Source organism: Ipomoea nil, unplaced genomic scaffold (assembly GCF_001879475.1).
Source record: "Ipomoea nil cultivar Tokyo-kokei standard unplaced genomic scaffold, Asagao_1.1 scaffold2779, whole genome shotgun sequence".
NCBI lineage: Eukaryota > Viridiplantae > Streptophyta > Magnoliopsida > Solanales > Convolvulaceae > Ipomoea > Ipomoea nil.
This window is the reverse complement of record NW_017619207.1, coordinates 3,341,662-3,456,860: the sequence shown is the minus strand read 5'-3', so window position 1 is coordinate 3,456,860 and position 115,199 is coordinate 3,341,662. Positions and strand designations below refer to the sequence as shown.

Here is a 115,199-nt window from a genome sequence, read left to right as displayed (position 1 = left end):
AAGATGAAGAAAGTAGGAATCTTGGAAGACAACTTGCAAGATTTGGGATGCCCAAATCCTAGCTTGGAGAAGAAGCTACACCTTTTTAGAGAGAAGCTAGAGATTTTTGTGTTTAGATTGTAGGGTGAATGAAATGAAGGAGTGTTGCTAAGTTAGCTTGAACCACAAACCTTAGGTAGAAAGACATCCATATCCTTACTAAAGTTGGAAAGTCAAGGGAACAAGGGCACAACTCAAGAAGGACAAGGTACAACCCTTTGACTTAAGTGACTAGTCAAAATCTAGTCCCTTGACTATTGAATTTCAGGATTTTTAGGAATAAATTAACAAAGAGACTAGGATTAATTCTCTAATTAATCCTTGATTAGAGTTTGGATTTACGGGGTGTCACAATAATATTCATCATGGGAGAGTATATCTGATTCAGGGTCTCTGCGTGAACCCTTGGGCTACAGATTCGCTTTATATTTCACCACCTCATTATTTATTGTTTCTCTTTTATACAAATACCATTTGTAACCTACAGAGTTAACATATTCAGTGGTGTACAAAAGGAATATATTTATCAGCGAGTTGAGCTTTATATATATATATATATATATATATATATATATATATATATATATATGTGTGTGTGTGTGTGTGTGTGTGTGTGTGTGTGTGTGTATGTGTGTGTGTGTGTGTGTGTGTGTGTGTGTGTGTATTCAAATGAGGACAAGTATATTATAGAGGACTGTGAGGACAGATGTAGTGTGTGCCATTAGCTGGTATGTCGTGTGCATGACCGAATGTAGTCGTGTGCCACAGTTTCTATGTCGCGTGCTAGATTTGTTAATTTATAGAGCCTGGGTTCGAAACCTGATGTTTACATTCATTCTTGTGTGCCATTATGTATTAAGTTGTGTGCCTGGTATTAATTTGTTGTGTGCCCATTATTTGTCCTCACAGTCCTCTATATATTGTTGTCCTCATTTGAACTCAACCCTATATATATATCACTGTTGCAAAAATCGCTCCTAGGCGCCGATTAATCGGCGCTTAGGCGCTAGGCCTCCTAGGCGGCCTAGGCGCCCGGCTAGGCGCTCTAAGCGCCCGCCTAGGCATTCTAGGCGCCCTAGGCGGTCCCCAGGCACCTAGCGATTTTTTCAACATTGATATATATATATATATATATATATATATATATATATATATATATATATATATATATATATATATATATATATATATATATATATATATATATATATATATATATATATATATATATATATATATATATATATATATATATATATATATATATATATATATATATATATATATAAATGAAAAAGTTCAAATGCGGCGACACCCTCCCGTGCGGTCGTGCGGCAGTTTTCAGAATACACCAATAGTGTTAACAATATGCATCAATAGTGTAAGAGAAACACACAACAATGAAAAGCAAAAATGCACAACACACCCAAAAAAAATACACCATATAACTCTCTACCACTAATGATGTATTTCCGAACACTGTGTGGTGCTTTTAGTCATACCTAATGGTGTGTGTTTAGTGATGCGTATCTAATTTGTGTGTGTTTTTGTAGTGCATTTCCTAACGTTGATGGTGTATATTTGCATAACTATTGGTGCCACCGCACTGACCACATGGGAAGACACCGCCGCACCTTAATTGTTCTTTTTATACGTTAATCATTCTAGGCACTTCTGACACCAAGCTCTGGATCCAGATTGTCATACAATATGAGCAATTTGAAGGCAATTATGTTGTCGACTACTTATAACATTTTCAAGAATTTTTCCCATATATAAAAGTAATTTTTGAAAGTTAACCAGATTATAGTCATTTCCCAATGATATTTATATCTGGTTGTTCCGCAACCCGGTATTATGATTATTTAGTGCACCTATAATTTTACTAGGTTTTTCTTGTCGTTTAGACGATCGTCTTAAATTTATAATATTTTCAAGAGCTCTCAGATTTTTCAAGAGTGACAAAAATTCTTTACTAGATCTAGTTGTTATGGATTCTTATCTTTTATATTGATATGTCTCCCAGACTTCTAGTGTCAAGGAGTATCAATCAATATATATGGTCCAATTTGGAGAATGTGTATGGGACCTAGTCACTCTTTTTATGAAATAGATTTATTTGGCAGATATGTTTGATTTCTTTCTGAACTTCTAGCTAAGTCTAATTTGTACGTGGATTTAATTTTTGAAGATCATTGTCATTCCATGAAATTTCACGGCATTTCATTTCTCATTTCAATTTGATCATATCTCCCCTAATGCCGTGAATCGATCTTCATGCAGTCAGTGTATCCATTGCGCCTCTATCAGGGACAATAATTGAGTCAAAAATGGAGGTTTGGATGTATACTATGGTGGTTATGCAATAGAATAGACTGCATAAGAATAGAATGTAGATTGGGAAATGTTTGATTTGAAACCACGTATTAGATGTAAGGGGGAATAAGGATATGCAGTGTGCCGGAGTTTTAGAACTAAATCAGCAGCATGAATACTACATTTCCCCAACTAGTATCTGGCACATTGGATTGTTTGAAAAAAATGGTCTTAGATGAAAAAAAATAATTCTCGGCGTTCTATTAAAATTTGAATTTCAAAACTTCCCCTAATGCCGAGAAAATGCCTTATAACGTATGATGCAACCAGCCTTCCTTTTGAGTCCTCATTCTGGGCTATAGGTTGTTGATAACCCCGATACACTGTTGTGGTGATATAATAAAAGGAAGGGTTACATATTAAAAAGGCTGAACGCAGATAGGGGAATGCATGATTTTGAACCATGTGCTAGTTGTTTGCAATATGTATTAGAAGTAATTGCCATAGTGTTTTTTTTAAAAAAAAAAAAAAAAACACACATAGTGATATAAACATGCACACAATGGCTAAGATAAGATAATTATTAAAATATTGTATTTGAAAAAAAAAAAAAAACCTTATCTGGGCTCAGCAAGATGTTATAATCATCACAAGATGTCATCTGATGTTGGTAAGCGCCAATGACAAGGGTTGCCAAATTATCATAAATTTTGATCACGATAAAAGGTGTAATAAAAAAACTAATTAGTAAACTAGGAGTTTTCCAATAAAGGAAACAGTCATGACGCGACTTCTCAATATGTATGTAAATCCACAATATGTACGAGTATGCTAATCAGGGAAATATTGTGGTATAGTAATATATTCTACAATAGTCACGTAGAATACAAAAAAAAAAAAAAAAAAAAAAAAAAATTGTTCATGCCCTTTTAGAAAAAGCCGTAAAACCTTCAATTTCGAGAATGGTTTTAAACAATTTAGCTCCTCAATTTCGTGAGTATTTGAATTGTAATGCTCCATACATGTAATCATAATGCCCATTTAAAATGTGTTTTCAATCCAAAATTTAAACATAATGAATACAAAAATGCCAATCTCAATTGGTTTTAACGGCCAACATGGAAAGTCAAGCATAATCTTTGGCTGAATTTAGGTAATGAATGTCAATTTCCTTGAATGCACAGCCAATTAACCATAAATAAAAAAATATATATATATTTACGGTAATGAGATGAGTATAAATTGTCACACAATGAAAAAGGTACAATTTGATCACTTGACTTGTACCGTAAGAATGGAGCCAGAGTGTGCTTCTTAGGCTCCCTCAGCAGTGGAAAGCGTTGATGATAACTTGAGAAAGAAGATTCAATTGCATGCATCCATTAAACCAAAGATGACAGTTGGGCGACTACCAGACCTAGTATATATGTCCTGGGGGACCGATTATCTCGGCTGTTGGCAGGACAACTCAAGCAAAAAGGTTAGTAGTTAAGAAACGTTGTAGAACTAGCTCAGAAGAGACCGTATCGTCTCCTTTCAACCAAGGCAGTGGCCCTATACTAATTTCTAGCGATGAGTCGCGACTGTCCGATTGTGATGATGCTGCGGATTATCGCGATCATTCGGGTGCATGCTTATTAGATAACGTATGCCTATTCGGCCCAATATGCTTATTGCATAAAAAGAATAAAAAGAATGTATTATTTATTATTATCATTATTTGATTTCAGTCTCGAGTCTGCCATTATGCAATTGGTCTTATATGAAAAGTGTCACAGTTGGTGTCATAGAAATGCATACATTCATGCTTCATAATTTACCATTTAGGGTCATATAATATCAACTAGTAATTGTCCTGTGCAATGCACGGACTATTATTAATTTAACAAATTTACCAATTAAATTTTTTACATCCTCTAAATTAGCAAAGAAAGTAATGGTTGTGGAAACCGAAAAACGTACTTGAGTTCTTCAGCTCAGAATTAGTTTTATTAAAACTGTAAGTATAACTATACAATGTAATATTTAATATTTTTAAAAGTTTAATTTTGTCATTATTATGTTGATTTTAAAGTTTATTGGAACTTGTATTATTATTATTTGAATTTGAGATAACTACTTTAATTATACAACTAACCTATTTAAATAAAATTTGTAAATAAAATAATAGGCAATATTTGTCGAAAATCTCCACAAAAAACTTACTCATTTGAAAAAGATTATTTATGTAAGAACTATGTTTATTTTATATCTAATTTCTCCTTTTTATATATGTGGAGTCAAATTAATTATAATTGAGATTTAAATGAGTATATACACAAATTATATTAAATATAAAACTTTACGAATAAATTTGAACACAATAAACTTTTTCCCTACTTCATTTTGATTTAATATATATATATATATATATATATATATATATATATATATATATATATATATATATATATATATATATATATATATATATATATATATATATATATATATAGGATTATATTCAAATACAAACAGTCCTTAAAATACAAACGTGTGGATGTATCTGGATCGTTCAATTTTGAGAATCTACGGATTAGATTCACTACTACGCTATATGGGAGTTTTAATTTAATTACATCTATTTGTATTTTTGCTGGGGGCATTTGGGGATTTTAAGTTTATTTCTCTCTCCCTCTTAATCTCACTCACGTGTTTTTGTCATTCATCTCCTCTCCTTGTCTCTCTCGCATTCTCAATTGCGCATTTGCGCGTCTCTCCTAGCCGATCGAACGTGAAGCTCTCGGATCCTTCTTGCTAGTTGGGGACCACGGTCGACGCAAGCAGTGGAGACTACCGGGTGCAGGTGTCGGTCGAAGTAGGGTTATTTTTCCCCTTTTTGTCGTTTTTGTGTTCTTGTTGTTTTTTTTTTCTTTTTTTTGGTTTGATTTCATCGGTTCTCATCCTAATTCGTCGTTGGGTGTGGGGGTTATTGTATGTTTCTTCACTAATTTGTTATTTTAGTCAGCGTAGGGGTTTTGCCTTCATGTTTTTCATGGTGTTTTGTGTCCAGTCCTGCGATCAGCAGCTGTTTAGGTTTGCGGCGGTGGTGGGAGTCTAATTTATTTATGAGAGAACCATTGGGGGGATGGGGTAATTTTCTGGTTGGGTATTTTTCGTAGTGTATGGTTTGGGCTTGTCTTTTTGTTTCCTGGTGTGTTCTATCTATTCTACATTATTACCATTCTCTTCAATTGCAGTCCATTCATGCTTTAGAGTAATATTATTCAAACTATATTCTTGTGTGGGTAAACCACTCATGCTTTAGAATCAATTCAATTGCTATGCTTCTTCAATTATGTGGGCATTACAGTTCTATATTCTGGTGTGGGCAAACCATTCATGCTTTACAATCAATTCAATTGCTGGTTATTCAATTCTGTGGGTATTACAGTTTGGTTGACCCATTGTGGGCATGCATAGTTTATTAGTTCACAGTAATTAAACTATTCAATTGCTATATTTTAGATCCATTTTGGTTCTCTCACGTCGAGCAGAACTATTCAATTGCTATAAAAATGGATCCATTTTATTATTGTTTGACTTAATGGTATCAAAGTTAAATGATGCTCTTAGTGTAGATGTGAGTGTAATTAAACTGTTCATTTGCTATGCTTTAGATCCATTTTATTATCGTTTGACTGTAATTAAACTGGGAAAAATAAAAAAGTAACATGTGTGCACGCTATATTAGTTGACTTGTGAGTGTAGATTATTCGTACGGATAGTATGGAGCAGTGTTAAAGTACAGCAAAGATGAATAATGTCTCGTGTGAGTGTGTGCAATCATATTTGTTGTTGTGTGTATGTTTTTTTTTTTTTTTTAAGTAGATTGGTTTTGTCAATTTGTAGTTACTATGTGCATTAGTCTATATAGCTTGTGCACGGGTCACTACAGCTCAGCGAGTGGTTTACTTGTGTCTCATTCTAGAATTTTGGTTATTTCCCTTTATTTTGGTACTGTGTGTTTTTTGGCATCACAATTTCTTTTTGCTTATTTATTGGCGTATTCTTAAGTTTTTTGGGGCTTTGAAATAAGTGTATGCATGTTTTAGCATGGGTTTGTGCTCTCTTGTTGGTGTTGAAAACTAAATAGTTAGGTTTATCTATAGGGTTGTGTCTGTTTATGAATATTTATTAGTTTATGGATAGGATTTACAGTTATGTCTTTGTGTATATATATGTGCGGTGTTTCTGTATTAGAAACAGAGGAGATATAGAATATATTGTAACCTTTCAGTTTCATATACATTCTCTCATTCCTGATTCTTCATTCTTGCTTCCGCCTAACACCACCCGCCAAGCCATTCCATCTTCCAAATTCAACAGTTGGTTATTGTATTATGGGTTCATTTTTTAAATTTTGTTGGTTTGCGTTGTATATGGTCACTACAGGTCGAATAGTGGTTAACCTGTTTGCATTGTTGGAGTTATTGTTGTGGATTTTTCAGGTAGAAATTCCAAGGTTCCGCGATGTGATCCAAGTGCCTCGCAGAGTTGTGTCAGGGATGATGACTTTGTGTCGCCCCCATTGGCCTTTCTTTCCAGGTTGCAAGAAGACCTACTATGGGTTGCCCCCGATGATGAGGTGACTAGCGAAGACGATGTAACCTTTCCTAGGGTCAAGACTCGTTCGCCGTCTTCCATTTTAGTTGATGCTCTTAAAGACATGTCAACCCATCAGAAGAATGATATTAATAGTTTGTGCAATTCTTTATATACTTGGGTTTTAGTTCATCTAGTCAGTACTATTTTGTACTACCTAGACTATGGTTACGGATAATACCATTCATTTTCTTTTCATGATTTCATTGTATTCAAATGTGTTTTTGGTCCAGTAATGGGTGTGTGCACCGTCTAGCACATTGAGGTGCACACTGGTGTGCTACTTATCATATCGTGTGCACGTATGCACTTCTTCTGTGTGCAATGCCATTCGTTCTCCCCCCCCCCCCCCTGCAACTTGCATCACAGTCCGTGCACACTAGCGTATGTATGTGTGCTTGCCCTGGAAATCCACATTCTATTTACCGTACGTTACTGCTTTGGGTGTCGTATGCACAATATGTGTCACATTTTACGAACTTTGTGCACAATCGTACATATCAATAACCACTTGAAAAAAAAGGCTCGCTTCACTGTATAGATTAAAGCTTAAAGTAGCATCTCTAGTTTTCGTTCTAATTAAATTAACAAGTAGTTCAATTAACAATCACTTGTCAATCTATTTATTTCGCTTTTTAACAACTTTTCAAAAGTTTTCATTACTGGGTGCGTGCACCTACTAGCACATTACGGTGCACACTGGTGTGTTACTGATCAAACCTTGTGTGCCTAGGTAAATAGGTAATCCACATTCTATTTATCATACATTACTACTTTGGGTGTCGTATGCACATTACGTGTCACATTTTGTGAACTCTATGCACGCACATATCAATAACCATTTGTAAAAATAAAAATAAAAAAAAAATAAAAAAAATAAAAAGCCTTGATCCTCTGTATACATTAAAGCTCAACGTAGCATCTCTAATCTTCGTTCTAATTAAATTAACAAGTAGTTCAATTAACCAACACTTCCTTTGTTCTTCGCAACTCTTGGTGTATACCCCATTGCGGTTTTGAAAAATTTTAGTAGCCACTCGTATGACTCTACATCTTCTTTTGCAATGAGGCCTACTCCAAATGTAATGTATCTATTATGGTTATCCACTCCCATAAACGGAACGAAGACTAGCTTGTCTCTGCAATGTGCCCATTGTTAAATAATTAGTGCACAGACATACGCATTAACATGCACACAGTTTTATCAGACACCAAACACCAAGACACTCGTTAAAATACCCAGAATTTTATGCCAGACCGTGGATTAAAGTTATTTTGCGTATGTGTGTTTCTAACTCCAATAAACTACTCATATTGCACACACTGTAATACTATTTTGCACACAAGTACTTAGTAGTGTAGCTCATTTTATTTTATTTTTTTGTAAATTAATTCCAAATATTCAGTGCATTAATATTATGGGTAGCCTACCATCATGGTGGTGCTCGCCTCTTAATCACCAAAGCATTATTAGAATAAGATTAAATGTACTCGATGTCACCTGCTACTCTTTCATGATCGTGTTACTACCCACATTTAAAATTAAAATAAACACCTGTGCACACATGGTATCTCTGGATCGCACACAGGAAAACCCGTAAACACATGTGTGCACATGCGCACTATCGTGTGTGCATGCAAAAGATTACACTTTACCGGGCCCCAGCAAAATGTCGTAATGCCCTGAACAGTTTTTCAGCACTTATGCACTTCATTTTCTTACCCCACGGCTCCCAGAGATACCATGAATCAAATTCACACGTTTTTTACCCAGCATTAGAATTCCAAAACAAATGCAATAAACACACTGTTTACAATATCTCTCATATTCCGTTGAAGAAGAGTGAAGAGCAGTTGGTCATAATTACCTGTTTTTGCCAACTCCATGGCGTCTAGGTTCGCATCCATCTCTTCGCGCCTCAACGCTGCGTACGAACTCCGACTCGGCAATGGCTTTGCGAGGGCAAGGACGTAGACAACTCCTACCATACTTAGGCTCCTTTATTTCAGGCGTAATATCCATATTTGAGGTATTCCATAATTACGTTGATAATGAATTGCCAGGATTACCCTTATTTCCACTAAATCAGATTCTTTAATTAATTCCTTACCCCATATCTAATCCGTTTATCTGCACACATCCAATGGCTAGATTTTATCCTCACGTTTGTATTTTAAGGGGGTTTGCATGTGAATGCAACCCTATATATATATATATATATATATATATATATATATATATATATATATATATATATATATATAGAAGAGATAGAGATAGAGATATAATAAAATATAAATACACATAATAACTTCAAAAAAATATGTATAAATACATCTACCTACACAATTAATGCATTCATACTTGCTAATCTTGTTTCTATCAAAATGCATTCATACTTTGGAGGGAAAATTTTGTGGCCATCATTTTGCTTTAATATATATATATAACTTTGTGGCCATCATCTTGCTAGGGTTTGGGAAAAGAAGAAGATAAGAAGTAAGGGAAAATTGAGTGTATTAATTAGCATAATCCAATCCTCCTCTACACAAGCTATTTATTTTTTTTTTAAAAAAAAAGAACAGACAACTGAAAGAAGGATAACTGCATCCTCTATCTCAGGAGCACAATGGAAAACAGCTGGGAGTGATTAAACGACGTCGTTTGACAGGCCTGGACAACCGTCTCTAACTGTCAAGCTAAACGGCGTCGTCTGAAGCCCTTTATTCCAACGGTTCTAACTTCCTTCCTACGACGTCGTTTGCTTGGGCATTGGCCAGACTATTTTCTCTCTTCCAGATCAACTCAATTCCTATCCATGCGGCTTCCACCCTTCCTCCCTCTTGCCATTTCATTAGGACAGCCATTAAGGGCTGTTGCAGTTCCCCCTCCATCAAATGATCCTTGTCCCCAAGGATCAAAGGATGAGAATTGGCTCTTGATATGATGGTAGTTTTCCCATGTAGCTTCCTCAACTGACAGATTAGCCCAATGCACAAGTATTTCCACCTCAGCCTGATTATTTTTCTTTACTAATTGCTTGCCCAGGGCAGCTATGGGCTCAGCCAAGACCTGACCTTCAACTCCCACTGCTAGGGGATCCAACTGGGCAACCGTACCTTCCCCAATCCTTTTTTTTCAACTGAGAAACATGGAACACATGATGTATTTGTGTTCCTGGGGGTATATCCAATCTGTAAGCCACGGCCCCAATCCTTTCCAACACTTTATAGGGACCAAAGTATTTAGAAGATAGCTTCAGGTTGCTCCTAACAGCCAAGGAAACCTATTTGTAGGGTTGGATCTTGAGGTAAACCATATCACCAACTGCCAATATCCTTTCACTCCTACCATTGTCTTTTTGGACCTTCAACCTGTTCTGAGCCTTTCTAAGGTTTTCTTAGAGAGTTGCTAACATCACTTCTCTATTAGCCACCCAAGAATGATCTCCGTCACCTGTACTCAGATTCACAGCCATGATTGGAGGAATGTAACCATATAGTGCCTGGAATGGGGTGCACTTAAGATATGAGTGGAAATTGGTGTTGTACCACCATTCAACTAGGTGCAACCACTTTGCCCAAGCCTTTGGTCTATGGAACACCATGCACCTTAAATACACTTCTAGATATTGGTTGACCTTCTCAGTTTGGCTATCTGTTTGAGGGTGGTAGGCTGTGAATAAATTCAGCTGAACCTGCATGTTTTTAAACAAACTTTGCCAAAATTTACTTGTGAAAATTTTGTCTCTATCAGACACAATACTTCTTGGCAAGACATGTAACTTGTAAATGTGTTCCATGAACAGTTCTGCAACATCCTCAGCAGTGTAAGGGTGAGATAAGGCAAGGAAGTGTGCATACTTAGTTAACCTGTCCACTACTACTAGTATCACATTCTTGTGATTAGACTTGGGTAATCCTTCCACAAAATCCATAGATATGCACTGCCAAGCTTCCTCAGGCACATTTAGTGGCTGCAAAAGACCAGGACTAGCCACATTCTCATTTTTGCATCTTTGGCAAACATCACAGCTTCTTACAAATTCAGTGACATCCCTCTTCATACCCTTCCAATAAAAAAGGGATTTCAACCTCTAGTAAGTACCATGTTGGCTGAGTGTCCTCCAATAGCAGATTCATGCAGTTTGCTTATTAATTCCCTTCTCAGTTGTAACACCCCACTTTTCTAACTCTTAATTATCTTTCTAAACAGTCTTTAACATAATCTAAACAGCGGAAAACTGAATAAAAGTAGTGTGGGTGTCACCGCCACAACCACCACTCTTGGAGGTTGCACATGCTAAAGGGGTAAAACTAGAATTATAGTAAAAGTCTGACTTCTAAATAAAATACTGGAAAGTAAAGGGGGAAAACATCACCCCAAATAGTCTACATCATCAAACATCGTAAGTCTAGATTCGTAACATCATCATCAAACAACTTAGAGTTTAGACAGCTCAAACTTAAGAGACTAATCTAACTCGATCTTCTCTCACTGCTGGGCCCACCTGAAAGGGGTTTTGCAAGCAACACATAGACAAACAGGGAAAAAAACCGTTAGCACGAAGCTAAGTATAACCACACTCAACCCTGTAAAGCATTTCAGCATACACATAGAAAAACATTTGATATCATTGTATCAGTAAGCTAATCTCAAAGTATCTTTAGATTATCATATACTTTCTAAATGCTTGCACCCTATAATATCAGTTGGCATGCTTACATATGAATAAGACTAATCACGTATATTCATATACATATAGATTTCTCTAACAGGTTGTCAAGCAATTCATGCTTACAGATAGGATCTTGTTTAAAGATCATATAATAAGTGTTCACATGTTATCACACCCTTTTCACATAACTTATTAAGTAGAACTTCTACTACATCACAATAATCATGCTCAAGGAATATCTCAAGTTAAACTTCTCATTAAACAATCTTTTACGATGTTCTATTCGCAAACTATCATGTATAACATTATGATCATGCTTCTTATGCAAACTAGTGCCACGATATACTCATACTCTTATGCAATCTAGTGCAACATTATACTCGTGCTCATATGCAATCTCATGCAACAGTATAATCATACTCATATGCAATCTATGCAAAAGTATACTCATGCTCTTATGCAATCTCGTGCAACCATATTCTCATATTCATATGCAATCTAGTGCGATATTATAGTCATACACTTATGCAATCTAGTGCAACAATATACTCATGTTCATATGCAATCTAGTGCAATAATAAAATCATACACTCATATATAAAATAGAGTTCTTTCTGTGGAGGGTTCTTTGCTACTTTCTCGAGTCTCTCTTGACTCTCTTTCTTTCTATTGAGTCTATATTGACTCTCATAATCATGTCTCTTTTGACTCTCTTTCTTGAGTCTCTGTTGACTCTCTTTCCTTCTCTTATACTCGTAGACAGCTTAGGGTTTCACAGAAGTGTGACTTACCCCATCAGGAATGGTATAATTCCGACCCAATATCTCCTGCCATCTACGGAACCAATCTCGTTGTTCAAACTAAGTGGAATCAGGTATTGAACTATTAGTGTGCACACCCCCTACCAGGATTCCAAGCCTGGCGGGAAGTTTCCAACCTCGTAACGTGGGAATACGCCGCGTTACATACTCTAGGACCGCAATGTCCATAAATATCTCCCCAGAGGAACATAGTCCAAATGGTATCCTCCAAAACCTCACTGATATATATAATACATAAATATATCTCTCATGCATAAATCTCATGCGTGCAACAATTCTACTATTTCTCAATGCATCAAAGAATGATATACCACATGCTTTTGGTTTTTGAAAATATTCTTGGACTCACGTTGGTCTTTAATGCATTTTTGAAATATGACTCATGTGAAATGTCAAAAATGCTCTATATCATGCTTCTAAATCATGTATAAACTAACATGAAGTATTCAAGGATATATCATCATGCTCGGTTTGCAAAATAGCAAATTCTATGCATTTCACTCGACAAGTATGCTTCTATTCTCGTGGATCAAATAATACATTTTAATCATGCTTTCATAATAAATCATATTCTCAAAGGATCATGCTTCTTTACTCAACAAGAACATTATCTGATCACAAATTCAACAATTTCTCAAATACATAGAGTTAGGCAAAATATGCACTGTGTCACATTTCTTCACAAAATGATTCATAGCATACTCGTTTTTAATCCAAATTCAACGAAATCAAAGCCAAAATGTGCGTCAAGACGATCCCGAAGAGCCGATCCACAAGGGCCCGTAACACTCGGTCTGAAATGACACGTAGTTGAGCCACAAGGGTCCGGCCACTGCACAAAAATCTCATCAGGACAAACTCAGGGACCTGGGGCGGGACTCCTCATGGTCCGCCCCATGAGCCCTATTAAATTACCGGGACTAGGCAACGACCCTCTCCATGGGCCGTTGTTAGGAATAAAGTGTAATGGTTTTGATATGCCAAATATGTATTTGTAGAACCCCCAATTTTATTTCATAGGTCTAGTAGAGTCTAAGAACATGAACGGGAAATTATTTAAATTGCAAAAGAGAAAAACAAAGGAAGATGCATGAAAATAGAAGAAGAAGAAGATATCAAACCGAAAATCAAGAATTTGTCTGGAGAAAATGACAAATTGAAGAAGAAGATTAATGATATGAAAATCACGTCAATGCTACTCAAAAAGATATCCCAAAAGAATTTTCGTTGAAGAAAATAAAGATTGAAAGATTGCATGAATTTGACTTGGAGATCAAGCATCTATAGAAAGAAAGAAGTACATCAAAGAAGATTGGAGATGTAACCAATAAGCTGTACGGACGAAGTGGAAGATGCTTGATATATTATGTGAAATGGCTCAAGTTTGAATCTCACCATTAACAATTAAGTTTGATGGAGTTGGGCGCTAGTTTGGCTTTGGGTGGCAATTAAGAAGCAATTGCACTTGGGGGCCGATTTCAGAGCAATTGAAAGTTTCACATGAGAATCAATTCAAGAAGCAATTTCACTTGGGAGCCGATTTCTCTCGCACTTGGGGCAGTTTCACATGAGAATTGCACTTGGGAGCCGATTTCAGAGCAATTGAAAGTTTCACATGAGAATCAATTCAAGAAGCAATTTCACTTGGGAGGGCCAATTCAAAGGAATTGGGAGCTAGTTTCACATGAGAATCAATTCAAGAAGCAATTGCACTTGGGAGCTAGTTTCACATGAGAATCAATTCAAGTTGGGAACCAATGTAAATAGTTTCACATGAGAATCAATTCAAGAAGCAATTGAAATTGGGAGCTAGTTTCACATGAGAATCAATTCAAATTGGGAGGAAGTTCAAAGCCAGATGAAGGAAAACTAACTTACAGTGAAAATATTCTCACAAGGAAAAATACTAGTCTAACTAGTTTGGGATTAAATTGAAGAATATTTTTGAAGAATTTAAATCCCAAGAACCACTTCAGAGCTGATCAGAGAAGCCATTCTACACAAAATTGAGACCCAGATATTCCCAAGAAACGTGAGAAAACCAGAGGAATATCATATGAAGTTTGGGAATTCGTTTGCATGAAGTTAAAGCTCTACCAACGGCTAGCTTATCTTTTCTGACACTTTGCCAGAAGATAAGATAAGATCTCTGACATAAAGATACAAAAATTCAAAAATGAGATCGTCTCTTTCCAACAGGCAGATTCTCATTACCAGCTATATAAGGATGAAGATATGAAGACTTGAAGATGGGGAACTAACGAGCAATAGAGCAAGACATACGAAATAGAGCATAAGAGAGCAAAGAATACAAAGAGCTAAAATCTCATTTGGTACATAGTATACCAAAAGAAATCTTCAAGTGAGAGAAAAGAAAAGGAACTCTGAGAGCTTAAAGAGAAATATTCAGAGAGTTCTAAAAGCAGAGCTAAACAGAGCATAAAAATCAAGTGCTTTACTTGATACTTTCAAAGAGAGAAAAACACTCAGAGCGTTCAAGAGAAATCTTTTAAAGAGTGTTTCATCTTCATCAAAGAGACTAAGCACATCATTGAAGATCAACTACAGAGTCTCACAAGTTGGAAGCAAGACAAAACTTGTTTTGGAGCAAAACAAGAAAAGGACGGAAAGTAACACAGAGCTGTGAAATCCTGGATTGTCACACGAAGCTGTGAGATCCGAAGCAGCAGCGTCGGAGGCACTGGGCGTGATTAGTGCGGGCTTTGTGATCAAAGCACTAGATCACGGGATACGTTTCTACCAGAGTGTGGAAGACGGGGGGAAAGTAACGCGGAGTCGTGAAATCTTGGGATAGTAGCGCGGCGACGTGAAACCCGAAGCAGCAGTGTGGTATCACTGGGCGTGATTAGTGCGGGCTTGGTGATCAAAGCACTAGATCACGAAATTCATTGTATCTTGGAACCAAGAAGTGGTGGATATAGTGAATTGCTCTTGGAGATAAGAGCAAATGGAGTAGGAGGATTACACCACCTCCAAACCACTATAATTGTCTTGTGTTCTTTACTGCTTTATTTACTTACTGCTCTTTACTTGCTCTACACGATATATAACTCACACAATCTCACACACACTTTATCTTTATTTATTTATTTATTTATTTTCGCTGCGTACCATACTCTAACAATCTAGTTAAGAGTTTTGGTTTATCTCTGGCTTAGCAATTGTTGTGCTGTGCGAAAAAGTTTGAAAGTCTATTCGCCCCCCCCCCCCCCCCCCCCCCCTCTAGACTTTCACCTTACCTCTTTTGGGACCAACAATTGGTATCAGAGCCTGTAGCCTATTTGAGTCAGCTTGTCTCTCGACAAATACCAACCTTTGGTATCAAAACACGTTGCCTAATTGGGTTAACTGTTTCTGACTGCTAAGCTGATCCATTATACAAAGTGTGTGATTGGATTAATCTTTCATATCTCTCTTGATGATGATGAAGAAAGATTTAGCTCAAAATCTATTATTCTCACTTGATAAATTTGGTGATTGGAAAGTTCGTATGCAGGTACACTTATCGTCTTTACACGATGAAATGTGGGAAGTTATTTCCACTGGCCCTATCAAAATATTAAAAGTCAATACGGCGTTTGTTATATCCCCGGATGCTCCACAGTGCATACAAAAGCCTAAACCGGAATGGACATCGGATGATAGAACGCGGAATAATCTTGACAATATTGCCAAGGATATTCTATTCAAAGCCGTTGATGATACAATATTTCTGAAGATCCGAAGGTGTGCTACTGCTAAAGAAATATGGGAACCTCTCATCAAGATTGGCGAAGGAGATGAACAAGAAAAAGACAATAAGCTCACAATCGCCATGAAGAAGTTTGAAGATTTCAAAATGCTCTCAAATGAAAGTGTTGCAGACATGGAAGCTCGAATGATCAAAGTTCTTGGAGAGATTAGTGATCTTGGTAGCCAAAAAGAAATTAATCTCAAAATCCTACGAGGCTTACCATCTGCATGGGATATGAAGGTTACGGCTATGCGCGATCACCGAGATCTAAGAATGTTGTCTACAGACAAATTATTTAGTGATCTAAAAGCATGTGAGTTCGAAATAAAGGCTAAAGATGATGATGTTCATGAAGCTCAAAATTCTGCTCTAATGGCCGAACAACCGTCAACATCTAGGTCAGTAGAAAATAATGTTGATTTTATGACTGACGAACAGTTTGCTCTTTTTGTTAAAAAATTTAGAAGGTTTATGCGAAAAGGAGACAACAAAAATTCTGCTCGTGGAAAATTCGTCTCTCGCATGACACAAGAAGAAAAAGTCGAAGAAAACAAGGATTTATGCTACAATTGCCGCAAACCCGGACATTTTAAAATAAATTGTCCATATCCGATCGTTAGCAAGTATCAAGGCAAAAATGTTGAATCTACGCCGAACAAATCCGAAAGCAAAAGGTTCAAGCGCGACAAAAGAAAAGCTCTCGTTAGCAACGAACCAAACGAAAATGATGATTCGGAGGATTCATCATCAAGCGATGAAAGCTCATGTTCGGATGATGATACGTCGCTAGTATGCAAGTCAATTGAGTTGAGTACAAGTGAAGATTGTGTTATGGCTCTTGAAGTAGAGGAAGAAGAGGTAACATCTAATTCTTTTAATTCTGTTAATTCCTCTTTTTCTCGTGAATCGATTGACAGTCTAATGCGAGAATGTCAAGAGATTATGCTCACTCATCCTCAAATCAAGGAACGCAATAATATTCTAATTCTTGAAAAAGATGATATGAATAAAAAATTGCAAGATGCTTTACTTGAAGTGAGTAAATTGAAGAATGAAAATATTCATCTTCAAGAAGAGTGTAAAGCAAGAGAGGTTAGAGAAAATAACCTTCGGGCAACCATTTCTACGTTCACTAACTCGTCCAAAATAATGGATAAGATGGTGAGTATGCAAAAGCCATCAGCAGATAGAACCGTGGTTATGACTCCACATGTTCTCAAGCCCCTCCAAATCTGACTAATTCTACTACTACTTTAAATAATAAAGTTCAAGTGGTAAAATTTGTTAAAGTTCAAAATAGCACGATGAGATAAGGACTTGGCTATCAAACAAAACCAAAGTTGAATGTTGAAAGGCCGAAACAATTCCATACTACAGCTAAGCAACAAAAATTCGTCAAGCAAAGATATGCCAAAGAGTCAAGTGCAAAAAGATTTCATAGAAAAGAGGGAAGCTTTTATAGAAATAGAGTTGGGAGATTTTATCCCACTCAAAAGGATTGGTTGTGTAATAGATGTAATGCTTTTTATAGACCAAAGCAACAATCCTCTTCCCAGGTGCCAAAATATAAAAATGTTTTTCAAAATCCGGTGCCAAAAATGTTTTCTAATGTGAGGTATGATTTTCGTGTCTCTAATGGTTACAAATCGCCTCATCTTAATTCAATAAGATCTAGGTGGGTTTGGTTACCTAAAATCACTAACAGTAAAGGACCCAAGCAAGTATGGGTACCTAAAGTTAATTAATTTTTTTTGCAGGATGTTTGGTACATCGATAGTGGTTGCTCACGCCACATGACTAGAAATAAATCATATCTAGTAAATTTCAAAGAAATCGATGGACCAAAAGTTATATTCGGAGGAAATCAAAATTATGGAATTACTAAAAGAGTTGGCACGATCAAGAAAAATGGATCAAAAATTGAAGATGTTTCATTCGTTGAAGGCTTAAAATTCAATTTGTTGAGCACTAGTCAATTTTGTGATAAAGGCTATCTTGTAGAATTTTCTAAAGATAATTGCCTAATAAAAAATGAGCTAACAAATGAAGTTGTTCTCTCTGGAAAAAGGCGAAAGAACATGAATATTGTTGATTGGAGTACAAGCAAAGATTCAGTGTGCTTAATGGCCAGAAATTCGAATGAAGCTAATTGGGAGTGGCACAGAAAGCTCAACCACTTAAACTTCAAGACTATCAATCAACTTGCGAAGAAGAATCTAGTTGAAGGCTTGGCAGATATTATCTTCAAGAAGGACCAAGTGTGTGATGCATGCCAACGCGAAAAGCAAATCAAATCATCATTCAAATCAAAGACACACGAGTCAACGTCAAGACCGCTAAGCTGACTACACATGGACTTATTTGGACCGGTTGATCCAATAAGTGTAAGTGGTAAGAAATATACTCTCATTGTTGTTGATGATTTTTCTAGGTACACCTGGACCGTGTTTCTCAAGAAGAAAAATGAAGTTGAGCAAGTTCTACCGAAACTGTTGAAGCAACTACAAAATGAGAAAGATTTGCAATCACAAACACATCATAGATCACTTCCAAGCATAAACACATTAAGAACTCATATTTTCTACTCATTTCTACTCAATCTTGTCCAAACACTTCCAAACACATCATAGATCACTTCCAAGCATAAACACATTAAGAACTCATACTTTCTACTCATTTCTACTCAATACTAGGCTTCACAGAGCCAAAACTAAAGAGGAATTCATGGGGTTATACCTCTTGTAGACCTCTTCTTCTTTCTTGGTTTCTCAGCTCCACTTCACTCAAGGATCTCTACTTCTTTCACCACCTAAACATCTCAAACAACCACACAAGGCCTAAGTCTAAAACCTTAAAGAGATGTTATGCAGAGAAAATGAAAGAAGAAGGAAATGAATGGAGGAGAGCTTACTACTATGGTGTTGGCAACCAAGGAAGAGATCAGGAGGAAATGAGGCCAACACCATTCTATTTATAAGGGTTCAAAACCCTAGGTTGATACACAATGATTGGTTGAGGGCAAAGAGGTAATTCTACTAGCCAAAAGATGAATCAGGATGATATTTTGGATGCCTTATGGTCCACCTTGCAACATGAACCATGGGCTAAAAGTGTTATTTCTTTATTTCTTTATTTCTTTATTTCTTTATTTCTTTATTACTACGTGCTAAAAGCTATATGGATGAACACTTGTTCAAAATCCCCTTTTTAATTCTCCCGGTCTCTCTCGGGTAAAATTCTCGATTTAAATCTTGGTACGCGAAGTACCCAAAAACTTTGGAATTTTCGAAAGAAATACTTTTCTTCGGTGTCGAATAAATTTCAAAACGTGACGAAAATTATTTTATTCTCACACCGATTGATCGCAAAATTTTTTAACGGAGTCAAAAAGCTATTTTGAAATTTCTTAATACCAGATTTAAAAATTGAAATTTTGGGTTGTTACATCAGTACACCTGTGGCCCCAATATATAATCTGCCCTTATACCTTATAAGACCTCCAGAGACTGACAGTGTAGGATCCCCAGTGGGACCAACTAGGACAGAGGTAAGTTTTTCAGCAGCCCACGCATCAATTTCATAACTTCTGAAAGAACATCAGCTGCAATGTTGTCAACCCCCTTCTTGTACTGGATGGAGTAATCCAGTCCCAACAGTTTAGATAACCCCTTCTGCTATAAGGCAATGGTTATCTTCTGTTCTAACAAAAACTGTAACACCCCAAAAATTTTAAAACTTTTTGATCTTATAATACGAAAGCAATTCTATTAAATAGATATCAAATGAAGCATTCTAAACAAAGAGTCGGGGGTGTTATGCCACATCTGAGCTGGAGAGCTCAGATGCACAAGCTATTCTAACTAACAATCCTCAAATATTGTCATTACATCATCAAGGCACGCAGGCCGAAAGGAAAGACTAACTATCTAATCCGAGTTCTTCTAGCGCGCTCCGAGAGCTAATCATCTATGCCTGAAAGCCAAATATATCTGTTCAGCGAATGATGCTGGTAACCCACTCTAACGCGTTAAAATACAATATAGGTAAATATATATATATATATATATATATATATATATATATATATATATATATATATATATATATATATATATATAGTAAAATCATTTTGAAGCAGGAAGGTATATACTTAGGAGACTCTAGCTTTAAAACCAGGATTATACTCGACAGATAGGGATAAACACATTCAACAAAGATAACTGATTATATAGAGGCAACATCATATAAACAGGTCACAATTCACTCTCATATCATTCACATCATCATTCGATCAATATCCTTGTCACACAAGCACGCTTTGGTGGCGCCACATGACCAATCGCATGCTCATACATGAGGGTTAGCGCATATAGCGCTAACACGGCCCCGCAGCACCCTGCCTCATACCGCAGCATGAAGGAATTGACTGCAGCCAATCTGCATAGACCGTCGATGGATTCAACGGCGGACCACAACCCTACACACCGCTGACGCGTTCAGTCGGTGGACTGTGATCCTCTTTTGGGGACTGCGACCCTACACACTGCTTGTCGAGCTCAGTCGGTGGGTCGTAGTCGACCATAGACCTGCACACTGCTGATGGCTCAGTCGGTGGACTATGACCTTCTTCATGGGGACTACGACCCTACACACCGCTAGCACACTCACTCGGTGGATCGCAGCCGACCATAGCCCTACACACCACCTTACGAACTCAGTCGGTGGACTATGGCTTTCATCGTGGCTTGTAGCCCTACACACCGCCTGACGCGTTTAGTTGGTGGACCACAGCCCATGAGGTGGACCGCATCCCTAGAAGTGTGTCACTGACCGCAGCCAGGATAATGAACCGCAGCTCATGTATAACCAATTTGACCGCAGCCAAGAGTCATGCACATATATCACGTAGCAAGCACATGCAACCCACATTAACACATAGGGAGGGGGAAAAACGTATAAATAAAACTTATGCGTAGTCATTCACATACTAAGAATAGTCCTAAGGGGTTCATACATCTTCCTCCTAGGCCAACGGGTTACCGATTCAACTAGCATGCAATACACAAGACTCTTTTATCCTACGAACGGTACCCAAAACATCAAACTAGACTCAGGCACGACAAACGGAGTCCGTTGGGACACCACGAGGGTTGGGGAACATCAAACGGGAAGCAAAAGTCCCAAAGTGGGAAAAATCCAGCGGGTGGAGGGCCACCCGCTGGCTGCCCAAGTGCCCGCCGGCGACGAACCTCCGGGCAGTCGTCTGCCGGCCGGCTGCCCGCTGCCGGCGGCGTTAATTCGGCCAGCGAGTAGGTGGCGGGTTCCCCTACCCCCCACTGACTCTCTTTCAATACTTGGGTCCCCGGATCTTTTGTGGAACCCGAAACCATTCTTAGACACTTTTAAAGACAAACGACGACACCACGTAGTCAAATAACGGACCAAAACCAAGAATCACATTGAACACATCCTATCATGACTTCTAAACATAATCAACACCCGAACATGCGAATTCCCACCCAAATATACCAAGAATATCACAATACGAAATTCACGATTCAACCTAGGGCTCTAATCATATTTAAATCACAAAATCATACTTTATCTTTAAAATCAAGAACATCAAGATTTATCAAGATCATCACACAATTATCAAGATCCTCTTATAATCATCAAGATTATCAAGATTAACACATAAGATCATATCATCAATCATCAAGATCATATCATTATCACCATAAAAGATTTATCAAGACACAACCATAGAGAATGAGCCAAAGAAGAAGATTATAGCAAAGAAAATAGGTTTTGTTGAGACATGGGTTACCTCTTAGCCTTAATTAAATTCCTTGGCTATGAAGGGTCTTTCTTTAAGATCTCTTCTTTCTTGATTTCTCCTATGGGGATTCTTGGGAATTCTTGTGTGGTGGAAGTTATTGTGGTGTGGGTTCTAAGTGCCTCCTATGCCCCTATTTATATATCTAAGAGTCCCAATTAGGGTCTAAATAGTATGGGTTTGCTAATTCTGTTCCTTATAGGACTAAGGGGTTGGTTTTAGGGATAAGGGTCCATGGACTATGGTGGACCCTTCTTAGTTAATCAATGGATTTTAATTCTCTTTTTAGGGTAAGTAATTAAATAATTAGTTTGGGTTAGAGGTCGTAACACGGGGTGTTACACTCTCCCCCCCCCCCCCCCTCCCCCTTACAAGAGGCTTCGTCCCCGAAGCCGATGCGTGGATCCATTCTTTCACCCCCGGGACGTCACGTGTTCTGGCCTCCTGATTAGGAAATTTAGCTCCACGTGTCATTTGTTGATGGGGTAGAGTGGAACTTTGGTGCGGTGGTGTTTGGAAGGGTTTTGGGTCTACCTTGGTTTCCTGCTCCTGAGCTAGGTGCCCCACGCGTTCCCAACATGGCCTCGATTGTTGCCACCCTTCGATCTAATGCCCGCGTTGCGTGGATTAGGGATGAGAACCCTTCGTCCATGATTTGGTTTTGCCGGGTGAGCTGTGCGATGATGCGCTCGTTGATGCGCTCTTGATCTAGGCTCCCTGGGTTTTCTCTTTCTTGTGTGGGGGCTGGTGGGTTAGGCTCGCTTTCCTCTTCCTGTTCCTCCTGTTCCCCTCTTGCATTGCTCTTCTTAGCTTCTTGTTGGAGATGTCTAGTTGATCCACCAATTCTCTACGTTTTTCCTCAAGTTTTAGACAAACATCCTCGAGGGTGATGTATTGTCCCCCTTCGGTGTAGTAGATGTCGTTGCGGCGGAGGTTCTGGGCATTGAAAATCATCCCGCTTACGGGTTTGACCTCTGTGTGGCTTAAGTCCACCCCCTTTTTCTCCATGATCCAACTTAGGATCATCCCGTAGGGTAAACTAAGCCGGTTGCTTGTCTTGCAAAACTCCATGTGTTTTAGCATAAGGGCCGGTAGGTTGAACTTGATTTTCTGCTTTAAAAAGTAGGCAAAGGTACATTCCAGGCTTCCCACGTCCTTGCTCTTGTTGTTTGTAGGCAACAAGCTATCAGTTACAATCATGACTAGTATCTTTTGTTCAGCGGTTAGCCATTTCCTGTTAGGCCGGGTGGCCGAGGTGAAGCCTTCTTCCTTTCCTAGTAGGTACCCGAGGTACTCCTTGTACCCCGTGCCTTGGGTACCGATCCATCCCTTCTGGTCATAATCTGACACGCCCGTGGTGGTCAGTTTTAAGAGTTTGGCCAAGCGGCCTTCGGAGAGTACAATCTCCTTGCCTCGGACTTTGGTGGTGATTTCTAACTTGTCACCCCGTTTGACGGCTTCCAAGTGGCGATAGAATTCTTTCACTAACTCGGGGTACGTATCCCCTTTGATTGTGAGATAGGTGTCCAAGAGTCCTTGGAACTTAAGCATATCGACCAACTCCTGAGAGAATTGGTCGGGTTCGAGGGCTTTACCTCCAATCACCGTGTAGTCGGCATTGTTCCACTCCGGAGCTCGGATACCAACGGGCTTTTTCGGCATTGTGATATCTCCCTACGTGGCGTTTTTTCTGGGTTATCCTTTTTCCGGTGAGGCTCCGGCGATCTTCCAACGAAGCTCCGACGAGGATTCCCAGAGGCGGCGGTGCGGCTCGATTTTTTTTATTTTTTTTTGGACGGCGAGGCGTGGCTGGTCCTGGGCGGAGTAGACGGTCGCGTGGGCAGCGGGAGGAAGCCGGGCGGTGAGCAGCAGTGGGCGAGCGACGGGATGGTGTCGCGTGGCAACGGGCATGCGACAGGCGGCGTCCGGTGGCTGGGCGGCAGCGGGGTGTAGCCGGGAGGTCTCCGTGCGTCGATGGCAGGGTCCGACGGTGGTACGGCCTGGGAGGTTTTTTCGTCGGCAGTGTGGGGAGAGAGAGAGAGAGAGGAGGAGGAAGAGAGGGTTTGTGGGAGGAAGAAGAAGAAGGGTTTTTGATTTGGGGATTTTTGTGGGTTTTAGGGATTTGTAGGGGTTTAAGAAGGGAGTGTTCCCTTGAGGTTTTAAGAAACACTCATGGCTTAGTGGTTAGGGGCTTAGGCTTACAAGTGGGAGGTTTAGAGTTTAATCCTCATTGGTGACATTGGTTTTCTTTGTTGTGCACTCCTTAGGGCTCTTTTTTTTTTCTTTTTTTTTTTTTTGTCTTTTTCCTTCTCTTGTCTCCTAGTGGTAGAAGGTTTGACCGGTCCTCCTTGTTGTTGATGCGGGTTTTCGGGGTGGTCTAGTCCTTTTTCCTTATGCTAAATTATTTTGATTTTGCTTCTTTATTTATAATAATTCCGAAGTGGCTAATCTAAACAAGTAACTTTACTACGAGAGTGGTTATAGGGGATTCACTAGTTATCCTAAACAAAACTCGTCTCCTTGGTTTTGTTCTAATTGGTTTGCGGGATCTTCGTCTCCTGGGGCCATGTTTTCTTTGTCGAGGTTGCCCTCGTTTTCGAGTTCGGCCTGAGTGCAGCTCATGACGAACACCTTTCCGGGAGCAGGAAGGTATATACTTAGGAGACTCTAGCTTTAAAACCAGGATTAGACTCGACAGATAGGGATAAACACATTCAACAACGATAACTAATTATATAGAGGTAACATCATATAAACAGGTCACAATTCACTCTCATATCATTCACATCATCATTCGATCAATATCCTTGTCACACAAGCACACTTTGGTGGCGCCACAGGACCAATCGCATGCCCATACATGAGGATTAGCGCATATACTGCTAACACAGCCTCGCAGCACCCTGCCTCATACCGCAGCATGAAGGAACTGACCCCAGCCAATCTGCATAGATCGTCGATGGATTCAACGACGGACCACAGCCCTACACACCGCTGACGCGTTCAGTCGGTGGACTGTGATCCTCTTTTGGGGACTGCGCCCTACACACCGCTTGGCGAGCTCAGTCGGTGAGTCGTAGTCGATCATAGCCCTGCACACCGCTGATGGCTCAGTCGGTGGACTATGACCTTCTTTATGGGGACTACGGTCTTTATCTAAAGTTAGAATCTTTCTTGTGTTTTGGTTTGTGTAAGAAGTTGGTGAGGAAGAAGAGCTCTAAGAAAGGCTTAAGAGGGTGGAAAGGATAAGTTGTTAGGCTACAAAGGTAACCCATGCTATACAAAACCTATTTTCTTACTTAAATGATGATTTTTGGCTTCTATTTGATGTTCTTGATGTGATTTGTGAGATTTGATGCATGATCTTGTGATGATGCATGATTAGAGCTTGTATTTAGGTTTCTTGAATGCCATTGCTTGGCTATTTCTTGGGTTCAAGTCATATCATTGTTGTGTGTGAGATTTTGGATGTTTTGGACTTGAACTTGACCTTGAGGATGAAAATTCCCGAAGGGATTTTTGGTGTACAGGTGATGTACCCCGCGGGCAGAACGCCGGGCACTGGCCTACCCGCCACCCCACCCGCGGGAAACGTGGCGTTTTGGGGAGTGTACCTCGCGGGCAGGCCCACAGGTGAGGGCCTACCCGTGGCCCCACCCGCGCAGAACATGTGATGCGAGTGCGGGGATTTGTTCCCCATGATTCTTTTCTTCTTGGTATTGATGTTTTGACCTCCCGTTGCTTGATTATTGAGGTATTTGTGAGTCTTCTTGATGTTTCGTATGTCTAGAACGATGTGTTAGGTATCCATGTTAGAATTTGGTGTCTTGAATCGTGATGAGGGTCCAACTTTGTGATTCGTTGGGCTAATATGAGTCTTGAAGGTTCGTTGGAACCCTTTTGGTTTATCCATTTAATGAGCATGCTAGTTTGATGTTGTTTTGCTACTATGTGTGTGTTTGTCCCTTCTTGTTGGGGTTGGCAACTCACGTTGTTAATCATTTGGATGATGGGCGGTAGTCCTTCGTTGTTGAGTATTGCTTCATGTCTTCATTGAAGTCTCTTGATTGATCCTTATGATGTGATATTGTGCAAGTCGTTGTACCCTTTGTTGATACTTGATTGGGCTATTGATGAGCATCAATCTTCTTGATGATGATGATGACTGCGTGTGATTATGATTGAGATTGGTGGTAATATTATTGAGCTTTGCTCACAAGATCGGTGGTAATATTGTGACTTTACAGTACCCTCGTGTACTTTGAGATCGGTGGTAATACGGTTCTGATTGGTGGGGGACGACGGTCCCAGGCGGAATAAGGTTGGACTCAGAAGTACAAGGTGGCACTAGGAGGTAAAGGTTGGAACTAGTTATTAGGTCCGGGGTAGCCATAAGATTGGAGCCGGGCATAAGGTTGGAACTATGAAACTTGATACATGAATGTATCATTATGTGATTGTGCGATTCCCTTGCTTATGAGCATGTCTTGATGAACTCTACCTTGTGAATGGTAGGTTGCATCTTGAGTTGTGTTGTCTCTTGTTGTTGTGGTTTTGTTGTTGTGTTGAGGTTGATGGTCCTCGTTCTTGTTGAGAGTGATTGATGAGTCTTTGATGTTGATCTTCTTATGGCTTTGAAATGACTATATATTGTATTCCTCAGTCTCAAACGTTTTGATTATATCTATCTATATTATGCTGTTATAGTTGTACATTACTTTACTAAAGTTTACACTAACAGAATACATGAGTATTTAGGGGCAAATTTACACCAAAATAATATGAACCATTCATTTCATCAAACAATTACACTAACATTTTTTAGTTCCCGTTAGGGACATAACTTTATAGGCTCTTATTAGGTTTGTAGATTAGAGATGTTAAAATGGGCTTGACCTAACGGGCTAGCCCGCCCCGCCAAAAGAGTGTCGCAGCCGTTGAGATTTTTTGCCTGTTTTATTGTCAGACTTTTTAGCTCGTCCCGTCTAATTCGCAAATACATAATTTATTATTGCAGGTACATAATATGTTAAGTGAATACATATAATGTTTAAGTGTTGTAATTGTAATAGGTACATAATTTATTAATTGTATGTACATAATATGTTAATTGTAGGAGATACATAATTTATTAACTGAATATACATAATATATTAATTGGATGTACATAATTTGAATATCATTTGAATTGGTGTTCCCAATGTAAGGTGTACCCTGGTCCATGGCATAACAATTGATAATTTGCCTCTCTGATTGGCAAATTATCGGTTGTTATACAGTGGACCATGGTCCATAGTGCTATGTGGACTATGGTTGTCAAATGAAACTGTAATAGAATTAAAATGATACTTTAGTATAGCTAAATTGAAACTTGTTTGTGTGAAAAATGAAACTAAAAAACAGAGTTAATTCAACAACCTATATTGTCAAATGAAACTGTATTATAATTAAAATGATACTTTAATGTTGTTAAAATGAAACTAGTGTGTGTAGAAAATGAAACTAAAATCCAAAACTATACAATAACACGTATATTGGCAAATGAACGTGGAGTGTAATTAAAATAATACTTTAACATTATTATAATTAAACTAGTGTGTGTGAAAAATGAAACTACACAATAGAGTTCATACAATAATGTTATTGTCAAATGAACTGTAGTATAATTAAAATGATACTTTGGTATTGCTATAATGGAATTAGTGTGTGTGTAAAATGAAGCTGAAAAACATAACAATATTGTCAAGTGAAACTAAGTGTAGTTAGAATGATATTTACTTCATGGACCACACTACTACATGGACCACACTACTACATGGACCATAGTCCACAGTAAAATTTGCAGCAAATTATACTATCGACCAGGGTTCATCCTGCATTGTGGACCTTAGCCTAAAATGACAACTACATTATGTGCATTCAGTTAATATATTATGTCTATAAATAAATTAAAGATACATAATATATTAATTACATATACATAATTTATTAACAAAATATACATAAGTTGCACACAAAAAAAAAAAAAAACATAATACACTAATATGTTAATTACATAAATATAATAGGTTAATTGTAATAAACATATAATTTATTAAATGAAAGTATATAATATATTAATTACATGTAAATAATTTAAATGTCATTTTGAATTAAATTTACAATGTAAGTTGATGCATGATATAACAATGGATAATACAGTGTACTCCCATTTTAAACTCCCAACTTGTACTCCCCTCTCACATATTCTTGATGTACACATTATTTTTCTGTGGACCCACATGATGAAAATAATCAATCCTGATTTGTCACCTTAGAGAGTATAAATGAGCAATCGTTATACCCTGCACCACGGCGCACATAGCACTGTGCGCCCCGCGCCTCCCAAAATGACGTCGTTTTGGGAGACGCTGTAGGCAGTTGACGTGATTATGTGTATTTGGTTATACAATTATGTGTGTTTTTTTATACAGTTATGTGTGTTTGTTTATACAATTATGTGTATTTGTTTATACAATTATGTATATTTTTTTATACAGTTATGTGAAACGACGTCAGTTTGCATCAGGGCGCACAATGCAATGCGCGCCCTGGTGCACGATAAAAATTGCCATAAATGAGGGAGTAAAATTTTGGGAGTCTATGTAGTAGAACTCTATAACAATTGGGTCATTATATCGTGCACCGTAGTGCACAATCGATTATGCACCGCACGTCAGACACTACAGTGTGTCTAAACCGACACTGGCTCACGTATTATTTTTATATTATCAAATGAAACTACAGTTATATCAAAATGATATTGTAGTTGTGGTGAAATGAAACTACAGTATATTTTAAATGAAATTGAATAACATTTCACATATTTGAGTGTATATTGTACAATGAAGCTGTAATTATATTCAAATGATCATGTAGTTGTGTTTTAATGAAATTATAGTGTATATAAAATAAAATTAAATAACATTTTCACATATTTGAGTGTAAAAATATTGAATGAAACTATAGTTATATCGAAATGAAAGTGTAGTTGTGTTTTAATGGAATTATAATGTATATAAAATAAAAGTAAATAACATTTTCACATATTTGAGTGTGAAAATATTGAATGAAACTGTAGTTATATCGAAATGAAAGTGTAGTTGTGTTGAACTGAAACTGCAGTGTATACAAAATGAAACTGAAGAACATAGTTATTTTTTGAAAAGATTCTGTTTCTTTTCATTAAATAAAAGGACGTCGTTTTGACAATGTCAATTTAGACACACTGTAGTCTCTGACGCGCGGTGCATAATCGATTATGCACTGCGGTGCACGATATAATTTGCCATAACAATTCGCAAATTATGCTGTGGACACGAGTCCAAAACGACGTCGTTTTCAGGAAAAACGCGGCATTTCAATTAAAAAAAATTGATTTTGTCTTGGCGTTATTCGTTTGTGGCATTATGAATGTACAGTTATGTTATTATGAATGTACAGTTATCAAATTATGAATGTAATTTATGGAATTATGAACACAGAGCTCTGACATTATGAACTTACAATTATGAACATATAGTGATAAAATTATGAACATAGAGCTCTAAAATTGTGAACATAGAGCTTCGGAAATTATGAATGTACAATTATGGAATTATGAATGTACAGTTAGGGAATTCTGAATGTACAGTTATAGAATTATGAATGTACAGTTATAGAATTATGAATGTACAGTTATAGAATTATGAACACAGAGCTCTAATATTATGAACTTACAATTATGAACATGTAGTGATAAAATTATGAACATATACTCTTATAACGAAAAGGTCTGAAATTTAAATATATATATTAAAAAAAAAAAAACAAGTGTGGAAGATAACGGTGTCACTAACAGCATCGGTGTCCACAATGCATGCTAGACACGGTCCATAGCATAACAATTGATAACAATTGTACCAGACCGTTATCGGCCCGTAAATCCGAATCTTAACCGGCCTGTTTTTATATGGGCCGTCACCATCGTTTCGAGCCGGCCATTAGCTTCTCTCTGTACCTGTCTTCGCCGCATTTTTGCGTCTTTCTCTTTCAACATTCGTGATTTTCTCTCTCAACACCTACCCTTTCCTCTCCTTGCAGCGCATTGATAGTTGTAGATAATTAGCTCAAGGCAAAGAAAGCAAGCTAGAGGCGAAGCGATCGAGAATGGCTCTGAAATTGAACTGGGCGGCTGCAAATGTGGAATCCACCATGAAAACAAAAATGCGTGCTTCTCCTTCATTTACTAGTCTCAGATCTTACAGAGCTTCTGTGGCTTCCACTCGCCATCCTCCAACCAACACTTCTCTGTGAGTCTCTTGTTATTTGCAAATTGTTTTCTTTAAAACCTTTTTCATACTATTCAATGTCGGCCGGGAAAAACCTTGCCTTTTTTTTTTTTTTTCTCTCTCTCTCTTTGTCAATTGCTTTGATTGTTTTTCTCTTGATTTATACCAAGTGAGTTTCTTTATGTGATTCATTTTTATTGGCTCTATTATTCTTTTTTCTTCGTTTGGGATGCATGTGTTCTTGATTCTCTTTGGATTGAATCACAAATTAGATTGTATTTTGAAATTTGATATAATGATACTTTGCTGCCTTTATTTGCTTAGTGACATAAAGCTGTAAATTCTAGGTAACAAAGTCTGATTTTCAACCCATCAATAGTTAGGTAGTATCAGTGCAATTCCTATCAAATATCAATACCCCCCAACCCCCAAAAATAATAATAATAATAATAATAATAATAATAATAATAATAATAATAATAATAATAATAATAATAATAATAATAATAATAATAATAATAATAATAATAATAATAATAATAATCATAATATTATTATTATTATTATTATTATTATTATTATTATTATTATTATTATTATTATTATTATTATTATATTTATTAATAATATGGCACTGATGAATATTTTCTCTATTAGTTATAGCTACAAGATATCCCTTCTGTAAAGAATAACCATGTTTTGGTTTTTATTATTAATGTGAGAGTGCTTATTAGGAGTTCTATCAGCTTTGGTTGGAAATAGTTGGTTTGACTCTTAAGGTACCTCTTTTTACTGTTGTATTGTTGTTTCCTTTTCTTTTTAAGGAAATTAAAATCTGTCTGTTGCAAGTAGGTGGTTTCTGCTGCACACAGGGCTTTGTTGTAGTTCAGCTTCCTTCGGACTATATGGATTGTTGCTTGCAGCCAGATTCAATGCTGGAATAGATCTTCAATGCTTTAGTCAATAAAATATATAATAGTATTTATTTTAAGTTGATAAAAGCTATGCAGATTTAAGTGCATTACTTGGAAATTATAATGCCCCTTCTCACTCTGTTTTTCTTTTTGACAAGTAAAATTATATAAGTAAGCAAAACCACAAAGATAGTGCAGGAATACAAAATTCTAAATCAAGGAGCTCAACCTATCCATAAATGCAAAATATAAAATTGGCTTTTCCTTACACCAAAAATAGAAGTCTCAAAATGCCATATTTTAAACATCTAGTATTTCTTTTTGCCCACTTGTCTCTCAGTTATAGTTCCATAATTTCTTTTCTGTGAAATGATAATCTGATATTGACTCTTTTCATCTCTGGTTTCGCATAGGTTTTATGACGTCAGAGCTGTTATGTTTTGATATACTGTACGCCAATTACGGGTTTATCATTTCTTTTTAATTTAGGATTGTGCCTCTTGACTTTTTGTTTCTTTTTTAGGTAGTGGTTGGGCAAAGTTTCCCATTCTTTAGTGGTTTAATCTTTTAGACACATGATTTTTTGTTGGCTTACGACTTGCAGTTTTTCATCTTTACTATAGGAAATTTACCTTGATTTTTTGCGTTTACAAATGGATGCTCTGTTCATTTACTCTCTAGTATTCTGGAGTCTTGTCTTGTGTAACTTTACAGCCACAGATGTTCTTAAATTCACTTCCACTTCTTTGCAAATTAGTATTAATTATTAAAATAATCATATATCCCCATATGGTGTTGTCATATATATATATATATATATATATATATATATATATATATATATACACACACACACACACACACACACACACAACTTACAGTTACAATTTGGCAAGGCTGGATTTTAGTGTGAGGATGCTAATTAAGTGATATATCTTAAAGTGTAGTTAAAGGTTGATTTGGAATTTTGTTGAGGAAATAATGATTCCAAAGAGTGCATCATGCTGTGAAGTAATCCATGCTTTGTGGGTGTACCTTTCTCTGGAAGCTTAGTTTTACACTGATGCTATTTTTCACCTCCTTTCTATTGGGTCTTGTATCTCGAATATATTTCTGGTCTTACATCTTGCATGAAAGTTTAATTGTACATTCTTCATCGAATAAATGTCAAAACAATTTGTCACTGTTCTTTATGCCTGCATTTCCCTAGTGTTTTAGTTTTGTCGCTTCGACATCTTCAGTTTGTCTTGCCTTCAAAAGCATGCCGTCCTCACTAAATTCTGTTAATTTTAGGGAAACTGGGAACTTCAAGAAGCCTTTCAGTCCTCCAAGAGAGGTACATGTTCAAGTTAAACACTCAATGTCACCGGCAAAGAGGGAAATTTTTGATTCCTTGCAGAACTGGGCTGAACAAAATCTGTTGGTGCATTTGAAGCCTGTTGAGAAATGCTGGCAGCCAAGTGATTTTCTGCCAGATCCTTCCTCAGAAGGATTTGATGAACAGGTGAAAGATCTGAGGGAAAGGTGCAAGGAATTGCCTGATGACTACTTTGTTGTATTGGTCGGAGATATGATCACAGAGGAAGCCCTTCCAACTTACCAGACTATGCTAAACACCCTTGATGGTGTTCGTGATGAAACAGGTGCCAGTCTTACCCCTTGGGCTATTTGGACAAGGGCATGGACAGCAGAAGAAAATAGGCATGGTGACCTTCTTAACAAGTACCTTTATCTTTCTGGACGAGTTGACATGAAGCAAATTGAAAAAACAATTCAGTACCTGATTGGTTCTGGGATGGTGAGATTATTAAATTATTTTATGTTTTTACCTGAAAGCACTTTTAATGTGAATGGAGAACATTAGGACTTAATGAGATTATTTAAGATTTTCACTAGTTGTCTTGAAAGATTTTCACAGTATACCTTCTGCTATCAAAATGCCGGATAGCAGTTCCATCTTTAGTTTCCCTGTGTATATTACCACCTTTCAACTTTAAATTTTATAACTTCATGTAAATGCAACAAATGAGCATTCGGCTATTAGAAAGGTAAGGGTATGGCTTTATGCTTTTTTAGTTTTTTACTGGATACAAGGCAATGCATTTTGTTTTCCGTTTTCCTGTCATCCCTTTTCTGTCCTCATAGACTATAAGCATTAGTTGCATTTTGAAGCGAAAAGGGGAAATAAAAAAGCAAACCTCCTGAAAGTAGTATATGTTTTGTTTAAACAAATCTATTCTCTTTGTAAGTTTGGCATGTAGACTTGAAATGAAATGCCTTCAACTTCTTATGAGATTATTGAGGTTTGTGTTTTCACTAAATCTGATTTCATTATGGTGTGGTTTAGTTTGTTTTATGTTTATGAAACACTCCTCCTTTACGGATGATCTGATTATTAACCAACCCTCTTTATTGTTCTGTAATAAATTCCAGGATCCTCGCACAGAAAACAACCCGTACCTGGGTTTCATCTACACTTCGTTCCAGGAGAGGGCAACTTTCATTTCCCATGGCAACACAGCTAGGCATGCAAAGGAGCATGGTGACGTGAAACTAGCTCAGATATGTGGCATAATTGCATCAGATGAGAAGCGCCACGAAACTGCTTACACCAAGATTGTGGAGAAGCTATTTGAAGTCGATCCAAATGGCACAGTCTTGGCTCTTGCTGACATGATGAGGAAAAAAATCTCCATGCCAGCTCACCTCATGTACGATGGCAGGGACGATAATCTTTTTGAACATTTCTCTGCCGTGGCTCAGCGACTTGGAGTATATACAGCTAAGGACTATGCAGATATACTGGAATTTTTGGTCGGTAGGTGGGAGGTGGAAAAAATGACTGGTCTTTCCGGTGAGGGGTGTAAAGCACAAGATTATGTGTGCGGACTGGCTCCAAGGATTAGGAGATTGGAAGAGAGAGCACAAGCAAGGGCCAAGCAGCGAAATGATGTTCCTTTTAGCTGGGTTTTCGGCAGAGAAATTAAGCTTTGAGTGCAAGCAACTATTTAAACACAAAAATCACTTACTCTGTAGCAAACCATCAAGATCACCAAAAACACAACAGGTTATGGCTTCAACTTATTATCATATCTCTCATCCTTTCATCATTAGATGCAATGAAGAAGTTGAAACAACTCCTATAGAATCTTTGTTATTTTTAGTTCAATTGTTAAAGCTCCATAGAATAAAGACGGTTTGTGTGAGTCTAAATATTTTGTATAACATTTCAATCTCAGCTACTATGTCTGTGTATGTGGTTGATGTTCTGTGGTGTAATTCAGAAATCTGTATCCCCTTGGCAGTAGAATGCCCCAATCAAACACACAATGATTTTGCAGTAAAAGCTTCAAGTAAAAGCATTTATGTATTGGTGTATTCAATTAACACTAGCATGGACTTTTATATATATATATATATATATATATATATATATATATATATATATATATATATATATATATATATAAACTTTAAGTAATATTCAATTCAGATTTTTAAAAATTAAGTGATATTCTTTTTATACTTTTAAAGTTTTTAAAAATTCTTGGCATTCAAAGGACTATACCCTTCTAACTCTGCGGACATTTTCTCCTAAAACTCAAATTCTACATACTTTTATTCTTTGCTTGAACTTTACAAGTTTTCTCTTCTTGTCGATGCAAATTATATCATGGACCAAGTATCAATTAACATGCCATTACTTAAAATATATTATTTTCTGAATTCAAAGTTACCCTTGACAAAAGGAGCCAGTGGAGGAGACCAAGTAACAGAACCTTTGGAAGCCTCAGGACTCGGCGCTCCTTCACCAGGACTTCACCTGAACATGCACGAGTGATTTCTCCGAGGATGATTGATTTTTAAATTAGATTCCAAAATGGAACGAATTTCAAATCAAGATAAAGGAGGGAATCACGTAGAAGCCGTGTTAACCAAAAAGCATAAAATGGCCCTCGGTTTGGTACCTTTTCCTTTGGAAAAGGCAGCACCCTGTAAGCCGTTCATTGTTCCATAACACGGTGAATTCACATCCGTGTTATCTTATTCCATCACATCGTCTTAAATTTTTGAGATTCAGTAAATCTTTGAGATCAGTAAATCTTATGGAATACAGTGTGTATTACAATCACTGAGATCTATTAAATCTTTGAGATCAAGTGGAAGTCTGAACCGACTGATGTTGAAGAATCAGCAGATGAGTTGTGGTTAGGAGTGAAATGCCACTCGAACGCAGAGCTAGCTGGTTCTCCCCGAAATGTGTTGGAGGCGCAGCAGTTGAGATCAGTAAATTCTATGAAATACAATGTGTACTACCGTCAATTTCGAAAAGACAATTGGTCTGCCAAAAAAATGCTACAGTGACAATGGTATAATATACTATATTCAATTTCGAAATGATAATTTGGAGGGCAAAAAGAAATGCTACCGTGACCATTGCAAAATATTGGAAATGTCAATTAACCGTATTATATCTACTATCTACTATCTACTATACTAATAAGAGTTCAAGAGACTCAGGCCTATAATGGGTAGAAAAAATGGCGGTTAAAGTTTTTAATCAAATGAATGGCTCAGATTGATCAGATTTTAATTTTTTCCTTCAGATTTCCTAATTTATCCTTAATGAATAGGATTATCTGTTAACTTTTCCGTTAAATATTATCTTTTCCGTTAATTTCTGTTAGTTCACCGTTAACTTACTCATTGATTTCAATAAGAAATGTCTTAGGTTCGAACCTCATCCAAATCAAAGTTGGCATAATTCTCTATTTTACTCTTATTAAATTAAAAAAATAATACATATGCATTTCTTTAATTTAGAATTATGTGTCTACAATACCTTTACTCAAAAAAAAAAAAATCATTATCAATAAATTAAATAAGAGAAATAATTTCAATAGTTATATTGTCTTTATTTTCTCCAATATAAAAATTCTTTACCTTCAAAATTCAAATTTATCAATTGATTATATTCTATCTCTACATTGTCCCTACAATGTCTTTATTCAAAAAAAAAAAAAAAAAAACTATTCATTATCAATAAATTAAATAAGAGAAATAATTTCATTAGTTATATTGTCTTTATATTTCTCCAATGTAAAAATTCTTTACATTCAAATTCATCAATTGATTATATTAACTACATTGTCTATTATATTTTTTGTGCACTATTTTTTAATTATATATCAAAGTTATAATACCAAATAATGCTATATATTTATTTACCAAGTATTTTATTAATACCATGAAAAAATTTAAATAAATATTATAAGTATTTTATTTGCAAAAGTAGCGGTTTGGAGCAAACCGCTGCTAACTAAACGGTTTTTTTGGCGGTTTGACATGGTCAAACCATCAAAATTGGTGGATCCGCCAAAAAATGGCGGATCCGCCAATAACCAAACATGGCCACAATGTCCTTGTTTGTCAATCAGCGGTAGCGAGTTATATCAACGGTGGGTAAAAAGATATTTGAAAAAATTAGTTGTTTAGATTAATTGGTAAAATGACCTAAGGGTATACATATATTTAACATATATTTAATAATAATAATAATAATAATAATAATAATAATAATAATAATAATAATAATAATAATAATAACAATAATAATAATAATAATAATAATAATTGTTTTAAAAAATAAAAAAATAAAAAATATAATTAAGTCAATCATATTAATTACTTGGGGGATTTATTGACAAAAAGAATATTCAGATTACATAACGAATTTGAAGTGGGAAACTAACTCGCAATGTCCTTGTTTGACAATCAGTACTTAGCTCTTCAATATTAGTATATATTTAATATTTTAGCTCTTCAAATTCAACATTCAATTATCTATGCATGAACAATTCCAATATAATTGCATTGATATACTTTAAAGTAATTATTTTAAAAAAAATATTGGGCATTATCCCAATTGCGCAATGCACGTAAAAAACTAGTTCTATATATACATCTGCCCGTTTTCACAACCATTGCTCATTTCTTCGATTTCCTCCTCATAAATTTTTTCAACTGTTGCTCATTACTTCAATTTTCTCTTCCTTCAAAATCTTTAATAACCATTTCTATTTCCAAACTTTTGTTATTACGTATTTCAAATTACGTAAAAGTTTTACTCAACTCTCTGAATATAAAAAATGGATCTATTCGATGATTTTGAAATAGTAAATGACATCACTCATCAGTACTGTGCCAGGCAACGGTATTTCGCAATAACCTTTGCGGGAAGAAAAATTGTGTATGCAAATGTAGATCATACACCCTCGAATAGTTATTTATCTTATCCAACTCATGGATGTAGTCGATATCTACAAATGCTAGGTTTAAATGTGTCCGAATCAATGTCTTTTTCAAATGAGGAAGATGCACAACGATATGCTATGTTCATATTTGAACGTCTACAACAAATTAATTATCCTTCACGTAAGTAATTTTGTATTTGTCATTTCTTTTGTTAGTTTTATCATGTCTAACTGTGTAATTACTCACAATTATTTTTGTTTTTTTTGTTTTATTTTGTTACTAGCTTGCAATCATCAAATACATTTGCCGATATTAGTGAATGCGATATTACGTGGTTCACTATTCAACTTCCATATGAGATGCCTATGGTAATTATAGCAATCTAATTTTGATGTTATATATTTAAATGTTATAATACATTCGATGCAATTCATCGTTCTTACATTTACTATAATTTTGTTAATAGAAAATTCTCAATTGTGCAACATCTGACGACAAAAGCAATTCTGTGGAATCATAGCCAATGGATAGAAGTTTCCGTCGAAAACATGCATTTTACCACGGAAATTATTGATTTCATGGTGAAAATTCATTTATTTCACGGAGACATTGTGCTATTTCGACATACAAGTTTCTTCAATTTCGAAACTTTGTTATATAGCGCAGACTCCTACACTTCGAAGAGGGAATTTAATCAATATGGTGAATACATAACTCATCGCCGTTTTTATCCCGGTAACAACACTTATATTGCATAAATTATATGTTATATTTTTAACTACATATATTAATCCTAATTTCTCTATATATTAGTGTTTATCACTGTCAACGCAAGGTCTGCAATACCACCAACATTGGGGTTTGATCAACTAGAGCGATGTAGATCTTTGTATACAGATTTCGGTACATTTGGAGCGGTAAGAAAATAATATACATTCAATTTGTCATTTAAACGACGTCATTACTTACTAACTTCCTCTTACTCAATTATAGCCTGATCGATTGTGTGAATTTCTTAGCAACTCCAGCGTATTGGATGTGCCACTCAAATTCATAGTTGGAGATAGAAAGTTGGACCTCTACTTTGATGAAACACTAACATTCTATGAAGAACAGTGAGAGCAAATATATGATCATTTTCACTTAAATGGATGTGAACGTGTTGTATGCTTCCTCAACTGTAATAACAAATAGTGGCAATCATGAAATTAATTATTAAAATTATAATTTCATAAGTAATATAATAACTAAATCATCATTATTAAATTATTATGGTATTATAATAAATTTATCATTACTAATCAATCAATATAATTATATAATATAATTCATCAACCAATCATTTGTAATCAATGTTAAATTATACAATTAATCATGTGTCAATCAATATAATCATACAATATAATTCATTAATCATTACTAATCATTGAAATAATAAATTGAAACATGGGTGGGAGAATAATAATAATAACGCTCTATATGCAAAAGTAAACAAGGAAAACTAAAACAAAAATTATACTACACTATAAAACGGGGGCTCTGAGAAAGACACCTTATGAAAAAATAAACACGGCTTCTTGGTGTACGTTGTTGAAAAATTTAAAGATGGAAATAACCTTAGCCTTTCAATTGTTTGTGGACGTCACTTTTGCAGCCTTGCATTCACTCTTGGACAGCGCTCTTTGCGCTTTTTCTTTTGGACAGCGCTTTTTGCGCTAGTGTGTGGACAGTGCACATTGTCCTTTGTATGGCTGGGATGGAGGAGCCACTTACTATATAAGTAGTTCCTACCATCGTATCAAAACACACAACAAAGAATAGCTATTCTCCTTTTACCTTCTTCTGTCTGAGCATTCAAATTAATTCTGAGTTCTGCGTTTGCAAGTTGAAAGCACACGATACCCTGGTCGTGAAATGCTTTTAATGTAGTGTTAGTAATAACACGTCGCAAGAACATATTCTTTCCGTTCATTTGTTTTTTAGTCCAGCCTCCAAGTACTCGTGTTTTATCGATACGTGTACGACATTGTTGTCATACCAGTTTTCAACCCTATATTTCCTACAGTTAAAAGCAGTTCAATTTGATAACAATGTCTACCTCGTCGAAATCCGTCGTCGACGTTAACACAATCGAGCCTCTCACCGGTGGTCTGACATACCGCCGCTAGTCTGCGAAAATCACGATGTTTCTTGAAACTCAGGGTCTCGACTATGTGATTCATGAGGATCCTGCCAAATTCCAGGTAACATCTGAAAAAACGCCGAAGAAATAAACCCAGATTGGCTCACAAGTTGTTGTTATGGGTGCTGCAACCGATCCAAAGACATCTACAGCGTCAGCCAGCGACCCGTCCCAAGAGATTATCGCAAAATATGATCGCGACAACAAAAATGTGAAAGGGGCAATACTGCAACGCATGACGAACGCCCTCTTCGACATCTTTTCCAAACAAAGGTCTGCCAAGACCATTTGGGACATGCTGCAACAGAACCACGGGAGGAAATATGCCGTTAGGCAATTTCTAAATTTCAAAATGACCGACGCGTCATCCATAGTTGAACAGGTTCACGACCTTAGTGACCTATAACTATAGGACACCAACCGACTTTTAGGTCTTAATGTTCTAAAATAATATGTTTAAAGGCTTAATTGCAACTTTTAAAAATTTATGGCTAATTGACTTAAATAATGTTCAAGAGCCTATTTCAACCTTTTTTCCCAAATTGTTTTATACCGAGTATCATTTATGCTCACAATGTGAAAGTACAAAGCGGAAACATTACCCTACAAAAATCCATAAGATTATTTTACAGTAAATTTGGCAACTACCCCAACTAGTACAAATACGGTATCACCACCAAACAATCATAAGATGCAAAATGCCGCCGGCTATTACCAAGGAAAAAAAAAACAAAAAAAAAACAAAAAAACAAAAAAACAAAAAAAAAGCAAAATAAAAAACAAAGCATTGACTGACAATAGTCAGTTTCCGAATTTTCAGCTGCAGATGCAACAACAGTTGTGCACCTAATTATAAGCCCACCAAAGACTGCAGTCTTGACTCTTGACCTAGTAGCGATCATAACGCCTGGAAAACATGACAGCAGATATTAGATGTCATTTTTATACTATTATCACAACCAGGTCAAGTCACATAACATAAATTAAACAGATCTGCAAAGTAGCCAAAAATAAAAAAAATAAAAAATAAAAAATAAAAAAAAACCTGTGGCGATCATAATCCCTTGAGCGTTCTCTGGATCGAGATCGTGATCTGCGGTGACTCCTTCTAGAATCATAGCTACGAGAACGCTCCCTCTCTCTATCATAGCCGCGATCTCGGTCACTATACCTATCACGATCTTTGCTTTTACGATCATAATCCCTCCCTCTTTCACGGCTATCACCTCGATCCCTACTTGATTCCCTTTCAGGGTCTCGGCTCCTTCGTTCTCTAGATCTACATGAAAGAAATTGAAGTAAAATGTTCATTCAAATACTTGAGGGAAAAATAAATAAAAAATCAACTCCACCTATTTATTTATATATTTTTAACGTGACTTACATCTTCTCTTCTTCAAAAGCTTTCCGTTTATTGTTTCTCTCTTCCTGCCAATTCATCAAAGAAAATACAATTGAAAAATATGAATTGCCAGATTGCAGTTTAATAATGCAGCCTTTAATAACGAGGGAACACCAAAACCCATTTTTAGGTATTTCCAGCTACCAATCTGGATATTTAACTGTGCATTCAGCCTTTCCGTAAGGATTTACAGCAGATTTTAAGAAAATTTAACAAAAGCTCACTTAATTACTTCAGCACTTAAAATGCCAGGGCAAGTAGCACTTTTAACCACTCTGCTCAGCATACCAAATTGCACCCAAAAAATGCTAATATGGTTTGCATATATTATGAAGCACTAAAATCATCTGTAAAATAATGCGTGTAACAAAAACATCACTGGCACAACAATACCTGACTGGTCTCCTTTTATATGCCCACTTAAAAGAATCATGTCATGTTCTGGTTTTGGCGACTGTTGCCTATGTTAGAAAAGAGATGCTCACCCAGACAATTTTCTGATAAGATTACTTGCCTTCTATGACAATTATTTTACACTGTTAGGGAGGCCAAGGTGAAGGCACTTATCCAGTTCATGTACTGTTGTTTCATAATGTCCAAAGGAGTTCAGGTGCTAGAACATTATGGCCAATATTGCATATAAATCTGAATAACACTAGCCAAATTTATCACAAATATGTAAACCATTAGCAATATGCTACTCAGATAAACATGTACAATGTTTTTTCTAGTTTAATTCAAACCTGAGATGTTTCATCACAAAAGACAGTAAACTTTCCTAAACACAACATTTCAAATGAAGTACTCTTCTCCGAGGATAGAAAAACTCACAGAGAGAAACATTATAAACTGAATCTCTATAGAAGAAAGTGAAACATTATAGCAGCACCTGAATCAAAATATCCACATTACGTAGTTTAGGGACAGAGAATATATCATAATCTATGCAAAATGTCACATGGATTCATTGCATAAAGCAGATTCTGATATTTTCATGTGTCAAGAAATATATTAGAGAGGGATGTTTTGGAGTTGTATTCTGCTTACATCCTAGACAATGATTTAAGAGAGTTTAATAACATAGCAGAAGTTGCAGTGCAAAGAGAGAAAAAAAAATCTCAAAAGTAATAGATTTGTTTTACCTGAAGTTCAACCAACTTCTCTCGGATTTGCATATAGCCCAAATGGAGCTTTCCCCCAAAATGATCAGCTAAACGACGATCACTGTGTAGACCAAAACAAACAAGCAAACGGCTTGTCACTATGGTTAAAGTCTAGGTGAAAAAGGAGGGGAAAACAACACAGATGCTAAATGGCCACTACTTTCAACCCAATGAGCATGATGTACAAAAACTGGATTAAATAAAACGCACATTATTTAGCTGCAAAAGTTTATCCTCGTAAAATTCGGCCCAAAGCCTGTTGATATAAGGAGGTACAATGGCCATGTCAAATATTTGAAGTAAAGTCCTTTCTTCTAACTAAAAAGTAAACTTGTAAGATACACAACAAAAGCGGGGTCAATATTTACCTGTCATAAACGCTTAAAAATGCTCCACAAATGTCACACACACGCAGCTTCTGATCAGTCTGAAAGTAAGGAACAATGCATTCAAAATAATCAGCTTAATATGTCATTCAAATGCTTCAAAAACATTACACGCCAAATCAAATGATTCAAATACAAAAACATGCCATGTCAATAGCCTTTTACAAATTTAAAATGTTTCAACTAGTAAATATTGATTTATTGATGACTACACCATACATTCAACAAAAAGTTATGTGTGTGTGTGTGTGTGTATAACATTACCGGGTAATCTCATAACTTGAACCAAACAAGGCAATATACCATTACTAGACTCAGATTACCTAGGTAATCTAAGATTACCTGAACCAAACGCCCCCTATATATATATATATATATATATATATATATATATATATATATATATATATATATATATATATATATATATATATATGTTATAGGCCAGGATATCTAGGATCGCGTCACAGGCTTAGAAACTTAGGAATAAAAAAAACGAAGCTTTTCTGGAGTGCTTCTTCTCCCCAAATGAAGCGTTTTTGTGGAGTGCTTCTTCTCCCCCAATCTTCCATTCAATAGGAAGCCCAAAATACAAATTTCCCAGATATCCCACTACAATAATAATAATAATAATAATAATAATAATAATAATAACACTATGGTTGTAACATTTCCCCGCCCATAAAAAATCACCTTGTCCTCAAGGTGATGGAACAGGGTGTATTATTAGAACCCATAAGTGTTTTATTTGGACTAGCCAAAATCAGTCACTTGATGCTCAAATGGACCGCCTGGTTGTCCAGCTGGGTTGGACCCAATATTCACTTCAGCCTCATCAATAACCACACAAAATAAATGTGCACAAGAATGGCCGGGAGTCCAGCGCTCATCACAAGTAAAACATAGACCCTTGGAGCGTCGATGTTGGTACTCAGATCGCGAGAGGCGCCGTTCAGTGGGGAAGGAAGAGGACCCGCGTGGACCGCCGGCGGAGGAGGCCGACGACGGAGCCGGCCTAGGGTTCGCGACGCGGAAGCTGTTCGCAGAGGTCGCTGCAGAGATCGCCGGTGCCGACTGTCCAGGTTGCAACGAAGTCGTACCTGCGAAGGAAGAGAACGCCGGACACGGTCGCGGACGGTGTTCAGGTACGGAGAGCTGGCGGCGAGAGTAAGATCTGGCGAGGTTGATGGCGACATCCAGGTTCGGTGGACGCTGGTTTTCAACATCGATGCGTAGCCAGTCGTCCAATCCCGCGGTGTAGAGGTCGACGACTTGGTCATGGCGAATTGATGATGTACGAAGCAGCGCCGTCTGGAAGTCATCAGAGTAGTCTTCGACAGTGCCGCCTCCTTGGTTCAGTTTAGCAAGACAACCCAACGCATTACCCCGGAGGCCAGGGCCGAAGCGCAGGTAGCAACGTTGTTTGAACTGAAGCCAGGTAAGTTCCGGCTCTTCCATCTCTAGCCGGAAATGCCAAAGTTGCGCCACCCCGGTCAGGTGGAAGGCCGCCAGGCTGACAAAATCGCGGGCTGGGGTGCCCTGTACCCGGAAAAACTGCTCACACTGGTGAAGCCAGCCGGAGGGGTCCTCTCGCCCGTCGAAACGGGGAAACTCCAGCCTGGTAAATTTGGGGGCAGCGGTGGTGGCAGCAGGGCAGGGTGGCGGAGGTGGTGCCTCCTCCGCGGGAGGAGGAGAGGGTGCGTTGTGGCTGCTGGAAGCAGCCTCTTTTCCGGCCAAGAACTGCCGGAACATAGCTCGGAGTTCGTCCTGATCAGCCTTCATAGCCTCCTGATCAACCGTCATAGCCTCGACTATGGTCCGGAGGTTCTGAATGGCATCTGCCAGTGTCTGATCGCCCATGACGTTGGCTCTGATACCAAATGTTATAGGCCAGGATATCTAGGATCGCGTCACAGGCTTAGAAACTTAGGAATAAAAAAAACGAAGCTTTTCTGGAGTGCTTCTTCTCCCCAAATGAAGCGTTTTTTGGAGTGCTTCTTCTCCCCCAAATGAAGCGTTTTTGTGGAGTGCTTCTTCTCCCCCAATCTTCCATTCAATAGGAAGCCCAAAATACAAATTTCCCAGATATCCCACTACAATAATAATAATAATAATAATAATAATAATAATAATAATAATAACACTATGGTTGTAACAATATATATATATATGTATATATATATATATATATATATATATATATATATATATATATATATATATATATATATATATATACACACTTAGGTTTGTCTACATTCTTGAAAGATCACAAAAGGATACCAAAGTTCCATTTGAAACTATCACCTTGACACTCCAATATAATTTGTCAAAATATTCAAAGAGCACCAATGACTACCCTATGCATTTGACTACATAGATATCCTGGTAGTTTAGGGTTCGTTTGAAAATACTGGAAATGTTTTCTGGAAACTGATTTCCGGAAAAGAAAATATTCTTATTTTCTAATGTTTGGCTGAATAGAAAACAGTCTTTTTTTGTTTGGCTGAAAGTAAAAAAATTGTATTTTTTTGCTTGGTTCATTTTTAAAAACATAAACTATTAATTATTTTAATGATCATAATAATTATTAATAAAATAAAATTATAAATTAAAATTTATAAGTTATAAAGATTAAAAATAATTATAACAAAAAAGATGTAAATAAAATTCACTTCAAATTTATTATAATAAAAATAAATACATAAATTGATAAATATAATAATTCTGAATTAAAGAAATTGAAAAAACATTTACTTTTTTTTTGGGATGTGGGTAGGTCATGCTAAGATTTTTATTGTTTGGCTTGACCCAATGTGACTCATATTTAATTTGAAATTGGTAAATCATAAATGTAATAACTCTTAACTTAAGAAATTTAAGAGAAAAAAAAAATTTTATTTTATTTTTTGGGTTGTGGGCTGGACCAAGATTTTTATTGTTTGATCTGCCCCAACCCAATACATATTTTAATCAGCCATTGATAAATGTAATTAAAATAAAAATAAAAAAATAAAAAAATAAAAACTTAAATGATTTTTAATCTTTTGGGGTATGGGCAGGCTGGGACAAGATTTTTTGTTTGGCCTTAGCCCAACCAGACCCATATTTTAACCGGAATAACCCAATCCAATTCAAATAATAACCAAACAGAATGCAAGACCAACCCGCCCATTTGACACCCTTAAGAGGGAGAGAAAGAAAGAACTAAGCGTGAGATTGAAATTCAGAAAATGTCTTCCAAGTAAAAATCTCGGAAGACATTTTCCACCAAAATGGGTCATTTTTCCTTTGACCAGAATGAGTATTTTTCGTTCACTTCGTTTTCCATTCATAGCCAAACACTAGAAAATCTGGCCAGGTTTCCAAACATACACATTAATTAGGTACTTTTAAACCCCTCTTTTAGGCTCTATGGTCCTACATGCTCATGACTTTACAATATGAAATGGTTCACTTACAATGCGCACATCAACAGCAGTGTATTTTGAGGAATCAAGGATGGGTTCCTGGCGTGCTGGCAGCTGAATAAAAAGTTGACAGTAACAATTAATAACTTAAATATGGTAGTGAAAGGCAAAGAAGCGTTAATACTGTGAAAATAAGGCATACAACTGAAACTTTATAACAAGCAAAACAATCACAAGTATTAAGTATAATAAACTGGCAACCTTCTTTAGTGCTTCAGCCTCTTCCAATGCTTTCTGCGCCTCATCAACCATCCCTTGTTCACCTGGATAAGCACAGAAAATAAAGTAATGAACTAAAAGGCATTGCAGTTGTGAGTAAAATTGGCATTCACCATATTTATCAAATAACTATTCGGCCTTACTGATGAAAGATTAAAGAAAAAATCCCTAAAGTGCTTTTTTGTCACATAATGAGAAGGACAAGTGTGCCACGTTTAAAGCAAAAGCCTAAGCAACCAAAAATTTCTCTATCTACATCATACTTTTGTTGTATTTGTAGAAACATAATCAGATATGTAAAACAAAATTTCCAGTGTTATACATCTCTATTCCTGGTAACAGCGAACCTTTCCCCTTGCATCAGTAACAAATATTTAAATGCCGTGCTGTCATAGACTGCATTAGGTCATGGCCATAAAAGAAACTTGGACGCCTTATTCTGGTTGATAAAGCTTACAAATCATCCTTTGTTAACATATAAGATGAAAATTTTAATACTATTGTCAGGGGAACTTAAATAATACTGAACTGTCCTAAACTTCTAATAGAGAAGAGAGGAAGCAAAAATTACAAGTCAACCACAAATGACAAAACTTACATTCTCTCAAAGATTGCAACAACAGAAAATTAAAAGAGAAAAAAGTGTTTGATGCATTCACATAACTGCTAACCCAAAGCAGCACATAAATTATGAAATTTTAGAAATAAAAAAGAGAGGTACATTGATGGTTAAGTGACTGCTCAAGATTCCTACATCACACAGAACATGAATTTGCCCAAGGAAGATGAACTCTACCTCACCTTGGCAATGTTTCTAGAGTGATTGTTTACATAACCTAAAAGACAACAATAAACTGCAAATCCTAGCAGATTTCAGTTATAATTTAAATACAAGTTAGGAAGTATACACTGTAGAACCATGAGAATGAAATATTTCACCTACCAAGATCTTCAGCTTTCTTTAATTTCTCATTTATCAGCTCCTGTATGCGAGGATCTGTAGCAGCTGCAGTCGTGGGCTCCAGCTGTGGAGGGTTTTGAAGTGGCTGAGGTAGAGAAGCCCGATCTTTGTTAAATGCATCCAAAAGCAGAATTGCCTGTCATTGAAGAACAGGAGGATAGTTACTAGATAAACAACTACAACATGTGTCATGGAGAGTTGAAGTATGCAATCAATCTTTGATTATATATTTATATGCATCGCACTTGTTTGTCTGCTCTCTTTGTTCTGAGTTCTTCAAGCTCTTCAAGAGCACGAATTTTAAGATCTGTCTTGCCTTCAAGATCTGCATGAACAAAAAATTGCGAAACCTAAATAATTTTCAAAGAAGATGCCATATAGTACTAAATAGAAGAAGAGATACAAAGAACAAAATTTAAAGTTAAGCAGTTAACTTTTTTAAAAGTTACCATTTTGATCAGCTTCTTTTAACTTCTCCTTAATTTGCTTGGATAACTCAAGAGTTTCAGCTGTCTGCAAACAATTGAATAGTTCATAAGTTTAAAAGAAACAGATGATGAAGACAACACAAGTTTAAGCAACACTACTTGAGTAACTTCGGACACTGAGATGGCAATAGCAGCTTTGGCATCCTCTTCATCAAGCCGTTTGACAGCTCTACTTATCTTCCTATCACACTCAACAATCAGCCTGTCAATAACATCCTCCAAGTCTCTGTCATAGTTATCAAGACCTTTTGATTTTGCTTCCTCATATCTATAGAAAGTGATTAAGGTAACAAACAGAGAGTGTATATGCAGAATTGCATGATACATGCAGAGGAAATCTTATTTTATTACTATTACTACTGTATATATAGTTATAGTTATTTGGAGACCACAAAATAGTTATTTAGAAATTACTAAATACAGTTATTTAACTTATTACTGTTAGTTTTCAAATTAGTTTAGGTAGTTCAATTATTTGGAAAATACCAAATAACTAATCATTCTTAGTTAGGAATCTTTGTAATCAACCTATAAAAGGGAGTATTATTTAGAATAAAGGGAAGCATAAATTCAATCCCAAAAAGGGTCTAAGGGAATTTTGGGTCTCAAGCAAACCCAGTATTTTCTTCTTTTCCTTTTCCAACTATTATTCTTTCTTCCTTTTTCCTTATGTTTTCTTGCCCATGACGGGAGCACATAACATTGGTTCTGTTAACGGCATCATAGGCGTCACTCGGTCTGAGTTTGAAGCTCTCAAAGAATCCGTAAATGAGTTGAAACTCTTAGCAAAAGAGCTATGCAGAATGCAAAAGAGCTATGCAGAATGCAAAAGGCGCCTTGGAGAATTGGGTGAATATCCCAATGAGCTTAAACAATGTATTACAAAATTCCTCAATGACCAAACACCACAAATCAATACGCCCACTTCCTTAGGAATTCAGCAACCAGATGGTGATGTTACATCACTCAACGTGGATGATTCATCATTCACAATCATTGTTGATCACTCACATGTGGAGACAGTGTCGATGCCCATGACGGGAGCACATAACATTGCTTAAGTAACAATTTGATATTCTGACCATAAGAATTCAATACTAATCAGGCAAATAAGGTTCACAATGCACAAGCATCTTTACATTCAGAATTATCACTTCTCCAAAAACCAAAAGCTCTAAAATGTTTTCAACCAGAAAAGAGAACTAGATAAATGTTCATTGTATGATCAATGAAAAGAAATTAAATTCAGGTTAGAACAAAAACAACACATCAATACTCATTAATCATTGAGTTACAAGTATATAATATTAAATAAAAAATACTTCACCCAGCAGTTTTTAAAACTTGTGATGAAGAAAGCCTTTCTTTTTAGCAAGTAAAGGAAAGTTGAAGATAACATACACATGAAATTAAATGGGAAACAAAGAATGCCTGAACTATTAACATGACCATGAGGATACTCTTTCCTCAGTGGCAATGAATGCACCTTTGGGCATGGCCCCATATCCATTTTCTGCACAGAAGGGAGATTAAATCCAAATTAAGAGGACCACCAGAGAAAAAACAATTTATAATCATCACAAAATGAATATAATCTACAAAGCATTGAACCAATATAAAGTTACAAGTTTGGGTCAGGAGGACAAGGAGTTGGCAAGGACTGTGGAAGCAAATTATGTTTACCAATAAAGCATCTAGGTACTGTTGCAGTTACAAATGAAAGCTCTGTTGTAGTCTCAACCACTAAGCTAAGAGAAATGAATCCTCTACAAACAGATAGAACAACCCCCACCTTGGTTTGGCCAAAACAAAAATTTGAAGGCCTTAGTAAGGTTGACACTAAATAGGGCTTCTCGCTTCTCAGTGTGTTTTGAAATGGTTTAATTTCAATTAAAAGAAAAATACTCTAAAATAATCAAATTGGCCATTAAAAAAAAAAAAAAAAAAAAAAAAAAAAAAAAAAAAGTGGAATTAGAAGTTCTGAACCATGAGGCCACAGTCCTAGATTCCAAGCTCTGGACTCTAGAGATTGATTTTCAACTATGGTAGGAAAGAAAGAATACATACAAACTTTTTCCAGTTTCAGGGGAATTAAAAATAATTAGTGAATGTCCTCAGTTTCTCTCTTTGGCTCTTTGCTCCACAAAACTTCAGGTACTTCTTCATATTAGAGTTTCTTCTAAGTTCTAATTCCTCTTCTCTGTGGCATCTAAAGTTTTTTGTAATTTTTTTAATTCCTACAACAAAAACTTCAATTCATTCTAGTGTTTGATGAAAAACAAAAAGCATATAGGAAAACCAAGTTAAAGCAGAATTGTTAATGACACAAACATAATTATGTTTAGGAGAAGGACCAGAGGACTACAGGATTGAAGGTGATGAACCAAACCGTTGGCAATATTGAACGCCTTAGCAAGAATTCAAGGTGATGTTCAACTAGAGTCTCCCGTTAATAAACCTATTTACCATAATTTTATTAGTCAATTAGTCAATTTACGTGTATTAGGTGTTTGATTGAGCTGTCGGTAGACAAAATAAGCATCAAAAAGCTTGTAAATCCAGGGCAGAGCTTTACTTGATGAAATCCAAACCACGAGTTACTATATTCACGCGTCGATAACAAGAACAAATATTCAATTGGAGAAAATGTAACGCTAAAGCAATGGAGAAGAGAGCGACTGTTACGAACAGTGAGTTGGAAGAGGTCATGAGGGCAAAGGCCGGAGAGAAAGAGACGGCAGACGTCGCGGTCGTAGTATTTCCGATCCACCTCGGTGACGTCGCCATTCCGGTTGGCTCCCATTAGCACATCCAACTGCTTCCTTATAGCATCCATGGCTGTCGACGATGGTAATTCCGAATTTGAGACAATAGCGATTGTGGCGTTCTACAGCTCCACCCCGTCGCTTTAGGGTTTCTTCTTCCTCTGCTCCGTATTATGCTGCTCTTTCGTCCTAAACTCTACAGTCTCCTAAATTTTGGATAGGACAAAAATGACATTTAAGATTAAAAATAAAAAAATAAAAATAAAAATAAAAAGTATAGACGGTATAGTTATCAAATTATGAACATATAGTTCTATGATTTGTGAATACAAAGTTCAACAATTGGATATATGAACATCGAAAATTATGAACATATAGTTTTATAATTATGAACATATATTTATAAAATTATGAACATATAGCTCTATCACATGTTCACAAACCTAATACTGTAGATTCATAATTTCTATATTGTAGATTCATAATTTCTATACTGTAAATTTATAATTTAAATACAGTAGATTCATAATTTCTAAACTGTGTGATTGCGAAGAGAGAAACGTCGTTAACGGCAAGTGAATTTATTTATTTTAATTAGAAGGTGTCAATTTCGTTGAAAACGACGCCGTTGTGGAACTGTGCTCACCTTGCAAGGTGGGCACGTGTCCACAGCATAATTTGCCCTCGACTATGCATAATGCACAAATTAGTCATCGACTAATAATTTTGACAGATTAAGTCATCAACTATTCAATTTGTACCCATTTTGGTCCTCTGTTAGTTTGCCTGTGAACTCACCGTTAAACATAAGGGTATTTTTGACAAATCGTATCTTCCCACCTTCTCCTGTTACGCGTTCGTTACACAATATAAAGATCACACCAGGTATCTCAAACCATCTAGCCCTAATTCCTCATTGTTCAACAAATTACGCACGCTTTTGTGAATTATTCTTGTTTTTTCTTCTTCTCCCTTAACAAATTACGTAGGGAATCTACCATTCTTTTTCTTCTTCTTCTTCTTCTTCTTCTTCTTCTTCAAATTACCATGCACTCTATGAACAATAGCGAAGAAAGTCACAATTTTTCATGAAGTTCTACAATCGTCATTCCCATTTGTCACGGTGGCAAATCGTTGACTGACGAGTCGTAGTATGAGTGGGGTGGAAAGAAGGTTGGGAATGAAGATTTCCGGGATTGTCGTTCTCAAAGGATGGACAATCAGAGTCAAATGCCGTGAGGTCAAACACAAGTCCACAATTGCAATAGGAAGCTAGTTGAAATCATTGTGCAAGGGGAAGAAGAATGCTAAGCAAAGAAATGAAACTATTAAGGATGGTGTTAGGTGAATTGGATTCCTACCCTTGTGTGTGTGAAGTGAATCAACCTAAGAGTGCAACTAGTGGTGCATAGCCTACGTGAGATGACTTCCAATACCGTTCACCTCTCGTGTTACTAGGCATTTTCTTGGTATGGAACACCATTCCGTGACCATGGTCCTAAGGAGCATTCCTACAAACACCTTGTCTACATCTCATTCCGCTCCAAGTCCCGTAGGATTCCTTGAGAGGGGAATTGCAAAAGGAGAAGCTTAGGATCAAGCTACAATCTCTTGTTAGCTACAATCTCTTGTTAGCTCAATCATTCTAAAACCTACATGAATGTGGTGCACTCACATCTAATGAGTCCATACTATGTCCTCTTACAACAAGGCAACAAGCATATCATCACAAATCCATAGATCAATCATATTCAACACAAGAGAATAAGATCCAATTCACAAGGGCTTCTAGCCAAGCATAGCTAAGTAAATCAACATTGCAATATGAAATCAATTAACAATTAGAAGATGAAAGCAATAACAAAATACCAAATTAGATTGCAATAGTTGATCACTTCTACAATTGTCCCTTGAATTGAAGGTTGTCAATCTTCTTCTCCAAGAGTTCTTCAACAATGGTATAGGCTAGAGAGACCTAGATTCTAGAAAGAGAAATCTAATCTACTAATTGGGAGAAATTACAAATTGAAATGAGAGATGATGAAAGAAATAATAATAATAATAATAATAATAATAATAATAATAATAATAATAATAATAATAATAATAATAATAATAATAATAATAATAATAACAATAGTAGTAGTAATAATAGTAGTACTAATAATACTAATAATAGTACTAGTACTAGTACAAATAGTAGTAATAATAGTAGCCGTCAAACACTCCTAAAGCGGCTAGCCCGCTAGTCGGCGCATCCCCGGGCGGGCTCTCAGATGTATTACGGTTGGGCGACTAGTCACGGCGGTCGGCGTGTCCCCGACTGAACACCCATGGGGTTCGGGCGGGCGACCAGGCCGCATGGGCGGTGTGTCCCTAATCATATGCTTTTCTGGGACCCGGTTGGGCGACCAAGCTCTACAGACGGGATGTCATTATCTGAAAACAAGGACTTAGGAGGGCGCCGCGCGCAGTCGGGACCATTTCTGACCAGGCACACACCCAGAAACGCGTTCAGTGGATTCTACGGAAGCGATCTTCGCTCATTAGGCAGCTTCCTTAATTAGTTCATGTGGAAAAGATAATAAGTTGACAGCACGTCAGCCCTTATGTCAGCCCTATCCCCCCTTAGGCTTGGCTGCACGCCAGCCCTACTTACCATGTATGAAACTTACATCTATGTATAAATATCCCCCTGGGATCATTATGAACGAGGTCGTCACTAAATGATCCGAACATTGGCGCCATCTGTGGGGATCAAAACTAAAGGTCCCGTTTCCAAGCTTTACAGATGGCACGTACCAGACGTAGTAACCGCAACACCGATCCCAACGCCGCCGTCCCGCCGGCCAATGGGCATGTGACTGTTGTTGCCAATCCGCTAGAGTTGCCCGCCGGCAGCCGCGCTCCAGCTGGTGATCTGAGGGAGCAGCTATGTCGTCGCGCTTCCGGGAACAGTGGGCTGCACGTACTGCGCGTACTGTCGCGCCGACCCCCGCACCTTCGGGCGTGAACCTGCCAGCGCCTGCCGCTCAGGACAAAACCAACTTCGCGGAGTTGATGGCACAAGCCTTCGATGCGTATGTGCGCGGGCGGGATCAGGAACCCCTAGATGAGGTTCAACAACCCGCACAATCGGTTCCCGTGGAGAACCCCTGGGCAGGGCCCGGGCATTCAGAGCACTCGGGGAACAATCTGCCCATTGATCAACAGGCAGACCGTTCGGTGCACTCCCGACTAGGACCCGCGGCCCCGGCGCGGTCGGTCCTGGAACGCTTGGGCGAGCGGGCTGGGCAACACCTCCCCGCATGGTCAGCTGAAGAGCAGCCGCGAGCCATTATCTAAAGGAGGCTGGCTGGGCGACAAAGGCGTGAAGCTATAGAAAGCATGGAAGAGTCATCTGCTTTGCCCGGCCCTGGGAACCTTGACATGGCCGGTCTACTCGCCGCCATGCAGGAGCTGCGGCAGATGGTGGAAGGGAGAGATAGGTTGGTCACTGACAGTCTCCTGACAGCCTCACCCTTCTCAGCGCAGGTGCAGGCTTACAGGGCACCAGCCGGGTTCAAGTTGCTCGACCATCTTACTTATGACGGCACGGGGGATCCGCGCGACCACGTTAATCAGTTTCTAGGCCAAGATGCAGGTAATCGGGGCCGATGCTCCGATGATCTGTCAGGCATTCTTCCCGACACTGACCGGCCAGCTCAGAGGTGGTTCCTCAGGCTCCCCCTGGGATCTATCAACACTTTCGAGGAGTTAGCCACCTAGTTTCTGACACACTTCGCTGGGAGTATGAAGCCTAAGAGATCTGTCTCGGATCTGGCCAGGATACACCAGGATGAAGGGGAGAGCCTACGCAAGTATATTGCGCGCTGGCAGAAAGAAGCGCAGGCGGTGGATGGCATGGACGAGCAGACAACCCTGACATTCTTCATCGAGTCCTTAAGAGCGGACGTGCACTATAGCCGATTGCGGGACGAGAATCCCAAAACATATGCAGAGGCCATCCAGCGGGCCAATCAGCTGGCCAACACGGAGGAAGCAGTGAGACAGAAGCGCAGACAGGAAGTTTCATCTAAACGACCCTGGATGGATAACCCTCATGAGGGACGAGCAGCGAAGGAAGGCGTTACTCGTGTGAGAGCTTGTCGAATTATGGATCGACTAGGAGCTCCGACCCCACGACCGATGGCACAGCCTATCCACAAGGTCCGCGCCCCGTTACCTCCGCCTACGCCCATCCGACCGGGAGATAGGCCCCAGGTGGTCAGTAAGGACCCCCCCCCCCCCACCCTATTGCCGGTACCATCGCACGAACAATCATTCCACTGAGGAGTGCGAGGGTTTAAAGGAAGAAATGCGCTCATCAAGCATAGCCGGCCATTGCCCCCTAACCAGTAGCGTAGGCCATGCTCAACCTGACAGAAAGGGGCTTTAACACCCCGTGTTACGGCCCCTAAAACCAATTAATCATTTAATCAATTACCCAAAAGAAAGGACTAAATTCCAATAATTAATTAAGAAAAGGTCCACCATAATCCATGGACCCTTATCCCTAAACCCAATCCCATAGTTCTAGAAGGAATAGAACTAACCCTAATTAGGGACTCTTAGGTATATAAATAGGGGGCATAGGAGGCACCTAGAACCCACACCACAATAATCCCTCACCACACAAGAAGTTCCAAGAATCCCCCTAGGAGAAATCAAGAAAGAAGGAATCTTAAAGAAAGACCCTTCATAGCCAAGGAAATTAATTAAGGCTAAGAGGTAACCCATGTCTCAACAAAACCTATTTTCCTTGCTATAATTATCTTTTTTGACCTCCTCTCTATACTTGTGTCTTGATGGATCGTTTATGATATTGATGATATGATCTTGATGATTGTGAGATGATTTTATGTGTGTTCTTGATGATCTTGATGATGATAAGAGGTTCTTGATGATTACATGATGTTCTTGATGAATCTTGATGTTTTGATGATTAAAAGATGAACTATGATTTATTGATTTGAATATGACTAGAGCCCTAGGTTAAAATTGGGAATTTCGTATTGTTTTATTCTTGATATAATTGGGTGGGATTTCGCATGTTCGGGTGTTGATTATGTTTAGAAGTCATGATAGGATATGTGCTATATGATTCTAGCTTTTGATCCGTTAATTGTCTACGTGGTGTCATCAATTGCGTTTAAAAGTGTCTAAGCATGGTTTCGGGTTCCACAACGGATCCCGGGACGTTTTTATTTTGGTAAAAAGTCAGTGGGGGGTAGGGGGACCCGCCACCTACCCGCTGCCCGAAAAGGGCGTCGCCGGCAGCGGGCAGGCGACTGCCCGCCGGGCACCCGTTGCTCGGAGACTGGTCGCCGGCGGGTGGTCCACCACCCACCGGCTACCCGCTGGAAATTGTCCATTTCGGGACTCCGGCTTCCCCGTTTGATGTTCCCCCGACCCTCGTGGTGTCCCAACGAACTCCGTTTATCGTGCCTAAGTCTAGTTTGATGTTTCGGGTACCGTTCGTAGGATAAATGAGTCTTATATATCGCATGCTAGTTGAATTGGTATCCCGTTGGCCTAGGTGAAAGAAGTATGAACCCCTTAGGATTATTCCTAGTATGTGGATGACCACGCATAGGTTTCTTTATACGTTTTCTCCCCTTTCCCAATGTGCTAATATGAGTTGCATGTGCTTGCTATGTGTTATGTGTGCATGATACCCCAATTTGGTTGCGATCAAATTGGTTATTCCTGAGCTGCGGTCAGAATTACACTCTTGGGCTGCGGTCCACCGTTTGGTTGCGATCAAACGTTTTACATGAGCTGCGGTTCATATTCCTGGCTGCGGTCAGATGATCACTTTTTGGGCTGCGGTCCACCGTTTGGTTGCGATCAAACGTTTTATATGAGCTGCGGTTCATATTCCTGGCTGCGGTCAGATGGTTACTCTTGGGCTGCGGTCTACTGTTTGGTTGCGATCAAACATTATGATGAGCTGCGGTTCATCGGTCGGTTGCGATCGACCCCTTCGTATTGCGATACGAGGCAGGGTGCTGCGGGGCCGTGTCAGAGCTATATGCGCTGACCCTCATGTATGGGCATGCGATTGGTCCTGTGGCGCCACCAAAGTGTGCTTGTGTGTGATGAGATACAAATTGGGATGATGATATGAATGAGATGAAGTGAATCTGTGACCATAGGATATATGCTATTATCTTTATATGCTATTATCTTTATATGCTTGATTATAACTGTTGAATGTGCTTATCCCTATCTGTCGAGTCTATTCTTGGTTTTAAAACTAGTGTCTCCTAAGTATATATCTTTCTGCTTCAAAATGGTTTTCGTATATCTATATATATCTATCTATAATGTATTTCAACGCGTTGGAGTGGGTTACCAGCATCTCTCACTGAACAGATATATTTGGCTTTCAGGCACAGAGGAGTAGACACTGGAGCGCGCTAGAGATTTGGAGCGCAGAGTAGATAGTTTCCCTTTCGGCCTGCGTGCCATGCTTATGTATTCACATTATTGAGGATATTAGTTAGCCTGTGCACCTGAGTTCTCTAGCTCAGGTGTGGCATAGCACCCCGTACTCTACTACATTATGTTTTGGGATTTAATGAGAATTTACCTTTATAATATAAATTTCAAAAGCTTTAAAATTTCGGGGTGCTACAGTTGGTATCAGAGCCTAAGTTTGACCCTAGGATAAGACTCTTAAGACCAAGACCTTAGAACAGTAGGCTTAAAACACTAGGAAGATAGGACTTAGGGAATCATAGGACGCGCGGCGAGACTGTGAGACCTTACACTTTTCCTCACCCTAACCCACACGAAATTTTTATAAACTCTCTCTACACACATAGCATCAAGGTAAGGATGCAAAATAATATCAACCTATGAACCCAAGATGGCACCAAGGAGGAAACAGACAACGACACCGAAACTTCCCACACAGGAGTTCTTGACTCAAAATCTACAACGTCTGGCTCAAATTGCCCAGGCACTAAACAATGCAGTCCCCCAACCATTATCACCAAACAGAAACTTGGAGATCCACCGCCAAGTCTCGGAACACCAACCGCCCACCTTCTCAGGGGACGAAAATCCCACAACTCTCGAAGAATGGATCGGAACCTTTGACAAAATATTCAGGGCAACGGGATGCCCGGAAAGCCACCAAGTAGAGGCGGCCTCCTTCTACTTCAGATACGGGGCCGACACCTGGTGGGTCCACGAGAAACCCAATTGTGAACAGAGCCCCGGGTTCAATTGGGAAGCCCTAAAGACACGACTATGAGAACAATTCTACCCCAGTCACCTGAAAGCAACCATGTACGAAGAATTCCTCCATCTAAAACAGGAAGCGACCCCAATCACAGAATACCACCGGCAGTTCCTCAAGCTAGCTCGCCTCACTCCCGAACTAGTACCTACAGAAACAATCAAAGTCAAGAAATTCATAAAAGGCCTCAATCCCGAAGACCAGAAGGCCCTAACTATACAAGAACCAAGAACTCTCAAAGAAGCCTATGCCAAGGCACTCCAACTACAACAAACACCAGACGAACCACAAGAAGCACGCCTGAGACACAAAAGGAAATCTAAAGAGAACCACACGAACTCCCTCTGGGAGCCTAAGGCCGCCAAAACCACCTCGCCCCACAACAACGCGACACCGGCCACTCAAGGAAGGATCCTTACCATAAGCAAAGCCAAAATCGAAGATAGTAACATAGTCTCCGGAACCTTCCTTGTACACACCACCCCCGCCACTGTACTATTTGACTCAGGAGCTACCAACTCGTTTATAGCCACCGAATTCGCCGCTCACCTCGGTCTCAGCACCGGCACCAGAGTACAACTCCAGGTCAAGGTGGCATCTGGTGAAATCATAAAATGTGACCGCATGTACAAAAACATAATAATCACCATCGAAGGAGTGAGATTCCCTAGCAACCTAATACAATTCAGACTAGATGGGGTACAAGTGATCTTGGGCATGGATTGGTTAAGGAAATTCCAAGCACAAATCCTATGCGGTGAACAAAAAGTGGTCCTACGGGGACCAAACGGCAAGAGGGTATCCTACCACGGAACCCACAAGGATCCAGAAATCAAATTAGTAAACATGATAAAAATGAAGAAATATCTAACCCAAGGGAACGAAGCCTTCCTATGCTCGGTCAAGGACCTCAACACTGAAATAGCCGAACCCCAAACCATTCCAGTGGTAAACGAATTCACCGATGTCTTCCCGGACGAATCCCCGGAGCACCCCCAACCAGAGAAGTCGAGTTCACAATAGACCTAATACCAGGCGCTGCCCCGATCTCTAAACCACCCTACAGGCTGGCACCAAAGGAAATGAAGGAACTGAAAACACAACTTCAGGAACTACTGGATAAAGGGTACATCCGCCCCAGCACCTCACCATGGGGAGCACCAGTATTATTCGTTAAAAAGAAAGATGGGAGCATGCGCCTGTGCATCGACTACAGGGAACTAAATCAAGTCATGATAAAGAATAAATACCCTCTTCCCCGAATCGACGACCTGTTCGACCAACTTAAAGGAGGCGGGGTGTTCTCGAAAATTGATTTAAGATCCGGATACCATCAGATAAAAGTGGCCAACCCAGATATTCAGAAAACGGCCTTTCGAACACGCTACGGTCATTATGAATTCACGGTGATGTCCTTCGGACTCACCAATGCACTCGCTATATTCATGGACCTCATGAATCGGGTATTCCGACCCCACCTAGATAATTTCATCATTGTATTCATCGACGACATCCTAGTCTACTTCCAAAACAAGGAGGAACACGAGAGGCACCTCCGCACAACCTTGCAAACCCTACGAGAACACCAACTATACGTCAAGTTCTCCAAATGTGAATTCTGGAAGGACAACGTAGCCTTCCTGGGCCACGTAATAACCAAAGAAGGGATCAAGGTGGACCCCACCAAAATCCACGCTGTCAAGGAATGGCCCACCCCAAAATCACTTTCGGAGATCAGAAGCTTCCTAGGACTAGCGGGCTATTATAGAAGGTTCGTACCCGACTTTACCAAGATAGCTCAGCCTCTCACCAGACTCATGAAAAAGGAAACCCCTTTTCAATGGGACGACAACTGCGCCACAGCCTTTCAATAATTGAAAGAGAAGCTGACCACGACTCCCGTCCTAGCCCTTCCATCCGGGACGGAAGGATTCGAAGTCTTCAGCGACGCCTCCAAAAAGGTGCTGGGATGCGTACTAATGCAAAAAGGCAAGGTAATAGCATACGCATCTAGATAACTCAAAACCCACCAAGAAAATTACCCCACACACGACCTCGAGCTAGCCGCCATCGTGTTCGCTCTGAAAATTTGGAGACATTACCTATACGGAGTACAATGCAAATTTACACGGATCATAAAAGCCTAAAGTACATCTTCACCCAGAAAGACCTAAACATGCGACAACGAAGGTGGTTGGAACTTATAAAAGATTACGACCTAGACATCCAGTACCATGAAGGCAAGGCTAACGTTGTGGCAGATGCCCTAAGTCGAAAGACTAACCACTCCCTCAACACCACCTGGATCCTGCCTGACCAGCTATACAAGGACTTCCAGAAGTTGAATTTGGAGGTAGTAGAGCAAGGACAAACCAATTCTGAGATCCGCCTATTCAATGCCAGAGTCATACCCACGATATTCGAAGAATCAAGGCCGGACAACATCAAGATCCAGAACTAAATAAAATTCGAGTCACCCTAACTCAGGAAAAAGGCGGACCCTTCGAGATATGCAAGGATGGTAGCCTCTGCTATCAAGGAAGGTGGTGCGTGTCCGCAACACACCCCCACCTAAAGCAACGAATCCTAAAAGAAGGACACAACTCCCCATACTCAGTGCACCCCGGAGGCGAAAAACTATACCAAGATGTGAAAAAGATGTTTTGGTGGCCCAACATGAAAAAGGAAGTCGCAAACTTCGTGGGCAAATGTCTGAACTGCCAAAGAGTAAAGGCTAAACGATGCAAACCCAAAGGACTCGTCCAACCCCTGGAAATACCACAAGGAAAGTGGGACTCCATATCCATGGATTTCGTCGGGGGATTACCCACAACACCAACCGGCAAGGATAAAATCTGGGTGATAGTGGACCGGCTAACCAAAACAGCACAGTTCATTGCTATGAAAGAAACATGGACCATGACGCAGCTAGCTCGGGCCTACCTAAACCAAGTAGTAAAATACCACGGGATCCCCCGAAACATTGTGTCCGATAGGGATCCCAGGTTCCTCTCACAATTCTGGAAGTCTCTACAAACAGCCCTAGGGACACAACTGAATCTGAGCACTGTCTTCCACCCCACTACTGACGGCCAAACCGAGAGAACCATCCAGACTCTCGAGGACATGCTAAGGGCCTGCATGTTAGATTTCCAAGGGACATGGGAAGAACATCTAGACCTCATCGAGTTCTCCTACAACAACAGCTACCACACGAGTATCCGCATGGCTCCCTACGAAGCTCTGTACGGTAAAAAATGCAGAACCCCCCTATGTTGGGAAGACATGGTCAGCCCAGTGACACTAGGACCCCAATACTTACAAGACACAATAGCTAAAGTCAAGCACATACAAGAAATAATGAAGGCCGCCCAAGACCGCCAAAAATCCTACGCCGACCTAGGGAGAAAACAAGCCGAGTTCACCACCGGAGACAAGGTCTGGTTGAGAATCTCACCTACGCGAGGGGTAATGAGGTTTGGAAGGAAAGGGAAACTCAGCCCCCGATTTATCGGCCCCTATGAAATCATAGAAAGAGTCGGGAACCTGGCCTACCGCCTCGCCCTACCTATCGAACTGAAACGGGTACACAACGTATTCCACATATCCCAACTAAAGAAATATGTACACGATCCAAGCCACGTGCTACAACCCGAGACCGTGGGCCTCGACGACACACTAACTTACAAAGAAAAACCCGTAAGAATCCTGGACACCAAGACAAGAACCACTCGCCGGCGAGCCATAGAAATGGTAAAAGTCCTTTGGACCAACCATGGGACCGAAGAAGCAACATGGGAACTCAAAGACACAATGAAAGAACGCTATCCCAAACTCTTCACACAAGGTAACCAGGGCGAAAACATAGGATAAGAGACGGGGGCACTTTACGAGGACCAAAGCTTCAGGGACGAAGCTTCCCATTAAGGGGGGGGGGGGGGGGAGAGTGTAACACCCCGTGTTACGGCCCCTAAAACCAATTAATCATTTAATCAATTACCCAAAAGAAAGGACTAAATTCCAATAATTAATTAAGAAAAGGCCCACCATAGTCCATGTGCCCTTCCCTAAACCCAATCCCCTAGTTCTAGAAGGACCCCTAAAACCAATTAATCATTTAATCAATTACCCAAAAAAAAGGACTAAATTCCAATAATTAATTAAGAAAAGGTCCACCATAGTCCATGGGCCCTTATCCCTAAACCCAATCCCCTAGTTCTAGAAGGAATAGAACTAACCCTAATTAGGGACTCTTAGGTATATAAATAGGGGGCATAGGAGGCACCTAGAACCCACACCACAATAATCCCTCACCACACAAGAAGTTCCAAGAATCCCCCTAGGAGAAATCAAGAAAGAAGGAATCTTAAAGAAAGACCCTTCATAGCCAAGGAAATTAATTAAGGCTAAGAGGTAACCCATGTCTCAACAAAACCTATTTTCCTTGCTATAATTATCTTCTTTGACCTCCTCTCTATACTTGTGTCTTGATGGATCGTTTATGATATTGATGATATGATCTTGATAATTGTGAGATGATTTTATGTGTGTTCTTGATGATCTTGATGATGATAAGAGGTTCTTGATGATTACATGATGTTCTTGATGAATCTTGATGTTTTGATGATTAAAAGATGAACTATGATTTATTGATTTGAATATGACTAGAGCCCTAGGTTAAAATTGGGAATTTCGTATTGTGTTATTCTTGATATAATTGGGTGGGATTTCGCATGTTCGGGTGTTGATTATGTTTAGAAGTCATGATAGGATATGTGCTATATGATTCTTGCTTTTGATCCGTTAATTGTCTACGTGGTGTCATCAATTGCGTTTAAATGTGTCTAAGCATGGTTTCGGGTTCCACAACGGATCCCGGGACGTTTATTTTGGTAAAAAGTCAGTGGGGGTAGGTGGGGGTAGGTGGACCCGCCGCCCGAAAAGGGCGTCGCCAGCGGGCAGCCGGCGGGTGGTCCACCACCCACCGGCTACCCGCTGGAAATTGTCCACTTCGGGACTCCGGCTTCCCCATTTGATGTTCCCCCGACCCTCGTGGTATCCCAACGGACTCCGTTTATCGTGCCTAAGTCTAGTTTGATGTTTCGAGTACCGTTCGTAAGATAAATGAGTCTTATATATCGCATGCTAGTTGAATTGGTATCCCGTTGGCCTAGGTGAAAGAAATATGAACCCTTATGATTATTCCTAGTATGTGGATGACCACGCATAGGTTTTTTATATGTTTTCTCCCCTTTCCCAATGTGCTAATTTGAGTTGCATGTGCTTGCTATGTGTTATGTGTGCATGATACCCCAATTTAGTTGCGATCAAATTGGTTACTCCTGAGCTGCGGTTCAGAAGCTGGCTACGGTCAGAATTACACTCTTGGGCTGCGGTCCACCGTTTGGTTGTGATCAAACGTTTTACATGAGCTGCGGTTCATATTCCTGGCTGCGGTCAGATGATCACTTTTTGGGCTGCGGTCCACCGTTTGGTTGCGATCAAACGTTTTATATGAGCTGCGGTTCATATTCCTGGCTGCGGTCAGATGATTACTCTTGGGCTGCGGTCCACTGTTTGGTTGCGATCAAACATTATGATAAGCTGCGGTTCATCGGTCGGTTGCGATCGACCCCTTCATATTGCGATACGAGGTAGGGTGCTGCGGGGCCGTGTTAGAGCTATATGCGCTGACCCTCATGTATGGGCATGCGATTGGTCCTGTGGCGCCACCAAAGTGTGCTTGTGTGTGATGAGATACGAATTGGGATGATGATATGAATGAGATGAAGTGAATCTGTGACCATAGGATATATGCTAGTATCTTTATATGCTTGATTATAACTGTTGAATGTGCTTATCCCTATCTGTCGAGTCTATTCTTGGTTTTAAAACTAGTGTCTCCTAAGTATATATCTTCCTGCTTCAAAATGGTTTTCGTATATCTATATATATCTATCTATAATGTATTTCAACGCGTTGGAGTGGGTTACCAGCATCTCTCACTGAACAGATATATTTGGCTTTCAGGCACAGAGGAGTAGACACTGGAGCGCGCTAGAGATTTGGAGCGTAGAGTAGATAGTTTCCCTTTCGGCCTGCGTGCCATGCTTATGTATTCACATTATTGAGGATATTAGTTAGCCTGTGCACCTGATTTCTCTAGATCATGTGTGGCATAGCACCCCGTACTCCACTACATTATGTTTTGGGATTTAATGAGAATTTACCTTGATTATATAAGTTCCAAAAGCTTTAAAATTTCGGGGTGTTACAGGGGCAACCGAGCAGAACGGAGCGAAGACCGTGAACAAGGGTAAGCGACCCCTGCAAGAGGAGGAGGGAGATCGGAATTGGAGGCACAAGCCGGTGATAAACATGATAGTGGGCGGTCACGAAGGAGGTGACTGCCTTCTGGCAGTTATACATGGGTGCAATAGTCTTCCAGGAGCCAGACCATAAGAAGATGTGCAGGGAGTCGATTATCTTTACGGACGACGACCTACCCAGAGGCCCCGCGCCGCATCGAGAAGCCTTGGTTATCGCGATGGACATCCAAGGGTCAGTCACCCGACGCGTGTTGGTCGACACGGGCAGCAGCGTCAACGTATTGTATCTAGAAGCCTTCTAGAGGTTGAGACTGGTCAGAGAACATATGCGACCAATCAGGACCCCCTGGGTTTACCGCGACGCAGTCAAGGCGGAAGGGTGCGTCTCTTTGACCGTCGAGCTGGGCACTTGGCCTCAGGTGAGAAGATTGGAAATGGATTTCGTCGTCATTGCTCTGGAGTGCGTACACAATGTTATCCTCGGTCGACCTAGGATAGAGGATCTGGGAGCCTTGATCTCCATCGAGCATCTGTGTATGAAGTTTCGCACAATGACCGGCGTCGAAGTGGTGCGAAGCGATCAGAAGACGGCTCGTAGTTGCTACCTGCAGGCCTACCGAAAGGTGGACAGAGTTGTGATCGGGTGAACACTATCGATCACCAAATGTCTGGCCGACCAGTAGAGCGCCTGACACCGGCAGTCGAACTGGAGGAAATTATCCTGGAAGCGGAGTATCCCAACAGAGTGGTCCGGGTCTGGATCGGCCTGCCTACCTCTGTGAAGTAAGTGGTCACGACAGTCTTAAAGGAATATAAGGAATTACTCGCATGGGGGCCTGAAGACAAGCCGAGGGTCGATCGATCAATCATAACCCACAGGTTGGCGGTCTACACGAGCCTCATGCCCGTAGCTCAGAAGAGGAGGCATTTGTCAAATGACTGCAGGGAATTTGTAAAGAAAGAAGTGGATGCACTGCTAGTGACAGGGCACGCTCGAGAGCTTAAATACCCCGGTTGGCTGGCCAACGTGTTGTTGGTGCCCAAGTCGCCGGCATGGAGAATGTGCGTCGACTACACCAACCTCAACAAGGCATGCCCAAAGGGTCCGTTCCCACTGCCACGGATCGACCAGTTAGTCGATGATACGGCTAGTTGCGCCCTGCTCAGCTTCATGGACGCTTTCCGCGGGTATCATCAGATTTTCATGCATGAATTAGTCGAGGAAAAGACCGCCTTCATCACCCCGGACGGGGTGTATTGTTACAAGGTAATGCCTTTCGGTCTCAAAAATGCTGGAGCCAACTACACTCGGATGGTGGCCCGTTTGTTCAAAGTGCTGATGGGCGGATCTATGGCCGCCTACGTGGATGACATGCTTGTCAAAAGCAAAGAAGTGACGGACCACGTGAAAGACTTGACGGACTGCTTTGAGATCATGAGGAAGTTTAACATGAGGCTAAATCCAAAGAAGTGCGCGTTTGCGGTCCGCGAAGGAAAGTTTCTAGGATACATGGTCACCCGACGAGGAATCGAGCCGAATCCGGAGAAAGTGCGGGCCATCTTGGATATGAAACCACCCAGTAGTTTTAAAGAAATGCAGCGATTGACAAGACGGATGGTTGCCCTTAGCCGATTCTTGTCTAAGTCCGCCGACAGGGCCCTCCCCTTCTTCGAAGTTATGAAGAGGCAGGACGGGTTCGAGTGGACTGGAGAATGCCAAACAGCCTTCGAGGACTTGAAGAAGTACCTCCTGGCTTTGCCCCTCCTGTCGAAACCGAAGGCGGGAGAAACATTGTTGTTATACCTAGCTGCCTCCCATAAGGCGGTCGAAGCTGTGCTAGTACGGGAAGAGGAGAAGGCTCAGCTGCCAATTTACTACATTGGGCAGATTATTCACCTCTCGAGAAAGTAGCTTTCGCCCTGGTCACAACGGTTAGGAAGTTGGTACCTTACTTCCAAGCTCATATCGTCCGGGTTCTGACTGACTTGCCCCTGGCCAGCATGCTGCGCAGTCCGGCCTCGTCCGGACGACTACTCAAGTAGGCGATAGAGCTCACCCAATACGGGATCGAATACGCCCCGCGACCATCCATCAAGGCTCAAGCCTTAGCTGACTTCATAGTAAAATGCTCTGCCTACCTGGTCGAGGGCTCGTTGGTCGAAGGCCTAGAAGCAGCGGAGTGGTGGGAAATACACACTAACGGTGGCCGGCTCCAAACACTGCGGGGGCCACCATAGTCCATGGACCGTTATCCCTAAAACCAACCCCTTAGTCCTATAAGGAATAGAATTGGCAAGCCCATACCATTTAGACCCTAATTAGGATTCTTAGATATATAAATAGGGACATAGGAGGCACCTAGAACCCACACCACAATAACTTTCACCACACAAGAATTCCCAAGAATTCCCATAGGAGAAATCAAGAAAGAAGAAATCTTAAAGAAAGACCCTTCATAGCCAAGGAATTTAATTAAGGCTAAGAGGTAACCCATGTCTCAACAAAACCTATTTTCTTTGCTATAATCTTCTTCTTTGGCTTCCTCTATATGCTCGTGTCTTGATATGATAATTGTGATGTGATCTTGATGATTGATGAGATGATTTTATGTGTGATCTTGATAATCTTGATGATGATAAGAGGATCTTGATGATTGTTTGATAATCTTGATAAGTCTTGATGTTTCGTGATTTTAAAGATAAACTATGATCTTGTTAATTTAAATATGATTAGAGCCCTAGGTTGAATCATGAATTTCGTATTGGGATTTTCTTGGTATATTTGGGTGGGAATTCACATGTTCGGGTGTTGATTATGTTTAGAAGTCATGATAGGTTGTGTTCTACGTGATTGTTACTTTTGATCCGTTAATTGTCTACGTGGTGTCGATTATTGCGTTTAAAAGTGTCTAAGCATGGTTTCGGGTTCCACAAGGGGTCCCGGGACGTTTATTTTGATAAAGAGTCAGTGGGGGGTAGGGGGGAACCGCCACCTACCCGCTGCCCAAAGAGACGCCGCCGGCAGCGGGCTGGCGACTGCCCGCCTGGCACCCGCTGCCCGGAAGTTATCGCCGGCGGGTAGCCCTCCACCCACCGGCTACCCGCTGGTCATTACCACTTCGGGACTTTGGCTTCCCCGTTTGATGTTCCCCAACCCCCGTGGTGTCCCAACAGACCCCGTTTGTCGTGCATGAGTCTAGTTTGATGTTTCGGGTACCATTCGTAGGATAAAAGAGCCTTATGTATTGCATGCTAGTTGAATCGGTAACCTGTTTGCCTAGAAGGAAGATGCATGAACCCCTTAGGACTATTCTTAGTATGTACATGCTCACGCATAAGTTTATTTATACGTTTTCCCCCTTCCCAATGTGCTAATGTGTGCTACTATGTGTTATGTGAGCATGATATCCCAATTTGGTTGCGACCAAATTGGTTATTCTTGAGCTGCGGTTCAGAAGTTGGCTGCGGTCAAATTTGTTACTCATGAGCTGCGGTTCATTCTCCTGGTTGCGGTCAGTGATTCACTTCTTGGGCTGTGGTCCACATGGGCCTCGTGTGCTATGATCCACCAACTGGACGCGCCAGGCGGTGTGTAGGGCCACTAGCCCGAGGAAGGCCATAGCCCACCGAATGAGTGATCAGGCGGTGTGTAGGGCTATGGTCGGCTGCGATCCACCGAGTGTACGTGCCAGTGGTGTGTAGGGTCGTAGTCTCCAAAGATCATCGCCCACCGAATGAGTCCCTCAGGCGGTGTGTAGGGCTTTGATATACTACGACCCACCGACTGAGCTCGTCAAGCGATGTGTAGGGTCGCAGTCCCCAAAAGAGGATCACAGTCCACCAATTGAGCGCGTCAACGGTGTGTAGGGCTGTGATCCGCCGTTGAAACTATCGACGGTCTATACGGTTGGTTGCGATCAACCCCTTCATGCTGCGTTATGAGGTAGGGTGCTGCGGGGCCGTGTTAGAGCTATATGCGCTAACCCTCATGTTCGGAGCATGCGATTGGTCCCGTGGCGCCACCAAAGTGTACTTGTGTGACACGAATAATGATTGAAGGATGATGTGAATGATTTGAAAGTGAACTGTGACCTTAGATACATGTTCCTTATGATATTGTCTCTATATAACTGATTATCATTGTTAATGTGCTTATCCCTACCTGTCGAGTCTATTCCTGGTTTTAAAATTAGAGTCTCCTAAGTATATATATCTTCCTGCTTCAAAATGGTTTTCGTATATATATATATATATATATATATATATATATATATATATATATATATATATATATATATATATATATATATATATATATATATATATACCTATATTGTATTTCAACGCGTTTGAGTGGGTTACCAGCATCATTCGCTGAACAGATATATTTGGCTTTAAGACACAGATGAGCAGACCCTGGAGCCCACTAGAGATCCGAAGCGTAGATTAGTTAGTTTTCCTTTCGGCCTGCGTGCCATGATGATGTATTGACATTGTTTTGAGGATATTTAGTTAGTTCAGTCTGTGCATCTGAGTTCTCCAGCTCAGATGTGGCATAGCATTTCACACTCTTATGTTTAGTAATACTCCGTTTTGGGATTTAATGAGAATTTACCTTTATTATATAAGTTTTAAAAGTTTCAAAATTTTGGGGTGTTACAGTTGGTATCAGAGCCTAAGTTTGACCCTAGGATAAGACTCTTAAGACAAGATTTTAGGACATTAGGCTTAAACTCTAAGAAATCAGGAACATAGGATTTTGGAATCATAGGACACACGGTGAGATTGTGAGGCCCCTAAACTTCCCCTCACCCTAATACACACCTAATTTAAAGAACTCCCCTTCGCTTATCACATCAAGGTAAGGGTACAACACTCTAACTCGACATTACTATAAACATTGGCTCCGTAGATCAGCAGCATGTCACCCAACAGGAGACAATCAAGGACTCCGGAACCTGCCACACACGACCCCCTGGCTCAAATCCTACAGCAACTAACCTAAGTCGCCCAAGCACTGAGCGACGTAGCTCTCCGCAACAACAGACCACCACCACCTCCACCAAACACAAACTCAGAAGTCGCCCTACAAGTTTCAAATCATCGACCACCCACTTTCTCGGGAGAAGAAGATCTCGCAATCCTTGAGGAATGGATTCGGACCTTCGACAAGATTCTGGGATTGGTAGAATGCCCAGAAGAACGTCGTGTATAGATAGCCTCATTCTACTTCGGACACGAGGTAGACCTTTGGTGGATCCACAAGGGACCCACTTACAGACAGGAACTAGGGTTCAACTGGGAAAACCTAAAAACACGACTACGAGAACGATTCTACCCAGGACACGTAAGAGCATCCATGCACGAAGAGTTCCTACACCTAAAACAAGGAACGACTACCGTCATGGAATACCATAAACGGTTCCTCGAACTAGCACGCTTCGCACCAGAACTAGTCCCCACGGAGGCAACCAAAATAGAAAGGTTTGTATCAGGCCTCAACTTCGAAGCCCGAAAAGCACTAGTAGTAAGCAGACCCCGAACCCTCAACGAGGCTTATTCCAGTGCCACCAATCTCTATCGGATTCAACTACTACAACATGGGGTTCAGGAACAGATTCAAAAAAGGAACACAGGAGGTGGAGCACCACCTATAAAAAGAACGAGAAACGACGCTAACATGAGGCCAAGCAATCCAGCTGGCCAGAGGCCACCCCGAGGAAACAACGAAGCTAATACAAGGAGCTTCCCTTGCCCAAAATGCAACAAAGACCATAGAGGCAAAGACTGCATGGGAAACCCCTGGATATGCTTTAACTGCGGAGGAGAAGGACACAAGTCCTTCCAGTGCACTCAACCCTCGAACTCGCGCCCTACAGTCATGGGCCAACGCGGAGGCACAAACAATCAAGGGAATTACGGTGCCCCCGGAAAGGTGTTCGTCATGAGCCGCACACAAGCTGAACTCGAGGACGAGGGAAACCTCGACGAAGGAAACATTGCCCCAGGAGACGAAGATCCCGCAAACCCACCAAAAGAAAACCAAGGAGACGAGTTCTGTTTAGGATAACTAGCGAATCCCCTGTAACCACCCTCGTAGTAGAATTACTTGTTTAGGTTAGCTACTTCGGAATTATTATAAATAAAGAAGCAAAATCAAAATGATTTAGCATAAAGAAAAAGGGACTAGACTACCCCGAAAACCCGCATCAACAAACAAGAAGGACCAACCAAATCTTCTACCACTAGAAGACAAAAGAAAGAAAAAGCCAATGAGTACACAACAAAGAAAACTAATGCTATCAATGGGAATGGAACCTTGGACCTCTCACTTACAAGATCAAAATCTTAACCACTAGGCTATTAGTGTTTCTTGAAACCTTAAGGGAATACTCCCTTCTTAAACCCCTACAAACCCCTAAAACCCACAAAATCCCCAAATCAAAAACCCTTCTTCTTCCTCCAAACACACAACCCCCTCTCTCTTCCTCTCACCCCCTCTCCACGTCGCCGGCACCACCCAAAACCGCCACAACAGCCATTACCAAGCAAACCCCCGGCGACCACCCACACGGCCCGCCTCCGCCGCCTGGAAGCTACCTGCGACAAACCCGCCGCCGCCATTGCCCGGAGGCCACCTGCGACGAGCCCACTGTCACGGCGAACCCATTGCTCGCCCGGCCACCTCCCGTTGCCAGCACCGGCCTCCTGCTCCGCCCAGTCCCTCGCACCCTCGCCATTAACCCCAGAACAGCAAGCCGCGCCGCCTCCCTTCGTCGCTGGAGTTTCGCCGGAATTTCGCCGGAGCCTCACCGGAAAAAGCATTGCTCGAAAAACATCAACTAAAGGAATCTCAAAATGCCGAAGAAGCCCGTTGGTATTCGAACCACGGAATGGAACGACACCGATTACACAGTAATCGGAGGTAAAGCCCTCGAACCCGACCAATTCTCTCCGGAGTTGGTCGATATGCTTAAGTTTCAAGGACTCTTGGATATGTATCACACCCTCAAAGGGGATACATACCCCGAATTGGTGAAAGAGTTCTATCACCATTTAGTGGCTGTCAAGCGGGGTGATAAAGTGGAAATCACCGCTAAAGTCCGAGGCAAGGAGATAGTACTCTTCGAAGGCCGCTTGGCTAAACTCCTAAAACTGACCACCACAGGTGTGTCAGATTACGACCGGAAGGGGTGGATCGGTACCCAAGGCACGGGGTATATACCTCGGGTACCTACTAGGAAAGGAAGAAGGCTTCACCTCGGCCACCCGGCCTAACAGGAAATGGCTAACCGCTGAACAAAAGATACTAGTCATGATTGTAACTGATAACTTGTTGCCTACGAACAACAAAAGCAAGGATGTGGGAAGCTTGGAGTGTACCTTTGCCTACTTCCTAAAACACAAAATCAAGTTCAATCTACCGGCCCTTATGTTGAAACACATGGAGTTTTGCAAGACTAGCAACCGGCTTAGTCTACCTTACGGGATGATCCTAAGTTGGATCATGGAGAAAAAGGGAGTGGACCTGAGCCACACAGAGATCAAACCCGTAAGCGGCATGGTTTTCAATGCCCAGAACCTCCGCCGCAATGACATTTACTACACCGAAGGGGGACAATACATCACCCTCGAGGAGGTTTGCCTTAAACCCGAAGAGGAACGAAGGGAATTGGTTGATCAACTGGATATATCCAACAAAAAGCTAAAACGGGCAATGCAAGAATGTGGGGGAATGGAAGGAAATGAGGAACAAGAGGAGGATAGCGAACCTAACCCACCAGCACCCGCACAAGAAAGGGGAAACCCAGGGGGCCGAAATGAAGAATCCATCAACGAGCGCATCCTCGCGCAGCTCACCCGGCAAAACCAAATCATGGACGAAGGGTTCTCATCCCAAATCCACGTAATGCATGCACTAGACCAGAGGGTGGCAGCAATCGAAACCATATTGGGCACTCGCGGGGCATCCAGCTCAGGAGCAGGAAACCAAGGTAGACTCGAACTTTTCAATCACCACCTCACCAGAAATCCAATCTACCCCAGCAAAGAAAACACGTGGAGCCACATTTCCTAATCAGGAGGCCAAAATACATGACGTCCAGGGGTGAAAGAATGGATCCACGCACCGGCATCGGGGACGAAGCCTCTTGTATAAGGGGGGGGGGGGGGAGAGTGTAACACCCCGTGTTACGACCACTAAACCAAACTAATTAATTAATTACTTGCCTAAAAAGGGAATTAAAATCCATTAATTAGCTAAAAAGGGGTCCACCATAGTCCATGGACCCTTATCCCTAAAACCAACCCCTTAGTTCTATAAGGAATAGAATTGGCAAGCCCATACCATTTAGACCCTAATTAGGACTCTTAGATATATAAATAGGGACATAGGAGGCACCTAGAACCCAAACCACAATAACTTTCACCACACAAGAATTTTCAAGAATTCCCATAGGAGAAATCAAGAAAGAAGAAATCTTAAAGAAAGACCCTTCATAGCCAAGGAATTTAATTAAGGCTAAGAGGTAACCCATGTCTCAATAAAACCTATTTTCTTTGCTATAATCCTCTTCTTTGGCTTCCTCTATATGCTCGTGTCTTAATATGATAATTGTGATGTGATCTTGATGATTGATGAGATGATTTTATGTGTGATCTTGATAATCTTGATGATGATAAGAGAATCTTGATGATTGTCTGATATTCTTGATAAGTCTTGATGTTTCTTGATTTTAAAGATAAACTATGATCTTGTTAATTTAAATATGATTAGAGTCCTAGGTTGAATCATGAATTTCGTATTGGGATTTTCTTGGTATATTTGGGTGGGAATTCACATGTTCAGGTGTTGATTATGTTTAGAAGTCATGATAGGTTGTGTTCTACGTGATTGTTGCTTTTGATCCGTTAATTGCCTACGTGGTGTCGATTAATCGCGTTTAAAAGTGTCTAAGCATGGTTTCGGGTTCCACAAGGGGTCCCTGGACGTTTATTTTGATAAAGAGTCAGTGGGGGGTAGGGGGACCCGCCACCTACCCGCTGCCCAAAGAGACGCCGCCGGCAGTGGGCAGCCGGCAGGCAGGCGATTGCCCGCCGGGCACCCGCTGCCCGGAAGTTATCGCCGGCGGGTGCCCCTCCACCCACCGGCTATCCGTTGGTCATTGCCCACTTTGGGACTTTGGCTTCCCCGTTTGATGTTCCACAACCCCCGTGGTGTCTGAACGGACTCTGTTTGTCGTGCATGAGTCTAGTTTGATGTTTCGGGTACCATTCTTAGGATAAAAGAGTCTTATATATTGCATGCTAGTTGAATCGGTAACCCGTTGGCCTAGCAGGAAGATGCATGAATCCCTTAGGACTATTCTTAGTATGTGGATGTCACACATAAGTTTATTTATACGTTTTCCCCCTTCCCAATGCGCTAATGTGTACTACTATGTGTTATGTGTGCATGATACCCCAATTTGGTTGCGATCAAATTGGTTATTCCTGAGCTGCGGTTCAGAAGTTGGCTGCGGTCAAATTGGTTACTCATGAGCTGCGGTTCATTCTCCTGGCTGCGGTCAGTGATTCACTTCTTGGGCTGCGGTCCACATGGGCCTCGTGTACTATGGTCCACCGACTGGACGCGCCAGGCGGTGTGTAGGGCCACTAGCCCGAGGAAGGCCATAACCCACCGAATGAGTGATCAGGCGGTGTGTAGGGCTATGGTCGGCTGCGATCCACCGAGTGTACGTGCCAGCGGTGTGTAGGGTTGTAGTCTCCGAAGATCATCGCCCATCGAATGAGTTCCTCAGGCGGTGTGTAGGGCTTTGATCTACTACGACCCACCGACTGAGCTCGTCAAGCGGTGTGTAGGATCGTAGTCCCCAAAAGAGGATCACAGTCCACCGACTAAGCGCGTCAGCGGTGTGTAGGGCTGTGATCCGCCGTTGAAACTATCGACGGTCTATACGGTCGGTTGCGATTAACCCCTTCATGCTGCGGTATGAGGTAGGGTGCTGCGGGGCCGTGTTAGAGCTATATGCGCTAACCCTCATGTTTGGGGCATGCGATTGGTCCCGTGGCGCCACCAAAGTGTGCTTGTGTGACATGAATAATGATTGAATGATGATGTGAATGATTTGAAAGTGAACTGTGACCTTAGATACATGTTCCTTTTGATATTGTCTCTATATAACTGATTATCATTGTTAATGTGCTTATCCCTACCTGTCGAGTCTATTCCTGGTTTTAAAGCTAGAGTCTCCTAAGTATATATCTTCCTGCTTCAAAATGGTTTTCGTATATATATATATATATATATATATATATATATATATATATATATATATATATATATATATATATATATATATATATATATATATATTTACCTATATTGTATTTCAACGCGTTGGAGTGGGTTACCAGCATCATTCGCTGAACAGATATATTTGGCTTTCAGGTACAGATGAGTAGACCCCGGAGCGCGCTAGAGATCCGAAGCATAGATTAGTTAGTTTTCCTTTCGGCCTGCGTGCCATGATGATGTATTGACATTGTGTTGGGGATATTTAGTTAGTTCAGCCTGTGCATCTGAGTTCTTCAGCTCAGATGTGGCATAATACCCCGCACTCTTATGTTTAGTAATACTCCATTTTGGGATTTAATGAGAATTTACCTTTATTATATGAGTTTTAAAAGTTTCAAAATTTGGGGTGTTACAGGCGGGGTTATGATCACAACCCCGGAAGGATTCCGCCTATACTACGCATTGAGGTACAATTTCCATACTCATAATAACGAGGCAGAGTACGAGTCGGTCATCGGGGGCTGCGTTTAGTCATGGCTCTCCATGCCGCCAGGGTGCGCATAAAGACGGATTCTCGCATAGTGGTCAACCAGCTGAAGAACGAATGCGTGACCAGGGAGGAGAGGCTAGTACTCTATAAGGATGTGGCTGAGGGGTTGCTAGATAAATTGGAAGCCTATGAGATTACCCACATCACGCGAGCAGAAAACACGGAGGTTGATATCCTATCTAAGTTGGCCTCGGGAAGTACACCTTCACACCTGTCGATGGCTTGTCGTATCGAGGTCGTGGAACGGCCGAGCACCGAAGTGCTCTCAGTTTGCACAGTTGTCCGGGTGTCCACTCCCCCGCCTGGCCGCGAGAACTCCTTCGATTGGCCATGGTTTGCGGACATGGTCAGATACAAACAGAAAGCAAAGCTGCCCAGCAACAAGGAAGACGCCGATCGTATTAGGAGGAGGGCTCCCTCCTATGAGTTGGTGGACGGGTTGCTCTATAAATGATCCTATAGGGGGCCACTATTGCGTTGCCTACCTCCGGAAGAGGCTAAGACCGTGATGACTACCGCCTATCGTGGGATTTGCGCGACCCACCACGGGGCCAACACTTTGGCTAGAAAGCTCATCATTCAGGGCTACGACTGGCCAACCATGGTAAAAGATTGCGTCGAAGAAGTGCTAAGATGCTCAATGTGCCAAATGTTCGCTAGAAAGGGCACCCGACCAACGACCTTCTATACCTCGATCACCACTGCGATCCCATTCGCCAAGTGGGGTATCGATCTGCTCGGGCCACTCCCTAGGCGCCTGGGCGAGTGCGCTTCTGTATAGCAGTCGTGGACTATTTCACTAAATGGGCAGAGGCAGAGCCCTTAGCAACTATCACCGAATATCAATGCCGCCGTTTCGTTTGGAAAAACATCATTTGAGCAGTTGGTAACAGACAACGGGCGGCAGTTTGATAACCAAGTCTTCGCGACCTTTTGCGTGCAGAACGGTATACGGCATATTAAGGTATCCGTAGCCTATCCCCAGGCCAACGGACAGGTCAAAAACCTGAACCGCACCCTCCTGGACGGGCTGCGAAAGAAGCTGGAAGAGCTGGGCGGAACGTGGGTGGAACAGTTAGAGAATGTCTTATGGGCTTACCGAATAACTCCGCGAAGGGCTACGGCCCAAACCCCCTTTGCCTTGGCATACGGGTTCGAGGTGAAGGTCCTAACGGAACTCTTAGTGCCTAGCCGGTGAGTCCTGCTGCACAATGACGAAGGCAACGAAGAAACGTTGCAAATTGAGAAGAATCTCTTGGAGGAAAGGCGAGACGTGACTTATGCCCGGATGGTCAAATACCAGCAAGCTGTCAAACGCTATCAGGACAAAAGAGCCAAAACCAGATACCTCCAAGTAGGGGATCTTGTTTTGAGGGAAAGGACGACCAGTCGGCCCACCAAGGGGGGAAAAATGGCAGTCAAGTGGGAAGGACCGTACCGGGTAGTGGATGAAGTCTACTCGGGGACTTACCGGTTAGAAACCACGGAAGGAGAGCCCGTGGAGCGAACATGGAATGCCCACCATCTTAAGAAATTCTACCAGTAACCGGATAGTGGCATTTGTTTCCCAGTCTTTATCCTTTGATTAGTTCGTTGTAGGAACCTAGCGGCCATTAGTTTCGTGGGAATATCCTTTCAGTTGGTTAAAAATAAAGTTCAAGTTATTTCGGCAACAGGGTTTTCCTTTGGTTCTGATCACCTCCTCTCTACGAGGACGGCTGATACCGCCTGCTAAGGCGAAGGCTAGGGATGGCAATTCTACCCGCACCCAACGGGTTACCCGCATCTCCGCCCCAATGGGTAATAAAATACCTGCATAATTGGGTAATGGGTGCGGGTATGGGGGAAAAGTTTTAAACCCGCGCGGGTATGGGGCGGGTGCGGGGAGAGGTATCCCCGCCCCGCACCCGCCCCCGCATATATATATATATATATATATATATATATATATATATATATTGTGTTATTATATTTATGTCAATGTCAATATCAAACTAGTGTTGAAGTCTATAACTACTTTTTTGTACTAAGTCGAGGATTTGAAGCACTAATATAATTCATGAAGATTTGAAGCATTAAACTTGAAGTATTATATAGATTTTTGGGTAGTAAGGGAAGGTCCTAACTCACTAATATTACAGCTTCTTATTATTTTTTGGTGCTAGTGGCTAAGAATTTATACACTAATGTTGAAGTTGGAAGCAAATGTAATATTCAAGTTGGTAGTTATTTGGTGAAGACTTTGATGCACTAATATTATAAATTTTAGTAATAAAATTTTATTAGATGTAAGTTTCATATTATTAATGAGACTAAGGTTACATGCAAAATCCCCATGGGTATTCCCCGCACCCGCAAAATCCCCACGGGGGCGGGTATGGGAAGGAATTTCATTACCCGCGCGGGTGCGGGTATGGGGAGTGGGGTGGGATTGCGGGGGCGGGGGCGGGGGATATATCCCCTACCCCCGCCCCGCCCCATTGCCATCCCTAGCAAAGGCGGCCATGCCACGAGGAAGATCATCTCCTCTCTACGAGGACGGCTGATACCGGCTGCTCAGGCAAAGGCGGCCATGCCGCGAGGAAGATCACCTCCTCTCTACGAGGACGGCTGATACCGCCTGCTCAGGCGAAGGCGGCCATGCCGCGAGGAAGATCACCTCCTCTCTACAAGGACGGCTGATACCGCCTGCTCAGGCGAAGGCGGCCATGCCGCGAGAAAGATCACCTCCTCTCTATGAGGACGGTTGATACCGCCGACTCGGGCGAAGGCGGCCACGTCGCGAGCAAGTCGTGGGGTGTTCCTCGGGTGCTCGTAGGCAACCAACCTCGCCCACAGAGGGACTTAGCAAGTTTTGAAGTTCCTCGGGGGCTCGTAGGCAGCCAACCTCGCCCACTGAGGGACTTAGCGAGTTTTGAAGTTCCTCGGGGACTCGTAGGCAGCCAGCCTCGCCCACTGAGGGACTTAGCGAGTTTTGAAGTTTTAAACCCGCGCGGGTATGGGGCGGGTGCGGGGAGAGGTATCCCCGCCCCGCACCCGCCCCCGCATATATATATATATATATATATATATATATATATATATATATATATATATATATATATATATATATATATATATATATATATATATATATATATATATTGTGTTATTATATTTATGTCAATGTCAATATCAAACTAGTGTTGAAGTCTATAACTACTTTTTTGTACTAAGTCGAGGATTTGAAGCACTAATATAATTCATGAAGATTTGAAGCATTAAACTTGAAGTATTATATAGATTTTTGGGCAGTAAGGGAAGGTCCTAACTCACTAATATTACAGCTTCTTATTATTTTTTGGTGCTAGTGGCTAAGAATTTATACACTAATGTTGAAGTTGGAAGCAAATGTAATATTCAAGTCCTGGGGTGTTCCTCGGGGGCTCGTAGGCAACCAACCTCGCCCACAGAGGGACTTAGCAAGTTTTGAAGTTCCTCGGGGGCTCGTAGGCAGCGAACCTCGCCCACTGAGGGACTTAGCGAGTTTTGAAGTTCCTCGGGGACTCGTAGGCAGCCAGCCTCGCCCACTGAGGGACTTAGCGAGTTTTGAAGTTCCTCGGGGGCTCGTAGGCAGCCAGTCTCGCCCACTGAGAGACTTAGCGAGTTTTGAAGTTCATCAAGGGCTCGTAGGCAGTCAGCCTCGCCAACTAATGGACTTAGCGAGTTTTGAAGTTCCTCGGGGACTCGTAGGCAGCCAGCCTCGCCCACTGAGGGACTTAGCCGAGTGTTGAAGTTCCTCGGGGGCTCGTAGGCAGTCAGCCTCGCCCACTGAGGGGTTTAGCGAGTTTTGAAGTTCCTCGGGAACTCATAGGCAGGCAGCCTCGCCCACGGAGGGACTTAGCGAGTTTTGAAGTTCCTCGGGGACTCGTAGGCAACCAGCCTCGCCCACTGAGGGACTTAGCGAGTGTTGAAGTTCCTCGGGGGCTCGTAGGCAGTCAGCCTCACCCACTGAGGGGCTTAGCGAGTTTTGAAGTTCCTCGGAAACTCATAGGCAGCCAGCCTCGCCCACGGAGGGACTTAGCGAGTTTGAAGTTCCTCGGGGACTCGTATGCCGCCAGCCTCGTCCGCTGAGGGACTCGGCCTTTTGGAGAGTTCCTCTAGGGCTCATAGGCAGCCAGCCTCGCCCACTGAGGGACTTAGCGAGTTTCGAAGTTCCTCGGGGACTCGTAGGCAGCCAGCCTCGCCCACTGAGGGACTTAGCGAGATTTGAAGTTCCTCGGGGACTCGTAGGCGGCCAGCCTCGTCCGCTGAGGGACTCGGCCTTCTGGAGTGTTCCTTTGGGGCTCGTAGGCAGCCAGCCTTGCCCACTGAGGGACTTAGCGAGTTTCGAAGTTCCTCGGGGACTCGTAGGCAGCCAGCCTCGCCCACTGAGGGACTTAGCGAGTTTTGATGTTCCTCGGGGACTCGTAAGTGGCCAGCTCGTCCGCTGAGGGACTCGGCCTTCTAGAGTGTTCCTCTAGGACTCGTAGGCAGTCAGCCTCGCCCACTGAGGGACTTAGCGAGTTTTGAAGTTCCTTGGGGCTCGTAGGCAGCCGGCCTCGCCCACTAAGCTTAGCGAGTTTTGAAGTTCATCTGGGGCCCATAGGCAGCCAGCCTCGCCCACTGAGGGACTTAGCGAGTTTTGAAGTTCCTCGGGGGCTCGTAGGTAGCCAGCCTCGTCCCTCGAAGGATTTGGCAACTCTAGAGCCCGTACTCAGAAAATAAACTTGCCGGAAGGAAAAGAAAGCAATCGATAAATAAAAAGCCCGTCGGGCAAGTTTCGCATTCAAAAGCCCCAAAGGGCAGACTCCGTTCAAAAAGAAAAAAAAATTGACGACCTGTCTACTCTAAGTTCACCCCCTCCGTTGGTCTAGTTGGGATGTTCTCTTGGGTAGATGGCGGCCCGCAGCGACGACGTTGTAACTGCCCAGCCGCCTCGACCTCTTCCTCCTCCTCCAGGTTAAGCAGTGCCGCTGGTCCAATGTCACCTGCCAGAGTATTGGGATCATCGGCTAAGCCTGGTTGGACGCCTCTTCCTCCAACCGCCTGATGTTCCAGGATAGCCTCCCCCTATCCATGTGCGGGGGTAGCAGGGTATGACTGGTCATCGTACAACTTGGCTGGGAGACCGTGGCGGTAGGGATCAAAGTCTGAGTAGCGCTACCCCAAAACGACGTATATCTCCTTCTGAATATCCACCATCCCGGCCTGGTAGTCCTCAGTCCCCGCTTCAACAAGATACGCCTGACCGGCCACCGTAGTCAGCCACTCCATAGCAATCCCCTCGGCGTTGGCCCTTGCTGACTCTGCCACCTCCCTTCGGAACTCAGGAGACTGCCTAAAAGCAGTCAGGGCAGCCTCTCGGGCGTTATGCAGATCAGCCGCCAGTTTATCATTTCTCCTCTGCTCGGCATCCAAGGCAGAAGCATCCTGGCCAAGCTTCAGGTTCAGATCGTCTACCTGGGCGGCATAGGTGTCCCGCATGGCGTGCAGGTCCTTCAGCTCGGTCATCATGACCTTTTGGCGGTGACGGAGGGCGAGTTGGCACATTAGGGCCTGTAGTGAAATTAAGCTGTTAAAGCACAAGTCTTAATGGAGGGCAGACAGGATGAGCCAAGGAAGATAGATACACCTGGTAGCTACGGTGGGCGATGCTATCAATTAGCAAGTCGGGGTCCCCCCCTTCAACGGACTCGAGGTCCTTGGGGAAGATCACCTTATCCAACCATTCGCCGACTGGGTAGCGGCCCTTGTGGATACCCTCTGTCTCGTTGGCCAACCAGGATCCTCTTCGCGGTTGGGGCCTCTACGTGGGTCTCGCCGGGCCGTCTGACGTTAGCCCGGCGAGTGGGAGATACAGCACTGGTAACCGGGATAGCATCTGTGGCAGACCTCCTCCGCCTTGTATCTGCGGTGGACCGAGCTGTGGCGAAAGGCGAACCCCCAATCACTAGGGTCCCCGGGCTTCGCACAACCAACGGTTAGGTGGAGTCTGCTTGACCGGCCGGGCTCTTGTCCTTCTCTGCGGCAGATAACCGCGCCCGGGCCGAGGCTCGTAGGATGGAGCGATGATCAACCATGGCCTCCTGGGGTGCAACGACGGGCACGGGGTCGGCAACCTGGACCTCCTCTTCTCCTTCCTCCTCTTCCTCGGACGACTGGTCTGTGTCGTTGTTTCCTGCAAGTACGGAACAAGGAGGTTAGGCCCGACATCCTCATCGAGTAAACATGTTGTGCACTACGAGTCGAAGGGGACAAACCTGTCTGAGGAGCCTCGTCTGGCAAAAGACCGGCCTTCGACATGGCCGCCAGCCGCGACCAGCGCCGAGCAGGGACCATCTCGCCCCCGGTGAGCCGTTGGACCAGATCAACCAGATTGTCCGGGCAAGGTGGCCGCCCGTCAAGGCAAAAGCAGGACGACTACCATGTAAGAGGAAAATTGAAGGCCGGAAGGTGGTCGGACGAGCAGACGAAGAAGAAATCTTCCTTCCAGTCCTTGTGGGAAGAGATCAACTTGTCCAGGAACTTGCGAACTTCTTGGGCGTGAATCTGCACAAAAACCGTGGAAACTTGGCCAACCGGGCTGAGCAGGAAGAGTTGCTGGAACAAAGGCAGAGTAGCCTCAACCCCAAGGCGATGACAGTAGGTAAGGAAGGCCATTAGAAGATAGTAAGAGTTGGGCGTCAGCTGACCGTGCACTATTGTAACACCCCGAAATTTTTAAAACTTTTCAATCTTATAATATGAAAGCAATTCTATTAATTAATTCTAAATAGAGCATTTTGAACATAAGGGTCTGGGGTGTTATGCCACATTTGAGCTGGAGAACTCAGATACACAGGCTGTACTAACTAATTATCCTCAAACATTGTCATTACATCATCAAGGCGTGCAGGCTGGAAGGAAAGACTAATCTATCTAAGCCGAGCATCAAACATTGCCAACCTGGTTCACCAAACTGCTTCTTCTCCAAATTTCTCAACTCAGAGCTCAAACAAACACTTCTAGACAACCATGAATCAAACATATAACATCAACAACACACAATAAACTCATCAACAAGTATTCTTAAACATTTCTAAGCATCTAATCTCAAGAAATCTAACTTTAACAGGCCAAAATAATAGCTTTGGGAATCCATAGTTTATACCTTTGAGCTTGACTTTCTCTAGTGTGGATCCCTCTTCTTCTTCAACAGAGATTTCCACCCTCACCTCTTATTTTCTCAGACAACCAAAAATACAAGCAACACCCATCAAAAACTCAACACAGTGATGATGAAAGAGATGAAGAGAATGGATGGAAGCAGAGTGTCAGGAGATGGAAATGAGTGAAGGAGGATGAAATGGATGGAGGAAAACTTACTGTGATTCTTCCTTCTCTACTAGCTGACTTCTACAACTTTGAATGAAGGAGGCAAAATGGAGGGATCAAGTTCTCAAGAGTGAATAGTATTGTTTAAATAGGGTACGAAACCCTAGGTGAGATATTTTGCTTAGAAGGATAGTTTGGTCATTTGGCTTTTTGAAATTCTCAGGTTTCTCACTCAAGGCTAAGCTAGGTAATGAAATAGTTTTAATCAACTTAGGAGATAAAGTAGATTTCTTAAAAGGATGCTTTTAAGTAAAAACATTTGACTTGGGTTCCTCAAGTTCCTCTTAGATTTCTCTTAGATTGACTTTTTTGGGTCAAAATTTGATACATAGATATACTCAATACTTGGGATTCTCGAAATAGGCTACTACTTGGTGTCGAATTAATAAAAATCACGGTTTAAAATATTTAATTCATACACCTGTTTTAGACAAATTTTCGAAGGAGTAAAAATAATCATTTTGCGATTTATAAAATAGAATTTGGAAATTAATTTTTGAGTTGTCACATAAGTTGTGCAACATATTTCTGAAAATGTTGTAACAACATTAATAGTTTTTATTATAACAATGACATTAAGTTTATGGTGAACTATCACGAGTTGAATTCTTTAGCATTTATTGGATCTTTCGTCACATCAAATTGATCATGGGCCATTAAAATTTAAAAATACTCAAAATTCAATGCTGAGAGACATAAAGCAAGCAAAGACTCATGATGTTGGCTCATATAGATGAATTTTGAGGATTTTTGGTTATATTGATACAATATTTTTGTTGTTTCATAAAGTTACATTAATAAATCATCGTTATTGCTCTCTGGCATGAAAGTTGGGTTTCTTTTTTTGTTTTTGTTTTTGTTTTGGAGATTATTTATAAGGTGTATGTTTAAAGTTCCTGTAATTGTAAAATTATTCTACACGTTAAACCTTATTGGCTATTTTATTTAGTAGTGTTGTTGTTAGAATTAATTAAGGGTTGTTAGTGTTAATCTTCCTTTGGACCACTTGATATCTATCAAAGTAATTTTGAGTGGACAATATGCATTGTCAAATGCAAAGAAAGTCAGCAACAACGCACAAAATAAAGCTTTCAAACAAAGAGCATGTGGCTGAGATTTATTCGAAAAAGAAGGGTGCTAATATTAAGGATCAGAATGAGGTTTGAATATTTGCTATAAAAAGGAAGCTACACCAAAGAGGAAAGTTGCCAACTTTGAGACTACAATTCTGATTGCATACTTTCCTTACAAATCTTCTTAATTTAAATCTGCTATGTTATTCAATTGTTAAGAAGAATTAATCTGGGATACTTGATCTGTACGTGGTACTGCTGAAGCATCTTGTGAAGATTGTTCGGGCATACGTGTTTTAGTCCTGAATAGGTGTTAGAAAGAGTGGTAGTGGTAAAGGCTAGAGGCCATTTATATTTACCTCTTGTAATACTCCTTTTGGTGAACATCTATAGTGGATTGGGCAGACGTGGGTTGCCCCGCAGACGTAGGAGAAGGAGCTCCGAACTGCGTAACAATTCTTTTGTGTTTTTACTTTACTTTATGTTTTCTGTCTTCGTTATTTATATTTGTTTAAACAAATTAAATTAATGAATGTAACTGGTGCATAACTTAAAAAACAAGTAAAAATACGTTACATCTTGCTTTCAAGACTCACGGTGCAATTTCAATTGGTATCAGAGCCTGTAGACTTAATTTATTAGTCTATCGATCTGGCGATTCCGTGTCTCTTGAATTCAAGTCTTCAACGGTTTTTATTATTTATCTGCTTCTTGCTTATTTGTTCGGTTTCACGGGTTGTTAAGTGTTACAGAATGGATCGAGCTAAAATTCTTCCCAGCTGACTGGTGACAACTACGCTTATTGGAAGGCTCGCACCCGTACACACCTAAAAGCACAAGGTGAAGCAGTGTGGCGGTCTATGGTGTCAGGTTGGACTCATCCCACCAAACCCAGTACTAGCACTAATGGGACAGAAGTAGCTAAACCTGAGACTAAGTGGTCTCAAACAGAGATAACTAACGCTGGAAACAATGATAAGGCCTTAGACACAATTTACTCTCTTATGCATGAAAGTCAGTTTTCAATTGTTGCAGGTACCTCTTGAGCTAAAGGTGCTTGGGAAACCCTTGAGTCAACTTACGAAGGAACTACATCGGTGAAACAATCAAAGCTGCAGCTGGTCCAGTCTGACTTCGAAGAGCTTCGAATGAATGAGGATGAGACAATCATCAACTTTCACACTCGCGTACAAGAAAATACCGAGATCTTACCTCCCAGGTTTAGAATGAAAGTCACAACTATCCAAGAACATGATGGCTGGGAGAATAAAACGGTTACTCAGTTAATGGGAAATCTTAGAACATATGAAATGGAAATCTTAACTGATCACACGAAAAAACAAAAAAATGTTGCTTTTGCCACTGAAGAAAATAATGTTGCATCTGATTCAGACGAAACAGGTGATGATACAGTTTTCTAAAATTCTGAAACAGGTATCCAAAAATTCTCGCAACAGAAACTCACAAAGGGGAGCCAAATCGTCCAAAGCTGGTCCCAGGACAGGTTCATCAAACTTCAAACAGTCTGTCTCACGTCCAGGACGGTCCAAAGAAAAACCCAACAATAAAGGAATTAAGTGCTATGAATGTGAAGGCTTTGGACATGTACAAGCAGAATGTGCCACCTATCTTAAACGTAAAAAGTCTATGACAGCCATTACCTGGAGTGACGATGAGCCTGATGTTGAACCAGCTGGATCATATGTCGAAGAAATCTCGGGCAACTTTGTCGCGTTTACTGCACGTGTCACTGGATGTTCTGAATCTGTTGAAGGAGCTGACTCAGAGGGTGGTGAATATGTCTCCGCAGAAGATTTGGAACTAAATGCTTTGTCTTTTGAAGCTGAGTTTAATAAGTTGTATCCCAAATGGGAAGCCCTAAGAAAAGTAAATCGTAAACTAGCTAGTGAGATAGAGATTGTATCAAATGCTAGCAAAGTATATCAAACTCAAATAGGTGATAGGAATGTACTACTTAAAGAGGCAGCTGACCGAGAAGAAAAATTACAAAACGAAGTACAGACTCAGAATGTACTACTTGAAGAGGCAGCTGACCGAGAAGAAAAGTTACAAAATGAAGTACAAACTGGGAATGTACTGCTTAAGGAGGCAGCCGACCAAGAAGAAAAACTTCAACAAGAAGTACAGACCTTGAAGCAAGAGCTAAGCACCTACAAACGACAAATCCAAATGATGGACACTACTTCAATACTTGACAAAATCCTGGATTCTGGCAGAAAAACTTCTGCAAAGTTTGGTTTGGGATCAAAGGAAATTTGGGTTAAGATCATCTGGACCTGATCCAGAGGATATCCCTGAATCCAGCACAATGAAACGCATCCACGGTATAGTAAGATCAAATAAACTACAATATAAATTCTATAACCCCGTATGTCATTATTGCAGGTTACGACCTGAATGCTACCACTTCTACAAGGATCAAAGGATTGAGAAGTTCAGGATCAAGATCATTCAACCCTTTACAAACCAAATTTGGGTTAAAAAGACTGATTATATTTCGCTTGTTTCTTTTCATTCTAAAAATACAGGAAGAGAAGAGAAATGGTACTTTGACAGTGGTTGTTCCCGCCACATGAAAGGAAATGCCAAATTTCTTAGTAACGTAAATGCCAGCAAAGGAGAAGTTACCTTTGGCGACGACATTAAAGGTCAGGTCACTGGCGTAGGCACACTCAATGTAGCTGGATTGCCAAAGCTGGACAAAGTATTGCTTGTTCGTGGTCTTCACGCTAACCTTAGCAACATAAGTCAATTATGCGACCAAAACTGGAACGTGTGCTTCACCAAAAATAACTGCAGTGTTATGGACAAAACAAACCAATGTGTTATGGAAGGTAAAAGGTCAACTGATAATTGCTATATTCTAACAAATAATATATTGTGTTGCAGGTCCAGCATAGATGAAGCTGAGCAATGGCATCAAAAAATGGGTCATCTGAGTTATAGGCTACTCGATAAACTTGTAAAAATAAACGGTGTTCGTGGCTTACCCAAGATGAAAGTCGAGTCAACCATCTATGGTGTCTGTCAAGCTGGGAAACAAACCAAATCATCTCATCCAGCTCAGCATACTATAAACACAAGTCGGTGCCTAGAATTGGTTCACATGGATCTCGTTGGTCCAACTCAAACAGAAAGTTTCGGAGGTAAGAAATACATACTGGTGTGTGTTGATGACTTTTCATGTTTTTCGTGGGTAATCTTTCTCAGGGAAAAGTTCGAAGCATCTGAAGCGTTCAAAACTTTGGGACTAAAACTCCAAAAAGAAAGAAATGAATCCATTGTTCGAATCAGAAGTGATCACGACAGAGAATTCGAAAACAAGCTGTTCGATGACTTTTGTAATCAGTCAGGAATCACTCATGAGTATTCAGCTCCAAAGACTCCCCAACAAAACGGTGTTGTGGAACGAAAAAATCGCACCATTCAGGAAATGGGAAGGGTATTACTCAACGCCAAAGGATTACTACAAAAGTTTTGGGCTGAGGCTGTAAACACCGCATGTCACATCATCAACCGCGTCTATCTTCGTTCAGGCACAACACAAACACCTTACGAATTATGGAAAGGTAAGAAGCCTAACGTTACATATTTTCATATTTTCGGCTCACAGTGTTTTATTTTGAAGGATAGGAACCTTATTTCAAAATTTGAGCCAAAAAGCGACGAATGAATCTTTCTCGGTTATTCCACCAACAGCAGAGCCTACAGAATATATAATAAAGTGACCAAAACCATCATGGAGTCCACAAATGTAGTAATCGATGATCAACCTAGTGAGATTGTTGAAGTTACCTAACCTGACGCAGTGACAGAACCTGAAGCTAACCGCCCTAAAACCCCTAACGCTAGTACTCCAGAACCAGACCCTGAGTCATCTACCTCATCGGCCATATCTAATCAACCTGAACCTGAACCAGAGTCAGAATCAGACAATGATCAAGATGATATTGACGTTCCAACTCGTATCCAGAAAAATCATCCAATCCAAAATGTGATTGGAGATCCCAGTTCAGGTTTGAAAACTAGAGGTAAACCAAAACGCGACTATCTTGAACTAGCCGGATACTCCTGCTACACTTCGCAGATTGAACCAAATAATATCAAAGAAGCCTTAACCGATGAACACTGGATCAAGGCCATGCAAGAAGAATTGGGGCAATTCTAAAGGAATAAGGTATGGACCCTAATACCTAAACCGAATAATGTCAATATTGTAGGTACCAAGTGGATCTTTCGCAACAAAACCGACGCAGCCGGCAACATCGTCCGAAATAAAGCACGGCTAGTAGCCCAAGGGTATTCTCAAATCGAGGGAATCGACTACGACGAAATGTTTGCTCCTGTAGCTCGTCTAGGATCAATCCGACTCCTTCTCTCTATTGCATGTGCACTAAAAATCAAGTTCTTTCAGATGGACGTTAAAACAACCTTTTTAAACGGTTATCTCACTGAAGATATATATGTTGATCAACCAAAAGGGTTTGAAGACCCACATCATCCGGACTATGTATACAAGCTACAAAAAGCCTTGTATGGTCTAAAACAGACCCCAAGAGCCTGGTATGAAAGGCTTGCACAATATTTACTTCAGAACAATTACAAACGAGGGGGTTCAGACAAAACCTTATTCATAAAACGATCAGGTAATCATATAACGATTGCACAAGTTTATGTTGACGACATTGTTTTTGGATCCACACAGACAGGTGAAACGAACCAACTGGTCAAAGCCATGCAACAAGAGTTTGAAATGAGCATGATTGGTGAGCTGACATACTTTCTCGGTTTACAAGTCAATCAGTCAAAAGAAGGGATTTCATATCCCAAACAAAATATGCTAAAAATATTATATCTAAGTTTGGTCTTGAATCGGCCAAAGATGCCCGAACCCCTATCTCAACAACAACCAAATTATTCAAAGACAACAATGGAACTTCTGTTGACTGTACCCTGTACAGAAGTATGATTGGCAGTCTAATATTTCTAATAGCTAGTAGACCCGACATCATGGTAAGTGTTAGGATGTGTGCACGTTACCAAGCAGATCCGAAAGAGTCACACTTGAAGGCGGTAAAACGTATTATAAAATACGTCAAAGGTACGCTCAATTACGGTATTTGGTATTCCACTGACACTAATCTCAGTCTTACAGGTTTTAGTGATGCTGATTGGGCCGGAAACGCCGATGATAGAAAAAGCACGTCTGGTGGGTGTTTCTTTATCGGAAAAAATCTAGTCGCTTGGCTCAGCAAAAAGCAGAATTCAATATCTCTCAGCACTGCAGAAGCTGAGTATATAGCTGCAGGTAGTTGCTGTACACAGCTACTCTGGATGCGTCAAATGCTTTCCGACTATGGTGTAGATCAGAAAAACATGACACTTTTTTGTGACAACACCAGTGCAATAAACATCTCCAAAAACCCTGTTCAACATTCCAGAACGAAGAACATAGATATTCGTCATCACTTCATTCATGAACTAGTTGAAGAAAAAGAAATTACATTAGATTACATTTCTACTGACAAAAACCTTGCAGATTTATTTACCAAACCATTAGACAAATCCAGGTTTGAACTCCTTAGAGCAGCTCTTGGAGTTTGCAATCTCACTGCCTAATTCCACCGATCAGGTATTATTTTTATTTTTATTTTCTTGATTACTCTAACAGTTCTATTTTTTTTTCTCTTGTTTGATTTTGCAGGGACAAATTTTTTTTTCCCGCGGCTATTCCTTCAAAAATTAGGTGTCCAATTTTTTCTTGGTTATCTTACCTTATAATACGTTTGTTTTTTTTTTCTTCTTAGAATCCCAATTCAAAACAAACACCTTACTCTTCTCCTACCTACACTCAAATCCCTAACTAATACAATCTACACCTATGTCTTGTAGCTATCACATCTCACACGCTTTTTTAAGAGAAACATCACATCACCAATTTATTGCTTTGTCTTCCTTCTCTTGCCTCCACTAAACCGAGACAACATCTTCCTTTTCATCTTCTCAACTTCTCACCATTGTTGATCCACAAAAGCTTCACTTATGGAAAATCCCTTCCTCTCCTTCGTGTCCTCCTCTGAAAGGGAAAATCTCTTCTGACAGATTATTGATGGCGACTCTCCCATTTCTCCTGAGGCTACGGATAGAGTTCTTGCTACCATAAAAAATGACGTGTCTCTCCTTGAAGGGCTCACGGCTAAAGAACATCGACAAATGCTTGCTCTTGCTCGGCACATCACAGCTACACCTTGGCCGATTCCACCTGTGACAGCCGCTGCATTGATTCCTCCTCTACCCGAGCCTGTGTCGATCACATCTCCTCAAGATGTGGTATTTCCCGTATCTTCTTCTCCTTCACACACTATTCCCTCTCTATCCACCGCTAGAAAAATTGATTTTACAGTTTCTATGCCTGAGCAATTTGTGTCTTCTTTATCTCATGGTAATTTCGATGTTAAATCTTTACCTTTACCTGGGGATCCTTATGATCCAACCACTCACAATTTGCCTAGGAGTACTGAAAATTTGGTATCCTTATCTGATTTTGTGAGTTCTCTACCATCGAATTTTGCTATTCGAAATATTGCTCAACATCTCTCTGCATTTGTACTACCCGTGTCATGCTCTGCTTTTACTATACCCATAACTATTCCTACTTCTATAACCAAGACAGAACATGCACCCTTACCAGTGTCCCCGACCCAAGACTCTGTGCCCATTATTACTGTACCTCTGTCTAAATCTTCCCGGAAAGGGAAAGAAAAATTGTCTGTTTCAGGTCCTACCGAGAAGAGGAAACTTTCTAATGTAGATGATGTGGAGACTATATCTGAACACAAACATCAAAGGAGGGGGTCCACTCTTCCACCCAGAATCACTTGGTCCCGAGCCCTTGCTGAAACACCAGCCGTATCTGTTCTATCCGGTTCGAAATCTAAGGGTCCCAGTAAGAATTATAAACCAAGGCTTCTCTCACCTGCACTATCAGCCGAGTGGAAGGTCCATATCAATCGGGATTTCATTTTAGAAAAGTCAATTAATGAGGAGGAGTTGACAAAAAAATGTAACATCATACCCATTCTGCGTGATCAACACTTATTTGCCTCGCTTCAACACGTTGGTCCCTATTCTGCTTGGTTGACAGCCGAATTTTACACAAATCTTACTATGGACACATTTACTGAAGGCTCGGCACTTTATTCGGGACAAATGGTACCCGTTTGGTCCAACAGAAATCAATGCTTACTTAGGAACCCCAAATCATCCAGCTGTTCCTGATTCAAGTTCGCACTTATTGGCTACGGCTTTGACTCATAACAAAGAGGTTTCTTGGCCGAGTGTAGGGCTCAAAAGTTTGAAGCTCACCACTGTTTATTCAGTCCTACTTTGTCTTGCATCTGCGAATTGGATCCCGGCAGTACGCCATCACCTTGTCTCGGAACAGTTAGCGGCACTACTCTATAAGATCAGGAATCGCCTTCCTTTCAACCTTGGAGCAATCATCTTCTCTCACATGATGACTTTTTTGAAAAAGAGAGAGGCCAAGATACATCTTCCTTACCCCAGTTTAATTTTTGGCATTCTTCAAGAACATGGGTTCCAGCCGTATAAGGATGAAATTGTTACCCCTCATAACAATGTGTATCAATATGATGAGCGTCTGACCCAACGGGATCACTACGATGATAGAGCATCTCTTGCTACGCTTCCGGACATCCCTATTTCTGCCCCATTGGTTTCTGCTCCGGCTTCATCGGAGGACACTTCCTCTGCTTCTATTCTAGGCTCCAGACTGGTTCTGAAAGAGCCCCAGACTTTAGTTAATCGTCGGCAAATAGTCATTACTCTTGAAGCCTCAATTGCACAAATTCAACACTTCGTAGCGTCTCAACAAGTCACCATTTCTGGCCTAGAAAAACTACGGGATGCTCAACTTACGGAAATTTCCCGCATGGAAGAAACTCATACCCGGATTCTGGCTGATGCTGGCACTGGTTCTACTGGTTCAGGGACTGAAGACGATGATGATGATTCGGTATCGGGCACCCCGTCTGCACGTTAAAAATAATCCACTATTATGATGTTCACCATCCTTACTTTGTCATTTATTTGGCAAAAAGGGGGAGTTTTTGGAGTAAGGGGGAGTATTCTTGGAGTATGAAGGTATTGGTTTTTGGAAGCTTTTAAGGTATAATTTTGGAAGTTTTGTTAAATTTTTATGGAAATAAAAGGATCATTATGTTAGGGGGAGTAGTAGTCTTTATGGTACTTTTTGATGATGGCATATGTATGGTATGTTTTTGAGCTACTACTCGCATGAACAAGTTTGATGGTAAAATCTTCCACTTTTACTTATGTTATGATCTGCTGCTTATTCGCTCCTACTATGTATGTTCTACTCGTGGTTGTGGTTGGATGCTTGAAGAAGTTTAAACAGGTATTTTGTTGACACGTGGTCCAAAAGGAATTAAGTTTTTTATTTTCTTTTCATATGCTTTGTTCAGTACCTATACTAAGGGCTATAAATAAAAACTAAACTGATTATGTTTAAATTTTTGCCCAAAGTATTTGATACTTGAGTTTTACCAAATAAAATGCCAAAGGGGGAGATTGTAAGTGTAAAATTATTCTACACGTTAAACCTTATTGGCTATTTTATTTAGTAGTGTTGTTATTAGAATTAATTAAGGGTTGTTAGTGTTAATCTTCCTTTGGACCACTTGATATCTATCAAAGTAATTTTGAGTGGACAATATGCATTGTCAAATGAAAAGAAAGTCAGCAACAGCGCGCAAAAGGAAGCTTTCAAACAAAGAGCATATGGCTGAGATTTATTCGAAAAAGAAGGGAGATAATATTAAGGATCAGAATGAGGTTTGAATATTTGCTATAAAAAGGAAGCTACACCAAAGAGGAAAGTTGCCAACTTTGAGACTACAATTCTGATTGCATACTTTCCTTACAAAGCTTCTTAATTTAAATCTGCTATGTTATTCAATTGTTAAGAAGAATTAATCTGGGATACTTGATCTGTACGTGGTACTGCTGAAGCATCTTGTGAAGATTGTTCGGGCATACGTGTTTCAGTCCTGAATAGGTGTTAGAAAGAGTGGTAGTGGTAAAGGCTAGAGGCCATTTATATTTACCTCGTGTAATACTCCTTTTGGTGAACATCTATAGTGGATTGGGCAGACGTGGGTTGCCCCGCAGACGTAGGAGAAGGAGCTCCGAACTGCGTAACAATTCTTTTGTGTTTTTACTTTACTTTATGCTTTCTGTCTTCGTTATTTATATTTGTTTAAACAAATTAAATTAATGAACGTAACTGGTGTATAACTTAAAAAACAAGTAAAAATACGTTACATCTTGCTTTCAAGACTCACGATGCAATTTCAATTCCGTTTGTGGGCTTAGACTCGTAGATTTGTTATCTAAGCCATTGGAATATGGACTACTCTATTACTATCTTTGGCTAAGATTAATGAGAGTGGAGTGACAGACGTGTCAACTCTGAAAACTTAGCTGTCAGCAATAGTATTAAAGATAATGAGTTAGTCATGCAATTTATTAGCATTTTGCTAATAGTTTCAGATCCCTACTTAAGGCATGCTTATAAGAATTTTAGGGATCATACATGATACATGGAACTTATTATGTGACTATGTTGTACGTACATTTATGTTGTCACTTCTATGTAATTTGGATGGTTTCTCCTATGGTTATGCGCTTGTTTATTTGAGAAACATCTATAAGGTTGGACCAAGAACAAATGTAGGGTTTATTCATAAAAGACCTAAGTTGGGAATCAAAATGCATGTGATGCATATGTGGTATTACTCACACTTTAATTTAGAGGGCATACCACTATGATTCATGTTTTTGATCTTCAACAAAGGTTGTGCTAATACTTGCGCCAAATGAAAAATTGTAACATTTTCCATTAATGTTGTACAAATGAAGTTGTGTAAGTTTATTAGGCCAAAATTAGCCATTGTGACAATAATTAGTTTTTGATAACTAATTACAATCAAGAATGAACATAAGGTTTATTCATTGAAGTTTTATTACCACATAAAGTATTCAGAGAACAAGTTACATTGTGATTATAAGTAGATACTACTCACATCAAGAGGAACTATCTCTATAATTAATGTTTTTGTTTCTTTGAGTTAATACTTGCACCAAGTGTGAGAATGTAACATTTTCCGTTGTAATAACACTAGCTATTAAGTGGTGCAAGTTAGTAGGCCATTTATGGCCATTATATTGTGGTTTGAAACAGAAGTTACGATTTCCGTTACTTAGCCTATAATGATGGCACGTAGGCTATTTATTTAAGCATGGTTCTCACACTGCTCCTGTTACGACCTTACAACTACACCATCTAGTTACTACAGGAGATTAGTGGTAGACAACAAACTTTAACCCATTGGAGTTCTTGAGGCAATGATTCAATGATTCAGTGAAGGTATCAACTATGGCTAAAGGTATGCTTGATCTTATGCTTCCGCTATGAGGTTAGATCATTACAAGTAATATTGTATATTTACTCTAACAGGTATGACAAAGAATCAAGTTTGCAAACTCAAGAAGTCCTTGTATGGCCTTAAAAACCTCCTCGAGTCTGGTTTGATAGATTCACCCAAAGGTGATTTTGAAGTTTGACTATAAACAAGGTCAGTCTGATCATACTCTGTTTGTTAAGAAATCTCATACATGAAAAATTGCAGTGTTTGTCAAAAGAATTATGTGGAAGAATTACAGAATTTGAACAAGTGTTTGTCAAAAGAATTTGAGGTTAAACATCTTGAAAATCTAAATTATTTCCTTGGGATGGAAGTGGCTAGATCAAGGCAAGGCATTATTGTATCTCAAGGGAAATACATTCTAGATCTTCTCAAGGAAACTAGCATGCTTGGGTGTAAGCCAGTTGATACTCCTATGGATAGTCAAAATAAACTTAGCACTGAGAGCGAAAGTGCATCTGTAGATAGTGGGAGATATCAACGACTTGTTGGACGCTTGATTTATCTTTCACACACTCGATCAGATATTGGTTTTGCAGTGTGTTGTGAGTCAATTCATGCACAGCCCTACAGAGAGACACATGGAGGCAGTCTATAGAATTCTTAGATACTTGAAGATGACACTAAGAAAAGACTTATTTTTCAAAAAGACATAAAATCGCAACATTAAGATGTACTCAGATGATGATTGGGCATGAAACATCACTGATAGATGGTAAACTTCTGAATATTGTTCTTTTGTTTGGGGTAATCTTGTTACATGGAGGAGTAAGAAGCAATCAATGGTAGCCAGAAGCAGTGCAGAAGTTGAGTATAGAGCACTAGCACAAGGAATTTGTGAAGGGATTTGGATAAAAAGGATTCTAGGTGAATTGGAACAAGTGAGTTCATCTCCTATACTAATGATGTGTGACAAAAAGGCAGCTATTAACATAACAAAAAATCCAAGCAACTATTAGCATAACAAAGAATCATGTTCATCATAATAGGACTAAACACGTTGAAATTGATCAACATTTCATCACAGAAAAAGTGACTAGTGAGACTATTAAATTGAACTACATTCCTACCAAGCAACAAACTCAGACATCCTCACAAAGGCTCTACCAACACCTAACTTTGAAAATTTAATTTGCAAGCTAGGATTACATGATATATATATATATATATATATATATATATATATATATATATATATATATATATATATATATATATATATATATATATATATATATATATATATATATATATATATATATATATATATATGGACGCACTCAGGTGCGAATAAGTGCCCAGGAAGGAAATGCGAACGAATCAGCGCGTGACACGTGTCCAGATCTAATAACTTAAAAAAAAACGCGATGGCATTTTCGTAAATAATTGAACATCGAAGTGCAAGTAAAATCTCTTATAAGTGCACCTATTTTCACCTATAAGTGCATGTAATTTTGCCTTGTTAGCATTCACTTTCCGCAACCATTCATGCACCTGGGTGTGCTTATAACTATATGTGCAACTATTTATAACTATAGGTGCAACTACTTATAACTATATGTGCACCTACTTTCACCTATAAGTGCATGTAATTTTGTCTTGTTAACATTCATTGATCTGAGTTCACTGGGTAGTAATACTCCTAAAAACCACTCGCAAACATTCATACACCTAGATGCAACTACTTATACCTATGTGTGCAACTACTTAGAACTATAGGTGCAACTACTTAGAACTATAAGTGCAACTAAGTATTGATGCTCAGTGTAAATTTTTACTTGCACCTATAATACATTTTACATGCACTTGTAATACATTTTACTTGCACTTCGATGTTCAATTATTTACGAAAATGCCACCGCATTTTTTTTAAAAATCAGTGTTTCTCATCCATTAGATCTGGACACATGGACGAACAGAATCCATTCCTATTTCGCGCCTGAGCGAGCCGTTCGCACCCGAGTGCAACTCTCTCTCTCTCTCTCTCTCTCTATATATATATATATATATATATATATATATATATATATATATATATATATATATATATATATATATATATATAACCCCACACTTGAGGGGAGTGTTGAATAGTATGGAATCAAAGTATTTTAAGAAAATATCTTAGGAATAATGGAGAGATTGAGGGTTATTTTCAATATCTCCTAGAAATCAACTTCTTGATTTTCAATTACCATTTTTTAAAGAAAGAATTAAACTAATTAGTTATTAGAGTAGCAATCACACCATCAACCATTATTCTAAGTAAGAATTTCATAATTTCTTCACTATCAATAGAGTACAAGTTGAATCTGGCAGATTAGCAGGGCAGTCTCAAAGTCTGAAGCTAAAATGGGCCATAAAGTCTTTAGCTTTTCAAAGATAAAATATAGTGTCTACTCCAAGAACACTTGAATCCTGTCTCCCATTGTATCCTTGAAATCTAACAACTGCTTCCCTCCCTCTTCAAAGCTCGTATCATCCAAAAGTGCTTTCAAGTTCACCCCCACTAGTGCTGCATACAGAAGAATATGCGAAACAAAATAAGAATATAAATGTCTATACAACTGCTAGTCTGCTACTGCGAAATGGATCATGGATGTAGAGAATACCTGGGACTATATTTTTTATTCCTTCCAAAAATCCAGCCTTAAAACAAAGGGATAAAAAGTGAGAAATGATTCATCAATAATTTAGTCTACTGGCAACTTGGCTGGCTAATTGTTAAATGTAACATGAGTTGATCATAAAGTTCCACCCCTTTTAAAGTTGACCATGATGCCATACAACATGGTAGGAGATTTAAACATTTCAAATGCACAAAAACTTGAAAATGTGCGAAAAACATTTATTACAAAATGAGGAACAACTTTATGACTTGAAGAAAGTCTTTTTATCATTTTCTTTTACTTTCAGAAAAGCAGTAGCAAATAGTAGTGTGACTTACAGGAATTCTTATGTCAAGTTTTTCAAATCCATCTCGTCCTGTAATTTTAACTCTCAACTTTCGGGACCAAATCCCTGAGAAAGATCCTCCTGAACTATCTCCATCGTAGGGATTATACACCTCAGGAGTTAATACTTCAACCACTGGATCTTGTGGTTTTTGACTTCGCACTTCAGTATCATCTTGTTCGCTGTTCTCCGATGGAGTGTAACCTGGTATTCAACAATGTAACTATGCAAATTCTCATGAAGTTTTTGTAAACTGAATGCATTCAGATGCAAAGAAAAAAAGTAAGCTCTCATTTTATTTGGACTAAAAGACTAAGTTTTTGCTTCCCATAAGCGATTAGATCAATGCATAATAATACTAATAATAATATTAATTTCATAATAAAATAATAATAAATAAATAAAAGGAAGAAGAAGAAAAGTTGTTTAAATAACAATATTTCTAAGACCCTACTAAGATTGGATAAAATGCAGACATGTGGCAAATGCATAGTGCATGCAGTTGTTCTAGCCCTTCTGGTGTACCCAATAACAATAACAAAAAGTGCAGTTGTTCTAATTGCAAGAAGAACACTAACCTTTTTGTGAAGAAGGCTGGCTGGTGCTGGTGGCATAGCGCCTCTCTTCTTCATAATAGGCATTAAAACCGAGTATATCTTTCATTTCTTCAAATGATGGCATGCTTCCAGGTGAAGGCAAACGACCACTTCTAATTGCTGTCAATGCATCCTGAAGATATCGAAGAAAATAGCATGGCAGCTTAATCTAGAAGTCATTCTGGTATGTGAATTTTCAGAAGTAAATGGAAGGAAAATGAATGTAGGATTTAGTTATTTAAGCCAATATTCGTGAAATAGATCAGATGCTTTGGAACGTGGCAAATAATAAAACTTCTCTTTTAAATCCTTCTATCTTGCTCTAACCTGCTGTGCTGCAATTAGATCCCGTTGGAAGCAAACTTGAAGGGTGGGACACCCCACAAAGGTTTCTCTGTTTCTTAAATCTATTTATTTGGTCGGAAGGCATGTTATGGAACCATTACGACAGGTGATAATCTCAGAAGAAGGAGAATCATATATGTCAACTGTTATTTATTTGGTTGTATAGATTCTTTAGATAGGCTTAAGCTTGTATACCTGACAAGTGCAGATTGCAAAAGGCCAAAAGCTATTGTGAAATTGCTTCTCAAGAGAAGTACAAGATGTTACCTGCATTGCACAGATGGATACCCCTAATAAGGAAAGCGGGTATGCCACAATTTTGAAACCAATATCCTCAAGTTCAACTGGTGTGAGTATCGGCGTTTTCCCTCCACCTTCAAGCATGTTGGCCTACAGAGCATATAAGAACTTTGTTAAGAAAGTTTATCAATGAAATCCCATGGCCGTGACCACGAGTAAGATTGTCAAGATTTATGAGAATGCAAGGTCATAAAGATGTTCCAGCTTACAAATTAGTACCCTATAATATTGTAAGCAATGTTGTAGAAGGCGCTAGGCGGCCGAGTATAATAATAAGAAAAACAGCATACCAAAAAAAAAAAAAAAAAAAAAAAAAAAAAAAAAGACACTCGGCCGAGTTGGACGAGTTGGGCGCCAAGTTGGCTGACTCGGGCACCTTGGCCGATTTTTGCAACAGTGATTGTAAGAGACTGACTAGTAGAATTACCGAATCACCTTTTAGTAGCAACAATCAGATTGAAGTGTGATGTTATCTGAGAAATATATATCTCTATCTTTGCAAACAATATAGCCAAAATATGAAACCAGGATTAAAGGTAAAGATCCTTGGTTTACTTGAGGTTGTAACTCGAAGTCCCAAAGCATGCAAATGCATTTTAGAAAATGCAATTGTGGCAGAAGATATGCTAGAATTGTAATGTGAAAAGAAGAATGACCACGGAAATCCCATTATAGAAAGGTAACATTTTTGCAGCAGTAGCTAACAAGAAATGTGGTAAAGCAAGCAAATACTTCTTTAACATTATTCTTCGAAAAATTTACTTCAAAAAATAGATCTTCATAAAAGGTTTCTCCTTTATACATCAAATTAAGAGAAGATTGAAATCATTGTTGTCACAATGCTGACTTTCTGGGCAAGGTGCCACCCGACCGCCTAGTCGCTAGGCAATGAGTGTGTGTGTGTGTGTGTGTGTGTGTGTGTATAATAAGCCACTAAGAAAGAAAGAAGAATGCAAAAAGAAAAAAGAATGGCCAGTTGGCCAAGAAGAAGGGTGAGACTCCGACGTCAACGGAAGGGTGAGGCTGGGAGGAGGGGAGTCAGATGCGTTTGGCGGTGAAAGTCGAGGCTGGGAGGGTTTTCACTTTTTAATCGACAAATTTTTATTTATTCACTTTTTTTTAATAACTCAGGTCGGAGCCAGGTTTTAGTTTGGGTTAGGCATCCAAGACGTCGCCTGGATGCCTAGGTGACACCCGAGCTCGTTATGCGTCCGGTCTCCACCGACCGGATACCTAGGCAGCGCCTTGACAACTATGATTGAAATACAAACTACTTTAGTAACATTGAGTGGTAGAAAAGAAGGATTCCAAAAAAGAATGACCATATTGTTTAACATAGGGGCATGACTAACTTTAAAAGTAGGAAGAACTACTTTTAAGATACGCAAAAAGGGCATACCATCTTTGGAACCTTTGGAGAAACTTCACAGAAAGATTTCATCTCTTCCTTTGATGCAAGGGCATCAATGAACAAAACATCCGCTCCAGCATCAGCAAAAGCCCGAGACCTCCAAAGTGATTCTTCAAAGGAAATTGCTTGACGTGAATCAGTACGTGCTACAATCACAATGTCGGCTCCACTCTCTGTCCGAGCATCAACGGCAGCTTTTATCCTCAGGATTGCTTCCTCTCTGGACACAACTTTCCTGCCAAGTGTATGACCACAAGCTTTTGGAGAAACCTACCATAGCCAGTAATAAAAGCATTTAGACTCTTAAACAGCTGAAAAGAAATATATCAAGGATTTACCATTAAGCTCTATAAGTTATGCAACCCTTGTCACAAATACCAACTAAACAATCTGCCCATTTCGCCCCCTTGGAGCTTCAGGTCACAAAAGGTAGCAGATTAGGACTTTTGCCTAAAATAAAAAAATGCTTCACTTTTGAAATCCAAACTTAATGTTCACTTTGAATTAACTAATATCACTTTATATTTGATAGGGTGTGCACAAGATAGTACAAACATAGAAGGACCACTATGCAGTTTAAACATATATAAGAAAAAAATTTCTCTAAAATCCAGGGAGGCTGGGACCCAGTCCCCCCAAAGCCCTGCCCTTGCCCCGAGATGATCTCCCAACTGCCGCATACAAACAATGCAAGTCTGAGAAGAAGCCTGCTTGTTGGCCAAGCAATGTCTACATGTGAATTTTTAAAGCCATACGGATCTTTGAATTTGGAACTAGAAAACCTTTCTGTAATAATCTCCGCCTATCTCTATATCATTATGGAAGCTTGGCTGGACAGATAATATGACTTCTCTAATTGGTTATGAAATATACAAGGGTGCACATTTTAAAATTTATGCCAATGCAACCAATAGGCAACATGAAAACTATTAGACAAAATTAATTAAGATGAAAACTACAAGACAGTTAAAGGCGCATTGCATCCAGTTACACAAAATCTCCTTATTGATGACAGCTTGTCATACAAAAAGCAAGCAGTAGAAAGAGAAGAAGCGTTACCTAAGAATGGAAGAAAGATCTTCATAAAGTACTACATGAGCTTTATAACAATACAAACCTGATCTTCAAGTAGTATTCCTGCATAGCCCGCTCTAATATACCCTTTGACAGTTCTCTTAACGTTCATGGCATTACCATACCCATTGTCTCCATCTCCAATTAAGGGTATGGAAACGGCTTCTGTAATTTCTTGTCCTTGAGCCACCATCTCACCATAAGAAATTAGCCCCACATCTGGCAATCCCAACTTAGCAGCCGATATTCCAAACCCTTATGAAAGCATGATAGTTTAGTATACTGCAGTATCTAGAAGTCATCCCAATATACATATGTATTTATGACTATAGGAGTAAGATAAGAGAGATCAAGGGATCAATTGATAAACTGACAGCTTCTAAATATATGATTCTGCAGGTCTTTTTAGTTAATAGTCTCGTCCACATCAAATATTAATTTTTCATTTTTGTTGTCAATGAAACAAAATGCATTGAACCATGATTAAGGTACTCTCACTCTCTCTCCCTCTGTTGGGTAAAGGGCTAAGTCCGATGGCTAGGAGATTGTTAGGCCTAGACTGGCGAAGGATCAAGTCCAGCATCTGTCCCTCGAAAATGTGGTGATAGTATATAAGATTAAAGTTGCGTCTTCGCTGTGAGCTATAACTTTTGGCATAGTGATAAGTGCTTGATCATAATAAGTGGTATCGAAGCCACTGTGCTGACAGGTTCTGAGAGAAAGAATTGTTGGGTGGATGCCAAGTTCAACACCCTGACCCTGCCTCGAAAATGTGGTGACAATATATAAAGAAACAAAATTCGCCTATCATTGTGAGCCATAGTTTTTGACGTAGTGGTAAAAGTTTGGTCCAATCACCCTCCAACCATCAAAGGCAATAAATGAACAAACTAATTATGTGACTGAAGTAAGTATATTCCATACAATGCACTAATGCTGCCCTAAACAAGAAAAGCAAAGCAAATAAGCGCTAACAGAAATCAGTGAGCTAAAGAGTAGTACCAGTAGTGAAGCCAAAATTGAAGCCAGCTCTCTCGACGAGCTTTGCACTGAGAGCATTGAAACAGGCGGGGCCCAGATAAATCCCAGGCGATTCTAGGATTTTCCGAAGAATCGTCGCCTTAGAGTCCTGCGGGTTGGCGATGGCTGAAATGGTTGGGACGGAGCTCCCGCCCACGTAGCCCTCCTTTTCAGTGTAAAATCTCCCATTTCGCCGTCCCCTGCCGTCGCCACCGCCATTGATTCTAATTCCGACCCCAGTGCTCTGCTGGTGAAGGGGCAGGGAGGAAAACTGCGTCCCAGCTTTGGAATTTGAAATAGGCGCAGAGCAGTTGCTTCTGGAGTGGATGCAACTTCCAGCGTTCATTGTTGCAGCCATTGCGTCTGCGTTCAGTTCAGGTGGATTGGAGTCAGGGGAAATGGTGCGAATTGCCAAATTATATACAGCTGCTATAGCATTAGCATATAGTATTGCTTCACCGAACTAAAGTTAATAACACATTTACTAAAATTCAAATTTATAATGCTATTTTGTATTATTAGATCATAAAATCATTAACACAAAACTTATAATAATTTATTTTAAACTACAAATAAATTATACTTGTCTTTGATAAAATATAAGAGTTTAAAACTAATAAGCTTATCTAATTGAAAAATTAACCAAAAGTTATAAGACAAAAATAAATGGAATTTGTTGTAAAATAAGACCTTCTTACCTTCTTGGTGAATCGTATAAATAATGCATTATTATATAATAAAGTAGAGAGAAAGCAAGATATATATATATATATATATATATATATATATATATATATATAAAAGAATCATTAACTATTTATTTTCATCCTTCAATCTAATATATATAGGATATATAATGTCCTAATAAAACATATAGGTCCATAGTCTAAAAGATTTTTTAAACAAAAAAAAATATAGTCATAACCAAATTTATTTATTTGCAAAATTTTCTTTGACATGATCAAATGAGAACAAGGTCTTCATGTAAAAATTTCCTTTGATGGAGGGTTTTAGTAAAAAAATAAATATTATGGGGTTAATTTTATAATTTTTGAAAAGTTTTAAGAGCGGAGTTCATTTTACAATTATTGCAAACTTGAAAGTTTAATAATGGTAAAGTCAAAAGCCTTTGATTTATAGGGTTTCTCTTCTCAGGTATTTTATACGGTCGCCGCCTCCGTGAAGCAAGCCAATCAAAGGCAACGTCCGATAGTCTTCCCTTGTTGCCATCTCCATCGCAGGCAGCGTCCGCCTTTACCGTTTTCTCCTCTATCTCCACCGCTACCAGTTGTTACTCCATTATTTTCACACTGTTGTTTTCCCTTTGCTTTGTTTTACTGGTTTAATTTTGGTTGCAGTTTGTGTTTTTCCTCTCGTTGTTTTGACGAGTTTTTTCCTCTCGTTTACTTCGCGAGTTCTTCTTCATAAAGCATGAAACTACAAAACTGGTCATGGCATATGTGAATCTCATCCTGGGTGACAAACATGACAATGAAAAAAAGACTCCTCTAAACTACTGTTGGAATTTTTAGCAAAAAATGGCATTTTTGAGTGATTATTTTGTGGTACAAATATATGTGGGATCCACTTCCGATTTGTGTCGGGTCAAAGTGGATTCGGGTTCTTCGTAGTGAGACGAAGAATTTGATATAATGTACACTCAAAATGGGTAATAAGTGAATGAGAAATTGATTCTCAAAGTGAACCTATTTGAGAGAAGTCAACAACTTAAAACTATTGTTTAGTGGCTAATTAAGATTAGCACTAATCTTGGTGCTAATTACTTAGCATTCACGTAGAATGCTTGTAATTTAGCTTTGGAAAAGGTTAAGTTGCAACAGGGTAATTAAGCTTTTGAAAGCTTGATTAGTGAATTGAGTTCGGTGGAGAAAGAACTCCTTTCGTTCTCCTTTTATAGGAGCAGCACGAGTCAATGCTATATGCATTGATTCGTGTTGCACCATTTCGGTGCTTGTGGACCACTCGGGTATGATTTTCGGTCCCAATTCGTTAAACCTTTGGGTTTGTACAAATTTCTCGATCCCTCAGATACTTTGAAACAGGTCATTATGATAGGTTTGAATTAATCGCGTATTAAGTTCGTGACCGTTGGTATTATTACAATAATAAGTACGACCGTTTCAAACGTTATTATCCAATTATTAAATTGGATTAATGTTGGTTTAACGTGTCATTTAGTGGGCTAAAAATTCCTCTCTTTCCTATAAAAACTAGGATGTTGGCGGAATGTTTTTTCACTCCGTTTTGAAAACTCTCAAAAACATTTTCCTTTGTTTTCTCTACTCTCAATTCGTTTACAAAGGAAAGAAATTTTGTCAAACATCTTCCGTAAAACATCGTAGTGCTCAGCTTGTGTTCTTGTTCGCCGGACTTTGGGTTTGAGTGCTCGAACGCCAAAGTCGTAATTCGTTTATCCTGGGAGATTGACGCTACAACGCTTCTAGCACCCTCGAGAGGTGGCAAATCGGTTTTAAGGAGTGTGTGTGTACACACAACTCGGATTTCTGCTTCTTCTTCTTCTTTTTCTTCTCGTTGGGTTAAAACCTCAGGTTAGAAACCCTATCTTGTTTATTTGTTCTTGGTTTCGTATCAAGTGTTGGGATTATTTTTTGATAAAATAAATCCCTATTTGGTTTATATATATATATATATATATATATATATATATATATATATATATATATATATATATATATATATATATATATATATATATATATATATAGGGTTGCCTTCACATGCAAACTCCCTTAAAATACAAACATGAGGACAAAATCTAGTCATAGGATGTGTGTAGATGGACGGATTAGATGTAGGGAAACAAATTAATTAGCAAATCTGATTTACTGGGAATAAGGGTAATTCTGGCAATGCAATCCTAATGTAATTATGGAATATAAATCATAAGTATATTACGCAAGAATTAGGGAGTTGTAAGTATTGTAGGAGTTGATTTGTATGATTACAGTGTGATTTTTTTTTTTTATAACTTAAACAAACGTGCATATGTGACTCTGTGCGTACAGGGTGTGGATGTTTATGAATACGAATTGCAAAATAGTAGAAAATATGTTCTCGGAATAACGACGTTGTGCGAAAGAGGTGTGGCTCTTATTCATCAGTATGCACACGGCATTGTGCGCATGCACATGCCGCGTGTGCAACCCAGAATAAAAATATGTGCGCTAGTTTAATGAAAATCTAGCATGCTGGCACTTTTACGAATTAAAAGTGTTGCCACTAACATATAGTGAAATGAATATTATTGCAATAATGATGTGTTAATCAACAGGGGAAGAGCAAAGCGGAGACGGAGTACCGGACTAAGACTCATTTCACCATACGGAACCAAACAGTGGTTAACTAGCTGCAGTCATGAAAACACCCTGCACATGTTGGGCAATGATTTGAAGCAATAGAAGATAAAATAGAATTCTATCAGGCATACACGACCATGGTGGGGTTTGATATCAGAAACAACACGATGCGGAAGACTAAGTAGTGGGAGGAGACTAAAGAGCAACAAAGAGAAAGCAGCTATGAAGAAGAAGAAAAAAGTAAGGACGTGCGCTACGTGTGACGGCACAGGGCATGACAACCGAAATTGTCTAGACATAATTGAACTATCAAAAGAATAGAATGTCATTGTTTTAATAGTAGGGATGGAAAACTGTTTTTAGAAATCGTATTAAATATACTGCGAACAGTTGGTTTATCAAATTTATTAATTCTTTTAGCTCGAAGACGTCCAACCCTATGCACACACAAGTACACAACTATGCACACGACACACTAGTGTGCACAAAGATGGATGCATTTTGTTGGGATTTGCACTAATATGAAATGTATGCACACAGTTTCACACCGACGTGCACACGACGGCGTAACGGCCAAAAAGGGTTTGGAACTCTAATAGCTACAGAATGGTAGTACTAGTAATAGACAATACAACGGAGTTATCCAGCGAGGTACACACACAGCTTGATAAGTGGTGGAGTGCACAAACACAAACACATCTATACACACAGATACACAACTGTGCACTTAAGATGGAGCATTTGGTTGGGGAACACGTATGCATACACTTGAATGCTGAGGTGCGCACGGGCTACGTAAAGGACTTACACGGATTGGATCTCCTATAGGTATGGAATGATAGTTGTATTAACCGTATTAATATAAATTAGAACGGTGTTACCAGGCATTGAGCACACACACATACACATGTGTGCACAAAAAGAACAAAGTAATATCTTGTTAATCGGTGGAATGCACACACACGAACACATCTATGCACACAGATACACAACTGTGAACTCAGAAGGGAGCATTTGTTAGAGGACACATATGTATACACTTGAATGCTGACGTGCAGACGGGCTGCGTAAAGGTCTTACAGGGATTGGATCTCCAATATGTATGGAATGATAGTCATATTAATCGTATTGATATAAATTAGAACAGTTTTATTGGGCATAGAGCACACACACCCAAAGAGAGCAAAATAATATCTTGTTAATCGGTGGAGTGCACACAGACGAACACATCTATGCACCCAGAAAAACAACTGCACACTCAGAGAAATAGATGTAAAATTATTAACTAAACTGAATACGGGGATGCTAAAATAGTAGCTATGAACTCTAGTGTGCATGTAAAGCGCTAGGGGGTGTGTACAGGCACAAATCTAGATCAAAAAACACGGCAAACTAAATATGTCTCCAAAACACCAAATAGGTTCAGTGGGAGGAATGATATAGTAAGTGCAACAAAATGACACCACCTACGCAATTCAAAAACCACCGAGGCTAGAATCAGTATAACTATCCCAAAAAACACCTAACATTATAATCCATACACATAAATGCACCACTACAGACCACCCGGGAGAAAAGAAAGAAACTGCGACGCCCGAGAGAGAGGTTCCTGCACCAATGCAAATTCAACTTGGATGTTGCAATTTCCTCATGTATTGAAACTTAAGCTGGTGGGGCTTAGCTGTGGTGGCTTTAGTAATGCCACAATCCAATTTGGACACCCCTTGACCTAGATATGACTCCATGTGCTGCATGAGATACACCCCACATTCGACCTTATTCTTCGAATCCCGACAACCCCATCTGCATGTGCTTCGCATCCAAATCCGCACTGATTATTGACTTGGCAGGGTCAATATTATTTAAGAATTCTGACAGCATGTCCTTCTGTAGTACACAAATAACAGCAAATCAAATGAAAACCACCAAAAAGTTAAAACATGAATTGCATAAACAACACCAGTAGGGACATGTGAATACAAACCAAATCTTCCGGAGAGTCGCCATATTTCCACTACTTATTAGTTGGGACTGTGGAATTGTAAATAATCTCATACCAGCCTTTGCGGAAATCAACATATAGAAGAAAAAAGTGTTCGTGTCGTAGAATAAGGAACATAACTTGCACAAACAACCAAAGTGTAACACTGTGAGCACAGGTCCAAACATAACTAACACACCCAATTCTGGTGTGCGCACTATCGCATACCGGGTGTGCATAGTAAGGATACCAATATACACAGCGTGTACTACCAAAAAATAACAAAATGTAAATTCCTTTAAAAATTCCAAACTGTAAAGGGCAATAAAATAACATGAAACCATAGTGCCACTTTATTCACTAGCTCCATTCCAATACAGTTAAACACACATTGGTGATTTAAAAACAAAACCACAAAAGTTTGGTGAATGTGAAATGGTGATTGAATGACATTAGAATCTTTTAGCAAACTGATTATTCAAACATAGTTAAGCACACATTTCAGTTCATAAAAAACAAAACTTAACAAGACAGAAAATTTTAAAACGAATACACACTGTGACACTGCCAAGATATTGCATCAACAAAAATGAACAAATTCAACAACAAATGCAAAATAGGAATCAATAAAAAATAAAACCCCAAACAAACTCAAACGGATTTTGAAAAAAAAAATTGAAACTGGCCAGAACCACCACCACCAGTAAATTGGCCCCAACCGCCACAGTAAACCCAAAAACAAAACCCACACCTCAACAACCCCCCCCCCCCCCACACCAAACTACCCCCAAAACCACACCACATCGCGAACCACACACCCACGACCCAGAAACCCCCACCAACAAAAACCCTAGGTACCAAATCCGGGCAAAAAACCCCAATACCCGCACCCCAACCCACAAAAACCAGCACCTACAAGCCAGCAAACACCAAAATCACCCCGATTATACCCAAAAAATGTAGAAAAACACAACCCCCCCCCCCCCCCCCCCCCCAAAAAAAAAAAAAAAAAGCACAAAAGACAAACTAACTAACCTCGATCGACAACCAGTGGACCCCGCCTCTTCACTGTGCCGCGGTCCCCCGACAACCATGGCTACGTGGAATTGAAGAACAGAGAAGCAAAGCCGTGGAAGAAACGCGTGATGCGGTGAAAGCCGACACCTCCTATGCACGAAGATAAAAGAAACGACATAATAGAAGGAAATCTCAACGTGCGCATGAAATTACATACTAAAATCTGTGTAGGATTTAATCACTAGTAAAATACCAAACCTACCCCCCTTAACATAAAAACCCATTAAATTAAAGAATTCACCACGCGGGAATCACAGCCATCAAAATGCAAGATCTGATGATCCAGATTAGTCCACATGTTTGTACTTTAAGAGGTGTTTTCACCTGAATGTAATTCTATATATATATATATATATATATATATATATATATATATATATATATATATATATATATATATATATATATATATATATATATATATATAAATCGGTCCTGGTGCGGGTGTGCGCCTCAGGTGCGGTTGTGCGGTTTAATCTGAGTCATTCATCACGCTTAAATCAACGTCCAAGATTATAAAAATTAAAATAATAAAAAAATACGGTGGCAATTTGGTAATTTTTGGATCTAGGTCAAAATTAAGCTGAGTGGTTTTGTGATTAAGGTGCGTGAGTTTTGTATATAAGGTGCGTGAGGGTTGTGCATAAGGTGCGTCAGTTTATAAACTTAGATGCGTGAAGTTAATACTTATAGTGCATCAGGTTAACACTTAATGTGCGTTGTTCTAACACTTAAGGTGCATGAGGTTTGTGATTAAAGTGCGTGAGGTTTGTGCTTAAGGTACGTGTGGTTTGTGCTTAAGGTGCGTGGGATTTGTACTTAAGGTGCGTGGAGTTAGTGATTTATGTTAGTAGTTGTTGAAACTTAAGGTGCGTGTGGTTTCTGCATAAGGTGCGTCAGTTTATAAACTAAGATGCGCGAAATTAATACTTAAAGTGCATCGGTTAACACTTAATGTGTGTTGTTCTAACACTTAAGGTGCATGTTTCTATCACTTAAAGTGAGCCATTTTTAGCTTATGCTTCTTTCTTCCATACACGCATTTTTTTTTTAATTTTCATTGATTTGAGCCGTTGATCTGAATTTGAAACGGCTCAGATCTAACCGCACGGGAAGCTATATATATATATATATATATATACACCAAGACTATATGGTCTAATGGTACCCGGGTTGAACTTCCATTTAGAAGGTTGTAGGTTGTGAGTTCAAGCTTCAGTGGAGGCGTTATTGGTTCTTTTATCTAACTCTATAATAAAGCAAGAAAATTTTGCCAATCATTGTTTCCCGCCCATTGGATAAAACGTCATTGTGCATTTTTATGCAATCATTGTTTCGCATATCCTATGTTAAACTACGCCGTTTTGCATAAATAAAAATGATATAATTGCCGGTTGTTTGAAGTTGTACGCGTGCCTATTGTCTTTTCGTTTTTGCCGTTTTCTTTATCACAACTCTTCGTATTCTGAAGTGAATCTAATTAAAAGAACACTAAAGTCCTTTCGTCTCAAGAAAACCATTTAATGTAGAATACTTGGTACTTTAAACAACATCATTATCATGCTCAGATAACCAATGGTTGAATAAACAAATGGTAACATAATATATATATATATATATATATATATATATATATATATATACACACACACAAAGAAGACGCAGAGTTGCATTCTGCAATTAATACATTTTGAAAATTTGCGTCTTTCCCATACACAATCGGCTGATCCTTCATTTGAAATATCCAACGCTTCAAGGTCTATAAATAATCATCTTATTGGTGTATAGTATTCTTGCCACTCGAAAAACTGATTGCTTACAACCCGAATATAATATCAGGAAGTTTAACAGAATGCCATCAATGTTCATACTTGTGAAGGACATTAAACCTCAACACCAACTCAGGGCAGTTCGTGTTAGAGCAGTCAGAGTATTCGAAGTGCCAGAGAAACGGGGAGAGGGTAACAGCAGTAAGAGTATGGAAGTACTAATGCATGATGAAGAGGTAATGCTGTCTATTTTTGTTCATTCATCTAACTGTTATCTATTTTTGTCCCTTCATATATCACTAATCTCTGTTTTTTTTTTCAGGGAAGCTATATTCATGCTAGCATTCTAAAAAATCATGTGGTGAAATATAGAGAGATATTCAAGGAAGGAAAACTGTATGAAATTAAGAATTTCATTGCTGCGACAAATTATTATGTGTACAAGATTACACAGCATGAATATATGCTGAAATTGAACTACAAGACAGAAGTGAAGGAGATAAACTCTTTAGGATTTCCTTTTAAAATGTTTCGATTAAAGAGTTTCAGTTCTTTAAAAGAGACTGCAGATGTGAACGACAAGGAACTTATTGGTACTATCTATTCATTTCTATCTATTTTTTTTAATATCCTATGTTAAGCTCAACTGCTAACAACTTAATGAAAAAATTTCATTTGCCAGATGTTATTGGTCGAGTAATTGAGATCTATAATCCTGTGGATAAAATTATAGGTGGAAAGGCAACGAAACTGATTGACTTTCAGATTGAGGATAATCTGTAAGTACTCATTTATTCCTGTTTTTTCCTATTAATGAAGTACTGATTGACTTCATTTGTTTCTGTTTTTTCCTATCAGTATTGACTTTATTATACTCACATAAGTTGGTTTGGTTTTTACTACTATCATGGCAGTGAGAACACACTGTCATGTACTCTATGGAATGAACATGTTGCATCACTCATGCCGTATTACAATTGTGATTCAATCGAACCACTTATTGTTGTGATTCAGTGCTGTCGTGCTAAGTTGGTTAGTGGTGAGTTTCTATCCTCCTTCCCATTCTAGCAGCTAATTACTCATTCCAGACAACTAATGTGTTTTTTTTTCCAGGTGAGGTTAGAATCACCAGCTCATATGATGCTACCAAGCTATGATTCAATGAAGATTTTGAGGAATTTCTAGAGTTCAAGTCCAAGTAAGTACACTAATGTAATTCTATAATGTTATTTAAATGAAGTAAAATATTGCATCACATTTTATATAAAAGGCATCAGATTTAATTGCTGGAAGTAATAAGCAGTAAGCCAGATTTAAAAGCTTAGTATGAAAGGCATCAGATTATAAGTTCATCACATGCCTATTTTCTGGACAAAAAGTTAGTATAAAAGGCAAATAGACAATTAGGCATATAAAAGTATGGGTCTGAAATTTGTTTTTAACCATATGCCAATTCTCTGCACCCAAAAAAGATATCACAAAATGCAAATAGGCAATTAACTAACACACATTACTTACTGTTTTGAGAAATAGGCAGATTAGAATCAATCATTCATGTATTCGCATCATATGTTGAGAAATAGGCAGATTTAAATTTCATACACAAGTATGGGCATCAGAATAAAGTTTAATCACATGCCACAAAAATTTTACTGATTATTTTTATTTCAGTAAATGATGGGCATGAGTAATTATTTTCATCACATGCCAAATTTTTGAAAAAAAACAATTAGTATAAAATGCAGATATGCAACTATCAAACAAACATTACAAGTTTTTTTGGCAAATAGGCATATTACAATCAGCTCACTTTGTTTCATTTCTTCAACTATTGGCATACTGTTATGGTCTTTGTTCACATACCAAATATCTGCAGTGAATATAATGCTTGATATTGCCAATCACTGATTTTGTTTAAACTTTTTATGAAGCATGAAATCTGAAAGAACTCCCATGAAAAGTTTGAGTACGGGGACTCTGCACTCACAGGATGCTGGCATTAGTGACTTTAAAAGTGGTGGACTCATTGTGACTACCTGCTACGACCTTAAGAGGACACAAGTGGTAAGAAATAGAAACTACTTTATTGACTGTTTATTTAAGATCTGAGTTCTTATGTATATTCTATAATTTTTTTTTTGAACACTGTAGGATGGGGAATACTATGTTGCTACTGAAATCTTGGGTTTAGATCTTGATGATGGGTGGTATTATGTGTCGTGCATGTCAGCTGGCTGTAATAAGAAATTAAAAGATGATGGAGGATCACTTGTGTGCACTAAGTGTCATAAGCCATATACTATGGGTACTGTCAGGTATAAGGTGGTCATCATTGCTTTAGACAAGAGTGGAGATGCTCCACTCTTGCTTTGGGACAGAGAAGTTGCTGAGCTGGTTGGAATTCCTGCATGCTTATTGTATCAGAAATACAAGGAGGTAGGTTTAGTAGTACTTACATGAACCTATGTTTTAGTTGTATATATGCATCTACTGTAATGTTCTAATTCAATTCCAAATGGCAGACTGATGTTGAAGTCCCCCCGAGTTGGATGCTATTGTGGGAATGAAGATGTTGTTTAAAGTAGGTTTAAAATTGGCTCTAAAGCGGGGTAAAAATTCTCCTTTCAATGTGTTGAGGCTGTTAAGGGACGAACATTTGGTCCAGACTTATAGTGACAGGTTTGTCGAGCACCAAGAGCAAGATTTAATCTCAAAGATGCTTGAGGAGGAAACAAACAGTGCTGAAAATTCTGAAGTAAGAATGTCTTACTAAACCTAGATCTATGTTTTTCATTTTGTTATTACCTACTACTAAAACTTACTAATCCTTTGTTTTATATACAGGAAGCATCTATAGGTGTAGAGGTTAATAGTCCTGCATCTATGCAGCCCTCTCAACATGAACCTGATGACACTGTGGTCAGCTCCTTAGCAACCAAAAGGTCACTCTTGGATGAGTTTTCCTCATCCAAAAGTCGCAAGAGAACAACAGCCCCAACATCAAGAAGGAGAAGACAACTTGAATGAAATTCTACTGTGGAAAAAACAATTTTTACTATTTTTTGGATGTTAGACAATTTGATACAATGTTTTTGTGACGTGTGGCTGATGGATTTTTAATTTGTTGTCCTACTAATTTAACGGCTTTAGTTTTTTGTTTGCTAAGGTTGAAATGCTTCTTTTTATTTTATATAACTGTGTTATGATCATTTTACATCCCAAATTGACATATCGTATTAGAAAATGTCTTGCTGTTTTCTTCACTTTGATTTCAGGTGATTTTCCAGAAATGTTTGAGAAGGGAAAATCAAGTTGACAAGCATAGGAACAAAGTGTAAGGCCTTAAAATCTAACTACTTCTACGTATTTCTAACATGAACCTATTATCAGTGTTAACAATCATACTTTTTCTTTTCAGGTGGGTTACAAACAAGAAGGATCCACTCACAAGTCATTAGAAAGAAGGAATCTGTGACAAGTTTTGTATATCACTGATCTGTATTTTGTTTTGTAAAGTGTACTAGGTTAAGTAGTATACTTATACTATTTTGTAAAATTGCATGCTTTTTATTCACATGCCAAGTTTCTAATAAAAAAACATTAGTATAAGTGCAAATACGCAATTAAGTAACACACATGATATGCTTTTTGTATTACACAAGTGTGGGCATCAGATTAAACTTTAATCACGTCCCACAACAAATTTTACTGAGCATTTTTATTTCAGTAAACTATGGGCATTAGATTTTTTTTTTCATCATATGCCAATTTCCTGGACAAAAGAAGTTAGTAAAGAATGCAAATATGTAATGAACTAACACACATTAAATATTTTTTTGGCACATAGGCGTATTACAGTCAAGCAAGAAAATTGAGGCAAATAGGCAGATTAGAATACAGATGCATTTGAATTTAGTAAGTATTAACTTCTAAGATTTGGTAAAATGAAAGTAATACAAACTATTAAGCAAAAAAAAAAAAAAAACCACATTTCATAAGTCACTGTTACCGCTATTTCTACTTAAACATGCAAGCAATACATTTAAGTACATGTACGACACATAGGACTACAGTTACAGCTATACCACTTAGAATTTATTTTTATATAGTTAGTAAGCGTACCTTAATGACCTGCTAAACACTAAAGCATTCTCTCCACTACAGATACTTTCCCGTAGCTTTCCAGATTTGCTAAACATCACAAAAACATTCCCAGGTCTACAAATAGTTTCCCATTCGTTTCCAGATCTGCTAATCCTCACCAAAGTTGCCTCAAGACTGCAAAGATTCCCCCGTTGGTATTCCTGTGCAAGTATAGAAGAAATGCTGTAATTCCCCTCAATTAAAGGCAAAAAATTATAGAAATTTACTGACTAGAGTAGTTTGAAAGACTAATCTCCTCTAGTATAGTTTTTATTCCAAAAGGCAAAAACAAGAAAATTTACTATAATTTTCTGCAAATATAAGGGTAAAATTCAACCAAAGTTTGTCTAACTATTTCTTTAATGTGTGCAATGACCAAAATTACAAAATATATACCATCATGGGCATAACAACTACCGAAAATACACTAAATCAACTAAAAAATGTGAACCTAATATGTGAGATGAACGACCTTCAGTTTTATTCGTCTACATGCTCGCTTTTGGATTATTGTATGCTCTCAAATGCCTCTAATTCATCATTTCTTTGCCTATATAAAAAAAATTGAACACATATATTATAGATTCTGTTAATAACTGGAATGAAATGTTTTGGTAGCCAATTATAAGAAGTAGGTAATACCACATACAAGGTGTGTGAAACTAACAGTTGCTCATTGTTATTGAAAAAAACAATGATTTGGATATTAAATACAACAAGTACTTTTTACTATCATTACATAGAATAAAAAACCCTTCAGTTCTAGTTCGGATATCAAAAAAACAAATCAGTTAAATTACTTAAGCAAAGCAGTCATTTAATTTTATAGTTCAGACAAAAGATTATATTTAAAACTTAGACAATTTCATATAGCTTAGTCCAAAAAAAAATTTCAAAACTTCTGTTTCAGCAAAAAAGAATATACAAGCTAATGAGGCAGATTACCAAGTCAACTATTCTAGGCATCAAAAGGAAATCACAGGAAGAAAATAAAGGTATTTTTTGAAACTTATCTTTTTTAGACTTGCAAATCCCGCTAAGCTGAATTCAAAAGTCTGATTTGCTACTTTGTATCTGCTATAGATTGCCTCTCATTACTCCAAAGTAT

At 39.7% G+C, this 115,199-nt stretch overlaps 4 protein-coding genes and 1 long non-coding RNA gene across 5 annotated transcripts; 3 read left to right on the top strand and 2 right to left on the bottom strand.

The window, feature by feature from the left end:
* The first annotated feature begins 30,108 nt into the window (after window positions 1-30,108).
* On the top strand, window positions 30,109-34,658 carry LOC109157384 (stearoyl-[acyl-carrier-protein] 9-desaturase, chloroplastic-like). The gene is made up of 3 exons (XM_019305297.1): window positions 30,109-30,419; window positions 32,606-33,110; window positions 33,746-34,658. Exons 1-3 carry the CDS (start codon window positions 30,277-30,279, stop codon window positions 34,304-34,306), a joined length of 1,209 nt encoding a protein of 402 aa, XP_019160842.1. The 5' UTR covers window positions 30,109-30,276; the 3' UTR covers window positions 34,307-34,658.
* A 5,636-nt stretch (window positions 34,659-40,294) lies between these two features.
* On the bottom strand, window positions 40,295-50,819 carry LOC109157377 (putative RNA-binding protein Luc7-like 2). The gene is made up of 14 exons (XM_019305292.1): window positions 50,528-50,819; window positions 49,299-49,351; window positions 47,938-48,106; window positions 47,800-47,863; window positions 47,596-47,675; window positions 47,333-47,486; window positions 46,372-46,433; window positions 46,162-46,224; window positions 42,683-42,741; window positions 42,294-42,375; window positions 41,134-41,177; window positions 40,795-41,028; window positions 40,535-40,656; window positions 40,295-40,455 (listed from the first exon to the last, which is right to left on the bottom strand). Exons 1-13 carry the CDS (start codon window positions 50,672-50,674, stop codon window positions 40,638-40,640), a joined length of 1,230 nt encoding a protein of 409 aa, XP_019160837.1. The 5' UTR covers window positions 50,675-50,819; the 3' UTR covers window positions 40,295-40,455; window positions 40,535-40,637.
* Window positions 48,113-64,433, top strand: LOC109157378. Its single transcript, XR_002050226.1, has 3 exons — window positions 48,113-48,548; window positions 54,160-54,163; window positions 64,422-64,433. It is a non-coding gene; the product is annotated as an uncharacterized LOC109157378 (long non-coding RNA).
* A 31,829-nt stretch (window positions 64,434-96,262) lies between these two features.
* On the bottom strand, window positions 96,263-102,215 carry LOC109157230 (2,3-dimethylmalate lyase-like). The gene is made up of 8 exons (XM_019305128.1): window positions 101,766-102,215; window positions 100,807-101,018; window positions 99,678-99,959; window positions 98,246-98,368; window positions 97,616-97,766; window positions 97,030-97,241; window positions 96,695-96,731; window positions 96,263-96,597 (listed from the first exon to the last, which is right to left on the bottom strand). The coding sequence occupies exons 1-8, from the start codon at window positions 102,139-102,141 to the stop codon at window positions 96,479-96,481; spliced, it is 1,512 nt and encodes a 503-aa protein (XP_019160673.1). The 5' UTR covers window positions 102,142-102,215; the 3' UTR covers window positions 96,263-96,478.
* Window positions 102,216-110,031: 7,816 nt separating this feature from the next.
* Window positions 110,032-112,515, top strand: LOC109157324. Its single transcript, XM_019305223.1, has 9 exons — window positions 110,032-110,184; window positions 110,271-110,541; window positions 110,631-110,727; window positions 110,863-110,980; window positions 111,062-111,066; window positions 111,880-112,012; window positions 112,100-112,155; window positions 112,264-112,384; window positions 112,471-112,515. Exons 1-9 carry the CDS (start codon window positions 110,032-110,034, stop codon window positions 112,513-112,515), a joined length of 999 nt encoding a protein of 332 aa, XP_019160768.1.
* Window positions 112,516-115,199: the final 2,684 nt, after the last annotated feature.

Coding starts and splice junctions, on each gene's coding strand:
- LOC109157230 (XM_019305128.1), bottom strand. CDS start 102,141: ATGGCTGCAACAATGAACGCTGGAAGTTGCATCCACTCCAGAAGCAAC. Junction 98,369..99,677: donor CTCCAAAGGTTCCAAAGATG/GTATGCCCTTTT, acceptor TATGCTCTGTAG/GCCAACATGCTTGAAGGTGG. Junction 97,242..97,615: donor CCAGCCTTCTTCACAAAAAG/GTTAGTGTTCTT, acceptor GTTGAATACCAG/GTTACACTCCATCGGAGAAC.
- LOC109157324 (XM_019305223.1), top strand. CDS start 110,032: ATGCCATCAATGTTCATACTTGTGAAGGACATTAAACCTCAACACCAA. Junction 110,185..110,270: donor TACTAATGCATGATGAAGAG/GTAATGCTGTCT, acceptor TTTTTTTTTCAG/GGAAGCTATATTCATGCTAG. Junction 112,385..112,470: donor TGTATCAGAAATACAAGGAG/GTAGGTTTAGTA, acceptor TCCAAATGGCAG/ACTGATGTTGAAGTCCCCCC.
- LOC109157384 (XM_019305297.1), top strand. CDS start 30,277: ATGGCTCTGAAATTGAACTGGGCGGCTGCAAATGTGGAATCCACCATG. Junction 30,420..32,605: donor CCTCCAACCAACACTTCTCT/GTGAGTCTCTTG, acceptor TGTTAATTTTAG/GGAAACTGGGAACTTCAAGA. Junction 33,111..33,745: donor ACCTGATTGGTTCTGGGATG/GTGAGATTATTA, acceptor AATAAATTCCAG/GATCCTCGCACAGAAAACAA.
- LOC109157377 (XM_019305292.1), bottom strand. CDS start 50,674: ATGGATGCTATAAGGAAGCAGTTGGATGTGCTAATGGGAGCCAACCGG. Junction 46,225..46,371: donor AGGCTGAAGCACTAAAGAAG/GTTGCCAGTTTA, acceptor CTTTTTATTCAG/CTGCCAGCACGCCAGGAACC. Junction 42,742..46,161: donor CTGCTGTTGATGTGCGCATT/GTAAGTGAACCA, acceptor CCTTACTTTCAG/ACTGATCAGAAGCTGCGTGT.